Below are 144,179 nucleotides of genomic sequence, written 5' to 3'. Positions count from 1 at the left end.
AATGCCAGCACTACAAAGCCACTGCTCCTGGTGCTTTTTAAAAATTATTTATTTATTTTTTATTTCATTTATAAAAAGGAAACACTGACAAAACCATAGGATTAAAGGGGTACAACTCCACACAATTCCCACCACTAGAACTCCATATCCCATCCCCTCCCTTGATAGCTTTCCTATTCTTTATCCCTCTGGGAGTATGGACCCAAGGTCATTGTTGAATGCAGAAGGTGGAAGGTCTGGCTTCTGCAATTTCTTCTCTGTTGAACATGGACGTTGACAGATCAATCCATACTCCCAGCCTGCCTCTCTTTCCCTACTGGGGTGGGGTTCTGGGGAATTGGAACTCCAGGACACATTGGTGGGGTTGTCTGTCCAGGGAAGCCTGGTTGGCATCATTCTAGCATCTGGAACCTGGTGGCTGTAAAGAGAGTTAACATACAAAGCCAAACAAATTGTTGTCTAAACATGAACCTAAAGGCTGTAATAGTGCAGATGAAGAGATGGGGGGGGTCTCCATTTTGTAGATAGCTAGTAGGCATTTTATTTTCATTGTACTGAATAAGGCAGGGAGGAATTGAGGGATGAGGGGGAGATAGAGAGAAAGATACCTGCAACCTTGTTTTACCACTTGTGAAGTTTCCTGGCTTAAAAATGTTTACATATGTATTCTACCTTGTTGATAGGGGTATCACAATTATCGCAAAGCTATATGAAGAGTTATAGAGATTTTTGGATAGTTAGTTTCATATAGTCATGAACCTGAACCACAGCAATAACACTTGTGGTAAAATAATTATTTTAACAAATTAATCAGTTATTGGGACTCTAGTGGATGCAGAATAGAATATCAAATATTCTTAGATAATATGAATTTGAGTTAGTGAAGTTACATACAACCAGTTTCAAAGAGGGATCTTGCTAAAAAGTCTGAAGATTTTTAGAGATACTACTTTATTTTTATGTATATGTGAACACAACTACAATTGTATCCAAACAAGAAATGCAATAATTTTTTTCATTTTTACTACTATACATTTGGAAATTTTATAAACATTCAAGTAAAAGTTTTTTTACTAATATCAATCTATAATTTTAATATCGTGAATCTCATCAATAAGCAAAGGAGTTGAGGGAAAAATAGTTTAAATATGCAAACATCTTAGATTCAAATTTTGACTTAGAATAAATTTAGATATGGTTTTAGGTTATTTTAGCAATGCATGTATTCTAATATGTAATACTTAATGTTGACTCAGAATAAACAGAATCCATTATTAAACCACTTTTAATGCACTTAGGGAGAGAGAATGCCTTATACTTTACATATGTTCATGGTCTACTATGTATCTTAGTGTGTGAAATAGGAATATGAGTGTTTTGAGTATGAAATAAAATGTAGAAGCATCTCAGTTTTTTTAAAAAGTTTTTGCTCTATTTCAACATTATTTTATTTATTCTATTTTTGTTGTTGTTGTTACTTGGCACTCCCTTTAAAGCATTTGGCATGCTTACAGTTTTCTGTATTTTATGATTCCATTGTCAAATATTTTGTTGGTTATTTTAAATAATTTTCTGTAGCTATTTTTATTTATATTTGTCACATTTTTGTCTTTCCAGTTTTCATTTCTTCCTTCATCAATTAAAATCCAATTGAGACTATTTAGTTTTTGCCTCAAGAACTTCCTTTAGTATTTCTCTTAATGCAAGTTGGTGGTCATAATGATGGGTCAAGGGTGCTTTAATTCATCTTCAGTTTTAACGGTTTTATTATAGATTCATATTTATTTTTATTTTATTTTATTTTATTTATTTTGCCTCCAGGTTATCACTGGGGCTCTGTGCCTGCACTATAAATCCACTGCTCCTGGCGGCCATCTTTTTCTCCATTCTGTTGTTGCCACCATTGTTCTTGTTGGATAGAACAGAGAGAAACTGAGAAAGGAGGGAAAGACAGAGTGGGGGAGTGAAAGACACCTGCAGACCTGTTTCATGACTTGCAAAGCTATCTGCCAGCAGATGGAGAGCCCTTGGCTCAAATGGGATCCTTGCACTTCCTATAACGTGTGCTTAACCCGGTGCTCTATTGTCTGGTCCTCAGCACTTATTTTACTTTTTTTTTTAATATGACACCAGGAAAATGCATGATACCTGAGTCACCTCCCTTGCAAATGTCCATTCTCTGGTTTTTGAGAGAGCAAGGGAGAAAGGGAGAGATACTAAAGCACTGGTACACCACGCAGATTGTCCCCTTGGCGCTCTCCACAGTTCTCCTACATGTTGCCAGTGGTCAAATCTAAGGATATGGTAAGTCTTGTGCTTTACCTCTGAAACACTACTTAATTTACAGAATTCATTTATTTTAAATCATTAAAAACACATGATCTATGATCCTCTACTCTTTATTATCATTTCTACTTAGACTAAAATGCCACTGTTATTCCTACTTTTTTGAAGATTATGCTCTAATTTTTATTGCTCTAACATTTTTTTCTATTTTTATTTGAATTTCTTTGAATATGTATAGGTTAAGTTTAACTTTTCCCATATTTATCCCCGATCTGTTACACTGTGGCTTGTTGCATCAATTTTTGAAATGTGACAGAATCTCTTCAGACAAAATTATTTCCTTTTTTCTGTCTTCTATGACTTCAATTTCCAGTCTAATTCTTTATTCCATATATACTTTATGCTCTTTTCTATATATTCTTTCATGTTCAGCTACATTTTCTACTGACGTATTTTTCAGTGTATTAACAGTTTATTCAGTGATATCAGTGGTCACATAAGTCTTAGGAGACAGCCTGGCCTCTCCAATCACTTTCTTTTCCTCAGCAATTTTTTTTCCTTGTCAGTAGCTAAGTGGCATTGTTTTAATTTGAGGAGCATAAAAAATTACTCTGCTGTGTGTTTAAACTCATAGCTGCCATTTTTTCAGCAAGGATGACAAAATTCTCAGTCGGATCAGGAATGATGATGATATGATGATGTACTGTCAAAAAAAACTCTTACAATATCAGCTCATCTATTTCTGCCATTGCTCTGAGACCTTGGTCTACTAAGATACTGTCCTTGAATTCAAATGTGTCTTCCATGTTCTGTACTAGATAAAAAAAAAATCTTATTTTCCATATTTTACTTGACCTCTGAGGTTTCATATTGTGGACATTTTAAAGAAGAGATCAAGCAAAATAATAATAATAACTAGTTAATTAAATAGTGATAGAGTTCTTTTATTGTTTCTTTTCTCTTGAGAATTTTGAAGTCCCAGTTTTCAGAACTGACTTTGAATATCTTCAAACAGAAGTCTTAATTTTTAAGTTTTTTATATTTATTTATTTATTTTCCCTTTTATTGCCCATTTTTTTAATTGTTGTTATTGATGTCATTGTTTTTAGATAGGACAGAGAGAAATGGAGAGAGGAGGGAAAGACGGGAAGATAAAGACATATGCAGAAATGCTTTACCACCTGTGAAGCAATTCCCCTACAGGTGGGGAGCTAGGGCTCGAACTGGGATCCTTCAGTGGGTCCTTGCACTTCGTGCCATGTGTACTTAACCCATTGTGCTACTGCCTGACTCCCAGCAGTCTTAATTTTTAAAATCCTAGTCTTATATCTATTCTTGTTAAGAGATCTTTTCCCCAGTTATTAGTTTTAACACTATGACTAGAAAATCTATCACCAGATATTATGTCCCAGTTCAGACTGAAAAAGCTGATGGGAGAAATCAACTCTAAGATTTTTTAAAAAAAAAAAGGTCTTAACAATATGGTATAAACACTACATGTACAGGATTACTGGAAAATAAAAGCATAGTTTTTAATGCTAAATACAGATTTTGTGATTAATAACAAGGCTCATGTTTTGCTGTGTATTTAAAATCATTATCCTGTATAATGAGGAAAAGATACACATCACCTAAATCAGTCGTTAGCTTTTAAACATTTCTAAGTCTATTTGCTACTTCAAAGGTTTTAGTGACCTTGATCTAAGTTTACTATTAAGTTAATTACCATGCAGATACCATTAGAGTATCTTTTATCTTTCTTTATTTCTTTGATAGAGACAGCCAGAAATCAAAAGGTAAGGGGATTAAAGAGAGGGAAAGAGAGAGACACCTGTAGCTCTGCTTCACCACTAGTGCTGCGAAGATTTACCCCTAAAGGTGAGGATGCAGGGTGGGGGTTTGAACTGGGGTCCTTGCACACTGTAGCATGTGAGTTCAACCAGGTGTGCCACCACAAGGCTCCCAAGATAAACTATGGTCAAGTGCCATTAAGTTCTGAAGTTTCTATTTTTCATACTGTTTGGTTGTCAGAAAAGTCATGATGCATTTTTATATTTGAAAACAGAAAAATACATTATGACTTTTCCAACAGCCCAGTATCTTACATGATTTGTTTTAGCATCATCCTCTATCCTGCAACATTTATGCTTATATCTGAAATTAAAAATATGGTGGTACAACCTATTCTGGATAAATACAGACAAGTTTCTTTCTTTTTTATTTCAACAGAAATTTATTTTGGACAAATATAGACAAGTTTAGCTTTGTATTTTGCTCATGGTCCTCATACTGCTAGGCAGTTTAGTTCTTTAAATGTCTTTATTCTTCAGAAACTCACTGTGTGAAAAGGGGTAAGGTTCAAATATCAAGTCTTGTTTTGTTATTTTTCTCTTGCCTAAAGTTTGCTTCAATTTCTGGGATAAGTGCCAGTTTGGGACTATATTATGAGGTTCATTTTCTTCTGATCTGGCAAAATCCAAAACAATGATTGCTTGATTATTTTAGCAAAAGCAAAATGAATGTTGAGTATGTGTTCTTAATTAATGAAAATGGAAACTACATTCTTTAACTTATATTAGTCAAACACTTGACCCATGTAAAAATGTTTTTAAAAAACAGCCCTTACCTAGTAAGCTTTTATTTATTTTGCAAGTGTGTCAGCCTATTTAAATTTTAAGCTGGTTTAAACTAAAAATAAAATCAATTAATAGAATAAAAAATCCATGTAGATAAAAATCATAAGCATGGTTTTAAAAATATTTAGACAGCAAGAATGAATTTTTCATGTCATTAGAAAGAGAACAACTATTAAAATAGAAAGGAAAGAATACAAATAATAACCAGCCCTGCTCCATGTATGGCAAAGAGTGATTTCAACCAGGATTTTTCTCCCTCAGATCTCCAGGTTTTTTTTTTTTTTTTAAGATTTTTTATTTATTTATGAGAAAGACAGGAGGAGAGAGAAAGAACCAGACATCACTCTGGCACATGTGCTGCCTGGGATTGAACTTGGGACCTCATGATTGAGAATCCAAAACTTTACAACTGCACCACCTCCTGAACCACTCTCTAGGTATTTTTGATTCACCAGATGACATGATGTTCAGGTTTATTAGTAGAGGATGTTAGATGCAGTTTTTTCCTTCCTGATACACTTGAGACCTCCTAAGGAAAGATATATGCTTTCCCAACTTCCAATATACATTCTTTGTATATTGTGAAGGGTTCTGTAGTGGAATGTTTCCAATGAGACATCTCCAGTGTCTTGCAAATGGATAAAGGCAAATGGTGCAAGATAGATTCTCAGAAAAATTTTCCTATGCTCCACCAAAGTGACTTGCCTCCCTCTCATATGTTCTATGTATCAACCCTCTGGGAGCATTTCTGGTTTTACCTTAGATATTCTGGGTCATTATGGGACCTCTTTGTATCTCTGCTGCTTTGTATCCATTTGTGTCCCTCCCTCCCTCCTTATATTCCTTCCTTCCTTTCACTTGTTTTGACACATTTCTATAATTATTTTTATAGTTCTTCTTTTTTAATTTTTTTTATTTATAAAAAGAAAACATTGACTAAACCATAGGATAAGAGGGGTACAACTTCACACAATTCCCATTGCCAGACCTCCTTATCCCATCCCCTCCCCCAAAAGCTTTCCTATTCTTTAACCCTCTGGGAATATGGACCCAAGGTCATTGTGGGATGCAGAAGGTTGAAGGTTTGACTTCTGTAATTGCTTCCCCACTGAACATGGGCATTGACATGTTGTACATACTGCCAGCCTCTCTTTTTCCCTAGTGGGGAAGGGCTGTGGGGAAGCAGAGCTCCAAAGCACATTGGTGGGGTTGTCTGTCCAGGGAAGTCTGGTTGGCATCATGGTAGCATCTGGAACCTGGTGCCTGAAAAGAGAGTTAACATACAAAGCCAAACAAATTGTTGAACAATCATGAACCTAAAGGCTGGAATAGTGCAGATGAAGACTTAGGGGGAGTGTCCTCCTTTTTGTAGATAACTAGTAGGCATATTTTAGTCATATTTCAAAGGGCCTGTAGTTATTATACACAGGCTCCTAAGCTAATGATGGGCCCCAGATCACATCAAATCGATTTATAGTCAACGATATTTATACCCCTTTCCTATATTAGGGAGCTACTTTCTTCCCCGATCCAGCTTTATGGTCCTTTTCCCAGCTATGACATCATCTCCCCAGACAAAAACTTGGATCCACCTGCATAGCAGATTTCAGGCTCAGGCAAAAAAAAAAAAAAAACGAGTTCTTACTTCTTAACATTATGTTTCTTTCTGGAGTATGTGGATATCTGGATTCTCCTCTTGGACTTGTATCTACAATTATGTCTTAATCGTCAACACCCTAAGAATTCTTGCTAAATGGATGGGTTTCCTTTATTTCACAAAGTCAATGACTTTAGATTCATCTTGTAGGGTTCATTTAGGTGTAACTAAGAAAAATAAAAGAACCCCTTTCTTAGTAATAGGGTCAATAAGTCGACAAATAATAACAGAATGTGTTTGAAATGAGGACTTCTCAATGTTAAAGTAAAGAATGTATTGTTATTTATCAGTTTAGTTCCTCCAAAAACCAGCATTCTTACTTGTGCTGACAGTAGGTAATCTCTTTTCTTATAAAGGTGAATATTTATTTCTCATTCAGTTAAGAGTTATATCATTCCTGGCTACTGAAGACATTTTCAATGCAAATGTCAACTGAAAATTTATTTATTCCTATTTTTTAAATTTAAATATCAGATTAAATTTAACTCTTCCATAAAGGTTTTACTTAAATTTTTCACACATGCTTTTGGTACATTATTAATTCTGACTAAGTGTGTCCATAATTCATCCTGAAGGAATTACTTGGAGACATAAAAAAAAATGCTGTAAAGAACAGCTGTTGTGTTGCTGGGAGCAATGCATCAGGGCATGCACATGCTAGTATGAAACACAGAGCTGATTAATTGTATATCCTTGTTAGAATAATTTCTTAACTTTATGATAATTGCTATATTCAATAGCAGACCATAGGATTTCCTTTATGCAATCAATTTTTCAAAACAAATTAAAATAATGAAGTTAATAGCAGTTATGTGTCCACCTGCATATTAGATGTCAGGCTCAGGTAAAAACTAGTTAAGTCATGGGCCCTCTGGAATATACCTAAAACAGACCCACTTGCTTTTTTCAAAACGGAGACTCCAATCTTCATCTGCAATATTCTTGCCTTTAGGTTTGTGATTAGTCAACAATTTGCTCTGCATTATATCTTAACTCTTTGTCAGCCACCAGGTTCCAGATGATACCATGATGCCAACCTGACTTCCCTGGGCAGAGGACCCCACCAATGTGTCCTGGAGCCCCAGCTCCCCAGATCCCTACCCCACTAGGGAAAGAGAGACAGGTTGGGGAGTATGTATTAACCTGTTAATGCTCATCTTCAGCAGGGAAGAAATTATAGAAACCAGACCTTCTACCTTCTGCATCCCATAATGATCCTGGGTCCATATGCCCAGAGGGATAAAGAATAGGAAAGCTGTCAAGGAAGGGGGTTAGATATGGAGCTCTGGGAGTAGGCAATGTGTGGAAATGTACCCTCTTATCCTGTAGTCTTGTCAATGTTTCCATTTTATAAATAAAAATAATTTAAAAAATTAAAAATAAGAATGAGGGAGTAGCAGATGGGGATTTCTTGGAGAAGAAGGTGTGGAGGGTCAAAAGGGAGTGTTCTAAAATTAACTGCCTATTTTAGCTCCTGTACCCTGCTTACTTGTGAAAATTGTGATTCTTGCCTATATTACCAGCTGTGTAATGAGGGCTGACACTTCTTTGAACAGCACTTTGCTGGAGAGACAGTCACCGGTGGGGAAATAAAGATCCTCATAATTTGGGAAAAAAAAACATAACAAAACTCATTTTGTTTTATTAAAAGTTTATGCCTATAATATGTTAAACTTTCTCCTTTTCAGATAGATACTTTGCTTTCTAAAATTAGTAGAATTTTGAATTTTCAGTTCATGAATAAGCTATAAGTTGCACAAAAATGATTATTATAAGAGCTAAAACATGTATGAAACCCAAGATTCAAGTGTAACTAAAATATAGCTTCCCAGAAGATTGAAATTTATAGGAGGAAATCTGCATATATGGAAATGAGGTGGGTGAGGGTTCCAGACTTCCTGCATGATGCCTGGATCCCCAGGTAACACTACTTCCTGTCCACTGATTGCCTTGACTTAATTACATTTATTTGGGATAAAATAATTTTGTGCTACTTTAAGTATTCACAGGGTCAAAGTAGATTCACTAATAAATGATAGAGATTTGATCTGTGGCACATGTTCATGCAAGGTCAAGATTATTCATCTGCAGAGGGTAAGGTCATAGAAATAATGATAATGTAATACCTACTCTTATAACAATAAATAGTTCTTATTGAAACTAACCACAAACTACTTCTCTGGTAAATGACGTATGATAAAAATCTTAGAGAGAATTTGAGAGCTTTGAAAGCCTCTCCTTAGATTTAAATCTAGGGAAAGAGGTGAAATAATTACATGTACTATATTTACAATATGAAAACTTAATCTTCAAAATTTAGGGCTATTAGAATTTAAGCAAGTAAGAATTTTATATACAGAGAAACATTGAAGTGGATTATTTTATGTACTGTCACAAATCTTGGGTAAATGAGAACCTGGACCCCAGTGAAAACAGTCCTGAGAACCAATATTTTCTCAATAAAATGGCAAAAAAAAATGGATCTTTTGAAAATTCTTACAATTGAAATAAAAAATAAAAAAACTATCAATAAGGCATCACCTTGATTCAGGATTGCTAAGGGAAATGAAAGAACTAAACCTTAAGCAAATGCAGAAGCTAATATTGCAAGTTTTTCTTCTTCTTTTTTAAATACTTATTTCCTTTTTGTTGTCCTTGTTGTTTTTATTGTTGTTGTAGTTAATATTGTTGTTGATGTCATTGTTGGATAGGATAGAGAGAAATGGAGAGAGGAGGGGGAGAGAAAGACACCTGCAGACCTGCTTCACCACCTGAACCAGGATCCTTGGGCCAGTCCTTGTGCTTTGCACCACATGCGCTTAACCTGCTGTGCTACCACCCGACTCCCAATACTGCAAGTTCTATGGGCAAATTAATTTGATCTGTATATTTAATTTTATTTTTGTCTTCATATTCTTTATAAACTGGTAATGATGGTAAGTTTTTTTTTTTCAAATGCTATTACTACTGAAAATGTAAATATGTACAATGTTAACTACAGTGCGTGGCATCATAGGTACTCAAAATAATATAGCTCACCAGATAGGGTGTGCACCTTGTCAGACATAAGAATCACATGTGAGTTCTGGCAACCTATCTGAGGTGCTGTGACATCTGAAGAAGCTCTGGTGCTCTGTGTGTGTGTGTGTGTGTGTGTGTGTGTGTGTATGTGTGTGTGTGTGTGTGTGTGTGTGTGTGTTTTCAGTCTCTTTCTCCCTGTATGTGCTTTTTCTATTTGAATAATATTAATAATAGTGACAACAACAACAGCAGACCAGAGGGATTCAAATTGCACATGCACAGGACTCTGGCTCTACAAACAAAACAAAGTAAAGCAAAACAGAAAACCTGTTTATCTGTTATTGAATTATAATTTCAAAGAAGGGGATATAATGAGGAAAAACAAAGATAATTAGGCACATCTGCAACACATATTTAGTAGGAATTATAGAAGGATTTAAAAGAGGGAAGGAATTAGAGCCAAGTAAGTCGACTTTAATGATTTTTTCTGTTTAAAACAGATATGAATTTTAATAATGTTAATTGCTTGTCATATGACAGGTTAATGGCATTTAGCCAAGGGGCTATTCTAATAACTATTGTGCCTGAGGGAGTAGGTTGATTCCTCATTAATTATATCAATAGTTTGTCCTTCTAGATTTTGCTTAAGTGAGATAAGCCAAAAAGAGAAGGATAAAAACCAAATGATTTCATATATAAGAAGATCCTAATAATTAGGGACAGGAAGGGAGAAAACAAAGAGAAACATGAACTGGACATGGTGTGTTGCATCAAAGCAAGGAACTCTGGAAAGGGGAGGAAGGGGTGGAAGATAACTATGGAGACCGGTGCATAATGATCTTATATGCATGTGACAATAACTACACTGTAAAGCATTGACCCCTTCAATAATAATAATAATAATGTTCAACCACAAGTGTTCTGGTACTTTATAATTTTGAATTGTGCAAGGTATTTATAGTCATACTAACTCAGTTTTCCCATCTAACCAAGGTTATTAAGACAGTTTTGATCATTTGATATATGTTACACATATACAACTGGAACAAAAAGGCTAGTGTGTTACTTTGCCATGTACATGACATAGATTCAAGTTTAGCCTCCAACATATTGAAAGAAGCTTTAGTGCAGTGGTTTTTCTCTCTCTGCTTCTTTGACTCTATGTAAAAATACATATATCACAATGTCCTGGGGCTGGGTGGTGGCGCACCTGGTTGAACGCACAGGTTATAGTGTGCAAGGACCCAGGTTCAAGCCCCTGGTCCCCACCTGCAGGGGGAAAGCTTCGCAAACTGGTGAAGCAGGGCTGCAGGTATCTCTCTATCTCTCTCCCTCTTTCTATCTCTCCCTTCCCTACCATTTTCTGGCTGTCTCTATCGAATAAATAAAGATAATTTAAAAAAAAAGTCCTGTTCATAGTAAGGGCCATAAAATAAGTATAATTATACTTCACAAAACCAATATAGTGGTATATCTGAAAATCATCTAAATACATCTGTAAATTTACTTGTGACAATTCTGGTGGTATATTCCTAAATTAAATATATTTACATATATTCCATGGTGCAATATAAGTTTGATCAGTTTATTGAAAGGCATTAAAATAAGTAGAGAATTTTTTTATTATTCTAATACTTGCTGTAGACTTTAAAAGATTCTTTCCCCTGGTGTAATTTAATAGTACAGTTGCTTCTAATGCAAGGTCCTATATTTTGCTTATCCCTAATATTCTTAACAAGTATTTTATCCAAAATCCAATTACTTCACAAACGTAGTATAACTTCATAGTTGCTTTCACTAGTTTGGCTTGGGTGGAGACAAGATCTGTTCTTTCTCCCTGGTAATCTTCTTGACTTTGACCCTTTAATTGGAAAGATGAAAAAAAGGGAAGAGGTAAATAGAATAGCTCTATCCTAGTGGTACAGAGTGTGCAAGCACCAAGTGCCAAGAAGCACAAAGACTGGCTGAAAGATCCCAGTTCGAGCCCCCGACTCCCCACCTGCAGGGGTGTTGCTTCACAGGGAGTGAAGCAGGTCTGCCAGTGTCTATCTTTCTCTCCCCCTATCTGTTTTCCCCTCCTCTGTCTATTTCTCTCTATCCTATCCAACAGCGATGTCAACAACAATAATAACTACAACAATAAAATAAGTGCAACAAAAGGGAAATTAAATAATACAAAAATTAAAACAAGATATTCCTTTAATCAGTAGAAAGCTCATGTATTCTTTTCATGACAGATAGTGAAATACAGTTTGTCCCTTATTTTCTTGCAGTTGGCCAAACTGTCTTCTACTTTTTTCTATAAATACTAGAGACCTAGGGGATATTTCCATAGCTTCACTAATTTGAGATATTTATTTATTTATTCTAAAACTTGCTGCATTGTACATACTCTGAATTCTTTTTCTATTCTTTGTTTTTTATTTCTTTATTGGAGAATTAATGTTTTACAGTTGACAATAAATACAATAGTTTGTACATGAATAACATTTCCCAGTTTTCCACATAACAATAGAACCACCATTAGGTCCTCTGCCATTATGTCTCAGGACCTAAACCCTTCCCCTCATCCACCCCAGAATCTTTTACTTTGGTGCCGTACACTGACTCCAGTCCAAGTTCTGCTTAGTGTTTTCTCTTCTGATCTTGCTTTTCACTTATGCCTATGAGTGAGATCATCTCATACTCATCCTTCTCTTCCTGATTTATCTCACTTCACATGATTCTTTCAAGCTCCATCCAAGGTGGGCTGAAAACAGTGAAGTCACCATTATTTATAGCTGAATAGTATTCCATTGTGTATATATACCACAACTTGCTCAGCTACTCATCTGTTGTTGGACACCTGGGTTGCTTCCAGGTTTTGGCTATTACAGATTTTGCTGCTATGAACATGGGTATATACAAATATTTTTGGACGGATGTGTTTGGTTCCCCAGAATATATCCCTAGGAGAGGATTTGCAGGGTCATAAGTTAGGTTTATTTCTAACCTTCTGAGAGTTCTCCAGACTGTTCTCCACAGGGGTCGACCAAATTATATTCCCACTAGCAGTGCAAGAGGGTTCCTTTGTCCCCACAATCTCTCCAGCATTTGTTGCTGCTGCCACTCAGAATTTTGTCTCCATGACATTAGGCATATCTAGTAAAATTCTGGAGCCTCAATGTCTCTATATGTATATATAAATATTTCCATACATATAAGCATATGAATAGAAAACTACATCATTGTTTTAATGAGGTGTGACAGCTACTACATTTAATATATAAAACAACACTTCTTCATAAATGAATGTATGAACATACTCAATATGTGAGAGCTGTGGAGAACTTCATAATCTAATTACATATGCAAGGTCTGTGGAGGACTTAATAATCTAATAAGAGAGCCATCGTATCAACATAAAGTAAAATTTAAGAAAGGGAGTCATATTTTGACTCCCACTAATTGTTTTCTTTTTCTTTTTGCTGAGGCAGCTTTCTACCATAGTTTTCTAATTTTGCCTTCTAGTACATGAAGGCAAATGTACCTTATAGGTGGAAGAGAAAGAGGATAAAACTACATTTGATTTGTTTTGGCACAGCAATTCACCATAAAGTTGACAGTTAAAAATAATATAACTTTATTATCTCACCAGTTTCTAGAGGTCAGAGCTGATATGGATCTGGCAGGACTAAAATAGAGATGTTGATGAGACTGCATTTTTTAAGTAGTAGTTAATTTTAATTAATTAATTAATTAATTAGTTTAATTTTACTAGAGCAATGGTCAGTTCTGGCTTAATGGTGGTGTGAGATTGAACCTGGGACTTCAGAGCCTCAAGCATGGAGTCTCTTTGCTTAACCATTGTGCTATCTACCCCTGTTCTGAAGGTGTCACTGTTTTTTGTTTTTGTTTGTTTGTTTGTTTGGCTTCCAGGGTTATTTCTGGGACTTGGTACTAATATTACAAATCCTCTGCTTCTGTTGGCCATTTTTACTTATTTATCTATTTATTTATTTGTTTTATTGCCTAGGACAGAAATGAATTGAGAGGGAAGGGGAAACAGAGGAAGAAAACTCTCTGTCTTCCCTTCCTCTCTCAATTTATCTCTGTCCTATCAAAACAATTGAAAAGGATGGTCACAAGAGCAATGGATTCTTAGTGCAGACAGCAGACACTATGCCCCAGTGAAAAGACCTACAGACCTGCTTCACTATTTGTGCAGTACCCCTGCTATAGGTGGGGAGCTGGGGGTCTAACCTGAATCCTTGCTTGGTACTATATGCACTTGACTAGATGTGCCACAGCCTGCCCCCAGATTGTGTTCTTTACTGACCCCTTGGATACAGTTCAGTTCCAGATCTATTCAGGAAGAATTCCATTTCATGTATTTGCATGCCTGAGACCTCTAGTTCTTGCTAGCTTTCTATAAGGGGCCTTAGGACCTAGATATGCACATCCCTCATTTGTTCTTATTAATAATGATTGACAAGAGGGGTACAATTCCACACAGTTCCTACCACCAGAGTTCTGCATCCATCTCCTCCATTGGTAGCTTTCCTTTTCTTATCCCTCTAGGAGCATGGACCCAGGATAATTATGGGGTGCAGAAGGTGGAAGGTCTGGTTTCTGTAATTGCTTCCTCACTGAACATGGATATTGAAAGGTTGATCCATACTCCCAGCCTGTCTCTCTCTTTCCCTAGTGGGGCAGTGTGGAGACTGGTGGGTTGAGCCTAATTAGAACCCAGGATACCTCATGAGGATAGAAATCGTTCATCTATAAGCTTCCCCAGCCCTCCCTGACCTCCATCTTGTTAGATCCAGAGACTGCAACCGTTCCACCTCTACCTGGTCTGGATAAACCTGATTTGGTCAATGGAATGTGGATAAACCCAAAGAGCCCATTCCTCAGTCTTAAGTCCCATGCCCCAGGTAAGGGGAAGTCAAGAGCCAGAGTCCTTAGAAGGAAGCTAGAGTCTAAAATATCTGATTGGTTCTTACTGTCAAACTTTTTCCCTATTCAGCCTGTTGCCCCAGCACCCTGCTCCAGCACCTGGCTTCTTTTTACCCCATATAAACCCTGCCTTTTTCTTCAATAAACACACTATCCCCTGCTACAGTGTCCAAAGTGGTCACTCTGCATGCTCACCCCCACGGTGGCCTGTTTTCCTCCTCTTATATGACACCTCTCTGGTGGCCAACAGAGTGGTGGATATGGGGTGTGCCAGGCTAGCTTGAGGGTGCTTCTTCCGGAGCAAGTGCTCTCTGGGTTGGAGAGAACTGGAGCCAACCTAGGCTACTGCGTGGGAGAGGGATCAGGAACTCGTGCCGAGCTAGTGTCGCAGGAGATAGACTCTGGAACTCTCAGAGCTGGAAGGCAATCCTATTTCTGTTAAAACAGAAGAGCAGCTGTATATATACTCGCCAAGTAGGGTGGAAACAGAATGTGATGTAGAGAGGATGGAGCGAAAAGAGACTGGTGGAAATCAGGGTGACTAAGAGAGGGGGTGGAGCAAAAAGACATCATGAACCAATGGGGATTAAACCAATGCCCTCCAGGCAGGGCGATTCCTAGGCAACTGGTTATGCAAATAGACTTCAGGGATAAGCAGGGGGAAGCTGGTGTACTGCCCAACACTTCGCCCTTTCTTTTTAAATAATGGCCATAGTATCAGAATTGCAGGGCACTTTGTGAGGCAGGGAGACTGATAGGAGGAGGAACACCTTTGGGGTTCTACTGTCCTTCTTTGCTCAACCTCTTAGTAGAGAGAGAGACTAACAGGATTGACACACCCCTCAGGCTCAAACCCCTCCAAGCTCAACCACATCCTCACAATTTCCCAACATCTCCCTCTTACTTAATGGCCATATATAAATGTGTCAATGTCTGTAAAAGGCTCCATCTCCGTCAGGGGAATAGCAGTGTAGGGGTGAACAGAAACCTGTTGGGAAGAAACATATATGATAGCATGTAAACATCTTCAAAAAGAACTAGCACAAGACAGAGAGGGATAAGTAAGAATAGCAAGGGACAGAGTGAGACTGAAGAGGTCTGGTAGGCAGAGAGGAGGGCTGCCTGAGGGGTGGAGGAGTGGGGGCCTGATGAGTGCGAGGGGCGAGAGGGGTGATCTGGCGTTGCAAAGTCCCGAGACAGCTGGCAGAAATGTCCATGGACTGCTACAGTCCTCAAGAAGTCCAGCAGTGTAAAGAGAGTGTCCAAAGGTGTACCAGCAAGTCCTATAGAAGCATCAGTCAAATGTCAACAACCAGGGAAGAAATATTGCATGTCTATCTTGATGGAGGAGGAAAGCCACTGGAACTTTTCTTCTCTGAAGAGAGTGAACTGGAACCACCAAAACGTGACAGGTGAAGCAGAAGCAGGAATAACAAACAGCAATGGGTGAGAGAAAGGCGGTAGGAAAGTCTTGTCCTTTGGAGTGCATGAATCAAGTTCTCCAGTAGACAAAATATATATTGATTTTCAACTATTTTTTACATTGGACTTTTAAACAAACTCACATATTAGTGACAATGTGTTTTTTGGTTTTTTTTTTTTTTTAACATTTACAATGTTAGATTGATGGCAGATTTGTTGTGGATTAATTTCCACAAGATTAGTTTACAGGGCATTTTGGGGGGCCCTCAAAAATGTCCTGTATAGAGAATTTGTATTTTAACTTTGGAAATCATGAATTGTCACATTGAATATTTAGAGTTTTATCTTAAAAACTCAGTTACTTTAGTGAACTAATTTTATCTTTCCTAGTAAAAATGTAGCTTCAAAGTTACACTTTTAACCATTAAGTTAATGTTTACCAAACTTGAAACACACACATAAAACATGTAGTTTATAACACACAGGAGGAGAAAAACTTTCGTAACTAAGACATATCATTTCAAACGCAGATTTAGATCTGTACTGTCATAGTTGAACCATCTTTACTCACAGAGTTTAAGACTAAACGTTTCATATTTATACCAAGACATAAGAAATCAAAAAGAGGAAAAAAAACAATTTTGGACTGTTTCTGGACATCTCCAGAAACCATGGCTATGTCCAAAAAATGTATATAAAGTCAATTAAGTTCCACAGTACTCTAAGCAATAATGGGTCATACAAAAAATTCTGGTCACTCAACTCAATTTTTTTTCAACTCACTCACTCATAAAATACAACTGGCCAGTCATAGCATAAGACACTCATGGCAGGGGTGGGGGGGAGAGCTCTCTGAATCAGTTTTTTCAGATTCTGCCATGTCATATTATGGATTCTGGGGTGCATCCTGCAACCAGTCCTCTTGCAGTGTTTCTTGTTCCTCAGGGATATTAGCGCCATCAAGTGGGTATTGCCGGACATGGCAGGCAGGAACCCAGACAGGTTTGGAGTAGTTATGTGGAAAAACATATGTGAAACCCCTCCCCATGGTCCATAGGGGGTCAGGCCCTTTCCAAATTTTATCAAGTGGGTCTTTCCACTTGACTTTAATAGCTGGGAGGGTGGGTGGTGTTTGCCAATGAAGAATAAAATTATTAGAAGGAAAATGATTAGCTAATTGTCCTGGAAAACCCATTAAACTTACAGCAAAACGAGAATGGTGGCTTATGAGCCACTCTGTATCTGTGAGAGAAAAGGGAAGAATGATTGAATCCGGTTCCCTTCCTAAGACCTGTACTGATCTGTTTCTTCCTTGGCACCATAAATGCTAAGGCATCAATCTCCGTAAGAAGTCTTGGAGCTCCTCCTACTGGTGTATGAACCGAACGATATGCATGCCCTGGAGAGCCTGGTTAACTCTTTCCAATGCCATGGAGGCTTCTGGGGTTAACATATGCTTTGAGGAGGGCTGTTTATTTCCTTTTAACAGATCAAACAGTGGTTGCAGGCAGCTAGTAGGGAGATAAAGATACTGCCTAAGCCAATTTAAATTTCCAAGAAAACTTTGTAAAGAAGTAAGAGTGAGATTAGAAGGAAAAGTAACACAAGGTTTTAAAGGACGAATATGCGTTAGGGAAATCTCTGAGCCTAAGAAAGATATTGGAGGAATTAGCTGTATCTTCTAAGGAGCTACATTAAGGCCTCTTTTCTTTAAGGCAGGGATAAGAAAATCACATAGGGTGGAGAAATCTGTATCTAATTCTCCCCATACTAACATGTCATCCATATAATGAAAAACCTTAAGGCCCTTATGAATATACAGAAAAAGGGCAGATTTAACAGCCTCTTGACAAATAGTAGGACTATTGGCCATGCCCTGGGGCGGTACCACCCATTCATATCTATCAGCAGGGCTGGCATTATTAATAATAAGAATGGAAAAGGCAAAATTTGTATCAATCTTGTGGATGCAAGGGAATAGAGAAAAACAATCCTGTATATCAATAGCTATGATTGGAAATCCTGTGGGAATCGCAAAAGCAAGAGGCAAACCCCTTTGGGGGGAGCCCCAAACCTGCATGGTTTTATTAACCGCACAGAGATCTTGGAGGAGGCACCATTTTCCTGAGTGCTTTTTAATCACAAAGACAGGAGTATTCCATGGACTCCGGGAATGATGAATGTGTCCCAAAGACACCTGCTCTTGGATGAGCTCTTTCAAAATTTCTAGCTTCTCCCTAGGCAAAGGCCACTGTTCCACCCAGACAGGCTTGTTAGAAAGCCAATCTAAGTGGGGAGTTCTGTTACAAACAGTGGCAGTTAGTATTGGGGGTGCTGGTCAGGTCTAGTAGTCTAACAGGAATGAGTGTGGTGCCCTGCAGAGGTGTCTGAGGATATAACTAGATCCAGATATTCCAACAAGTCTCTCCCCAATAAATTGGTGTTTATCTCACCTATTAAAGGCTGAAAGCATCCGGTAGTCCCTTCTGGATCTTCCCACACAAGGGAATCTCATGTGAGGAATACTTGAGTCAACCCTCCAACACTATGTAAGCGCGGTCCTGGGAGGAGTTCCCAACTCTGGGGAACCTCTGCTTGTCTTAAGATTGTCTTATCTGCCCCCGTGTCAATCAAACACTTAAAAGGAATATTACCAATCCTTATCATCATAGTCATGTGACCCCTTTCTAAAACAGGGGTGGTTCACAAAATGCAAACTGTTCTCTTACTCCAGCCGGTTATTTCTACGCTGGAAATTCCCACATGCCGCACGCTCCTCCTGCCACTCACCCTCTGCTATTGTTACTTGGCGTGGTGGGCGTAGCGACGAGTTGGGACCCAAGCTGGGCTTCTGTTTATGGAAGAAGGGTGCAGCACTGAGCAGACGACCTGCTTCATTCCCTCTTGAAGGCGGGGCTAAGGGACACCCCACCCCTAGTTTAAATCCCTATTTACATTTGGCAGGGGCATGCCATTCTTATGGAACCTTGATCAACAATCTCTCCTCCAGTGAAACCCTTTCTGGCATCTGGGACAAGGCATTTGTGGTCTCTGGTTCCCTGACTGGAGGCGGGGTTGCCCTGACTGGAAGCGGGGTCATGGTCTATCTTCTGGACATTGGTTACACCAATGCCCTTGGTGACTGCACTAAAAACAAGCCCCTTTTTGCATATGTAGGGTAGCTGCATACGCTTGCATTGTAGGTGCCTGACAAGAGCTTGTCCCAAAGTTCCTGGTCAGGGAACCAAAGTGTGGTCCAAAGCAAAATGTTCCAGAGACAGAGAAATTGTCTCATAATGAAAGAGAAGAGGCTTTGGGAAACCTCTTCATAAGTAGAAAGGCAGCCCATAGTGGATAGGTAGCCAAGTTTACTTATCTGGGGGATGGGCAGGTTAGGTCTCATGTTGGTTGGGCGCCATATGCCAGTCCCTGTTCGGGCGCCATTTGCTGGGCTAGCTTGAGGGTGCTTCTTCCAGAGCAAGTGCTCTCTGGGTTGGAGAGAACTCAACTGGAGCCAACCTAGGCTGCTGCGTGGGAGAGGGGTCAGGAACTCGTGTCGAGCTAGCATTGCAGGAGATATACTCTGAAACTCTCGGAGCTGGAAGGCAATTCCAAGTGTGTTAAAAACAGAAGAGCAGTTGTATATATACTCACCAAGTAGGGTGGAAACAGAATGTAATGTAGAGAGGGTGGATCAAAAAGAGACTGGTGGAAATCAGGGTGACTACGAAAGGGGGCAGAGCAAAAAGGCATCATGAACCAATGGGGATTAGACCAATGGCCTGCCTAGGTAACTGGTTATGCAAATAGACCGCAGGGATAAGCAGGGGGAAGCTGGCATATTGCCCAACAGGGTGGACAGGGCAGACCTTCCAGAGCTAGCCCCACAGGGCATGGCTCTGGAGAGGGGGGTCCAAGGACACATTGTTGAGATCATCTGCCCAGGGAAATCAGGTTGGCATCATGGTATCATCTCCAACTTGGTAGCATTAAGATATAAAGTGTAATAAAGTGTTTAATAATCCTGAACCTAAAGGCAAGAATACTGCAGGTGAGATTTGGGGGTCTTCATTTTGGAAAAAAACTAGTATGTCTAATCTAGGTATATTCCAAGGGGCCCATGACTCTTACCAATTCTTGCTTGAGCCCAATAGCTAGCATGCATGTGGGCTAAAGCTAACATGCATGGTTGGGGAGATGGTGTCACAGCTAGAAAAAAGAACTAGAAAGTTGGATCAGGGCAGAATCGCTCCCAAATGTGTGAAAAGTATATCAATATTGTTAACTGTAAACCCCATTGATTTGATCTGGGGCCCATATTCAGCACAGGAGCCAGTGTAACCTCTGCATCCTTCATTCTTTCAACATGGCTTCTTCCTTGTGAATCTATCTTGTCTCAGGATTCAGACCTTTCCTTTCCAACTGCTACCAGATCTTTTTGACTCTCTGAAGCTCAATATTCCTTTCTTATTTTTAAGGGTGTGTCATTGTACCCCACCCACCTAGGTAGTTCAGCTGAATCTCATTCTTTAAAACCAGCCAATTAGCACCAGGAGGAATGATTCAGTTGCTCTTCCAGCTGTACAGGATTCTCCCAGGACTTGATCCTATTTTCATATTAAATGAGAAGATTTGCATGTGTGTCTTTGCCCCCTCCCCCTCACCCACTGGTGCTCATCAACTTGGAAAATATAACCTGGAGCTTCTTTGAAATTGTAAAATAAGTAGAAATCCTCATGCTTCCACATCCTTAGATAAAGTTCTTGATGCCAATGTTAAAAGTACAGGAAAATCTCATTAAGCACCTTGCTCTGCTACTGTTGAAAGAGCAAATATTTGCTGGTGGATGAGAACTCTCAAGTACAAAGAGGTTGGCACAGCACATGGGAGTCTAATCAGTCACAACAGCCAGTATATTACTTTCATTTCTTCAGTAATTTTAGTGAGCTTGGGGACATTGTTGATTTTGCTCAGTATTTCATTTGAACACATTCATAGCACTGGGAAAGGAGCAAGTTTTCGATATAATATATTTCTATCATCACTCTGAGTGGAGGGAATTTTACTTATTTTTTTTCTTCTTTCACTAAAACTTAGCACAGGGCCCTTCTTTGCAAATCATTTCATATATTTAGAACAAATTATGCACTAGGCATGTAGGTTATCAAAATCAGTTCAGATTACCAGGGAGGCAACAGAGACCCAGAGCAAGAGGATGACATTCAGTCAGAGAGAGGCAGATGGAAGAATAGTTCAGGTTTACTCTCAGTGTACTCACTCCTTCTTTTAACAAGCTTGCTCAAGCATAAACAAACTGAAATTTCCCTATTCCACATGCATACCACATGCATACCACATGCATAATTTAATCAAAAAAGACTGGATGCATAGTATCATCAGAATACAGTCAGACTTGTCCTTTTCTGTGAAAAACTGGATACATTCCTTCTCTATAGAGACCCATTAATCCATGCCTAGGAGTTGTAAAAACAAACAAACAAACACCCTCCTGATACATATGGGAGGTGAGTGGATACTCAATACAAACTAAACAAACACACACACACACAAAAAAAAAAAAAAAAAAACAGGTGACACTTTGCAATTAAAGCTGTCTACTTTGATCAAGAAAGAAAATGCGATTTCAAAAGGCCAGAACAGGTGTGGGGACACATAGGGTAAAAGAACAAATTGTTAAAAGAAGAGAAAAAGAGTCTTCTTGAAATCTGTTCTTCAATATGAAAACTGAAATTTGGCCAGTTTGAAAGGACAATCTGTTCATTAACCTCGCTTCCACAAAGCTTCCCAAATCCCCATAGGAACCCTTCCAATTCCTCAGAGAAAGGAGTAGCACTCAGGCTGTGAAGAGTATACCATTCAGCAGCTAGACCTGGGTTGCAACTTCCCCTTGGCAATTTGCCTTCTGCTGAATATGGGAAGAGTTGGAGAGACAAAAGTGTTTAGGCATTCTAGGGAGAAATGTAGAATTGTCGAACACTAGTTTTTTTAAAAAAAGTGTATCACCTTTAAATTTGATTGTGTGTATTTTCTTGAAAGTCATTTATATATATATATATATATATATATATTATGGCATACATGCCAGAAGAGAGAGATATCAGACTCATGCTAGACTCTGATTTATATGGTGCTGGGGATTAAGTCTTAGCCTGTAAGTCTTGAACTCTCCCAGATGAATTTATATAAATCCTGCAGTAATTTAACTTGTAACACTGATGTCATTATTTTAATGCAACAAATTTCTTTATTCTGGGAAAGTGAACTCTTGGTATCATACATGTACCACGATAGATATGCATCATCTCTATTTGATTTTGTAAACTGGATTGTGAAATTTAATATCATATGCCCTTAAGAGAAAAAAAAAAAGCTTTGGGGGTCAGGCAGTAACGCAGTGGGTTAAGTACAGGTGGGACAAATGGACCAATGGAAGGATCTCAGTTCCAGTCCCCAGCTTCCCACCTGCAGAGGAGTCATTTCAGAGGCGGTGAAGCAGGTCTACAGATATCTATCTTTCTCTCCCCCTCTCTGTCTTCTCCTCCTCTCTCCATTTCTCTCAGTCCTATCCAACAACAATGACATCCATAACAGTGATAATAATAACCACAGCAATGGTAAAACAGCCAAGGTAACAAAAGGGAAAAAATGGCCTCCAGGAGCAGTGGATTCGTGGTGCAGGCACTGAGCCCCAGCAATAACCCTGGAGGCAAAAATTTTAAAAGCTTATATTCATTTCTGTGGATTACAATAATTTGATCTGGTGCAAACTGCTAAATCAGCTGCATGCAAATCCTCTTCGTTTAATTTTTTGTTTTTGGGCAAGGGTGTGATAATGTTTGGTCATTGACAGGTACAATTTCACATCTTCCTGTAATAGGTGTCTGCAAAAGAATTTCATGCCTAACTTAGGTCCTTTTCCATCATCAAGCACTATGACCCCAAAATCTTTCATCATGGGCTAGATTTTTTTTTGGTCAGAATCATCAGTGACTTTTTCTTATCCATATAGAGCATATTTTCTGTTCAACAATTTTTTACTACAATTATTTATATTTTATATTTTTCTAATCAAATAAATGCTTGTATACATAAACAAGCAGTTTCTTGAATATCTTCTCATCTCTGATATGGAGAATTATTTACAACTGTGATTTATTTCACTATTAAATTAAATAATATTCAAATAAAATCTTCCATTCTCCATTAACAAACATTTGTGCTTAATTCTAGTATATAAAAATTATTAAAGTGATGCAATGTCATCAATGTGCATACGTCATTAATTTATATCACATCACAAATATTTAGATATAATCACTGAGTGGCTTTCAAATGTGAAACTTGTAGGAATTGTCATAAGTGTCTTTATAATCCTGCTGGATGTTTTTGTTTGTAATAAAAATGGACTTACTCTTGGAATAGGTTCACCATACAATATATATAACCTAGGAAAAGTGCTATCCCTATTGTGTGCAAAGCATTGTTTCTTGGTATTTACTCTCAAGGTAAGAGTACCAGTTTGTATTTTACCCCTCTCTTCCCTAAATAAAGAATATAGGTATATACAAATAATGTCAAAGGACATAAAATATGGTGATGGCATGTACCATACAGCAAATCTTAACAAAGGGACTTTTCAAAGTTAACCCAATTGTCAAATAATGTGATTATAGCAGTAACTATCTATTCTCTTCTTAAACCCTAAGACAGCAGGAACCTCTTGCTTCCTCTATGGAACCTGTATTTTCCCGAGTCCTGCAACTTCTGGGGTAGGCTCACTTTTCTACATGCTTCTCTCAAGTCATTCCAAGTGATATTGCATCCGCCAATTCCAACCTAATCAATGCAATGAGTACCACCTCAGCAAGCTTCACTTCAGACTGTGTCAAAAGACTTCAGGCATGGAATATCAACACTTCACTCTCATTACTTGGGTGAGACCTTTCCTTTCATGGTATTCTTTAATTCCATTCCAGGAGGTTCACTTCCTGACTAAGTCCTAAAACCTAGATATAGACCAGATCCCATAAAATAGAGCATATGATCACATGTATCCATAAATTAGGGCAAAATATATACCTGAAAGCAAAAATACACAATTGTCTGTAGTGAGTCAGTGGCAAGTTCATAATGAAAGAGTGTCTACTTAGACTTAGATACCCTCCTCTCCTACTTCCTATGATAGTTCTCTCACTCACTCCAAATCTAACCTATTCAAAGCAAGGACTGCAAAAGCTGAATAAAGGCAAGAGACTGGCATACTTTAATGATGACTCTTTAGTTGCTATCAGGCCAATCCATTAGCTGGGGCCCTAATCAGGGAGTCCTGAGATTCCCAAACAGACTTGATGGGCCTAGACCTCAAATAAATCCCTCTCTCCATTGTTACTGGTCATCTCTATCAGGAGCAACACAATAAGACCCCTTTGTGAGCCCCCATAGGACCTTGCCCTCAACTTGGATCAACAATTATAAAGAATGCTCCATCTTCCAAAGGGAGGATGGACAGCATACTCTATGCTACACCTCAGGAAGATGGGTTGATATTGGGGCAGCATGGAATGTTCCTATTCATGTCCATTGAATGTGAGCTCAAATCTATAGGCATGCAGAGGTCGCAGAGGCTCCTAAGCTGATTATGGGCCCCAGATAAGATCAAATCGATGGAGCTTACATTCAACAATATTTATACCCTTTTCCCATATTAGGGAGCTACTCTCTTCCTTGATCCAGCTTTCTGGTCCTTTTTCCAGCCATGACATCATCTCCCCAGACAATAACTTGGATCCATCAGTAAATCAGATTTCAAGCTCAGGGGCAAAAAGAAAAAGGAAACAAACAAACAAAAAACTAGTATAGCCACAGGCCCTTTGGTTTTAAGTAAACTATGCCTACTAGCTATCTATAAAATGGAGTACCCTCCCCCCAACTCTTCATCTGCAATATTCAAGCCCTTAGGTCCATTATTGGTCAACAATTTTTTTGGCTTTGTATGTTAACTCTTTTGTCAACCACCAGGTTTCAGATGCTAGCATGATGCTGACCAGACTTCCCTGGACAGACAACCTCACCAATGTGTCCTGGAGCTCGGCTTCCCCAGGGCCCTTCCCCACTAGGGAAAGAGAAGACAGGCTGGGAGTATGGATCGATCTGTCAATGCCCATGTTCAGCGGGGAAGCAATTACAGAATCCAGACCTTCCACCTTCTGCATCCCACAATGACCTTGGGTCCATACTCCCAGAGGGTTAAAGAATAGGAAAGCTATCAGGGGAGGGGATGGGATACAGTTCTGGTGGTGGGAATCGTGTGGAGTTGTATCCCTCTTATCCTATGGTTTTGTCAATGCTTCCTTTTAATAAATAAAAATAAAGAAAAGAATATAGGAAGAGTCTCACACAATTCTACCAGCAGATTCTCTCTAATTTGTTATGTTAGCAAGAGGTAGATGTACTAGCAAATAATTAAATGCCAATTTCTCTTTTATTCTATAGCTGAATTGAAATGAAATTTGGTTGCAAGGAGCAAATATCCAATATTGAGACTGCAAAAACAAATAGCTAGAGAAGTTAAGTTTAGGGTAATATGAATAAAAGGTAAAACTAAAGTAATAGGATTCTTTTTTAGATTTGGTATATTGGTAGATTTGGTATATTCCTTACCTATGTTGTCTTTCTCTATTTTCCTTCCTTCCCTTTCTCCTTCCCTCCTTTCCATCCACTCTTCATTACATAGATATAGGGTTATTATGGATTAGTCTGGCATAGTATAAAAATGATAGCATATGTCTATTTACTCTTATATGACTGGACACTAAGATTTAATTTTCATAAAATGTTTTGGGTTTTACTCAAACTTCTGCACTCTTAATATGAATTGAAAACACTGTAAGATTCTCTTTTTAGTAGTGACTCAACATCAGAAAACATGCAAAAAATAAGAATGCCTGAAATCATTATTTCCAGTATTTTTCTTTATATCTTAGATAGCAGAAACAGAAAGAAATGCCTGTCATATATTAATAAAAGCATTAGAAAATTATAGTAAACCTCTAACTTGTTACAAGTTTTATTGTTTTTCACAAGTAAGTGATTACAGCTATTAAGCCTTCATATGAGGAATCATCTGTTCATATGGTAAGGTATTAAACTGTAAGAAGTTCCTCCATATCCAACCTATGTGAATTAGCAACATATTCACATATTCACATATTCTTGTAAACTTAGCAACATATTCACATATTCTTGTAAACTTAACTGGTGTATCTTGTCTTGCCACCATAGGCCTGCCTTTCTCAGCCAACAATTTAAAGATGTTTCCCTTTATAACATCACTCATGCCACGGACATCCTTTACTACCCCCAAAGACAAATGTCTGTTCCCCTGGACATCACGTCCACTGACTGCTTCCCTTAGATTTGAGATATGATCCTACCTCTTCATATCAATGGATACATTCCCCCTTCCTTACCTGTATACCCTTAGTTGTGGGACCCTAGCTTGTTTTACTTCTTCTGCTCACAATAGGTCCTATAATTCTTTTTTTTCAACATTTTAAATTTATTTATTAATGAGAAAGAGAGAAAGAACCAGACTCACTCTGGTACATGTGCTGCCAGGGATCGAACTCAGGACCTCATGCTTAAGAGTCCAAGGCTTTAGTCACTGCACCACCTCCCAGACCACAGTCCTATAATTGACTTTGGACTATAAGCAGACTCAGGTTACTTAGAGAGTTAATGCATGTTAGTAACAATGGTTTTAACATTTAGAGTACTTCTGAGCAGATGGGTCATACAAAAATTTTGGTCATTCAGCACACTCACTCACAAAACACAACTGGCCTGTCATAACATAAGACATTCAGGGAAGGGGTAGGAGAGAGGGCTCTGTGAGCCAACTTTTGTAGGTTCTGCCATGTCATATTATGGATCCTGGGATGTATCCTGCATCTAGTCCTCTTGTGTTTCTTGTTCTTCAGGGATAACAGTGCCATCATGAGGGTATTGTCGGACATGACGGGCAGGAACCCAGACAGGTTTAGTGTAATTATGAGGGAAAATACATGCAAAACCTCTTCCCATGGTCAATAGAGGGTCAGGCCCTTTCCAAATTTTTTCAAGTGGGTCTTTCCATTTGACCTTAATAGATGGGAAAGTAGATGGTGTTTGCCAGTGAAGAATAATAGGAGGTAAGTCCGAGTTATTGTAAATATTAAAGAGATTTAACGTAGTTAAGGCTTTTGCTAGCTGGATATTGGGGGGATACATTCCTCCTTTATCTTTATTCAATTGAGCCTTAAGAGTTTGATGGGCCCTCTCGACAATGCCTTGTCCCTGTGGATTATAGGGAATGACTGTGGTATGAGTAATGTTCCAGAGGGAACAAAAATCTTTAAATTGTTTGCTGGTAAACGCTGGTCCACGGTCGGTTTTCACTTGAAAAGGTAAGCCCATCACAACAAAACAGGAGAGCATGTGGCTTATAAGCTTTTTAGAGCTTTCTCCTGTCTGAGCTGTTGCCCACATAAATTTAGAAAAGGTATCTATCCATTGAGACAAACACATATTTTTGTTTGCCAAAGTTTGGTATGTGGGTGACATCAATTTGCCAAATAGCATTAGCTTTTAAGCCTCAGGGGTTAACACCAAGAGTCTGAATAGCAGGTGTTTTTATGAGACTTACACAGGAAGAGCATGTAGTTAGGATATGTTTTAATTGTGGTAACAGAACATCAGGAAATCGAGCTCGAAGGCCTTTAAGATTAACATGGGTTAGAGAATGGAAATCAGCAGGATCAGAGACAGAGACTAGGAGAGCTCCTGTGGAGGCAAGGCAGTCAGCTGCAGCATTCCCTTCAGACAGGGAACCAGGAAGAGGGCTGTGGGAACGAAGGTGCTGAATATATAGTGGTTGGGTTCGAGAAGAGAGCATAGAGGCGATTTGAATCAAGAGAGGGTAAAGTGGGTTGTCATCAATTTTCACATAAGAACGAGCAAGCCATGGAAGTAAGTTAACAGTATACACACTGTCAGAAAAAAGGTTGAAGGATTCTGGTACAACTTTTAATGCAAGGAAAACAGCATAAAGTTCTTTGTACTGAGGGGAATTCTCAGAAAGCTCAGTAAAGAGAAAAAAAAAAAAGCATTAGAGCTGAATTACTATTAAACTATAATGGGAGGGTAGATGAGAAAACACTTCAATTGGGAGAATTATGTTTAGCTGGGTCATAGGAAAATAGAGAGGATACAGCATATAGACTAGCTCCTTAATGATATACAAATTCAATAGTTTATATGTAAAATAAAGACTTCCTAGAGATCAGTATCTTTATTAAATGTGTTAAAAAGAATACTAGACTACAAATGGAGTCATTTAATGCTAAGCCCCATGTCACCAATATGAGACTTAAGTTATTTATGGTTTTAGCAGTCCCAAAACTTGATTCTTAGAACAGTAAATAAGGAAGTACTCTAATCAGCTCTAGTTAGCTAATCTATCTGATAGGCCCTGAAATCCCTTAAGAAAAATGACCTTGTTACAACCAATCCACTTTAAAATAGTATAACTACGTTGTTCCTGCTCTCATTTGTCCATAAGAATCTTTCATTCTGTACAATGAATCCGAGCTAATTTCTGTTCAATAAATACATAAAATGCTGAGTGATTTATGAATCATTCGATAAAGCCAATAAAGTAAAATTAATGCTATTAAATTGTGTTTTGAATAGATGTGAGTTTTACATTGAAGCACAATGTAATATGGACTGTATGGTGAAGCTATTATGATAGAGAATGTTTTGAGCATTGTAAAACATGATGGAGAAGTGTGAATGGGGCAAATCTGGTGACTGCAGAGAAAGAAAAAAGTAACTCATGAGGGATGGAGGTTTGTCTAGGCAGGGAGTCAGCTTGTTAGATTGGCAAGAAAGCATTCATAAGTGGAGAGGCTTCAGCAAATTAGGCAACCTAGAAAGGAAGGGAAATGAGAAAAAATGATTCTGCTATGTTGTAGTCAACAATAAAACAGAAATCAGTGAATGTCTCTTATAGTTTCTCTCTCTCTCTCTCTTTCTCTTTTTTTTTTTTCTTTAACCACACTAATCTGTTCTCCTGCTGTGGTCCATTTTAGTAAAGTATTCTTGTTTAGAACAGAAACAAAAATTTATCTTATCACTTTGAAACCTGAAGCTACTGAGATTTGAGCACAAACTGTTTTTTTTAATCACAAGTTTCCCTCCAAACAAAAATTAAATTTACATAATCAATATGTAAATATTTTTTACAGTGATTATACTAGTGCCATATTGTAACTGGTCACATGAACTGAGACAAGATAGGCTAGGGTATTAGATTTATTTTGTTTTAAATTAACTTAGCAAATTATCTGTGATTAATTTTTTCACGTAGCAAATAACTTTTGAGAGTTGACTTTTGGAGATTTGATTCTGAGAAGTTCTGGGGAAAATAGGACTGTTGCAAATAGAACAGATATGTTCTCTTAATGGTAATAAAATTATAAATAAATGAATATAAATGATTTTGGAAAATGGTAAAGTCAGGAAAAGGGAATTTCAAGAGATAAGTGAGTTGCAGTTTTATCTAGAATGTACCAGAAAGGACTCACTAAGAAAGTGGCATTTGAGTGAAGAAATCAGCTGCTAAGTCAGCAACTCATGCAATATTTGGGAAGAAATATTCCTGTTACAGAGAAAAGCAAAAGCTATATATAGTGTATTCTAGGAGACTGACTAGTATAATTGTGAAGCAAGCAAGAGTCTAAAAAGCTGAAGCAAAGTGAGAAGAAAAGAAAAACAAAGGTTAGCACAAACAGGGTCAAGTTCTTAACAAGTTTCACATATCATTATATAGACTTTGACTTTTTTTCTGATTAAAATGATAAGCCTCTTAAATCTATAGGAAAGCAATGCAGCTTTATCTTATATTTACAATTACATTCTAATTACCGCCAAAATTATACTAAATGAATATATAAGTAAGAAGTCAAAAAATTATTTAGAAGTCTGGCAGGATGGCTCATTTGGAAGGCTATTGGTTTGTTATGGGTGTCACACAAGTTCAAGCCCAGGATCCACCACACTGATGGTGTGGGGATTGTGCTTTAGTCTCTCTCCCTCTCCCTCTCCCTCTCCCTCTCCCCCTCCCTCTCTTTCCTTAACTTTCTTTCTTTAATGTTATTGCAAAATGTCCACCTGGACCAGTACATCTCTGGTGACACAAAACAACAATCACAATAGCAATATCAACAATAAATTCTGGGTAGGGTACTATTCCAAAAAGTCAAGATAGAAATGGCACAAACGGGGCCAGGCAGTGGCGCACCTGGTTAAGTCCACATATTACAATGCGCAAGGATCTGGGTTCAAGACCCTGGTCCCCACCTGCAAGGGGAAAGCTTCACGAGTGGTAAAGCAGGTCTGCAGGTGTCTTTCTGTCTCTCTTCCGCACTATTTCCACCTCCCCTCATAATTTCTCTGTCTCTATTCAAAATAAATAAATAAAGATTAAAAAATTAAAAAAAAAAAAAGAAATTTGCTCAAACTTGGACTGGAGGTACAACAGTGAGAGGTAGGGAGAGGTGAACAAATTTGAGTAAATGTTGATGAATTACAAGTGAAGTGTTAGGAAAAACAAAGTGTAAAAAAACCCTGCAATTTGTCAGGCCTGAGCAATAAGAACTAAACATACATTTAGTGAGATGTTTTACCATCTGTTTACCATACCATTTATAGGGAGGTCAGGTTGGGAGGGAAAGGAAACACTCACTCTCTAAAGAGCATATTCTTTTTATTATTATTATTTTTTATTGAAGGGCTAATGCTTTCCAGTGGATTCATTACATATGCATACAATTTCCAAGTCCTTAAAGTTTTCTCCCTCTTCCCTCTCTCCTCCTCCCTCCCCAGAGTTTTTTGCTTTGTTGCAATACACCATGTCCAGTTCATATTAATTTTGTTCTCTCCCTCCTGACCCCTACTTTATTAAGTCTCAATAATAAGTGAAATCATTTGGCGTTTATCCTTCTCTTTTTGGCTTATCTCACTCATAATTATGTCCTCATGTTGCAAAGTAGACAACTTCATTGTAACAGTTGAGTGCCTTAGCCCCTCATCTGATGTTTAACATCAGGGCTAATAACAGGTTCTGACAATTACAAACTGTGCTGCTAGGAACATAGGTACATATAATGTCTTCTAATAGCTGTTTCTGTTTCCTTTGAGTAAATTCCCAGGAGAGGAATTACAGGGTTGTAGGGTAGGTCCATTTCTAGTGTCCCAATAAGTCTCCAGATTGCTTTCCGCAATGGTTGGACCATTTTGTGCTACCATCATTAGTGAAGAAATGTCCTTTTTTCTCCACATCCTTCTCAACATCATTTCCAATGTATGGCATTCTCACAGGTGTAAAGTGGTATCTCATTGTTGCCTTTATTTTCATTTCCCTAATGATTAATGACTTTGAATACCTTTTCATATATCTATTGGCCCTGTGGATGCCTTCCTTGGTGAAATTCCTGGCCATGTCCTGGGCCCATTTTCTAATTTTTTTTTTTTTTTGATGCTTATTTTACTGATCTCTTTATGCATTTCGTTATTAGTCCTTTGACGTTTGTTGTGTAAAGATCTTCTCCCATGCTGTACGATGTCTTTCTCTTTGGGTGGTGGTATCTTTTGTTGTGCAGAAGTTTGAGAGTTTGATGTAATCCCATTGGCTTATTTTCATTTTTATTTTCTTTGCTGTTGGACTTGAATCCTTGAAGGCTTTTTTGAAGCATAGGTAGTGAAGTGTCCTGCCAAACTTCTCTATATATTTTCTTTTATATATCTGATAGTTTCTGGTCTACTTTCCATGTCCCTGATCCACTTGGAGTTGACTTTTGGGCATGGTGATAAGTGGTAATTAAAATAATAATAATAATCAGGGACAATTCAATTTTCTTTTTTAAAGATTTTTTAAAATTATTTTGTTATCTTTATTTATTGGATAGAGACAGGCAGGAATTGAGAAGGAAGGGTATTATAGAGAGGGAGAGAGACAAAAAGACACTTGCATCCCTACTTCACCACTAGTGACATTTTCATTCTACAGGTGGGGACTAGAGGTTCGAACCTGGATCTTTATGCATGTATGCTCTCCCAGGTGCACCTCCTCATGGCCCTTAGTTCAACTCTCTAATGAACATTTTCAATGCCTCCTAAACATCAATGGAAATGGAAATGAAAATGGTCAGTAAGTAGGTCAATAGATGAGTTTATAATTTAAGAGAGAAGTGTAGGCTAGAGATGCAAATGTATAATGCACTAGAAATCACACATTAATTTAAATTGTGATCCTTAAAGTAACAGATTATATTGGAGAAGCATAAATGGTCTTTCTTTAATTAGTCAATTAAAGGCATATTATATATTAATAGTATAATAAAAATAAATTCTTTTTTAAAAAATATTTTTATTTATTTATTATTCCCTTATTGCGGCCCTTGTTTTATTGTTGTAGTTATAATTGTTGTCTGTCTTCGTTGTTGGATAGGACAAAGAGAAATGGAAAGGAGAAGGGAAGACAGAGAGGGGGAGAGAAAGAGAGACACCTACAGACCTGCTTCGTGACTCCCCTGTAGGTGGGGAGCAGGGGGCTTGAACCTGGATCATCATGCCAGTCCTTGCACTTTGCGCCACGTGCGCTTAACCTACTGCGCTACTGCCCAACTCCCCAAAAATCAATTCTTAATCTTATAAATTAGTTCTAAAGTATCCTTACATACAGGAGGGAGTTGGCTACAACTAAAAGTTACAATCTTCTGCTGTCATAAGCATTTTAACCAGAAGAATGAAGGAAGTAGATTTTCAGAAAGGAAAAGAAATATAAAAAGGTGTCAATATGTATGTACTAAGCCTTTATAATTAATCGAAACTCACTTTCAAATAAAACCTAGAAGTGCAGTTACCATATAACCTTGAGGTATCTAACAGTGTTCCTCTATTTATGTTCATTTAAGTTTTTGACCAATATTATTTCCTTCTCTCTAAGGAAAAAAATTTAATATTTTTTTCAAAGCAGGTCTGCTGGTCATGAATGCTTTTAAAAAACAGCAAACCATAACAAAAGGACATTTCAAAGTTAACCCAATTAACAAATAATGTGATGATAACATTAACTATCGATTGTCTTTTTGAACCCTAAGACAGCAGGAACCTCACATCTCCACTATAGAGCCCCTACTTCCCCCAGTCCTGGAACCCTTGGATAGGGCCCACTTTCCCGTATGCCTCTCCCAATCCGTACCAAATAATATTGCATCCGCCGCCGATCACAACCTAACCAACGCAATGATTGCCACCTCAACATGCTTCACCTCAGCCTGTGTCCAGAGACTTCACGAGTGGAATGACAACCCTTCAGCTTCATTACTCGGGTGAGACCTTTCCTTTTATAGTACACTCTAATTTCATCTCAGGTGGTTCACTTTCTAACAAAGTCCCATAACCTAGATATACACCAGTTTCTGTGTGAGAGAGCTTATGTGCACACGTATCCATAAACTACTGCAAAATATATACCTGAAAGCAGAAGTACACTAGAGTTTGCAGTGAGTACCTCCCTAACACTTCCTCTCCACTATTCCAAGCTTTGGGTCCATGATTGCTCAACAATTTGTTTAGCTTCGTATGTTAACTCTCTTTTCAATCACCAGGTTCCAGATGCCACCAGGATGCTGGCCAGGCTTCCCTGGATTGAAGACCCCACCAATATGTCCTGGAGCTCAGTTTCCCCAGAGACACACCCTACTAGGGAAAGAGAGAGGCAGACTGGGAGTATGGACCGACCAGTCAACGCCCATGTTCAGCGGGGAAGCAATTACAGAAACCAGACCTTCTACCTTCTGCAACCCTCAATGACCCTGGGTCCATGCTCCCAGAGGGATAGAGAATGGGAAAGCTATCAGGGGAGGGGCTAGGTTATGGAGATTGGGTGGTGGGAATTGTGTGGAGTTGTACCCCTCCTACCCATGGTTTTGTTAATTAATCCTTTCTTAAAAAAAAAAATAATAATAAAAAAATTTTTTTTCTGAGAAAAGTATTGGCTCTTACACTTATGAAGCGTAATTTAGCCACAAATAGAAATCTAACACTTGTTTTCTTTCCAAATTTTGACTATTCACTCTACACTTAGGATGCTTATCATTTAAGACAGGGGTGGTAACACATCTGTTGGATATTCTTTCTGTTGTCTGAACCCTTACCAGAAATGTTAGTCAATGCAAAGGGAAAAAAAAAACAAAACAAGAAACATTGAAAAACAAAAGAAGTTTTTATTGTTTATAATTTAAATTAAGTTAAAATCCAAAAGACTCCACAATTAGAACTCTGAAAGGAAGTTCTTCAAGTTGTTCCAATACAAGATAAATATACAAAACAATGTTTCTTTATTGAGGAGTCAGAATTTGTACAACCTTTGCCTGAGTATCATATTTACATTCTTTCTTTAGTTTTATTCTTTTTAAAAATTGGGATTAGCATTTGTTAGTGTGCAGAACTTTGATAGCCTCAAGCAAAAATTGAGATTTTTCTAAGCAACAGTAATCTAAACTCAACATTTAATAGGGTAGAGAAACTAATTGATAATTAACCACTGCAGAGTGTGATAAATTAGAACAAGCACAGGAACAAATATTAAGTGAAAAGGGAGGAGAATTTAATTCCCTCAGGCTGTGCTGGAATACTTGTAATTTTCTGAATATTGAGGACATTGAAACAGACCACTCCAGAAAAGCTTTATAAATTGATTGCAGGAAAGGCATTCACAAATGCAAGAAAGGTCAAACAAAGCCATACAAATGCATATCATTATTAGATCATGGATCTCAAGGAAAGACTGTCACTTTCTTGTGGTGAAAATAAGCATTCGAGAATGAGATAGCAGATTACACTATCTTTGACACTTTCGGATTTCCTTCATTATTTTTTCCACACTCTTAAATGTGGAAAAGCTTTCCTTCAGAAATAATGACTTTCTTTTTTATGTTATAGAGAATAATAAAAAAACACTAATACTACATATAGCAACTCCCTCTCGTTGAGTACTATCTTTGTGTACTAGCTCTATCCTTCCTGCCTTTCCCATACTCTTCTGTTTGCATAGTTCATGAGGAAAAGTCTGATGCATTTCTTGTTTTTTTATATATATATTTATTTATTTCCCCTTTTTAAAATTTTTTTGTTGTAATTGATGTCGTCATTGTTGGATAGACATAGAAATGGAGAAAGGAGGGGAATTCGGAGAGGGGGAGAGAAAGATGGACACTTGCAGACCTGCTTCAGCTGTGCTACTGCTCTACTCCCCTGATGCTGTTCTTATCCTTCCACGAAAATATGGAAGGCATTTTGGGTATCATCTTTTTATTCTTTGCTAGTTTCTCTTTCTTGCTGCTTTTCTCCAACTTATAAATGACATGCATAGATATAGATTGCTAACTACCCTGTTTGCTATATTCTGAACATTCTGTTGGCGTGATTGGTGTCCGTCGTTAACTTTGGAAAGTTCTCATTTATTGCTTCAAATATAACCCCCCACCCCGTTTCTCATGTTATAACCTTGGCTTTTCTATAGTTTTTGAATATATATTTTTGGTTCCTGCTGCTGCTTCACAGCATCAGAAAAATTTTTTCAAGCAGAAAAAGAGAGAGAAAGAGGAAGGGCGAAAGATACCAAGCATTAAAATTACTTCTAGTGCAGACAGAGTAGGGCTTCAACCTGGGTCTAATGCATGGTAAAGCAGGTACATTATCCAGATAAGATAGCCTGTAGTATTTTTCCCCCCAATTCATTTGTTTTTCACATTTCAGTGGGAAATATATATCTTAAAGACTCCAGGTTCGTTGTGGTTTCTATGATACTCTGAATCCATTAAAGACATGTTTCATGTTGTTACATTTTATTAAGTTCTAGTATCTCTCTCTTTTTAAAAATTTACTTATTCATGGTGAGAGAGGAAATGAGAGAAGAGAGAGAGAGATCAGTGCATTGGTCAACTCTTGCATAAGGTGGGTCTAGGAATTGAGCTGGTAGCCTTGGAGTCTTAGATATCTAAGTTCTATTTACATTATTTATCTGTCTTGTATGATACCTCATTTTGCTGTTATATTTCTTAACATTTCAATCAAATTTGGTTTTAATCTACATATCTCCTAGTGTTTCCAACATGAATATCAAAACTCAGTGAGATTCATATACTTGTTTTTTTTTTTAACTGTGTTTTGATTGCTAGGTTGTTTTTGTTTGTTCTTTTCTTTGTTTTGACAAAGCACTGCTCAGCTCTGGCTTATGGTGGTACTAGAGAATTATCTTGGAATCTCTGAACCCCAAACACGAAAGTCTGTTGTGTAACTGAATTACCCCAGCTTCCCACATATTCCACAGCCCTTGATCACTTTTTAACATGCCTAGTATTTTTGTTGTTGAAAGTTAGACATAATATATCAGGTGATCACATCTGGGACAAATAAGCCTTTAATGTGAGTTTTTAAGGTAGTCTAGGTAGAAGTATGGCTGTTCCTAATATTGGCTTATAACCTTAGGTATCAGAGGTCACTATTTCTGTTATGTCCTTGGATTTAGGGGTTGGTATAAAGGAAATTAAATATTTTGATATCTTATGATTAAGTTGCAGTGTCCATTAGCTCTGAATATATGGTCTGTGGCTATTAGAACTATTTCCTAGCTTTCTTTCAACCTCACCTTAGATGAGATGAAAGCTAAGAATAGGTTTCCTTGAAATCATTTTTTACCTGTTAAATTATACTCTGGTAAATTATTATTCATTTACTAACAAGACTTTGCTATATTATTGGAAATTATTTTTTAATATTTATATTTACACAAGCTTTTGCAAATCAGACATTGTGAGGAGCTTTTCCTAAGCTCATTGCACTGAGGACCCCAAAAATGACTCTCTAGAAAGGGTCGGGTGGTAGAGCAGCAGGTTAAGCTCACATGGCACAAAGCTCAAGGACCAGCATAAGGATCCCATTAGAGCCTCTGGGTCCCCACCTGCAGGGGAGTCGCTTCACAGGCTGTGAAGCTGGTCTGCAAGTGTCTGTCTTTCTGTCCCCCTCTCTGTCTTTCCCTCCTCTCTCCATTTCTCTCTATCCTATCCAACAACTAACGACATCTACAACAATAATTACCACAACAAGGCTACAACAACAAAGGCAACAATATGGGGGGGGGAATGGCCTCCAGGAGCAGTGGATTCATGGTGCAGGCATTGAGCCCCAGCAATAACACTGGAGGCAAAAAATAAAAATAAAATGATTCTCTAGTAAAGTTACAAAAGTTACAAAAGTTTGGGGGGGAATTTAAAACTATTTTCCCAGAGTTTCTCATTCTATTTCCACCTTTTTTCGAATTTCTATCTAGGTTTTTGTATCAGTTTAGGACTCCATAAGTTTTTGCTCTAAGTGAGTTGATCTGGATACTGATGTTCAGTATTGTGTTTTCAAGATTTTTTAGAGGGAGTATACTTTATGGCCTCACCTTGAATTTTTTCAATGTGTTTATCCTTTTATTATAGGATGTAAAATGATTGTAATTTTAGATATGCTAGTTGAACTTTAATTTTGCAGTACTAATAAATCTTTATACTAAGGGTTAGTTCTCTTAATTTTCCCCATACTTCACATTGTAAATAAACTTCAATAAATTTCATTTCTCTCTTCTCCACTTTTCCTTTTTTTTAAATATTTATTTATTTATTTATTCCTTTTTGTTGTCCTTGTTGTTGTAGTTATTATTGTTGTTGTCATTATTGGATAGGACAGAGAGAAATGGAGAGAGGAGGGGAAGACAGAGAGGGGGAGAGAAAGACACCTGCAGACATGCTTCATTGCCTGTGAAGCGACTCCCCTGCAAGTGGGGAGCCATGGGCTCCAACAGAGATCCTTAAGCCTATCCTTTGTGCTTTGTGCCAAGTGCTCTTAACCTGCTGTGCAATGCCCTGACTCCCTTCACTTTTCCTTTGTGTCTCTTTTCTGTCTTCATTCAACCTCTCATTTTTTTCATTCTTAATTAACTTCCACTCAATTCTTCAAAAGCCTTCTTAGTCTTTTCTTCCTTTATAGACTATCTCTCAATTTCAGGAAAATATTTTTCTCCATATTCATTTTTTCCCTTTTTATCTCAAACATCTATTATATTTGCAGTAAAAATAAAGAAAACAAAATGAGATAACATTGGTTTTAACGAACATCGGAAACATCTCCTAAAGTCTGAAAAAATGTGAAAAATAAGTACTCAGACTTTCTACAGACATATTGTGTGGTTAATCCTTTATCTTCTAATCAAATATTTTTAGTAGGCCCAAAAACTTTCTAAGAACTATTTTTATTCTTTCTCTGTCTTGTTTAGTTGGCTATATTGCAACAGTATTATTTACCTTCTATTCTCATGACAATTACACATTATTTCAACAACATTATGGCCTAAATAAAATTCAATGAGTTGTCTGGAAGCCTACCATTTACACATTGTTCCCATGGGAAAGTTATTCCCTAGGTCTAAACAACTAACTACACACAACTTTTTGGATAAAAGCCATTTGTCAAAGTGATAAGCCAGGTCTGTCCTTCCTATTTTGATTTCCCTTTCCCCATGAATCAATTTAATGACTAGATACAGACTTGTATCAGCTGCAGACACAAGTTTAGTTTTTCCTGATTTAAGCAACACTTTTAATGAGTGTTTATACCTTATTTAGGTATAATTTATTTATGAACTACTTTAATTTTCCTTTGTTGTTGTTCTTGTCATAGGGATTTGACTCTCTGAGTCAGCTTTTTCAGTTAGAAAGAAAGTGAGAGAGAGAGAGATGAAGAGAAAATGACATCATAGTGCCAAAACTCATACCTAGGTGATGTGCATGCAAAGAAAGCACCTTCCTAGGTGAGTAATCATGCAAAATCCCCCCCCCTTTTTTAAATAATCATATCAGTTAGGCATTATTTTCACATTTGTATTTTGTTGTAGTCCTCTTCTTCCTCTGCCAGGGTTTTCACTGGAGCTGCATGCCTGTATAACTCTACCATACTTGGTGAACACTATCCCCATACTCGTGAGAGACAGAATAGGAGAGACATCATGACACAGTGCCATCATTTGTGAGATTTCCCCTTTGCACAGTGTTCTCATGTGGTATGTGTGACACAAAACATTGGTGGTGGGTATAGTGTGGAACTATACACTATAATCTTACAATCTTGTAGCCTGGTATAGATCACAAATAAAAAATAGAAACAAAAAGAGAAGAAGAAGAAGAGAGGAGAGAGGAGGGGAGGGGGAAAAAGGGGAGAAGAGAGGAGAGGAGAGAAGACAAGAGGAGAGAAGAGAAGAGAAGAGAGAAGAGGAGAGGAGAGGAGAGGAGAGGAGAGGAGAGGAGAGGAGAGGAGAGGAGAGGAGAGGAGAGGAGAGGAGAGGAGAGGAGAAAAGAAGAGAAAAGAAGAGAAGAGGAGTCATTTCTTGCACAAGGGAAATTTTGTACTCTCCCAGGTGAGCTTCCTCCTGCCTGCACATCCTCCCCCAACACACACCTTACTGTGAGATTAAAAAAACAACAGAAATCGCAAGGGGAGAGGGTGACAGAGAGGGAGAGAGACGTAGAAACACCTGAAACACTGCTTCACAACTTGCAAAGTTTTAACCCTGCAGGTGGAGACCAGGGCTTGAACCCGGATCCTTGTGCAAAGCACAAGCCCCCAGCTCCCAACCTGCAGGGGAGTCGCTTCACAAGCGGTGAAGCAGGTCTGCAGGTGTCTATCTTTCTCTCCCCATCTCTGTCTACCCCTCCTCTTTCCATTTCTCTTAGTCCTATCCAACAACAAAGATCATCAATAACAACAATAATAACTACAACAATAAAACAACAAGGGCAAAAACAAAGGGAAAATGAATAAATAAATATTTAAAAAATAATAAACTTCATGGGAAAATACATAGGGCCCTATGCAGAGAGGAACATTCTAGCATTCTGTAGTGCTGTTAAAGGCTGATAAAAATATAAATATATAAACAATGAAAGTGACAAAGATACGTTTATTCTTTAGGTAACATAAATTGCTATAATATGCCTTTTTTTTTATAGTTAGTCATTCCTTTTTGCAAATTATTCTTTGAGCTCAGACTCCACTGCATTAAAGGAAGTCCTCTCCCTCCCCCTCTTCCTCTCCCTCTCCCTCTCATCCCCCCTCTCTCTCTCCCACTCCCCACTACTTTTACCAAAAGAAGTATTATAATATGATGTCCTCTATTCAAAGCTGCCAATTGTCTAGAGGTTTTCATGCCATTATTACTTTTTAGGATATCCTGGTTGGTAGCATTTCTTTGGTGGTTATCAAAGGCTTTTGGTCTATAGTTTGGTTTTCTTCTTCAGTTTTTTATACTATTCTGTAGGCTATGTATTTCTGTTTTCTAAATAAAAATATAGTGAATGAACAAGCAGTTATTAAAGTTAAAATATATAAAGTCATGAGGATATATATCCAAGATATATAATAGAAATCTTTCTTTTCTTCTTTGCCTTTTTTACCACTAGGATCACCCCTGGGGTATAGTACTTTCATGACTCCCTTGCTTGCACCAGTTAATATTTATTTTCTTTCCTCTGCATACAAGCCGAAAGAGAGAGAGAGAGAGAGAGGAGAAACAAGAAGAAACATCATAGCACCACTCGACCAATCACAAAGCCTCTTATATAGGCACATCTATGTGGTGGTCTGGGACTCTAACCCTAGTCCTTGCACATAATAACATGCACATTTTCCCCTGTGAGCCACCTCTAGTAGAGATATCTGGAAGAAGTTTAACTTCCCTGCTGTGTGTGATGACCCGTATATTCTCATCTGGGGAACCTCATTCATCATTTGGGCAAGTATGTTATCAGTGTGTTAAGGCTTGGAGCTGATCTCAATTTCCAAACCCCTTTTAGCTTCTGGCTTCTTCTTTGTCTCATGATTACCAGAAGTCTAGATATTATTTAAAAAATTGAGCTTAATTTCAATTCAGGTTAAGATGTTCCATCATTAATTAAAACACGGAGATGATCTAAGAAGAGTAGAATAAATTACCTAACTCAAGTTTATGCCTATAGTGTAACTTGGTGAGTACCATATTGACATTTAGTTAGGCAGCCAACTTTTGAAAATACTATAAATGCTATTTTTTGCATTCTTTTTTATTTTGTACATATATGAAGGAATTTAGCATATGTTTTATACCAGTTTATTTCCATTTGAATTAGACATGTTTGGCAGCTAACAACATGGCTAGTAGTCACAGTTATTTTACAGCAAACCCTTTGCAAGCTTTCTTCTCTGGAAATTACTAATATTCTGCATGTAAATATTTAATAGATGCAAATAACAAGTGACCAGATGTAAGTTACTTTTTCCTGGTTATCTGAGGCAGAGGATTCTAATATTTGTTTGAATGAAATTTTTTATGCCAATTCAGCTGTCAGCAGAGTGAAGCTACAAAAAAATTACAGCTTGTCATTACCTCTCATAAGTTCCAGGACTGTTTCTCTTTTTCTTCTTTTCTTTCTTTTTTTTTTTTTCTTTCAGGAAATGCTGAGCTAGCCATCCTGAATAGTCTCAAAATAGTCTTTAATCCCCAGTTATATTTTCAGACAATTATCTTTGGATCATCATTCTATTTAATAATCATTTATACCTTGAACTAGACTCTGCCATATGTGGCCCTATTCTTGCACATGTCCAACCCACTTCATGTTTTTGATTTGTGGATCTAATCTTGGACACATTTTGTTTGCAGAGAAGTTAATTACACCTCCTCCTTGTTTTAAACTAAAAGGAGTATACTCCATTAGCACACCGTGACTGCTAGACAGATGTCAGCATTCTATATTTATAATGTGCAAGTGTTTTATGGTTAGTGACTTCATCAAATTATCAACAAATAAAGTAAGGTCAGCATAATCAGTATGAAGACAGCTAGTAATTCACACCTCAGATGTTAGCATGCTTTACTAATCTAGACGGTTTTGTTCACAACTTCTCATTGAATTCCTATTGATATAAATAAGTTTAAAGAGGGATCACATATACTAACCACACTTGCATTAACTAGCAATTTTTACAATAGTAAATGACTGAATACTTAATTACTTCAAAAAACACAGTTTATTATCTATAATTTGCATGGATCAGAATTTCGGTTTAGCCCTGGATAACTAAAATCAAAGGGCAGGACTGTGGTCTTTTCTAGAACCCCTGATATAGAATTCCTGTTCCATACAAGGTTTAGTTTTTAAATACTGTCCATATTCTTAGGTTTGTTGTATCCTTCTAGAAAAAAAGAATTAAAAGCAACCATGTTGGGGGCCAGGCAGTAGCGCAGAGGATTAAACTCACATGGTGCAAAGTGCAAGGACTGGCTTAAGGATCCAGGTTCGAGCCCCCCACCCCCACCCCGGCTCCCCACCTGCAGAGGAGTCCCTTCACAGGTGGTGAAGCAGGTCTGCAGGTGTCTTATCTTTCTCTTTCCTTCTCTATCTTACCCTACTCTGTTGATTTCTCTTTGTCCTATCCAACAGCAAAGACATCAATAACAATAATAATAACCACAACAGAGATGAAACAATAAGGACAACAAAAGGGAAAATAAATAAATTAATATTTTAAAAAGCAACCATGTATCTCTCCTATTTGATGCTGATGTTAATCTGAAAAGTGAAAAATACCTTACAATTAAATTTGACCTGAAAACTTACTACAGTATGTTCTTCATCTCCCAAAGTCTCTGATTTTGTTCAAATCAGCAATTTTTTGTTTTTATTTATTTATTTTTATATTTATTTGTTTTTTTATTTATTTGCCACCAGGATTTTATTGCTGGGACTAGCTGCCAGCACTGTGAATGTACTGCTTCCTGCAGGCCATTTTTTCCCTTTATTTATTTGATTTAATTTTATTTATTTTATTAGAGCAGAAATTGAGAGGACTGGGAGATAGTAAGAGGGAGAGAAAGTTAGATACCTGCAAATCTGCTTCACTTCTTGTGAAGTGGATCCCCGTGGGATGAGGAGCATGGCGTGGGGGTTTGAACGCTGGGTCCTGGTCCTGGGAAATATATGTACTTAACAGGGTGCACCACCACCACCCCCACTTTTTAAAAAATTCTACGTAAGGTAGTATTTTCACAGCTTCCCATGAACTAGAACTCAATATTTTGTCAGGGTCATTATCTTGCCTGTCATGATTCAATAATATTTTAGAGAAGTACTCAATAGGAAAGTTAATAATAATTCTCTTCAAGAGCTGCAACTAAATACTCCAGAAATTCTTCCAGCTAGTGTTCCACTGGGTAGGACTTCATTTCAAAGAGTGCTTTAATAGAACAACTAAGAATGCGTTCCCATGTGTCAACAACAATCCATTAACATCTCCCCACCCCAAAAAGAAAGAAAAAATAAGTGTATGAATTAATTCAGACAGCTACTTTGGAGAGTACAACTATTGTTACATTGTTATGTACATGGTATTGTTAACCAGTACTCACACTATATTAGGATTTCTTTACTTTTTTAAAAAATTTTTAAAAATTTATTCCCTTTTGTTGCCCTTGTTGTTTTTTTATTGTTGTAGTTATTATTGTTGTTGTCGTCGTTGTTGGATAGGACAGAGAGAAATGGAGAGAGGAGGGGAAGACAGAGAGGAGGAGAGAAAGATAGACACCTGCAGACCTGCTTGACCGCCTGTGAAGCGACTCCCCTGCAGGTGGGGAGCCGGGGTTCGAATCGGGATCCTTATGCCCGTCCTTGTGCTTTGCAGCCACCTGCGCTTAATCTGCTGCACTACAGCCCGACTCCCAGAATTTCTTTACTTTTTTTTCCTCAATGTTCTCTTTCTGATCCATGACTATGTTCTATTCCAACCAAGTTGCTTCTATAGAGCATTTAGTTATCATCCTTCCTTATGAGAGTGAGATGATAAAATGTTCCTTTTTTATTATTGAGAGAGCTATGGCCACACACATATACAATTTCACTATTCTCAGCCTCCCTATTCATCCAGATAGAGTGGCAGAAATAAAAAGAGAAATATCCAGAGAAAGGGAGAGAGGTCGTAATACCAGTTTCCTGAATGCTATGACACTTTCAGTGATGGGTTGATCACTTTCAGTGATGAATTTCTTTTTTAAATTAATTGATTATTATTATTATTATTTGTATGGCCACCAGGCTTATCACTAGAGCTTGGTGCAGGCATTTTGAATCCACTGCTTCTGATAACCATTCTTTGCTTTCTCTCTCTCTCTCTCTTTCATTTTTTATTAGATAGGACAAAGAGAAATTAAGAGGGGAGGGGTATATATAGAGAGGGAGAACAACATATGCAGATCTGCTTCACCACTTGTGGTACTTGCCCCCAGGTGAAGAACAGCTGAACTTAAACCTTGTTCCTTGAGCATGGTAACATATGTGCACAGTCTACCACCTGGTCCCAAGATTTTTTTAAAATCTTTATTTATTAGATAGAGATAGCCAGAAATGGAGAGGGAAGGGGGTAACAGAGGGGGAGAGATACAAAGAAACACCTGCAGCCTTGCTTCACCACTTGTGAAACTTTCCCCCTGCAGGTGGGGATCAGGGACTAGAACTTGGGTCCTTGCTCATTGTAGCATGTGCACTCAACCAGGTGTGTCACCACCTGGCCCCGCCCCAAGAATTTTTCATGTACTCTAGATATTAATCTTTTATGAGACAGCTGTTTTCAACTTTCACCTAGTGGCTTTCAAAGAGCAGAAATCTTCATTATGATGTATTCAATTTGTCAATTTTTACACCTTATGAATAATTGGAGGCATATCTAAAACATTTAATATCAGAAACTTTAGAATTCAGCTTAAATACTTAATTGTATAATCTTGTTTGTGTATGAGAGAGAGATAGAGAGAGAAAAAGAGAGAGAGATACAAGAGCACCCACCACTCTGCCATTTTCTGTATTCTAGTTTGTCATTCTCCTTATTCCTATGCTGTATCAGGAACTGAATGGGATGCACTGGATCGACCTTCCCGTGGTGCATCTCGTGAGTACCCATTCATTGGGGAAACTGACGATCCTTCCTAGCCAACTGAATCCACATGGATCCCAGTCACTTTCAAAGCCAGCAACAAGCAGCTCCTGACAGCTTTCAAGCTGTTGGTCCTGCTCTTCGAGTCCTCCAACTTAATGTTGAGGGGCTGTCCTTTGCCAAACGCGTTCTTATTGGTTAATTGGTGATACAGCACCAGGCAGATGTTATCTGCCTACAAGAAATACATATAGCAGTCGATGAAGCTGCTCAATTCACCATCAGTGGATTTGATTTAATATGCTATAATCTCCATCCTAAACACGGCTGAGCCATCTATGCCAAATCGTGTCTTGCGGACGTTTACCACACGGCCTCTTCGACCTTCTACGACTCCATTACTATTGGAACTATTCAGCTCTTCAACGTATATAAGCCTGCCAGTGCCTCATGGGATAATGAGGTCCTGCCTAGCCCGAATCACCCAGCCGTTTACGTTGGAGACTTTAATAGTCATCACCAAGACTGGGGATATTCCTCCCCTCATGCTGACAGCTCTATCTTAGCCGACTGGGCTTCAGCGAATGACCTCTCCCTATTATACGATCCCAAACAGCGAGGCTCTTTTCACAGTGCTAGATGGAATAAAGACTCATCACCTGACCTGTGCTGGATTAGCACAGTCAACGGCCAAGCCTTTCCAGCTATGAGACAAGTTCTCAAGATCTTCCTGCACAGTCATCACTGCCCAGCTATCATCCACATTGGTCTCCAGCTCCCACTGATTCTGTGCTCGGAGAAACTAAGATGGAACTTTCGGAAAGCAAACTGGCGTCTGTTCAGTGATCATACCAACAAATCTATTCCTGCAATTCCAATTAACTCTATCCCCTCTGAAGATTCCTACAGGCGCTTCCGCCAAGCCATCTTCAAAGCAGCTTCCCAAGCCATTCCTCGTGGGAGACGTGCTAACTATACGCCTTGTCTTGATGCTGAATGCAAGCCAACTACTAAAGCAGTATGATGAGTCGGGCGACCCAGATGTGGCTGACCATCTCATTGCCTCCCTGGATGCAGCACGCCAAGCCCGCTGGCAACAACTCACGGAAAGTCTGAACTTCACCCACTCAAGTAGGAAGGCCTGGAAGCTTCTTCACAGACTGGGTTGCCTGTAGCCAACCCCCTCCCGTCTCCCATCCTCCCGTATCTCCAAACTCAGTGGCCAGTCACCTAACTCAAGTTGGACATGCTAAGATCAACCCAGTTGGGATATTGCATCTGCAATGTCAGTTTTTCATTCTTAATCTCCATTTGAAAGAGATGAAAATCACACAGCATTGCACTATTCATGGAGCTTCTCCAGTGTTGTCTATAGAGTCTCCATAGGGTTCCAAGTCTTCAACTCAGGACATCACAGATGGAAGGTGTTTGTCCTCCAGAATGAATGAGCTCTGATTTCTCCCTTAGTTATACATTGTCAATTAAATTTACTTAGAAACATTTCTTATTATCTACATTTTAAAATTAAGTTTTGTAATACTGTTTATTTTTGCCAGCAAGATTATTACTGGGGCTCCATGCCTGTATGAGGAACCCACTGCTCCCTATAGCTTTTTTAATTTTAATTGTTATGGGATAAAAACAAATTAAGGCACGTGGTAGTCTAATCCCTTTTATTTGTGTGAAATTGATATCAATATTCCCATACTTATTTCCGAGTTTAATTATTGTCTTCTTTACTTGTTTCTTTCTAAGTCTAGTGAAAATAGATACTTGTCCATTTTATTAACCTTTTCAAAACAAACCAGTTTTGATTTTACTGATTCTATTTGGTTTAATTATGTTCTGCATATTGTATTTGATTCCACTCAAATGTTTATAATTTCCTTATTTTTGTTAGCTTCATATTCAATTTGTGTTTTTATTCCTAGATTTCTAGATTTTCAAGGTATAAAGTTAGGTTGTTATTTCTGGGCTCTTTTTTTTTTTTTAAATTTTTCACTGTTCGTGTTGACTTTTTCAAATAGCATGAGAGGGCCTGGGAGATAGTATAATGATTATGAAAATGTCTTTCATGCCAGAAGTTGCAAGGATAAAATTCAGTCCCAGACACTAACTTAAAGTAGAGCTGAGCGATGCTGTGGTTACAATTTTTTTTTTTTTTAATTTAGAAACAATGAAAGACTCTGGGGCAGAGGTAGAAGAGAATGCCACAAAATTAAAGCTTTCCCAAGGGTCTTAGTATGTTCATGTAGTATACTGGTCTTTTAAATATGAATCAAACACATATCAAAACATGTGCCCTGTCTGGTGAGCTACCTTGCCTGCCTTGATGCTTTCCCTGTTGCCATAATGGTCCTATGTAAGTCTGAAACTGAAAAAAAAAAAAAAAAAACCTTTATGTATGGTAAAGTGCATCCTCTGCTATTTTCCTCTTTTGATTTTGTAAATGAACTCTATGTTTGTAACACCTTTGATGATACTGAAATACGATTGACAAAAATCAAACTGCTTACTTTATTGCATATATGAAGGATATCAAAATTCCAAGAATAAACACAAAGATATTGTGCACAGAGATGATTATTTTATGGAGATAGTGATGAGTGTTGTTGTTGTTGTTGTTGTTGTATCCCTGACCGCTTTTTGTTGTCAGGGTAATGGTGGCTTCAGAAGCTGGAAGGGAGTAGTCCTTTGTCTTCGATCTTTTGGAAGAGTTTCACAAGTAGAGGTAATAACTCTTCCTTGAATTATTTGCAGAATTAATTTGTAAAACCATCTGGTCCAGGACTTTTATTCTTGGGAAAGTTTTTGATAACTGTTTCAATTTCTTTGGCTATGATTGGCCTGTTCATATTTTCTAGGTCCTCTTTGTTTAATTTTGGAAGTTAGTATGTATTTAGGAAGTCATCTATTTCTTCTAGGTTCTCTAGCTTGGTGGCATATAGTTGTTCATAGAAGCCTCACAGGATCTTTGGATTTCTGTAGTGTCTGTTGTGATATCTCCTCTTTCATTTATAATCCTATTACTTTGTATCTTCATCCTTTTTTGTTTTGTGAGTCTGGCTAAGTGCTTTTTGGTTTCGTTTGCCCTTTAGAAGAACCAACATTTAGCTTCATTGATCTTTTGCATGGTTCTGTTATTTTCAATGTCATTTATTTCTGGCCAACCTCTAGTTATTTCAGTTCTCTGGATGCCTTAGGGTTCCTTTGTTCCTTCTTCTTCTACATCTTTAAAGTGTGTGATCAGGTTGTTTATTTGACTTTTTTCTTGTTTTGTAGAGTGTGTTTGGATGGCAATAACTTCCTTCTCAGTGTTGCCTTATCTGAGTCCCAAATATTTTGATAGCTCATGCCATCATTTTCACTGAAATACTGAAACATTTTGATTTCTTTCTTAATTTCCTTTTTGACCCAGTTGGTGTAAGTTTTTGAAGCATCATATTCTATAATTTCCCTAGAAGTGGGGCATTTATATGATAAAAAATATCCTGCTTCTTGGAACAAAAAAACATGATATAAATGCATTTTTACCTTTTTATTGTTAAAGTGATAAATATTAGTGATGATTTAAAGACTTGGGAAAATGAATTTTATCAAAGGAATTTTAATGTGAAAATATATCTATTAAAAACAGTCAAATTAGATATTAAGTATTTAATTTTTTGCTTTCTTCTCTACGTAATCTGTAAGAAAAACTAAAGTATGACATGATTTGAGTGAATACTGCTCTCTGTCATAAAAGATACTTTATGAACCATGTGACCTTAACTCATCCTTATTAATATCTTTAATACAATATTTCTTAACCTTGGTCAATGCAAACCTTTTATAAATTTAAGAACACTATCAGTTTCAATTTTGATGACTATTTTCTATTTCAAATCAGCTTCTTTTTTTTTGTAAAAATATTTTTAAAGAAAAATGTGAAGAGTGACTTCACACTTAAAGCAATAGAGAAAAATAATTGATTTTCTGTAAATTGTGACCACATATTTTCTAAAATTATTAACTGATATTTTATATTTCAGATCACTGTTTAGGTAAAAGTTATATTTAACATTCATATATATCCTGCTTCCAGAGTCTACTTAATGTTTGTTGATATGTACTTATTTCCAGCTAAATGAATTTCTTCACTATGTATAACCATATCACACTTACTGTTGTGATTTTCAAAGCTCCAGTCCATTGTCTAGACTATGGACTATTAACCATGAAATTTTCCATACATAACTATCCTGGCACAAGACATTATAATTGTGAGTCTACATTTAGAAGACTCAGTAGTTCAAATGAAAAGTAACAGACATATTACTGATCTCAAGTGGACTGGCTTTGGACTTTAAAATCATCATGGATCTAACAAATATTTATTGAGGAGTTTGTATGTTTCATATACTGTAATATATACTGTACTCAATACTTCATCAATGTTATCATACTTAAGCTTGAAATAAGTCTCTAATACTGAAAGAGTATCTTTGTTTTATAAGATGGTGATTATCTTACTCAGAGTGTCATAACTGATAAGTAATTTAACTGGTTTCCAGACCAGATCACTGGAGTAGAAGGTACTTGGGCTTGATTAGTCTGTATGGTGGAAAGTGCCTGAGAATAGTCACTAAGAAGGTAATTGCCTCTGATGACTGCAGTCTAAAGTGGTTTTAAATATCCTACCATTGGGAAACTCTTTGTCCCTTTTATATAAGCTACAAGGGCTATAAAGCTATTAACTTCTCTTCACTTTTCAAATGATTGCCCACCAAGTATAAAGTCTTTTTAAGAAGTCATAAGGAGGAAATTAACTAGCTCAGAATACCTCATCAGCTTCACACAGAAGGCAGACTTTTGTACAAATTCATTTTGCTGTAAACAGTTCCATTATTAGCTGCTATCCCTTCCCAGCAGGTAAAATGTGACAAAACAATGCTTTTCTATTCACCATGTAATGTCTCATGAAACAATAAATGACATTAGTCAAAGGGAGGATGAACAATTATTTTCTACTTAACTATTAGAGTAGCAACCAGACAGAAAAATAGGTGGCATATGTCTATAAAATATGAAGAAGAAAACAGCAGTAATTTGACTGGAAAAAGTTCTACTCTAGAATTATAGGCCTAGAAGGAAGAAATTAAGGTGTCTATCTTCTACAAGTTGCCAGGAAAAAAATTCAAATGTTGGGTCTTATTTGAGGTCACTGCTAATATTACTGAAGACCTAGGCATAGAATGCAGGTGTTTGAATATGTTTCCTGACACATTTGGTTTCTTTTATCAAGGTTGACCTGAGGCACTCATTAAATTAAAGTTGAAACATTTGTTTCTTTTTCTTAACCTCTGCTAAAATCTCAGTGATCACCACCGAAGTTGCAAGTCTTTCTGGATATCATTTCCCCTACTTCATTTATCTGCATTTTGAATAGTGTTTTATGTAGATATACTTTTCCCTCTGCTTTTGAAAACTTAAATGTGAAGTTTAAAACCAGTTTGATTTATTTTATTCACCACTACCAGCCAGCAGACTTATCTGGCAACTGCATTTCTCAGAATGTAGCATGTTTAATGCTAAAACAGGGTGTGTCCTGGGAATCAGGCGGTAGTGCAGCGGGTTAAGCGAACGTGGTGCAAAGCTTGAGGACCAGCATAATGATCTCAGTTCAAGCCCCAGCTCCCCACTTGCAGGGGAGTCACTTCACAAGCAGTGAAGCAGGTCTGTAGGTGTCAATCTTTCTCTCCCCCTCTCTGTCTTCCCTTCCTGTCTCCATTTCTCTCTGTCCTAAACAACAATGACATCAACAATAATAACTACAACAACAATAAAAAAGCAACAAAAAGGAAATAAATAAATACTTTTAAAAATTAAAAATAAATAAATAAAATCATTACAAAACAGGGAGTGTCCTGGGAAAACTTGGATGAGTTAGTCATTCTCTCAGACTGTAGGTATATAGTTTAAAAGTGTTGCAATTTACTGTTGCAAGGAGGATCATTAAAACCTGAATCATATGCTTACATATATTCTGAAAGATGGTGAGCAATGTTGCATATGCTGTAAAAAGCTACTGTTTGAGCTGCACTAGCGCTGGTTCTATCCTCTTTTAAATGGTACTAAGTTTTATACTGTAAATACTCATTTGTTATTGGCGACCTAGTATTTATAGCAAAAAAAAAAAAATGGGACAATCCTCAGTATGATTTTTTTTTTAATGAAATCAGTGCCTTGTGCATGTATCATTTCACTATTATTGGGATGAAGTACGAGTTACCTTTTCTCAGGCAGAGACCCAGAAACATTGGTAGAACATCCTATGATGTTTTCTTTAGTCTGAGGGGAAGACACCATAGCACCAGCCCCTTTGGCTCATGATGCTTCCCTGTAGCTCTGAATCTGAATCAGGTCAAGTGCATGACAGGGCAGGTTCCCTACCAGTTAACTATGTCTCTGCTCCCCACCCCCCATTTATAATTTCTGATGAGATATGTATCTGCTTTCTCAGGCTCAAATAATGAGCTGAATAATTACATATCAAAAAGTGAGCTATTTTACTCATTGGATGATATTTAGCATCACATATATGTATCACATATACCTAAATACACATATTTATATACAACCTATATGCTTAATATTATACAGATATTTATATTAAGCTATGAATTAAAGGGTTATAGAGGTGCATATACATTGTCTTAAAATGTGATTAGCTTATTTGATTGACTCAGGATTATCAAATGCAAAACCTTCATAAAAGGAACCCAGAAAATAAAAAAAAGAAGCAACTGTTTTTCTTTGTGTGAGGAAACAAACAACGAATCTTTTCACTTGAAGAACAGGTCCCTTTAAATATGGCTTTTAGATTAATCTCAACAGAGTGACCTTCACTATAATGAGTGAGGCTTGGCAGAACTATCTTCAACTCCATTCCCTGCTGTGACAAACAATAAACCCTGTACTTACTACTGGCTTGCATTGTTGAGATGAAATTTATCATGTCACTTCCTATGCAGCCTCTGATTGTGTTTGTAGTGTGGGAAGGGTCAACAAAGTCTTCACAGAATTGTAGTTATCAGCTATTCACTGTTGTCAAAAACCACAAAATTACTATTTTTTTTTTGCAATCATCCACTTCCAATAGTTCTTCCCAAACCCTTCAATGACTAGTTTAGGTGTTCGTGATTTTCTTTGAACCCCCAACATTCACTTCAGCCATAGTCAGACTTCTGTTCATGTTGTCATGAGGAATGTCTTTACAAAAGTCCTTTAGTGCAAAATAGAGGAAAACCTGGGTTAGTAGTGGGAATGATGTGCAGGCACCTATCACGGAAAGCTATTAAATTGTACATATGTGACAACTAATTTTTAAAAATATTAAAAAGATAAAATTAAGGCAGGGACATCATTGGCCAGCAGGGCACTGAATTCATGATGAACTTGCTTCAGTTTATACGCAGTCACTGAGTACATATACTGTCCCTGTAGGATTTATCATTGGATATTATCTGCATAAAAGAATGGTGAACAGATGAACAACTAATTGCCTTCTGAATTCTATAGCTAAGGCCCCAAGACAATGTTGAATAGTAGTTGTGATAATTGGCAGACCTGCCTTATATTTGACTGAAGAGGGAAAGCTTTCAGTGTCTCACCATTGACAATGATGTTGGTTGTAGGTTTACTATATATTGACTCAAGTAGTTTGAGGAATTTTCTGCCTGTACCAATTTTTTTTTTGATGTTCTCATCATGAAAGGATGCTGAACCTTGGATGCTTACTTTTGATATGGTAGATCACGTTTATTGATTTACATATATTGAACCAACCTTACACTGCTTCAAACTCATAGTATATCCCCGTAGTTGGGAACCCAGCAGTCAAACCTGGAGCTTTGTACATGTCAACATGTGCGCTCAACTTGGTATGATACCACCTGGCCTTAAAAAAGTATAAATTTTATAATATTCTAATGTTAATTCATCAATTAAATATGCTACTTGTTAAATTTACATATGAATCTTGTATCTTAAAAGTATATTGACCTTGGGGCTGGGTGGTGGTGTACCTAGTTAAGTGCACATATGACAATGCACAAGGACCTGAGTTCAAGCCCTTGGCCTGCACCTGCATGGGGAAAGTTTCACAAGTGGTGAAGAAGTGCTACAAGTGTCTTTCTGTCTCTCTTCCTCTCTACCTCTCCCTCCCTTCTCAATTTCTGTCTCCATCCAGTAATAAATAAATAAATAAATAAAATTATATATATTAACATACTGATTCAGATATTGTATTTTAGCTCTCTTTCTCTCCCTATATGTGCATATGCTGTAATGTAATTCAATGCAAAGAATTACATATGTAAACTATTGAGTAATTGGTTAACCAAATGTTTCCATTCAGAATTAATTAAACCATATAGTATGCTTCTGCAGGTTGTTGCTATTATAGTTAGAGTTTGAGAGCAAATAAGCAAATACCAAGCTTGTCTTCTATATCACTTAACTCTCTTCATTAAAAATTCTCTGTATACAGTTGAGCAGGCTTCATAAATTCTGTAACAGTTTTAAAGTTTGTTGTAAAAATTATATATAGAAAAAAATTTTTTTTAATTTACTACAATCCTCTTCTTCTTCTCCTTCTCCTTCTCCTTCTCCTTCTCCTTCTCCTTCTCCTTCTCCTTCTCCTTCTCCTTCTCCTTCTCCTTCTCCTTCTCCTTCTCCTTCTTCTTCTTCTTCTTCTTCTTCTTCTTCTTCTTCTTCTAGCGTTTGCCCTTCTTCCGTAGCCAGTCAACAGCGTCAGGTTGAAAGCTGTCAGGAGCTGTTTGTTGCTGGCTTTGAAAGTGACTGGAATCCATGTGGATTCAGTCGGCTAGGAAGGATTGTCAGTTTCCCCAATGAATGGGTACTACAATCTTAGGTCAGTTAAAAATGCTAAGGCAGTACAGCATTTATGAATTTGTAAAAAGGAGCTGAAGTCTTGTAAACATAAAGTAAAATAGCAATTTACAAAGTATAATAATTATCATCTAGTAAATTACAACATTTTGTTATAATTCTGTATAAAATTAAAGTATAAATGCTTTTGACCTTATATTTTCACACACAAATGCACTTTTAATTAAGATAATATCAATCTTTTAAAAGAGATTCTCTCTAGAATCACCCATATGAATAAAATCATTATTTTAAAATGTTTAATAGCTGTAACTGAAGGTCAGCTGTTCCTTATAGGGATAAATGTTAAGGCAAGGTTATTACTGCATTTCCCCCATAGTAATGGAACTAACACAATTGAATCCCCGATGTGTAGATATGGAACATGCAATTCAAAACAAATTGATGATCCTTTTTAAATTACATAATTTATAATAATTAGATTTTAGAATGTTTTCTCCAATCCTGATAAAATATATTAAATCAAGGAAAAAATAAAATACTTAGACTATGCGTACATAAAAGTAAAACAACAGACAAAGCAATAAGAAAAATATTGGTAGACTAAGGCCAAATATCAAAAGGTCAGATACCAGATCAGTAACTCCAAAATCTCAGTCTTTTCCTCACCTTAGTTAGAACCTGAAGGCAAAGTGTTGTGTGGGATGATATAGGAAGAAAAGGAGGAATGCTATTTGACCTCGAACATAGGTGAAACTCAGAAGATAGAGTCAGAAAGGTAGAACACAGGGTGAAACTTGGACAGGAGTTGGGGATACTGTGATAAAGCAAGGACTCTAGGAAAGGAATAAAAGAGGGGGGCTAGCGGGTGGTAAAGGCTCTAGGTTGGGGAAGAGAGTATCTTATAGACATGCATGACATGGAATTTTGGGAAATAGAGCCCATGTGTAGACAGTTGTGCTATAAACTATTAACCACTTAATAAAATGGGAAGAAAGTAAAATAAAAATTAAATCTGTTTTGTGTATCTATATTAAATTAAATCAAATAACAGAGTAGCTATGGGTAGATAAGCATTTTATGAAAATAAAAAGATATAAGATAATTGAATGAAGAGATTGACAGACTAGACCTCTTGGACATTTTCAGACTCCTCCACCCCAAAGAACTGGAATACACAAACTCTCAGAAGGCTAGACATGGTCCTTCCATATGATCCAGTAATTCCTCTCCTGGGGTTATACCCCAAGGACTCCATAACACCCAACCAAAAAGAGGTGTGTACTCCTATGTTCATAGCAGCACAATTCATAATAGCTAAAACCTGGAAGCAACCTAGGTGCCCAACAACAGAGGAGTGGCTGAGAAAGCTGTGGTATATATACACAATGGAATACTATGCAGCTATCAAGAAGAAAGAACCCACCTTCTCTGACCCATCTTGGACAGAGCTAGAAGGAATTATGTTAAGTGAGCTAAGTCAGAAAGATAAAGATGAATATGGGATGATCCCACTCATCAACAGAAGTTGAGTAATAAGATCTGAAAGGGAAACTAAAAGCAGGACCTGACCAAATTGTAAGTAGGGCACCAAAGTAAAAACTCTGTGGTGAGAGGTAGCCATGTAGCTTTCTGGGACAGTGGGGCGTGGGAGTGGTGGGAGGGATGGGTCACATTCTTTTAGTGGTGGGAATGGTGTTTATGTACACTCCTAGTAAAATGTAGTCATATAAATCACTAGTTAATTAATACGAGAGGGGGAAATTTATTGTATGTCTCGAAGTTTTTCAAAACACAAACTGAATCTTTTCAATATATAGGCTGTGTAATTGATATGCAGACTCTCTCAAAAGCCTAGATCAAGTAGATCAGAAGCAACCAATAGCATAGCTATATTCAAGATACTGGGTACTGTACAGCAAACACTAACAAAAGGACTTTTCAAAGTTAACCCAATTACCAAATAATGTGATGATAACATTAACTATCGATTGTCTTTTTGAACCCTAAGACAGCAGGAACCTCACATCTCCACTATAGAGCCTCTACTTCCCCCAGTCCTGGAACCATTGGATAGGGCCCACATTCCCATATGCCTCTCCCAATCCATATCAAATAATATTGCATCTGCTGATCACAACCTAACCAACACAACGATTGCCACCTCAACATCCTTCACCTCAGACTGTGTCCAGAGACTTCACCTGTGGAATGGAAACCCTTCAGCTTCATTACTCGGGTGAGACCTTTCCTTTCATAGTATACTCTAATTCCATCTCAGGTGGTTCACTTTCTAACAAAGTCCCAAAACCTAGATATACACCAGTTTCTGTGAGAGAGAGCATATGTTTACATGTATCCATAAACTACTGCAAAATATATACCTGAAGGCAGAGGTACACTTGAGTTTGCAGTGAGTACCTCCCTAACACTTCCTCTCCACTATTCCAAGCTTGGGTCCATGATTGCTCAACAATTTGTCTGGCTTTGTATGTTAACTCTCTTTTCAGTCACCAGGTTCCAGATGTCATCAGGATGCTGGCCAGGCTTCCCTAGACTGAAGACCTCACCAATGTGTCCTGGAGCTCCGCTTCCCCAGAGACACACCCTACTAGGGAAAGAGAGAAGCAGACTGGGAGTATGGACCGACCAGTCAACGCCCATGTTCAGTGGGGAAGCAATTACAGAAGCCAGACCTTCTACCTTCTGCAACCACAATGACCCTGGGTCCATACTCCCAGAGGGATAGAGAATGGGAAAGCTATCAGGGGATGGGATGGGATATGGAGATTCGGTGGTGGGAATTGTGTGGAATTGTACCCCTCCTACCCTATGGTTTTGTTAAGTAATCCTTTATTAAAAAAAAAAAAAAAAGAAAAAGAAAAAAATATTTCCCTTTCAGCAAACTTGTGTATCTTATATCAATAGGGATCCTTATTTGTATTTCCTCAAATGGAAACTTGTTAGAAAAAGTAGTCAGCGAAACTAGTTAGAAAAAGTAGTAGTCAGTAGTTAGAAAAAGTAGTCAGAGAAAAGTAGTTAGTCAATAGTAGACTATTTCCATACAGAGAATTTTTTTTAGGGGTCCTGAAGAGTAAGCTTTATTTAAGCAAATGTTCTTACAGTTTTTGTGAATACTAGTCCCCAAATTCAGTGCTAAAATTTCTGGCCGAAAAATAGCACTGGAGCGGGCTGGGTAGTAACATGCCAAGTAGAGCACAAATATTTCTATATGCAAGGACCTGGGCTCAAGTTCTTAGCCCTCACCTGCAAGAGAGAAGCTTCATGAGTGGTTGAAGCTGTGCTGTAGTTGTCTGTCTTCCTCACTCCCCCCACCCACTTTTTTAAATTTTCTTTATTGGGGAATTAATGTTTTACATTCAACAGTAAATAAAATAATTTGTACATGCATTACATTTCCCAGTTTTCCATATAACAATCCAACCCCAACTAGGTCCTCTATCATCCCTCTTGGATCTGTATCTTTCCTATCCACCCACCAGAGTCTTTTACTTTGGTGCAATATGCCAGTTCCACTTCAGGTTCTACTTGTGTTTTCTCTTCTGATCTTATTTTTCAAATTCTGCCTGAGAGTGATATCATCCATATTCATCCTTCTATTTCTGACTTATTTCACTTACCATGAATTTTTCAAGGTCCATCAAAGATCGGCTGAAAACAGTGAGGTCACCATTTTTTATAGCTGAGTATTATTTCATTGTGTATACAGACCACAACTTGCTCGGCCACTCATCTGTTTTGGGACACCTGGGTTGCTTCCAGGTTTTGGCTATTACAGATTGTGCTGCTAAAAACATATGTGTACACAGATCTTTTTGGATAGGTGTGTTGGGTTCCTTAGGATATATCCCTAGGAGAGGAATTGCAGGATCATAGGTTAGGTCCATTTCTAGCCTTTTAAGAGTTCTCCAGACTGTTCTCCACAGAGGTTGGACCAACTGACATTCCCACCAGCAGTGCAGAGGGTTCCTTTGACCTCACAACCTCTCCAGAATTGACTGCTGTTATATTTTCTGATGTATGACATTCTCACAGGGGTGAAGTGGTATCTCATTGTTATCTTTATTTGCATTTCTCTGACAATCAGTGACTTGAAGCATTTTTTCATGTGTTTTTCAACCTTTTGCATCTCTTCTGTGGTGAATATTCTGTCAGGTCCCCACTCCCCACCCCCATTTTTGGATGTGGTTGTTTTTTTGTTGTTGAGATTGGCAAGCTCTTTATATATTCTGGTTATTAGCCTCTTTTCTGATATATGGCATGTAAAGATCTTCTCCCATTCTGTGATGGGTCTCTTAGTTTGGGTAGTAGTTCTTTTGCTGTGCAGAAGCTTTTTAAATTGATGTAGTCCTATAGGTTTATGCTTGCCTTAGTCTTCTTTGTAATTGCATTCTTTTCATTGAAGATGTTTTTAAAATTTATGCAGAAAAGTGTTCTGCCAATATTTTCCTAAGTATCTGATAGTTTGTGGTCTAGCATCCAAGTCCTTGATCCACTTGGAATTTACTTCTATATTTGGTGAGATATAGTGGTTCAGTTTCATTCTTCTGCATGTTTCAACCCATTTTTTTCCAACATAATTTGTTGAAGATACTCTGCTTTCCCCATTGTCAAAGATTAGATGTCCATAGGTGTGGGGGCTTACTTCTGGGCTCTCAATTCTATTCCACTGGTCAGTATGTCTATTCATGTTACAGTACCAAGCGGTTTTGATGACAATGGCTCTATAATACAATTTGAGATCTGGGAATGTGATGCCTCCAGTTCTGTTTTTTCTTCTCAAGATTGTTTTGGCAATTCTAGGTCTTTTCTGGTTCCAGATAAACATTCTTACAGAGAATTTTATAACACTCTAAGCCAGTGCTGGGCTGGGCATATCCTATTTGGAGTATCTTCCTCTCTTTTAGACTAGTGTATGTTTTTTGTTCTACTGAACAGTATTTTATCATGTGGCAAGTAGTTAACACCACTGTATGAAAGCATGGAGGGATTGTTTGCCTCGTCTTTGACTACTTGCGACACCATTTGGCCACAGGAACCATATATTCAGTATTGAAAAATGATCTTGTTCTGTCTTTTCTCTGTGTAAGTATAATATTATTCCATGGATGGAATAACTCCCTGTGTGAGTTACATCTTTCTTAGAGATCCTAACAAACCACAAAGTATGCTGACCTCCACAATGAAAGTCTTTGACATCTAACTCAGTGGAAGTATGCTGGCATCGACAGTGAAAACTTCTATTTAGACTTTCCATTCTGCTCTATGGCCATATTTCATTATTATTACAATAATAATCGCCTCCATTGTGGCTGGAACAGTGATTCAGTAATAGAATACATGACTTGCATTCTAAGGCCCTGGGTTTAGTCCCTGAGTTTAATTACTAAATATTGAGTTTAATCCCCAGCACCACAGATGTTACAGTGACATTTTACATCTTTTTGTCAATAAATAAATGAGAATAGTGGGTCAGGTGGTAGCACAGCATGTTAAGCGCACATGGCACAAAGTGCATAGACAGGCTTAAAGATCTTAGTTCGAGCCCTGGCTCCCCATCTGCAGGAGGGTCACTTCATGAGCGGTGAAGCAGGTCTGCAGGTGTCTATCTTTCTCTCCCCCTTTCTGTCTTTCCCTCCTTTCTCAATTTCTCTCTGTCCTATCCAACAACAATGACAGCAATGACAATAATAATCACAACAACAATGATGATCAACAAGGGCAACAAAAGGGAAAAAATAGCCTCCCGGAGCAGTGGATTCATAGTGAAGGCACCAAGACCCAACGGAAACCCTGGCAGTATGATATATATATATATATGTATACATTTCTAATATCAGTCAAAAATGCCATAATTTCTAATATGGTTGCTAATTTCAAAGAAGAGTTTCTTCTTGGTAAGGCTACAATTCTAAATGAAGGTATATGTGGAGATATGGGTAAGGGGAGCATGTTAATTAACTTTTTGTTTTCAATTACCAAAGCTTAATAGCACATTTATCATTTCTGTCTCTTCCTAGGACTGTGAGTATCCTAATAGGATATCAGATACAAATTATAAGAAAGATTACATACACATCTATCTGTTAGTTACAAAGAAAAGTATGGTCCTTCTCCTATAAAACAAATTGCAAAGTATTTGTACTTTTTCTGAATTTAGGCAGCTCTGCCCATGTTTCAAAGACTGGGTGCTCAATCTTCCTTAGGGTCTTTTTACCTTGCCCTTCCAGGTCTCCTCTCTGATACACTATGCTGCCTCTGATGATATAGTGTTGGATGCAGCAAGAGACGAGGAAGAAGAGGGTGTTCATCCAGGATGAATTAAACAATACCCTTGTCATCTAGCATGGATTTCCTCTAGAGATGATAGACGGCCATACACTAATCTCTTTTATGTTAGGCTATATTTTTGGTAAGATCTTCAGACTCACTGTAAAGAGATACTTGATTTCTCAAAGTCTCTGCATCTTTATCCAGATTCACCTTTAGCTAGCTAGGATTTTTTTTTCCTCAGGCCAAACATTTGAAAGGCATTTTGAGCCAATGTTTGTTCACGGGTTGAATTAACCATGTAGTAGATAAACATAAATTTGTGTTCCATCAGCATGTGTGAAAGCAGAGTATGTTTGCATTATAGTAGTCTCATATAGTACAGTCTTCTTAGTGCCCTTTCCAAAAATCTTATCAAATTATTTCCTGGGTAGAGATGGGAATGGCAGAGAGGTTTTGGAGTCCTGGAACATGATAGTGGAGAAGGACCTAAATTGGGTGTATGAGCATTTTTCAAACACCAATCATAGTGAGATGAGATACTTTACTCAGGTGTCAATACATGTACTGTAAACCATTAACCCCATATAAATAAATATTTTTTCTGACTTATTTGCGTTTGTCTTTTTGTTGTAATTGTTTATTTCTAGATTTTCACTGTTCTGAGCTGATTTTATTTTTAAGATTAAAAAAAAAAAAGGGAGTCAGGGAAAGACACTACAGAACTGAAGCTTTTACCCTGCATGGTAGGACCTGAGTTTCAAGCTGGGTCATATGCATCTCAAAGCATGAACCCTCCCAAGGAGTTAGCTCATATTAATTTGTCATGTAAATTAATATAAGAATTAGCTCATTGATTCTCTACTTTTATCTTAATGTGTTGGTGTATGAAGATACATTTTCTCAAGTTAACTAGTCTTGGATTCTAATGACAAAAACTCCTTATTAACATTTTAATATACATAGTTTGATGTGACTTCTTTATTTTTGTATATTACACTTATATGTAAAACACTTTATCATTTTCTTTTATTTATTTATAGATACCCAATGGCATGAGATATTTTTTACATAATACAAATCAGACAAAGGGCTAATAACCAAATAACTAAAGGGCTCAGTAAGCTAAGCACCAAAAAAACAAAAAAACAAACAAGCAACCCCACTAAAAAATGGGGCAGGATATTTACAGACATTACACCAAGTAAGAGATCCACAGGACTAGCAGATATATAAGAAGGTGCTTAAAGTCACTGATCATCAGAGAAATGCAGAGAAAGACAATGATGAGATACCACTTCATACCAGTGAGAATGTCATACACCAGAAAGGCATAAATGACTAATGTTGGAGAGGATGTGGAGAAAAAGGGACATTTCTATACTGCAGGTGGGAGTTTAAAATGATCCAACCATTGTGGAAAGCAATTTGGAGACTTACTGGGATACCAGGAATGGACCTGCCCCATGACCCAAAAATTCTTCTCTTGGGGATTTACCCAAAGGTGATAGAAACACATATCAGAAGAGATCTGTGTATACATATGTTCATAGAAGCACTGTTTTTAATTGCCAGAGCCTAGTAGCAACACAGATGTCCAACATCAGATGAGTGTCTAAAGAAACTGTGAATATATATATGGTGGAATACTACTCAGATGTTAAAATATCAAGCTGTCTTCTTTGAATTCGTTTGCATAAAATTTGAAGAAATCATATTGAGTTAGGTAAGTAAAAAATAGGGTCAGGATGGGAGAGGACAAAGTGAAACATGGACTGTACCTGGAATATTGCTACAAAGAAATGTACTGTGCTCCAAAACAAAGGGCTGTGTGGAGGGAGGCGATGGGAAGAAAGGGAGAAAATTTGGGGTGCCTGGTTTATAATGAACTAATTAGATGCATATATCAATGAATGAACTGTAAAGCATGAAAATGCCTCAATTAATAAAATATGTAATATTTATAGTCATTGCATATGAAGCGTTATTGACTAACTGAGAAAATTGTGGCTACCATGTAATCGAATAAGTCAGCATGTTAGAATCATTATTAGCATATTAGAATCATTTTATCCATTGTATTATGATTGTTTTGGTAGGTTTAAATAAATTTTTAGAAAGAACACAGAGGTAGATTATTATAAAGAATTTATAACATTAGAATTTAATAATGAGATTTCACAACAAAGTCATATTTAATTAATGTACCTAGGAATTTCAAAATATATAATCTTATTACAGATGAATATTTCTTATCAGTATTACTAATGATAGTCTTCTGTCAACCAACATTCTTTAAGATACTCTTTGAGAGTGTCTCAGTGTATTTTAAAAGCAAATTTCATTTCTCTGACATAAAGGAACATATGTATTCCTACTTTTAAAAAGTCCAACTATGTAAAATTCTTCTGAATAGATTCAGAATATTAAATATATCTAGGTATAATAGACAAATTACTAATTATACTTATGTTTTAAGAGAATGTTCCAGTTAGCCACATATTTCAGTTCTTCAGTTCTTACAGATATTTTATTCGTACAAACATTTCAAAAATTAAACTATTAGAAAATTGGGGAAAATCACCTGAATCAATAATAAATTAAATTACTATTGTAATGTACCTAATCATATCCATGCCTAAAAGTACTGATGCTGTTTTCACAAAAATCCAACATATTCTAGTGAGGGTAGTTTCTACACTATGAATGTCAAATTCATTTTGCATAATTATCCCACTGATATTTGACAGTATGTTTAGGGGCATATTTATATTTAAATGTCTTTTTCTTTTTTTCATTATGCAAAAAATTTCTACCTTCATTATCTTTATGAAGGTAGAAATTTATTCTTCACTTATAATGTAAAATATGAGATTGATCTCTATGGTGTTATTTAATTGCTGACAGTAATGCTAAAAATACCCACCCATATACCTTCAAGAATACTTTGGTGATTAATGAGGTATATTTAAGTCATTGGAGATTCAGAAATGAAAGATGCTGTATAAACAGAACACTTCAAACCATTATTATTAAAACACAGGCATTTCTGATACAATCTCATAACCATTTTACAGAATTTATTGGCCAAGAAAATTACCTAGATAAAATATAAAAATCATTTCAGTATTTCCAATATTGAGATTATTTCTAAAGTTTCTTTGAGTCTATGTTCACAGAAGAAATAGACATTAGGGGATAATTTTATTGCAGGAGGCTCTCATTTAGAGATGGAGAAATTATGGTCAAAACTATACAAAGCAAAATAAGAAATAAAAAACCATGTCTATGGTAAAATCTAGTTTGTTAGTTATTATTCCCAACAAAAATTCAAGCAGATGTTCCTGTTTTCTATGTTTCTTCAACTGAGAAGTTTGCTCTCTGAAAAGCTCTTGTATTAAAACAATTTTTGCAATTCTTTTTTTATTTGCCACTAGATTGATTACCTTTAATTAACCCACTGCTTTATCAGAAAGAGTTGTGAAAATTATTCTTTGTTCTTGTCAATTTCTGGTAGAGTTCAGAATAATTCCATCAGTGTTTCTCAGTAGAGCACACCAAAAATGTATATCACTAAAACTTCTATTACTTTGTGACTAACCACCCCAAATAGTTGACAGCATTTTTACTTCATCAGAAGCCCCGTTTCTGATTTTTAAATATTTAACTCACCCTTTGCATAGTTGTAGCCTGTTCTTCCCACTTAAACTCAGAGGTGTTCATAACCACTAGAAGGTTTTAGGTCACTCAGATGGCAAATAAAATGTTATTCACTATATTCAGATTTATGTAAATTTAGAAGAAAACTTATAGCTTGACCTGATATCTGATCTTTGTCCATTATTTGAACATGCCAGTCATTTATTTTTTTTTAATTTTTAATTTATTTATTAGATTACAGAGAAATTGAGAGAGGAAGGGGAGATAGAGAGAAAGAGAGAGAGAGTGACCGAGACCTGCATCACTGCTTGCCACTCATGAAGCTTTCCCCCTATAGGTAGGCACCAGGGGCTTGAACCTGGGTCCTTGTGCACTGTAATATGCATGCTTAACCAGGTGCACCACCACCTGGCCCCTTATTTCTTACTTATTGATGACACTGGAGTCTGAAATATTTAATGACAAAAATAATATGACTGAGAATATTGTGTTTACTCCATTGTTCTTTTGTTCAAAGATTCATTGGCCAATTCATGAAAGTACTTAACATAGTTGCTGGATTTGAAAACTTTAGTCTAACAAGCATGGATTTCATTCATCTTTTGCTTCCAGGGAGACATAGTGAATGTCTACTTTTCTATTTCTCTCCCAAAATGCAAATAAAAACCATGGATATTGTACAAATATAGAAAACAAGAAAAGATTTGATAAATTAAAAGAAGACAAAGTATCTAGGGAACTTTAGAACAGAAGCCATATAGTTGTAATTTCTGTGTGATTTTTTTTTCCCTGATATATACCAGACATGGGGCTAAAGATGCCAGCAATCCAAAAACACCAGTAAGTAAAGAAAAAAAAAAAAACCCTAAGACAAATAATAGGCCAGAAGATATAAAAACTTTTGGATAATAACCACTCCTTTCCTGACAAATCACACAGAAGCAGAGGTGGGGTGGTTGGAGGGTAGAGGGGAGATATGTGATACACTGACATTCATTCCAGCTACTATTATGTAGTGAGCCTAGACTTCTCCATTGAACTGGAGAAATATGTCACCTCAACCTGCATTTGGAGATGATATCAGAGAAGGTCAAATGACGAGTAAGTGCCTTTACCACTGCCCAGTTGTAATGTGACCTCCCTGAATGTGATGCGAATGGAAATCTTAAACGACAGTATGGAGGTAATTTGACTTTTCTCAGCCAGATTGATCTCAACAAAGGCATAAGAAGAAGTAGATTGCTCATTCCAACAAACTTTAACAAGAGATTCCCTCCCTACTGGTTTCAGAGGAGGTCAGTTGGGAAAACTAGACATCTGCTTGTACCTGAAAGTCCAGGGTACATCTTACCTGCTTTAGGATTGTGAGAGAAAGCCAACTTAAAAGTGAACAAAATTGACAAACAACAACAACAAAAATGTGAACAAAATTCTAAATTATACTGACTCATATAACAGAACACCTAAAATGTCAAATTCTCAGTCAAAAACTTACCATGTCAAGAACCAGGAAAACCACAATATGGGTGAAAAAAAAAAAAAAACAGAGTCAACAAAGTAAAATTAAGATGGCAACAAACTTGGTGTTATTGACAAGCAGCACTAATTTTTAAAAAGGCTTTTGTGAATTCTTACATGCTTGAAATAAAAAGGTAGAAATACCCAGAAAATAATGTGAAGTGTTAAAATAGAATTAAATTAAAAATTACAGAATAGAAAAATAGAATCATGAATATGGATAACTCGCTGGAATGAATAAACAGTTGACTATACAAATGGAAATAGTCTGAATTTGAAGAAATTATCTAATATAAACAGCAGAGAAGGTTTTCTACTTGTAGAGGAGAATACTAAAAACTGTATCTGCTAGATCATGTTTCTAATTTTAATTATAGTGTCTTTGATGAATTTAAACATTATGTGATTTGTACTGGCAAATATAAGTCACTGAAATGGTGCACTGCTTTGCCACGGGTGCAATCCAGATTTGAACCCTACCCCCACTACATTTAAGGAAACGTTGGTACTGTGTTCTCGGGCTCGCTCTCTCTCTCTCTCTCTCTCTCTCTCTCTTTCAATTTCTTTCTATGAATGTCACACACAGACAGAAAGAGAGAGAGATGAAAAATACAAAGCCATGACAATTTTACCACTAGTTAACTGAAAATATCTAGTTGTGAAAGGCTTAAAGATCTGATTTTTTCGTAACACATATTTCACTTAGTTACAACTTTCATGGTTTTGACGATCCTCTATTTACAGCCCTACTAAAATATTTGATGTGATAGTATTAATTTATTGTTCAAGTCAGTGAGACTCAGTGATAAACAAGAGGAGAAGCCTGGTACAAGAACAGTAAACCAGGGAGTCGAGCGGTTGTGCAGCGGGTTAAGAGCACGTGGTGCTAAGCGCAAGGAATGGGGTAAAGATCCAGGTTCGAGCCACGGAGCCACCGGCTCCTCACTTGCAGGGGAGTCACTTCACAGGCGGTGAAGCAGGCATGCAGGTGTCTGTCTTTCTCTCACCCTCTCTGTCTTCCATTTCTCACCTCTCCTCTCTCCATTTCTCTCTGTCCAATCCAAAACAACGACATCAATAACCATAACAATGTTAAGCAACAAGCAACAAAAGGGAAAATAAATAAATATAAAAAAATTAAAAAATCATAAAAAAGAACAGTAAACCAATCTTTTCTAAAATAATTTTCAAGTTGTGTATACAAAGAATAGAAGTAAAGAAAAAAATAGAAGACTGTGGAAGAAAGAAGGTAAATGAAAAGAAAGGGAGGAAAAATAAAATGCATTTTTTGTTTGCTTGTTTTTTAAGATATTATTTATTTATTAATGAGAAAGATAGGAGGAGAAAGAACCAGACATCACTCTGGTACATGGTATATGGACTGCCGGGGATTGAACTCAGGACCTCATGCTTTGAGAGTCCAGTGCTTTATCCACTGCACCACCTCCAGGACCACAAAAGGAAATGTATTGTTTGCAATATTTTAATCATTGAAAGAGGGAAATCTACCAAGATGATGATCTAAACTTTCATCACCCATTTGCACACTGAATGTATAGCTATAAATGGAGCAATTTACTATGATCATAACACAGAAACTAGCATAGTGAAACCTATACATGAAGCAAATCATAAAACCATCCATAGTGAAATAGGTAGATGTCAGGGGGTCCAAAGTTCAGGCCAAAGGACTAAAGGGGAATGGTTCATGAAAGGCAAACCCCTAAGCAAATGGAAAAAAAGCACAGGGAGCCAGAGTGAGGAAGAGGAAGACTGTGGGAATGCTAGCTCTGCTCCTGCTTGCTAACCTCCTTCTGCTAGTTCCCTCTTTTTTTTTTTTTAATTTTTTTTTATCAGAACACTGTTCAGCTCTGGCTTATAGTGGGGTGGGGGATGGGGGATTGAACCTGGGACTTTGAAGCCTCAGGCATGAGAGTCTGTTCACATAACCATTATGCTATCTACCCTCTGCCTGCTAGTTCCCTCTTACTGCTGTTCCACACAGCCTTTATATACATTACGTCAATCAGAATGATGAAAAGGGTTAACATTACATCAGTCAAGCAAAAATATGAGGATTGTGCTCAAGCCATCACTTGCTTCAAGTTAGGGCATTATCTTGTCCTGTCACCCCACCTCTTAGGTTTGGGGAAGAGCGGAAGACCTTTTTGTTCTGTTTGTTGTACATTTGTTTTGCTTAATACAATGAAGTAAACCCTTGTAACAAAACTGAAACATACTTTAACAAAATAACCAAGGGTATTTGGCCATTAAATCCTGCTATAACAAATGACCCAGATTAATGCAACATTAGAATGTACTACAACAAATAACCAAGCTTACTGCAACACAGGCAAATGCCATCCACTAGCTGTGCCAAAAAGAAAAAGCAGATAAAGATAGTTACCGTGACATGGAGGTGGTGCATCTGATTAAGCACTTACATTACAGTGCACAAGGCCCCAGGTTCAAGCCCCCTTGTCCCCACTTACAGGGACAAACTTCGCGAGTGGTAAAGTAGGGCTGCAGGTGTCTCTCTCTCTCTTTCCCCCTCCCTCTCACTTTCTGGCTGTTTCAATTCAATAAATAAATAATAACAATATATTTTTCTTTGTTTTAAAATTTATTTATTTATTTAAAAAAGGAGACATTAACAAAACTGTAGGACAGGAGGGGTACAACTCCACCCAGTTCCCACCACCAGATCTCCATATCCCATCCTCCCCCCCAATAGCTTTCCCATTCTTTATCCCTCTGGGAGTATGGACTCAAGGTCATTGTAGGTTGCAGAAGGTGGAAGGTCTGACTTCTGTAATGGCCTCCCCAATTATATATATATATATATATATATATATATATATATATATTTTTTTTTTTTTTAAGAGTTCTTCAGCAGTCAATATTCTGTTCTCAGCCATACTCATCCACATCCATGCTAGTTCGTGCACATCTCTTCTCAGACTAATAAGTATGTCCTTCCCCACCTGCTGACTGAACCCTCCTGGTTCCAGTCTATTCCATACTCATTCCAGTCCCAGTCTACTCAAGTGATACATAGTCCAGATGATAGTCAGGGTCCTTTTCTTTTACAAAGATAATGGAACCTAAGACTGTCTGCATCTCCTGGGCCAAAGGGCTAGCAGTGAGATCCACTCACTTCTCCAGGTGGGCATTCTATGACACAACTGTTCAGTGACCTGTAGTCCTTGTCCAGACTCATCCCTGAAGGAGGTGCATGGCCTGCGTAGCCAAGACCCAATGTCTTGTTATGGTTTGGTTTCTATGGCTTGCATAGCCAAGTGAATAGTATTAAACTGTCTCCTATTAAGGGGAATAGCATTTTCTGGCCCCTTTAAAACCCTTTAAATCTCTCAAACCTTTCAAACTTCAGGTTTTTAGTCTCAGCACTCTTTCTTTCAGTACTAGGGCTTTGCATCCAGGGCCATGTGTGGGATAAAGGCAAGCCAGCACTCCAAAAGCCCTAGACAAACCTGCAAATGTTAGTAACTGGTCCATTATATCCATGATGTTGGATAAAACAACATAAAGCACTGGGGTGACCTCAAGTCCACGGTCATCCTCCAAGTTCCATCATATTCCACAAACCATAGTAGTCCATCAAGTTTTACAATACTGGGCATCTATGTAACCACCTTACTTCCTGTAACCATTGTCTGTAAAGTGACTTATCTCTGCCATCTCCTCTGAGGTTAGAAGGGCAATCTAGTTTTGAACTAAAGCATACTTCAAGTTGGGTCATTACCATGTCCTGACAATAGAAAAAACTTAAGACACTCTGATACACAAACATCCAAGGCAATATCATACAGTCATGAGGGGACCTGAAGCTTCCATCTATTTTCTGAGGTGCAAAAAGTGAGCAGTGATGGCAACCCCCCCCCCCTCCCACACACACACAAGACTTAGTGCAGAGGGAGAGAGGAAAATCTCCTGGTCTTTCCCTGAAAATCCTTTCACTGAATTTTTTATGAACTACTTTCTGAGGGTCCAGATTCTAATATTAGCACATATCCTGTGGCTGGCTGTGATTTCCCTGGGGGAAGCTAGCAAGCACTTCCACCTTCTCCTTCTGTTCCACTCCAACAGTAAAACCCAATTACCACCAGTTCCCTGGAAGGAGCTTGTACATATAACCTACACCCCAGCTTTTGCAGCTGCCACTCAAGGAATGAGAATCACCTGACTCCAGAAACCCAAAGGACTTAACATTTATAAGTAGTATAGAAAATAACAAAGGACTATAGGTGCAGAAGGCCCTCGTATCTTTTTTCTCTGCACTTTATACCAGTCCCAGCACAGAGGTAGCAGTAAGAACAACATATCTCTGTCTCTCCCCAGAAGGTGATTAATTATAAGCTTTCCAGCTGCTATCGGAGTGTTTGGATTCAAATTAGCCTAACTAGATAAAATCTGAGCTACTCTCCTTTGGGACAGGGACCCATGTCACCTTCTTCACTAATAGGAGCCACTAAGAACAGTGAAGGCACCAGGACCCAAAAGCCTAGCCCTCTAATTCCCCGCCCCCTGCCCTCCTTCCCCTGAATGCTTTACACTGGGGCAATTCTTCTTCTAGCGTTTGCCCTTCTTCCGTAGCCAGTCAACAGCGTCAGGCTGAGCCTGATGTAAAGTTTCGAGACCTCCTTTGAATCTGGAGAGGTGGCAGTCGTTGACTATGTGGGGCAATACATCAAATCCAGTCTAAATTTAACTTTGCATGTCCCCTTTCCTACCTTGTTTCTTAAATTCTACTTGTAAGTAAGAACATCAGATACTCAGCTACTCATTCTTGTCTTTATCACTCAACTCACTCAAATCGCACAATTCTTTCAGATTCCATCCAAGATGACTTTATCATTCTTAACAGTTGAGTGTTTTGCAAACATCTACCATGAGGAGAAAATAAATTGTACCCATGTGTCAACAAGTGTACTGAAAAACATTAATTCTGCAGTAAAATGATAAAAGAAAAAAAGTTTGAGATGCAGCTAGTAGCTTAAGTTGACCTGATTAATGAGGATAATCTACACAATTTATTTTTTTCTCAAGACTGTGAGAGATGACTGTCTTCTTCAATGCATGGAAACTAACAAGGGGAAATAATGAACTACTAAGAACAATGAAATATCAACAAATAGTACAAATAGAAGAATAGGCAAAAACCAGGTAACACACAGCTAACCAAAACAAGATAGTAAAAACATTATAAGGGGTCCGGGCGGTAGCACAGCAGGTTAAGGATTCTAGTTTGAGCACCCGGCTTCTCACCTGCAAGGGAGGTCGCTTCACTATCAGTGAAGAAGGTCTGCAGGAGTCTATCTATCTCTCCCCCTCTTTCTCTTCCCCTCCTCTCTCGATTTCTCTCTGTCCTATCCAAGAACAATGACAGCAATAACAACAATAGTAACAACAACAACGATAAACTATAAGAGCAACAAAAGGGGAAAAAAACATTATAAAACCAGTAATCAAAAACCTCCTAGAAATATAAATACATACATTAATTAATTAATTCTGGAGTTTCACAGGTGAGTGATACTGAAAATTTAAGGAAAGACTCATAATAGTCCTTCACAATTCCCAAATTGTTCCATTATCTTGACGAAGAAGAAACACACTTACACCCATTTTGCAAGGTCAGCATTTCTCTTATACCACACCTGGAAAAGATACTGATAACTATTAATACATAAGGTGGAAAATTTGATAACAATATGTTGGATAATTAGAATTTGTTAAGAAAATATAATTTGAGTGCTCTGTCACAATAATAAAATGATAAAATATATGAGGTGATGGATATGCTAACTTAATGGGGTGAATACATTCTCAATAGACATGTGTATCAAATTGTGTTCTGCCTTAGCAAATACACTTAATAAAACCAAAAAAAGGACTTTAATCCTCATATTGCAATTAAAAATTACTTTTGCACTAATATTTTGCACTTTTCAATTTATTTATAAGAATAAAATATTAATAGGTTGCTTGGACTCAAATAAACTTGCTTTGTTTTCTTTCTTGACAGTAAATTCTAGGAAAATTGGACACCTGAACAGTTTGTGTTGTTTTTCATCACAATAATATTTTCAGTGACTAACTTTTCTTAAAATGTTTCTCAAGTTGTTTTTGTGTCACTACTAGACCTTGCTAATATATGCAGACTATGTAAAACATGCAAAATAATTAATAATAATTTTGCAGATGCTACAAGGATACTATTAAAAAGATGAAACTTTTGCACCTTACAATTATTCTAAGTGATTATACAAACATATTACCTATATTTTTTTAAATTTTTTTATTTAAGAAAGGATTAATTAACAAAACCATAAGGTAGGAGGGGTACAACTCCACACAATTCCCACCATCCAATCTCCATGACCCACCCCCTCCCCTGATAGCTTTCCCATTCTCTATCTCTCTGGGAGTATGGACCCAGGGTCATTGAGGGTTGCAGAAGGTAGAAGGTCTGGCTTCTGTAATTGCTTCCCCGCTGAACATGGGCGTTGACTGGTCGGTCCATACTCCCAGTCTGCCTCTCTCTTTCCCTAGAAGGGTGTGTCTCTGGGGAAGCTGAACTCCAGGACACATTGGTGGGGTCTTCAATCCAGGGAAGCCTGGCCGGCATCCTGATGACATCTGGAACCTGGTGATTGAAAAGAGAGTTAACATTGAAGCCAAAAAAATTGTTAAGCAATCATGGACCCAAAGCTTGGAATAGTGGAGAGGAAGTGGTAGGGAGGTACTCACTGCAAACTCTAGTGTACTTCTGCTTTCAGGTATATATTTTGCAGTAGTTTGTGGATACGTGTGAACATAAGCTCTCTCTCACAGAAACTGGTGTATATCTAGGTTTTGGGACGTTGTTAGAAAGTGAAACACCTGAGATGAAATTAGAGTGTACTATAAAAGGAAAGGTCTCACCCGAATAATGAAGCTGAAGGGTTGTCATTCCACATGTGAAGTCTCTGGATACAGTCTGAGGTGAAGCATGTTGAGGTGGCAATCGTTGCATTGGTTAGGTTGTGATCGGCGGATGCAATATTATTTGATATGGATTGGGAGAGGCATACTGGAAAGTGGGCCCTATCCAAGGGTTCCAGGACTGGGGGAAGTAGGGGCTCTATAGTGGAGATGTGAGGTTCCTGCTGTTTTAGGGTTCAAAAAGACAATGGATAGTTAATGTTATCATCACATTATTTGGTAATTGGGTTAACTTTGAAAAGTCCTTTTGTTGTGGTTTGCTGTACAGTACCCAGTATCATGTATATAGCTGTGCTATTGGATGCTTCTGATCTACTTGGTCTGGGCTTTTGAGAGAGTCTGCATATCAAATACACAGCCTATATATTAAAAAGATTCAGTTTGTGTTTTGAAAAACTTTGAGACATACAATTGATTTTCCCCCTCTCATAATAATTAACTAGTGATTTATATGACTACATTTTGCTAGGATTGTACATAAACACCATTCCCACCACTAAAAGAATGTGACCCATCCCTCCCAACCACTCCCACCCCCCACTGGCCCAGGAAGCTGCATGTCTACCCCTCACCATGGGTTTTTACTTTGGTGCCCTACTTACAATTTGGTCAGGTCCTGCTTTTAGTTTCCCTTTCAGATCTTATTACTCAACTTCTGTTGATGAGTGGGATCATGCCATACTCATCTTTATCTTTCTGACTTAGTTCACTTAACATAATTCCTTCTAGCTCTGTCCAAGATGGGTCAGAGAAGGTGGGTTCTTTCTTCTTGATAGCTGCATAGTATTCCATTGTATATATATACCACAGCTTTCTCAGCCACTCATCTGTTGTTGGGCATCTGGGTTGCTTCCAGGTTTTAGCTATTATGAATTGTGCTGCTATGAACATAGGAGTACACACCTCTTTTTGGTTGGGTGTTATGGAGTTCTTGGGGTATAACCCCAGGAGAGGAATTACTGGATGGTATGGAAGGTCCATGTCTAGCCTTCTGATAGTTTTCCAGACTGCTCTCCACAGAGGCTGTACCAATTTACATTCCCACCAGCAATGTAAAAGGGTTCCTCTGTCCCCAAAGCCTCTCCAGCATTTGTTGCTGCTGTCCTTTTTGATGTATGCCATTCTTACAGGAGTGAGGTAGTATCTTAGTGTTGTCTTAATTTGCATTTCTCTGACAATCAGTGTCCTAGAGTAGTTTTTCATATGTTTGTTAGCCTTTTGGATCTCCTCTGTAGTGAATGTTTTGTTCATATCCTCTGCCCATTTTTGGATGGGGTCATTTGCTTTTTTGGTGCTAAGTTTGCTGAGCTCTTTATATATTTTGGTGATTAGTTTCGTGTCTGATGTATGGCATGTGAAGATCTCCCATTCTGTGAGGGGTCTCTCTGTTTGTTCAATAGTTTCTTTGGATGTGCAGAAGCTTTTCATTTTGATGTAGTCCCATTGGTTTGTTTCTGCTTTAGTCTTCCTTGCAGTTGAGTTTGATTCATCAAAGATGTCCTTGAGGTGTAGGTGGGAAAGTGTTTTACCAATGTTTTCCTCTAAGTATTTGATTGTTTCTGGTCTGACATCTAGGTCTTTGATTCATTTGGAGTTGATTTTTGTTTCTGGTGAAATAAAGTGGTTCAATTTTATTCTTCTGCATGTTACAACCCAGTTTTCCCAGCACCATTTATTTTCCATTTAATCCTTTGAGCCCCCTTATCAAAGATTGGATGTCCATAGGTATGGGGATTACCTATATTTTAAGCTACACTTGGAGTTACTTTTCTATTAAAACAAACACTTTTATGACTATTTATAGCTGGCTAAAAAATAATAGAGCTGATTACACAATAGAGTCAGAATATACAGATAAGGAACAAGAAATGTATTTGTATTATTAAGAAGAAAATATGAGTAGAATCAGTGAACTTTAGTCATTTTGGAAGATAAGAAGACAAGTTAATTTTAGTATTTAGATTATTATGCATTTAAGTATGGTGAAATATGCCATTTAAAACTGTTAGATTATCTTTTCTGTTTAGACCTAAAATTTGTGTGCTTTAATTATAATACAGAAAGTCATTAAATTTCTTCAATATATGCCTTGCCTTTCAATTCATTTCTGTAAAAGATCTGAATTTTATCTTAAGAACTCTGCTACATTTTTCATTTATTATATTGATTTTATTGTTTCCAGCCAATAATTTTCTTGAAAGTTTTGAAAACTTCTGGTGTTTTTCCTTCACAATTTTCATGATTATTTAAAAATCTTTCAAGAATGATACATTCATGTGGCTACTGTTTGAAATTTCTTGCACAGCATTTTTCTTTTACCCTGTCTCACATTTTCATGATAATTTAAAAGGTACTTCAATGATTTATTTACATTTTCTAGTTTTATGTTGCAAGACACTACTGTTCACGGAACTCTGGCTATGGATGGGGTAATTCTATCAAGTTTTTCACTATCTGTTTTGTTTTAGAAATATGAACATTGGCTGGGTGGTGGCACACCTGGTTGAGCACACGTTATAATGTGCAAGGACCTGGGTTCGAGCCCCCAGCCCCACCTGCCAGTGGGAAAGCTTTACAAGTGGTGAAGCAGTGCTAAAGGTGTCTCTCTGTCTCCCTCCCTCTTTATCACCCCTCCCTTTTGATTTCTGGCTGTCTCCATCCAATAAATAAAGCTAATAAATTTTTTAAAAAGAAATATGAACATTATTTAAGGCATACTCTTTGTTTTTGAATACAGTACAGAATCAAATTATTCTCTTGTACATTTTTTACTTTCAACCTTTCACTTCAAACTTTATTGTTCAAACAAGCTATGTTTTTTATTAAGCACACTAACATGATAAAACTTTTCATTAGGAATGTTCCAAGCTGCTCCGATTTCAGGACTCATCTTCCTCAGGTGGAGCATAGAGTATGTTGCTCATCCTTCCTTCAGAGGATAGAACATTCTCTACCTTTGTTGATCCAAGTTGAGGGCAAAGTCCTATGGAGGCTCACAAAGGGATCTATATGTGTTGTTCCTGATAGAGATGACTGGTAATATTGGGAAGAGGGATTTATTTGAGGTCACATAGGCTCTTAAGCTGAATATGGAACCCAGATCAGATCAAATTATTGGGGTTTACAGTCAACAATATTCATACACCTTTCCAATATTTGGGAGCTGCTCTCTTCCCAGTTCCAGCTTTCTGGTCCTTCTTCCAGCTGTGACACCATCTCCCCAGACAATAACTTGGATCCACCTGCATATCAGATTTCAGGAGAAGGGGGGAAAAAAAAAAACTAGTATAGCCACAGGCCCTTTGGAATAGAACTAAAATATGCCTACTAGCTATCTACAAAATGGACACCCCCCCCCCAACTCTTCATCTGCATTATTCCAGCCTTTAGGTTCATGATTAGCCAATAACTTATTTGGCTTTATATGTTAACTCTTTTTTCAGCCACCTGGTTCTAGGTGCTAGCATGATGCCAACCAGGCTTTATAGACAGAAAACCCCACCAATGTGTCCTGGAGCCCTGCTTCCCCAGAGCCTTGCCCCACTAGGGACAGTGAGAGACAGGCTGGGAGTATGGATCAACCTGTCAACGCCCATGTTCAGCTGGGAAGCAATTACAGAAGCCAGACCTTCCACCTTCTGCATCACATAATGTCCCTGGGTCCATACTTACAGAGGGATAAAGAATAGGAAAGCTATCAGGGGAGGGGATGAGATGCGGAACTTGGATGGTGGGAATTGTGTGGAGTTGTACCTCTTTTATCCTATGGTTCTGTCAATGTTTCCTTTTTATAAAAAAATTTTAAAAAATTATTAGAGACAGAGTTACATAACAACACTGTATTTTTATATTCTTGCTAAAAACACATAACATTATTCTATCAGAAAATATCATACAACTCCAATTTGAGTAACACTGTACAAAATAATGGGCTAATATGTTGCAAAAATATCAATCAAAGTATGTGGAGAAAATGTATGTCTATGGGGAGGTTAGAGACAGAAAGATACATTGGATAAATCACTAAATTCAATGCAAGAATCAACTGAAATCCTAAATTTATAACAAAAATGACATTATAAAAATGGGGTTAAGATCTAGAGTTTAATTAGTAATATTCTTTATATATATATATATAATGTATTTATTTATTTATTTAACAAGAGACTGACTGAGATCGGAGGACTGCTCAGCTCTGGCTTATGATGGTACTGAAGACTAAACCTGGACTTTTGGTGCACTAGGCACACAGATCTTTTTGCATAACCATTATGCTGTCTCCCCAGCAGTCTGTAATGTTCTAGCAATAATAACTTTTTAATTTATTGTACTACAGGCATGTAAGTGGTTAATGATAAGTAATAAGGGGGCATGAAGACAAAGTTAAAGGGACTCATTATTACTGTGATTTTTCTGTCCAAATTTTTCAGTTCAAAAATTTTAATATAATTTTATTGTTTTATTATTATTTGATAGGACAGAGAGTGATTTAGAAAAAAAAGAGGGAGATAGTGAGAAAGCAAGAGAGACACCTGCAGCATTGCCTCACCACTTGTGAAGCTTATCCCCTGCAAGTGGGAACTCAAGACCTGAACCTGAGTCCTTGAACATTGTTAACATGTGCAGTCTACTGTGTATACCACTGCATGGTGACATTTTTTTTTTCCTTTTTACTAGTAGCTTGGTGAATTTTCCTTTCTTAACCTTACTGAAACATTTCCTCTTTCTGAAGCAGAAAACCAATGCCTCTGTATTATCAGAATAAACCCTCTATTTATGCAACAATAGCAGAATATTTTTACAAATGATAAACCAATGTTTTTCAAATTTCTGTGTTCATTTAATGATGTCTAATTCATTTTCTTCCAACCCATTACTCCTAAAATGGGGGGGAAAAAGACACTACTTAATGTGCTTATTCTGAGATATCAAAAAAGATTCAGCTTAATCATTAAGTTTCTAAATATTGCTGCACCTAGAACTATCTGGGGAATCATAAAAAAAAAAATCCTAAATCTTAGGTTGTTCCATATGACAATGAAATTTGAATTTCTGGGGGTAAGAACCAGGCAGTAGTATTACAGACCAATATCTCAAACATAAACTGAAAAGCTGTTCTGTTACAAACGGTATGTATACTCTGAACAGAATAATGTAATTATGATGAAGTTTTTATGAGTTCACAGTAAATTAAGGCAAATATTTTAAGAGGAGTATGCCATTAGTCATCATGCCATTAGTCAAAGGAAAATTCTTACTCATAGGTTGACAAGCTAGTTCACTTAGAAGGGTGCCTGCCTTGCCATTTGCAGGACTAGCTTTGAGCTTCTGGATGCCATATGGGAAACTGAGGCACCAGGGGAACCTTCAGTTGCATGCTGGATCCCCCCCACCCCCTTCTCGTTATAGCTCAATTAAAAATATAATATAGCCAAAGTGGTAAGATCCTGATGATGCTAGACATCAAATAAAAAAAGGAAAGGAAAGAACAAGTCTCATTAGCAATAAGGAAAATTAAAACAATAATCACCCACAATTTCAAATAAATTTTATGGGAAATATTTTAAAAAGTAGCAATGACTAATATGTTATGGGGCAAAGAGATTGCTCATTTATTGCTGGCATATTCGTAAACTGGCAGAGAGCCCCTAGAGAGCAATCTCACACTCTCTAATGAAGTGGAAGAAATACGTGTATTACAGCTCAGCAATTGCGTTTCCCCAAGAAATGACCACATATGCTTTCGGAGACATCTGAAAGAATGTCCGTTGTAGAATTGTTTGCAATATTGAAAGTAATTTGAATTTCTATTCAGAAGAATATATCAAGAATTTGTATTATTCACAGAGCATAGCAGTATGTTGTTTTTTTATTATTAATACGAGTAATTCATTAAAAATTTTTGACTAAACAGTAAGTCCAGGTAATCATCACAGCATCTTTAAAATAATTTTTGATGGATGTGAAATCGGTTATATGCTATTTGGAGATAACACCTTACAATATAAAATTTGCAAAAAAAAATAGTTTAAATGACAAATATAGGACACAGTTCAGCTATAAGTTGAAATCTTGTAGATTAGGTCTGCAGGTGTTAACGGGAGTTTCTTGATATTATTTTATTTCTTAAATTTGGTAATGGATAACAGAAGTGCACCTTATAATATTAAGTATACTCCCTAATGCCAGAAATATGCAATACGTTACTTACTGTACACCTTAGCTACTAAAAATTGCATATTTCAATTTATACTTTTACATAGGGAGGGGGAGAGAAAGACACCTGGAGACCTGCTTCATTGCTTGTGAAGCGACTCCCCTGCAGGTGGGGAGCCGGGGACTTGAACCCGAATCCTTAATGCTGGTTCTTGTGCTTTGTGCCAAGTGCACTTAACCTGCTACACTGCCGCCCTGACTCCCATATTCTTGTTTCTTAAGTTCTGCCCATGAATGAGATTACCCCATATTCATCCTTCTCTTTCTGGCTTATCTCATTTAACATGATTACTTCAAGCTTCCTCTAAGATGAGGTGAAGAAGGTATTTAACCCTGCAGTTGTAACTACAGAGTTAAATAGCTAAGTAGTATTTCATTGTGTGTATACATATCACAAATTTCTTAACCACTCATCTGTTGTTGGGCACCAAGGTTGCCTCCAGTTTTAGTTATTACAAACTGTGCTACTATCAGATCTCTCTGGATAGGTATGTTTATTTTCTTAGAATATACTCCCAGGAAAAGAAATGCAAGGTCAGAGGGTAGGTCCATTTCTATATTACTGAGAATCCTACAGACTGCTCTCCATGGGGTGGACCACTTTATATTCCTGTTGGCAGTACAAAAGATTCCTTTATCTCCACAACCTCTCCAACATGTGTTGTTACTATCCTTTTTGATGTATGACAACAAAGGAGTGAAGTAGTACCTTGTTTTGTCTTTTTCTGACAGTAAATAACTCAGAACATTTTTTCTTTTTTTTAAATTTATTTTTTATTTAAGAAAGGATAAATTAACAAAAACATAGGGGAGGGGTACAATTCCACACAATTCCCACCACCCAATCTCCATATCCCATCCCCTCCCCTGATAGCTTTCCCATTCTCTATCCCTCTGGGAGCATGGACCCAGGGTCGTTGCAGGTTGCAGAAGGTGGAAGGTCTGGCTTCTGTAATTGCTTCCCTGCTGAACATGGACGTTGGTCCATACTCCCAGTCTGCCTCTCTCTTTCCCTAGTAGGGTGGGGCTCTGGGGAAGCAGAGCTCCAGGACACATTGGTGGGGTCTTCAGTCCAGGGAAGCCTGGCCGGCATCCTGATGGCATGAACCTGGTGATTGAAAAGAGAGTTAACAAACAAAGTCAAAAAAATTGTTGAGCAATCATGTACCCAAAGGTTGGAATAGTAGAGAGGAAGTGTTGGGGGCGGGTATTCACTGCAAACTCTAGTGTACTTCTGCTTTCAGGTATATATTTTGCACTTGTTTATAGATACATGTGAACATACGCTCTCTCACAGAAACTGGTGTATATCTAGGTTCTGGGACTTTGTTAGAAAGTATCCACCTGGGATGGAATTAGAGAATGCTATGAAAGGAAAGGTCCAACCCGAGTAATGAAGCTGAAGTCTCTGGACACAGTCTGAGCTGAAGCATGTTGAGGTGGCAATTGTTGTGTTGATTAGACTGATGCAATATTATTTGATATGGATTGGGAGAGGCATGTGGGAAAGTGGGCCCTATCCTATGGTTCCAGGACTGGGAGAAATATAGGCTCTATAGTGGAGATGTGAGGTTACTGCTGTCTTAGGGTTTAAAAAGACAATCGATAGTTAATGTTATCATCACATTATTTGGTAATTGGGTTAACTTTGAAAAGTCCTTTTGTTAGGGTTTGCCATATAGTACCCAGTATCTTGTAAATAGCTATGGCACTGGTTGCCTCTGATCTACTTGGTCTAGGCTTTTGAGAGAGTCTGCATATCAAATACACACCCTATATATTAAGAAGACTCAGTCTGTGTTTTAAAAACTTTGAGGCATACAATTAATTTTCCCCGTCTCATATTAATCAAATAGTGATTTATAAGACTACACTTTACTAGGAGTGTACATAAACACCATTCCCACCAGCAAAAGACTGTGTCCCATCCCACCCACCCACTCCCACCCCCCACCGGCCCAGGAAGCTGCAAGTCTACCCCTCACCACAGGGTTTTTACTCTGGTGCTCTACTTTCAATTTAGTCAGATCCTGCTTTTAGTTTCCCTTTTAGATCTTCTTTCTCAACTTCTGTTGATGAGTGAGATCATCCCATATTCTAATTATCTTTCTGACTTAGCTCACTTAACATAATTCCTTCTAGCTCTCTCCAAGATGGGTCAGAGAAGGTGGGTTCATTGTTCTTGATAGTTGTATAGTATTCCATTGTGTATATATACCAAAGCTATCTCAGCCACTCATCTATTGTTGGGCACCTGGGTTGCTTCCAGGTTTTAGCTATTATGGGTTTTATGGAGTCTTTTGATTTCTTTCTCTTGCCTGATTGCTATGGCAAGAACTTCCAATACTATGTTGAAGAGTAATGGTGACAGTGGACAGCCCTGTCTAGTCCCCGATCTGAGGGGGAATGTTTTCAGCTTCTGTCCATTGAGTATGTTGTTGGTTGTAGGTTTGCTATATATGGATTCCACTATCTTGAGGAATTTCCTATCTATTCCCATTTTTTGTAGAGTTTTGAGCATGAATGGGTGTTGAATTTTGTCAAAGGCTTTCTCTGCATCTATTGAGATAATCATGTGGTTTTTGGCTTTACTTTTATTGATGTGGTGAATGACATTGACTTACGGATGTTGAACCAGCCTTGCATTCCTGGGATGAATCCCACTTGGTCATGATGAACAATATTTTTGATATGTTGCTGTATCCGGTTGGCCAAGATCTTGTTTAATATTTTGGCATCTATGTTCATCAGAGATAGTGGTCTGTAGTTTTCCTTTTTTGTTGTGTCCCTATCTGCTTTTGGTATCATTGTGATGTTGGCTTCATAGAAGGTGGAAGGGAGTATTCCTGTTTCTTCAATCTTATGGAAAAGCTTAAGAAGTATGGGTACTAACTGTTTCTGGAAAGTTTTGTAGAATTCTTTTGTGAAGCTATCTGCTCCAGGACAGCAGAGGCAGCTGATTGTTAAGAAAAAAAAAAGAAGAAGAAAGAAAGAAACATCAGGACTAGACAAGAGTAGCAGGAATAGACAGTCATGCAAATCTACTATCCACTGTATATTCTAGGGGTAGCTAAAGGAGAAAGAGAAGTAGAGCAGACATACACACAGAGAGACTCCACACTTAGTCAGATTTCTTCCCCAAAATAATTCTCAAATGTGTATCAGTGAATTCAGAAAGCTGAAGGAAGAAGGAAGAAAGGATGACAAGAATGAGAAAAAGAGGAAAAAAAGAGAGAGAAAAAAAGCAATAGATAAGAAAAAGAACAGTAATAAAAAAGCAGTGAAAGGAAAGAGTTATTTTATTTATTTTTTATTATTTAATTAGCTATGGGGGGAGAGAATGAGTAGAGGAGGTAGGAAGAGTTAAACAAGTTACTTTAACAGTGGATAAGACACCTATTCTCCTATCAGTGGAAAATACACTAAGAGTTAATTCAGGTCAACCTGAAGGAAAGGGGGAAAGGGACACATGTTCATCTTGTATTGATAATAGAATAGAACAGAGTGAAAAACCTGTCCTGTCTTCAGCTTGGATGGCTCCATATTGCCTCAGGACCCCTGAGCAGAGGCAGCTGATTGTTGAGAAAATAAAGCAAACAAAGCAAAACAAAAAAAAAACTCAGATGGTCTTTCCCTGTCTGATTTAAGACTCTGCTTGGTGGAATATCTGTATCTGGAATTGGCTACTTAGAAAGAGAAAAGGCCAAAGGTTTCAGAAAGGAATAGAATTAGAATTAATGACACCCCCTGGTGGGACTGGAATCTTGGCAAAGAAAGAAGCTCAGCAGGGGAGCCTGCTAGGAGAAGATATCTGGCCCCCAGGGACTGGTTATGGGGGGGGAGTGGGGGGGGGTGCTTCGGGAATAATAATTAAAAAAAATTTTTTTTCCTTTCTTTTTACTCTATTTTCTAACCCAAATTGAGTTGGTGTCACCGCTAGGACCCCTTATTGACTGTCTTGCTAAAGGCAAAAAAAAACAAAAACTACCATTTCCAGTAGATGTCGGAGCTCAAGCCACTAGCAGCTTCTTATTCCTCCATCTTCCGGAATCCCCGGAACATTTTTTCATAGTGTCTCTTTGATGAATACTCTGTCTATATCCTCTAAATACGTTTGGTATATATATATTTTTGATCCACTAACCTCTGGGTTATGGGACCATCCCTCTTCCCTCTGCATCACTCTGCTACGTTGGATTTTTATGCTGTGGAGTTTGGTGATAAGTCTACTTTGGCTGTTAACATTTAGTCTGATGTTCAACAGTAAATATAATAGTTTTTACATGTGTTTTCTACATACTACTGTCGAATGTAAAACATTAGTCCCTCAATATAGGGGAAATTTTAGTCTGATGTATTGCACAAGAAGATATTCTCCCATTCCATAGAGATAGAGACAAGTGATAGAGCAAGATATCCCATAGCACCAGCCTTTCTTTCTGTGATACCATAACATCTCCTGTGCTTTGTTGGGGCTCAGGCATGTTCTATGCACATAGCAAGTTACAAACCTACCCAGTGAACTCTCTCTCTCTCTCTCTCTCTCTCTCTCTCTCTCTCTCTCTCTAATTCTGTAATATGTATTGTGCTCATTTTGAGGATACCCATGATTGGGGTCAGATGGTGGCACACCTGGTTGAGTTCACATTTTACAGCATATAAGGACCCAGGTTAACCCCCCACCCTGGTTTATACCTGTAGGGGGAAAGCTTCATGAATGGTAAAGCAGGGCTGCAGGTGTCTCTCTGTTTCTCTCCTCTATTTCCCCCCTCCCCTCTCAATTTCTGGCTGTCTCTATCCAATAAATAAATAAAAATCATAAACAGTCATAAAAATGAGAATACCCATTATTCAATAGTATAATTCAAATTAAATTCAGTTGTAATTCAAAATTATGAGATAACATGTACCTTCACTGCTAAAACACAGCTTTCTACTTGGAAAAAGTGATGTAAAGACTGCTACAAGAATAAATGTCACTTAGGGGAATGTTTGCCATCGGTAATTTAATATTGATTTACAAAGTTATGAGATAACATAAGTATAATTCTATACTGTTAACATAACAGTCTGAGCTGCAGTCTATGGTCATAGGTAGGAACATTCTAGGCTGCACTCATTTCAGCATCAGTCTTCACCTAGAGGCAGAGTAGGCTGACCCAGTCTCCCTTTGAAGAGTGAGGCAGTCCATAGCATTGCTGCTGGACACTGAGGCCAAGGTCCTGAAGAGGTCCACAGATGGCTTATGCTGATGTTCCTGATGTAAGTGTTCAGTGATGGCAGAGAAAGGGCTCTATTAGAGGTCTAGGCCTAACATATCTGTCAAGAGTCCCTCTGGTATTGGCCAAAAAGGCCACTTTTAAGTGAGGTAGTCTCTTGACTTTACCCAGCTTTTGCAGTCCTGACAAGTTTAACCGTTCTCCCAGTTGCTAAAGCATAGTCATTTTTTGTATCCATAATTTTCTAATGTCGTTATTACTTTGCTTTTATCTTTTCTTTCTTTTTTAATTTTATTTTCCCTTTTGTTGCACTTGGTGTTTTAATTGTTGTTGTTCGATAGGACAGAGAGAAATGGAGAGAGGAGGGGAAGATAGAAAGGAGAAGAGAAAGTTATATACCTACAGAATTTCTTCACCGCCTGTGAAGCAACTTCCCTATAGGTGGGGAGCTGGGGGCTCAAACTGAGATCCTTACCGGTCCTTGCACTTTGCACCATGTGAGCCTAACCCGCTGAGCTACCACCCAACTCCCTCTTTATTTCTTTTTCTTTTTTTTTTTTTTAATTTATTTACCAGAGCACTGTGCAGCTCTGGTTTATGGTGGTGGTGCTGGATATTGAATTTGAGATTTTTGGAGCCTCAGGCATGAAAGTCACATTTATACCATTATGATATCTCCCCTGCCTAATGATATTCTTTATTGATAAATTAATTTTTGGTTTGCAGGATTGTTGATCTCACAAGGTTATATTTCCACATTTCCCCTCGATAAGTGTCAGTATATTTCCCTATCCACCAAACCATTATTCTGCTGCAAAATAGGAACCTGACTATAACTTCTCTGTTGGGCTCCTGCCTTCCCCTTCTGAGTCCTTGAATCTGTTTCTTTAGACTGCAGTCTATTAGGGATTAACCCTCTAGGGTCTTTTGCTTTGATTCTTAGATCCTATCTGTAAGTGAGCTCATCCAAGAGGCTATATGGCTTGAAGTTATTTTGACTGTCATTTAGGATCATTTATCTACATTTGCTCAGTAAGTAAAAGTTGCAGTGAACAATTTTATCCTATAAACAAAGAGATTAATTACAGTATAATCTTTCATATACAGCATGACAAATTTTTTTCCTTTTGTTAAGAGCACATTAATCACCACAGATGAGGGTTGTGCTAGAGTCTAATTCATAACTAGGTAATTTTTATAATGTGTTATCTTCAGAGTCATACTGCTTAATTTTCTACCTTAATCTTACCATGTGTGTATCCCATTGTAAAATGTTAAATGGAACAAACTAGATTAAAATAAAGCAGCTGGTAATAAGTTATCTTTAATATCAATGCTCAGCTAATTAAATATCATAAACATATTTTTATTTGTATACTCTTCAGTACAAGTATACCATACAACAAAGAAACAAATTACCCCTTCAACACAAAGAATGTTAAGTATGATACATTAAATTTTATAAGAAATTAGGGTAGAGTTATGGTTCCAACCCATTCACTGGGGATGTAAATGCAATATCATCTGCACTAGTTAATATAAGTCTTTCAGGAATTCTCAGGAATTCAGCTTTCTTTTACATGTCATTGAACTATGTCATTATGCATTTCAGATGTATTCAGGGTATTAGGCTGAAAGAGAATTAACTCCACACTATGGAGTTTCTTATTTGCTAATTAGTTTCACAACTTACTCTTCTGTTTTTCAGGAGTTTTACGTTCATAAGCTTAGTTCTTGTTTACTTCTGCATCCATTAGTATTTCTGTGACTACTGTATGTTAATAAGTAAAAAAAAACAACATGTGAATTACACATGCCATGACTTCCAGAAGGGATTGGAACATGATGATCACCATAACTCATAAGAAAAAAAAATGAATCCTACTTGCTTTCTTATCTCAAAGTAAGTGCTATATTTATTATAGGCTTAACGAGTAATAATAGCAGAGGATGAGAGCTCCATTTGCAGGCTTTCATTCTACTTTGAAACTGATAGGACACTGCAATTCAAAACCCATGAACCCATCATCAGGTTTCAGAGTAACATTACCTATAATTCTGAAGAGTCAGGAAATATGTTATTCTTATTTCTTAAAATTCCAGGCCTTAGTCCTCCCATTTTTGTACTTTCTGAGTTAAAATATCAGTATAGCTTATTCCAATTCCTCTTATAGGCAAGCAAGACTCAGAATAAAAAAAACCCACACACAGAGAAAATATCATGATATGACTACATCCATTTAAAATTTTAGGATAACTTAAAAGTCTATGCAGTGCATTCACTATTAACATACTTTTACAAACATTTTTAACTTGTTCTTGACCATATCATTAAATAACAAGGGCAGGTATTATGGGTTTAATTTCAGTAGGACTTAAAGCTCACAGAACAAAAAAAATACATTTGTCCTAAGGAATACAGCTAGTATCTACATCATAATTTCAACCCCAACCCAGTTCTCTAGGTTTTTAGCCCAGTAATATTCCTCTTCTAAAACGAAGAGTTCAGAGCTGGGAGATAACTCACTTAATAAAAACTTTACCATATACTGGGTTTAAGCTCCAGACCACCACCCACAAGGGAAGCTTCATCACCATTGAGAGTGCTGTGTTGCTTTTTTTCTCTATACTTTCTATTCAAGTCCCACTCCTTTTCTCTGTCTCTCACTCTCTATTTGGGGAAGAAAAAAAGAAAAGGAAAGTAAAGAAAAGAAAAAGAACAGAACAGAAAAAAGAAGAAGGGTCTACCTGAGGTGGTGGAATCAAACAGGCCTGAAATCTCAGCAAAGCCTTGGTAGCAATAAAATAAAGTCTCTCATTTAACTTTCCTCCCTACGTTTTGTTTGTTTATTTTGCACTATTTGGTGGTCAAAGATTAGTTTTATAAAATCCTCACTAGCTTCAAGGTAGCATTCAATTTCTTAATCATTAGAAATTTGCATGTCTAATTTATTTGCTTAAAAACTATACATATATTCATACCGTAAGCATATGGTTGTTTAATTAGATAAAATATATACAGTCTGTTTACATGTGCATGTTGTAAATATTTACCAATATAAGAATAATCAAAAAGTGGTAATACTATACACTTCTGTGATTTTAAAAATAAACATTTGAATTTAGTGAGATGAATATCATTGTTCATCGATGACAAGATTGCTTAAGGGGATGGTGTACCTTATTCATCATGTGGGCAACATATATTCCAGTGTGGCCCCTGTCACACAGATGAATCTTACTGCTGTATCTTTTCCTCTCTCACTTTATCTGTCTCTATCTGAAAAAATTCATTTGGAGCTGTGAAGTTTTACTGGCAATAAAGTAAATAAGTAAATAAATAATGTCGGGCAGCCCCCCTTCTCCATCCTCCATTGCTGACACTATGGCCTATTTACATAATCATTCTTTACCTGATCTATCTTCTTTCTACCTTGAGACCCGCCCTGCCTGCAGGGTGTTAATTAATCCCACCAGTTGCTAAGGATGCGTCTACCTTTCCAGCATGCTTTTTGCCTCTCTCCACTCCCTTTCCTAGCCATTTCCATTTCCGACTTGCCACTTCCAGTTTTATCCCATAAAAACCCCTTCTGTTCCTGGTTTCACCCTGTTTTTCTTTTCCACCCCTGCCCTGGAGAAGGGCAGGCGTGCAAAGCTGAGGCAGCCATTGCGGTCCAAGTGGCTTAACCCACTGTGCTCACACCTGACTCTGGGGTGTTCCCATGTGAATAAATAATTGTATTACTTTGCTGCCACGAGTTCCTGGATCCTCTTTCCTGCCCGCAATGCTAGCCCAGCAAAATAATATAAGGCTGGTCAACTATTTTTAAAAAGTATGAATATGTATTTCTTTTTTCTATTTTTCTTTTCTTCTCTCCAGGGTTATTGCTGGGGGCTCGGTGCCTGCACTACAGATCTACTGCTCCTGGAGGCCAATTCTCCCATTTTTGTTGCCATTATTATTATTGTCTTTGCTGTTGTTGTTGGATAGGTCAGAAAGAGGGAAGAGTCAGCAAAGGAGAGAAAGACAGACACCTGCAGACCTGCTTCACCATCTGTGATGAGGAACCCCTCCCCCACAGGTGGGGAGCCAGGGGCTCCAACCGGGATCCTTACACCAGTCCTTGCACTTTGCGCTATTTGCACTTAACCCACTAAGCTACCACCTGACCCCTTGAATATGTATTTCGACTTCATCTTTTCTTTTTTTTTTTAAATTTTTTATTTAAGAAAGGATTAGTGAACAAAAGCATAAGGTAGGAGGGGTACAACTCCACACAATTCCCAACACCCAATCCCCATAACCCACCCCCTCCCATGGTAGCTTTCCCATTCTCTATCCCTCTGGGAGCATGGACCCAGGGTCGTTGAGGGTTGCAGAAGGTAGAAGGTCTGGCTTCTGTAATTGCTTCCCCGCTGAACATGGGCATTGACTGGTCGGTCCATACCCCCAGTCTGCCTCTCTCTTTCCCTAGTAGGGTGTGTCTCTGGGGAAGCTGAGCTCCAGGACACATTGGTGGGGTCTTCAATCCAGGGAAGCCTAGCCAGCATCCTGGTGGCATCTGGAACCTGGTGATTGAAAAGAGAGTTAACATATGAAGCCAAACAATTTGTTGAGCAATCATGGATCCCAAGCTTGGAATAGTGGAGAGGAAGTGTTAGGGAGGTACTCACTGCAAACTCCCAATGGTGCTGGGAAAACTGGGTTGAAACATGCAGAAGAATGAAATTGAACCACTTTATCTCACCAGAAACAAAAATCAACTCCAAATGAATCAAAGACCTAGATGTCAGACCAGAAACAATCAAATACTTAGAGGAAAACATTGGTAAAACACTTTCCCACATACACCTCAAGGACATCTTTGATGAATCAAACCCAATTGCAAGGAAGACCAAAGCAGAAACAAACCAATGGGACTACATCAAATTGAAAAGCTTCTGCACATCCAAAGAAACTATTAAACAAACAGAGAGACCCCTCACAGAATGGGAGAAGATCTTCACATGCCAGACATCAGACAAGAAACTAATCACCAAAATATATAAAGAGCTCAGCAAACTTAGCTGCAAAAAAGCAAATGACCCCATCCAAAAATGGTCAGAGGAAATGAACAAAACATTCACCACAGAGGAGATCCAAAAGGCTAACAAACATATGAAAAACTGCTCTAGGTCACTGATTGTCAGAGAAATGCAAATTAAGACAACACTAAGATACCACCTCACTCCTGTAAGACTTCATCTTTTCTTTTTGGACACATTTTATTTTTATTTTAATGATCAAGATAAAGCAAGAAACAGAGACACAGAGCTCTGCATACCTTTGGACCTCCAGCCTATGGGAGTACTAGAGGTTTAGCAAAAGATCTCAGAGGCTCAGACACAAAAGTCTTTTTATGTAACTCTTATGTTCTCTCCTCTGCCCACTTCATATATATTTTTAAGTTATCTTAAAATGTGTGCTGTGGCTAAAGAGTCATCGTTAATGTATGCTAGTCTCTTGCCCTTATTCAGATTTTGCAGTCCTTGCTTTAATAAGGTTAGCTTTGGAGTGAGTGAGGGAAGTCTAATAGGAAGTAGGTGAGGAGGGTATCTAAGTCTAAGTAGACACTATTCCATTATGAACTTTATACTGACTCACTACAGACTATGTACTTTTGCTTCCAGGTATATATTCTACCCTAATTTATGGATATATGTGAACATATGCTCTATATCACGGGACCTGGTCTATATCTAAGTTTTGGGACTTTGTTAGGAAGTGAAATACCTGGAATGGAATTAGAGAATCCTATGAAAGGAAAAGTCTCACCTGAGTAATGAGGGTGAAGGGTTGACATTCCATACCTGAAGTCTCTGGACACGGTCTGAAGTAAAGCATGTTGAGTTGGTACTTATTGCATTGATTAGGTTGGGGTTGGTGGATGCAATACAATCTGGTATGAATTGAAAGAAACATGCAGGAAAGTGAGTCTCACCCTAGAGGTTGCAGGACTGGGGAAGATACAGGCTCTATAGAGGAAGTGGGATTTTTCTGCTGTATTAGGGTTTAAGAAGGCAATAGATAGTTATTGCTATAATCACATCATTTGGCAATTGAATTAACTTTGAAGTTTCTCTTTCGTAGGATTTGCTGCATCATACACAACATCACGATAATTTGTTTGGCTTTATAGTTTAACTCTCTTTTCAGTGTCTGGCTCCAGATGCTAGCATGATGCGTACAAGACTTCCCTAGACAGACAACCCCACCAATGTATACTGGAGCTCCGGATTCCCCAGAACCCTGCTCCACTAAGGAAAGAGAGAGACAGGCTGGGAATATGGATTGACCTGTCAAAGCCCATGTTCAGTGGGGAAGCAATTGCAGAAGCCAGACCTTCCATCTTCTGCATCCCAGAATGATATTTGGGTCTATACTCCAGAAGGTTAAAGAATAGAAAAGCTATCAAAGGAGGGGGATGGGATATGGCGTTCTGGTGGTGGTAATTGTGTGGAGTTGTATCCCTTATCCTATGATTTTGTCAGTGTTTCCTTTTTATAAATAAGTCAAAAAAATTTCTAGAAACACAGGGGGAAAAAAGTGAGCTTTGTACTCCAGAGACTATTGTTCTAGAATAACCACAGAAGTGCATATAAGTTCTCCTTTTGGTCCCTAGCTGTGGATACCCTGGTTAAACACACATAGACCATGTGTTATGCCTGGGTTCAAGCCCCCTCACTCCTCTCCTGCAGGTGGGATGCTTCACAAATAGTGAAGCAGGTCTGCAGGTGTCCACTTTTCTCTCTTCCTTTACCTCCCCCTTTCCCTCTCAATTTCTCTCTGTACTATCAGAAACGAAAAAACGGCTGTCAGATCTGTGGATTCATTGTGTAGGAGCTCCAGTGATAACTCTGATAGCAATTTTACAAAAGAAAGAGGAGAAGAAGGAGGGGAAGGAGAGTTAGAAAAGGAAAGGGAATGGGGAAGGGAGGGGAAAAAGAAGAAGAAGAAAGTGGAGACTTCTTTTAGCGTTTGCCAAAGTGGAGACTAAAGAAGAGGAGGAGGAGAAAAATGAGAAAGAAAAGGAGGGGAAGGAGAAAGAATAAAGAAAAAGGAGGGGGAGGAGAAGAAAGAAAAAAGAAGCAGGAGGAGAAAGAAAAAAAGGAGGAGGAGAGGAAAGTCTCAGGTTTAATCTGGCACTACCAATAATCAGAACTAAGAGGTCATGGAGATCTGGTGAGAGAGACAGAGAGAGTAGGAGACCTATACTAGAGTGTATATCTGAAGAGACTATAGAATTTGATGAATGCATGCATATCAGTATATGAATTAATACTCCCTTAGGTATCTAGATGTGGTTTTCTGGGTATCTTAGTATTCAGACTTTCATGAGTCGATTCATTTTGGCTATGGTCAATTCTTCATTTCTGTGCACTTCTGAATGCCTTTTACTGAATACTTACCCTGCAAGCATCACAAGGCATTTCCTATTTTTCAGATATAGAAAAATAAAGTTAAAAAAAAAAAAACAGGCTGGGTAGTGGCACACCTGGTTGAGTACACACATTGCAGTGCTCAAGGATCCGGGTTCAAACCCCTGGTCAGTCCCCTCCTGCAGGAGAAATGCTTCTCAAGCAGTGAAGCAGAGCTGCAGGTTTCTCTCTGTCTCTCTCTCCCTCTCTCTCTTCCCCTTCCCTCTTCTTTCTGTCTCTATCAAATATATAAAGGGAATAAAAATAAAATGAGATTTAAAAAACCTACCACAGTTCACCAGCATCATAAGGATCCAGGTTGGAGCTCCCCTCTCCCTACCTGCAGGGTGAAGCAGGTCTGCAGGTGTCTTCTCTCTCCCTCTCTGTCTTCCCCCCTCTCTCCATTTCTCTCTATCCTATCCAACAATGATATCAATAACAACAATAATAACAATCAAACAACAAGGGCAATAAAAGGAAATAAATAAATAAATATTTTTAAAATTAACAATAATTTTTTTAAAGAATGCACAGTAATATATCTGAGGTTTTTTTTAATTCACTTTTCAGATTATGACTGTCTGATCAGCCCCAGGCAAACTTCTGAAGTTGGAATAATACAAAGTATACAGTAACACTTTTCTGATTTTTTTTATATACATTCCTCCACTCTGTTTCCCTGAGGAGATTACAATTAAAAAAAAGAGAAGATAACTCATAACATATTTTAGAAGTTCAGATAAAAAAAATCATAATAAGCTAATATGGGGATTTAAGCAACTACCTTTTTTTCTTCATGCCCAAGTCTTAATTCCAGGGAACATCTATATTAGTATTACATTTCCCAAACTTCTAAAATTGTTCAAGCTATAGAATGTTCTGAAATATAAGAAATGTGATTGTTGTGGTATCTTGTATATGATTTAGGAACCCTATAGAATATTCTTATGATTTTTTATAATCCAAAGTAAAAGTGACATTATTTTACATATGGGAAAGCTAAGATGCCAGAAAGTTAATAAATCACACTATTTTCTTTTTTCTTTTTTTTTTTTTTTCTAAACCAGGTGCGCCACCACCTAGCCCCATCCTTCTCTTTCTGACTTATCTCACTTAGCATTGAAAATCCTTTTTCTAGGAGAATTAAAACTGTGGCTCAATAATCAGAAGCCCTCTTGTGGGCCTCTCCAGGACCTGCCCTCTCTGCAGAGCAGCAATGGTGGGCACTGCCCGCTCTCTCAAGAGAGGCTGGCTCAGCCGACTCCACTACTCAACAAAGACGGGTCTTGAAATGAGTGCAGCCTAGAATGTTCCAGCTGTGACCGTGGACTGTGCTCAGACTGACAGGGACTCAGAGGCCACACAGGCTCCTGTGCTTAATATATGGGCCATGGGTCAGATTGATGGGGTAAACATTTAATGGGGTTTATAGACTTCTCTCATGTTGGGGAGCAACTTTCTGCCCTAATGCAGCTTTCTAGGCCTATTCTCAACTCTGACACCATCTTCCCAAACAATATTTTTAGCCCACCTACATGTTAGCTGCCAGGCTCAGGCAAAAATTACTAAAATCATGGACCCTTCAGGCATACAGAAAATAGACCTCCTAGCTTTTTCCCCACACGAAGACCCCTAGTTTCTTTTCTTTTTTTTTTTTTAATTTTTTTTTATTTTTATTTTATTTTATTTTTTTTTATTTAAGAAAGGATTAATTAACAAAACCATAGGGTAGGAGGGGTACAACTCCACACAATTCCCACCGCCCAATCTCCATATCCCACCCCCTCCCCCGATAGCTTTCCCATTCTCTATCCCTCTGGGAGCATGGACCCAGGGTCATTGAGGGTTGCAGAAGGTAGAAGGTCTGGCTTCTGTAATTGCTTCCTCGCTGAACATGGGCGTTGACTGGTCGGTCCACACTCCCAGTCTGCCTCTCTCTTTCCCTAGTAGGATGGGTCTCTGGGGAAGCTGAGCTCCAGGACACATTGGTGGTGTCTTCAATCCAGGGAAGTCTGGCTGGCATCCTGATGACACCTGGAACCTGGTGACTGAAAAGAGAGTTAACATACAAAGCCAAACGAATTGTTGAGCAATCATGGACCCAAAGCTTGGAAGAGTGGAGAGGAAGTATTACGGAGGTACTCACTGCAAACTCTAGTATACTTCTGCTTTCTTACTTTGGTGCCATACTCCAAACGCAGTCAATTTCTGCTTTGCGTTTCTACTTCTTCTTCCTTTTTTTTTTTTTTACATGCATAACATTCCCCAGATTCCCATTTAGCAATACAACCCCCACTATTTCATTCATCATTTTTCATGGACCTGTATTCTCCCCACCCACCCACCCACCCCAGAGTCTTTTACTTTGGTCTTTTTACTTTTACTTTACTACTCAGCTGTAAAAAATGGTGACTTCACCGTTTTCAGCCGATCTTGGATGGACCTTGAAAAAATCATGTTGAGTGAAATAAGTCAGAAACAGAAGGATGAATATGGGATGATCTCACTCTCAGGCCGAAATTGAAAAACAAGATTAGAAAAGAAAACACAAGTCGAACCTAAAATGGAATTGGAGTATTAAATCACACTATTTTCATAGTCAGAATCAGAATTCAATTATAAGCAAGTCTGATTTAAATTTCAGTATGTAGTCTTAAGTACTTAGTTTCATTCTCACAATTTTAACTGTACAGTGTCAAATTTATGGGGGATTACTTTCATTTGTACTTTTTCATTTTCAGCAAAGTAACTGCTTAACAAAAGACTTCTCTAAAACTGTAGAGATGCTTAAAGACAATATAACTGACAAACATGTTTTATCTATCTTACACTTAAAAACTCTTCATGAATGTTGTTAAGGAACAATGAAACACTGGAAGGTATTTTTTAATTTTAAGAAAAACCAAAAGTAAAAGGGCTGCAGGAAAAAACTGTTATTCTTTATTAGGAATGTTTTTAAAACAAAATTTTCAGTGTGGTGCTAGGTAATAAACAGATTACTTCTCACATGAACAATGCTGCCACACTTCCCTGAGTATGCTTTCTTTTATTGTTAGAGAGAGAGAGAGAGAGAGAGAGAGAGAGAGAGAGAGAGACACCAAGGCCACACCACCACTTCACTCTCCATGGACTTTCTATGGGGTAATATATTGAGCGTCCTTGTGTTGCCAAAACTCAAACCTAGGAGGATATTCATCTATTATAAATTCTGTTTTCTACCAGATAAACTCAAAACATTGTTAAAGAATAATTCTCATTTATCAAATTGATAAATCCATAGCCTTCCCACATAGACTCTGGAGATAATAGAGTATAATGTGTTGTTGCTGTGTCATAAATATAGCCCAGGTGTGAACTATAGTGCTATTTTATTTTCTCTCTTCTGTCAGTCTCTCTATATCTGAAAAAGTCATCTTAGAACAGTGAAGTCCCAGTGAATACAAAAATAAATAAGTGAATAAAATACAGACTCAGCTTTTTTTTCTTTTTTTTTTAATCTTTATTTGTTGGATACAGATGGTCAGAAATTGAGAGAGAAGGGGGTGATAGAGAGGGAGAGAGACAGAGACACACCTGAAGCACTGCTTCACCATTGTGAAGCTTTCCCCCTGCAGGTGGGGACCGGGGGCTCGAACATGGGTCCCTGTGCACTGTAACATGTGCGCTCAACCAGGTGCACCACCACCTGGCCCCATAGACTCATCTTTTACAGACTACCACAAAAAAAAAAAAAATTAGGTACATTTAGATAAAAACCAAATAATACAGAGCTGGTAGAATAAAAGAGAAAGGTTGAAATATGACCAAGGAAATACCAGACCCATTATTAAAATGGAATTGCCTACATGTTGTAATCAGATATTCATTTATTTACAAAACCTAGGCTCCTGAATATTCAAAAAATGTGTCAGTTGTATTAGTCAAAATATTCTCTATGTTGCTTAAAACTAAACTTGGATGTCTTTCATCTAACTAATCATTCAACTATCTATGTTAAAAGTTATTTGAAGTGTGATAAAGAAATTAAAATCCATCCCATTCTGGAAGAGTTTATTATAAATTCCTATTGTCCATTGCCTATATTGTTCTTTCTAGGATTAAAAAGTAGTATCGTTGTTGGGGGGGGGGGGATCCAATAGGTTTCTCTTCTCCTCTCTTCTCTTCTCTCTCTTTTCTCTGTCTTATTGTCTCTCTTCACCCCTCCCCACCCCTCCCTTCTCCTCTCCTCTCCTCCCCTCCTATTCCCTCTCTTCTCCTCTCCTCTCCTCTCCTCTCCTCTCCTCTCCTCTCCTCTCCTCTCCTCTCCTCACCTCTCCTCCCTTCTCCTCTCCTCTCCTCTCCTCTCCTCCCCTCTCCTCTCTTTATCCTAGGAATCATCTGAGATTTTTACTAATGCATGATTTCATTGCCTTTCAGGTTTGATTTTTTTCAAGCTATTCTTTTAAAAAAAGGAAGGGAAGAAAGAGACACACAAAAGGAGAGGGAGAGAGAGACACATACACAACAGCATCACTGCATTTTATGAACAGTTTTCCTACAGTTGTGCAAGAATCTCCAGCTCTAATGCAGAGCCTTGTACATAGAGAGGCATATATTCCATCTGCTGAAACAAAAACTGACAGTGTGATATGAAGTTTACATTTAAAAAATTTTCACAGACATCTAACACATGCCGAAAGATTTTATAACGGAGTTCTAGATGCAGACCTAGATGATGCCAACAGCTGGTGGATCTCATGAGTCAGAGAGAGCATTTTGGGCATTCTTAGGGTTAAAATTTTTTTTGTTGTTATATTAAAGTTTAATCTTCTCCCGACACTGGGGCTTTTGAAATCATTCAACCCTTGAAGTGGTTCAATTGAACTTCTGCTGTCAGTGACTGAACCCTACCACCGATGGCTTCAGAGTTCAAGATAAAAACAGAGAGATTCAAAAAGCATAAGAACATGGGTCCTTGTCTTTTCCTACTCTCCCACCTCCTATACCACACCTTCCCCTCCCCAAATACCTTAGCCAGTGGCTTTGATGGACAAACATAGTTCTAACTTCATAACTGAAAAAGAAAAGAAAGGGTCTTAATGCCAGTTTCAAGAATTAGCATGTCTAAGACAGAGTGATCTGCCTGTTGATACACTCTACTAAAAGATGTTTCCTTTTCAGTTTCAGTCCCCAAAATGACAGCTTTGGTCCATTAATAACTGGCTTAGTCCTTTGCTGGAAACAGCATTTTAAGCACAGGCAGGGAATACCTTGGCTTACTAGTTTCAGGCATTCATAGCTTTTTGTTTTTAATTTATTCCCTTTTATTGCTCTTATTGTCTTATTGTTGTAGTTATTATTGTTGTTGTTGTTGTTGATGTTAATGTTGTCCTTGTTGGATAGGATAGAGAGAAATCGAGAGGGGAGGGGAAGACCGAGAAGGGGAGGGAAAGATAGACACCTGCAGACCCGCTTCACTGCCTGAGAAGCAACTCCCCTCAGGTGGGGAGCCAGGGGCTTGAACTGGGATCCTTACACCAGTCCTTGCTCTTTATGCCACCTGAGCTTAACCCGCTGCACTACCGCCTGACTTCCTCATTCACAACTTTTATATAGTCTTTTATAGTCCTCAGTTATGTTGTCAATGGCTTTTTCTTTTTCGGGTCAGATATTCTGGACATAAAACCAAATCACTGTTTCACTATTTCCCTAAGCAGGCCCCAAATTTTAACAAAAATGATCCTACCCATCTCCCTTCTCCCCAAGCCCAACCCTCCCATACTCAAATATTACACCTGTAATAGCCAAAAGCTGCATACATGCTTATACTGTGCAAATGCAGAGTTAACACTATTGGGAAGAAGGCTGTGGGTTTTGCATTTGTATTTTGAGTAGGAGTCTACCTTCCTACTCATAGTCTGGAATAGTAAATCAATAAAGAAACAAGCATTTACAGTGTAGAAAGTATGTTATCCTTTCATTTTAAAATTGTGTCTTCTAGATTAATTAGTCTCTGATCTTGGAATAGTTTTATAACAGAAGTCAATGAATTAAATATTGTTTAATTTATGGACTTGTAATCAAAGCATTCTATAGCGCTCAACATTTGTTGAACTGGGATTTTTTAATGTTTTATTTTATTTTAGTGAGAAAGATAAAGAAGGGAAGGGGAGAGAGGGAGAAAGGGAGAAGGGGAGGGAGAGGGAGGGGGAAGAGGGAGGGGAAGAGGGAGAGAGAGAACCAGAGCACTCTGGTTTCTGGTAATGCTGGGGAATGAACCTGGGACCTCATAGCCTCAGGAATGAAAGTCTTTTACAGAGTCATTACGATGTCTTCCCAGCCATGATGCTTTTTATAGACTCTATAAATGATTTTTTTTTAGATTTATGATAAAAGGATACAATATGAGTTTAAGAAAAGTCAAGGGTAAGAGTAGAAAGTATAATGGTTATGCAAATGAGATTCCTATGCCTAAGGTTTCAAAGTCCCAGAGTCAATCCCCCACACTACTGTAAACCAAAACTGAGCAGTGATCTGGTAAATAAATAAATAAGAAGAATAGGAAGAAGAAGAGCAAGAGGAAGAAGCAGAAGAAGAAGAAGAAGAAGTCGTCAAAATGACTTTATTTTTCAGCTTGTTTAATTTTCTTCCTACTTTGTGCTATACTTAACTATTTCCTTCTCAGAAAGTTTCTTCTCAAGTCATACTTGTATTCTTTGTAAGTATGTACATAGCCTCCTTGATTTTGAGTGGCATGATCCCACCAAAAGTTCAGTTTGTGTAGTACATTTTAAGTTGCTTTGCTTTTTTTTTTAATATTTTTATTTATTTATTCCCTTTTGTTGCCCTTGTTGTTTTATTGTTGTAGTTATTACTGTTGTTGTCGTCGTTGTTGGATAGAACAGAGAGAAATGGAGAGAGGAGGGGAAGATAGAGAGGAGGAGAGAAAGACAGACACCTGCAGACTTGCTTCACCGCCTGTGAAGCGACTCCCCTGCAGGTGGGGAGCCGGGGTTAGAACCGGGATCCTTATGCCGGTACTTGTGCTTTGCGCCACCTGCGCTTAACCCGCTGCGCTACCGCCCGACTCCCAGTTGCTTTGCTTTTTAATACACTTCAGTAATATAGTAGCTGATTCCACTTTTCCCTCTTCTAATATCTACATAAAATATGACTTGTTCATAATTCACAATTTATATAGAAAAATAAAAGTGTAGAAATCAGTACTTGCATATAAATTAAAATTTAGAGATACATAAAGACTCCTTTAATACACTTGCCTTATAAATGTGTGTATGAGAAACTTACATGTTAGTCTATTCGGCAGGTAAGGAAATGACAAAACTAAAATTACTTTTCTGTAGTGCATACTTTTAATAAAGTTCTTCAAAAGTAATAGGTCTGAATCACAATATTCATGCAGTTTATTTGGAGAAACAAATCAATTTCTCAGATTACCTTACTCACCTGTAAGATGAGAAAATTTGATTTTCATCGTTGCTAAGTTTAAATAATACCGATAAAGTGTTTTTAGTCATTTAAGAAATGTTACAGATTTTAAAAATCTGTGGATTTTCTACAAATGGAAAAAAAATGCTGGTAGTGAAATAAATCAGAAAATGGGTCTTTCCTTTGACTCACAGCATCTATCATCTGTTATTTAGGCATCTACCTGATATGGTTTGAAATCTCACTTTTATCCTTGCCCTCTTTTGTTATTTCTCTTTTGTTGTTGTGCTCCTTATTTAAGAAGAAGATAGTTAAGCGTTCTCAGGAGATTAAATATTTAGAAAATGCAGATAATTTTCATACCCTAAGAACACTTGCAATGGTTGATTGGAACTAATAATTCTCAAAAATACTTATTTTGAGATTTTTTTCCTTCACCTCATTTATTTTGATTTTTAGCATAAGAAATTGAAAAATAATTATGTGTCTATGTACCCTCATGGGCATGATAAGCAGTATCACACAGTGTTTCTAATATGTTGACATCTTTATGGCATTAACCTCTTCTGGAAAATAAGAAGTTATTAAATATCCACTTAAACAATTAGTAATAGCATAGTCATCAAATAGTCACTTTTAAATTAATTTAATATAAAACTAATATTTAAAATATTGGTAAATCTTATAATATTTGCTTTTTTGAATCATAAGTCACATATTTTCAAAGAACATAATATAAACACCGAGGTTTTTCTATGTATGTCCTCCTTAATGTTATTATATTAACAATGCCCATAAGGATTTTGATTACATCTCAATATTTGTGATAAATGTGTATTAGACTATATACTGACTATCTAGGAACACTCTAATTCAATAATATACTTTCAATAATATAGTTTATGATAGTAATTATGATATTGAGATTCAATAATATATAGTATCATATATAATATGATATATAATATAATATATAATGTAGATTCAATAATATAGTTTACGGTATTAAGTTCTTTTGGTGAATATTGGAGTTAATCAGTATATTAATTTTTTTTATTTGATAGGGAAGAGAATTGAGAAGAGAGAGGGAGATAGGGAGATAGAATTAGAGATGGAGGGGAGTCGGGTGGTAGCACAGCAGGTTAAGCACAGTTGGCGCGAAGTGCAGGCACCAGCATAAGGATCCCTGTTCTACCCCCTGACTCCCCACCTGCAGGGGAGTCATTTCACAGGAGGTGAAGCAGGTCTGTAGGTGTCTCTCTTTCTCTCTGTCTTCCCCTCCTCTCTCCATTTCTCTCTCTCCTATCTAACGACGACGACAACAATAATAACTACAACAACAATGAAAATATCAAGGGCAACAAAAGGGAACATAAAAAAAATAAATAAATGGAGATGGAAAGAGAGACAATGCAGTGCTGATGACTGTTCCTGAAGCTTGGTGGGGATTCAGAGCTTGAACCCATATCTTTGTACAAGAAACAGTGTGCAATCAGTTGGGTGTGTCATCTGCCAGAAGCTACCCCACATTTAATTTTACACTAAGCAACATATTTTTATTTACTTACTTTTAAAATATCTTATTAGTGGTCTAGTATTGATTTGTGAAGTTACAAGGTTATAAGGGTAAAAGTGTACAATGTTTCCACCACCAGGTTTCTATATCACCATCACATCCATTGGAAACTGGGAAAACTGGGTCGAAACATGCAGAAGAATGAAACTGAACCACCTTATCAACTAATCAACTACAAATGGATCACGGACCTGGATGTTAGACCAGAAACTGTCAAATACTTAGAGGAAAACATTGGTGGAACAATTTTGATGATACAAACCCAATTGCAAGGAAGACTAAAGCAGAAACAAACCAATGGGACTACATCAAATTAAAAAGCTTCTGCAAAGCCAAAGAAACTATCAAACAAACAAGGAGTCCCCTCACAGAATGGGAGAATATCTTCATATGCCATACATCAAAGGAGACTAATCACCAAAAGATACAAAGAGCTCAACAAAAAAGCAAATGACCCCATCCAAAAATAGGCAGAGGATATGAACAGAATATTCACTACAGAAGAGGACCAAAAGGCTAACAAACACATGAAAAATTTATTTAGGTCGCTTATTGTCAGAGAAATGCAAATAAAGACAACACTGAGATATCACCTCACCCCTGTGAGAATGGCATACATCAAAAAGGGCAGCAGCAACAAATGCTGGAAAAGCTGTGGAGACAGAGGAACCCTTCTGCACTGCTGGTGGGAATGTAAATTGGTCCAGCCTCTCTGGAGAACTCTCACAAGGCTAGACATGGACCTTCCATATGATCCAGTAATTCCTCTCCTGGGTATATACCCCAGGGACTCCATAACATCCAACGAAAAAGATATGTGTACACCTATGTTCATAGCAGCACAACTCATGCTAAAACCTAGAAGCAACCCAGGTGCCCAACAACATGAGTGGCTGAGAAAGCTGTGGTATATATACACAATGGAATACTATGCAGCTATTAAGAACAATGAACCCACCTTTTCTGACCTATCTTGGACAGAGGTAGAAGGAATTATGTTAAGTGAGCTAAGTCATAAAGATAAAGAAGAGTATGGGGTGATCCCACTCTTCAACAGAAGTTGAGAAAGAAGAACAGAAAGGGAAACTAAAAGCAGGATTTGACTAAATCTGGAGTAGTGCACCAAAGTAAAAACCCTGGGGTGAGGGTGAGGGTGGATATTTGGCTTCTGGAGTGGCATGGGGGTGTGGTGGGTGGGATGGGACACAGTCTTTTGGTGGTGAGAATGGTGTTTATGTACAATCCTATTAATTTTTAGTCATATAAACCACTATTTAATTAATGTGAGAGTGGAAAAATTGATTGTCTCAAACTTTTTAAAGCACAGACTGAGTCTTTTCAATACATAGGCTGAGTCTTTGATATGTTGACTTTCTCAAAAACCTACACCAGGGAGAACAGAAGCAACCAGTGGCACAGCTATATTCAAATAATGTCAAAGGACATAAATTATGGTGATATTCTTTCTTTGTGATAGGTATTTCAAATTAAAATTAATGTTTCCCGGAAAGTTTAATTGAAACAAGTTGATTTTTGCTTTAGTAGATGCATTTAGATTTGTTTCAATCTCAGGTATAAATAGCCACTGAATCGGGAGTTGGGTGTGGCGCAGCAGGTTACACGCACAAGGCATGATGCACAAGGACCGATTTCAGGATCCCGGTTCAAACCCCCCGGCTCCCCACCTGTAGGGGAGTCGCTTCACAGGCGTTGAAGCAGGTCTGTAGGTGTCTCTCTTTCTCTCATCCTCTCTGTTTTCCCCTTCTCTCTCCATTTTGCTCTCTCCTATCTAACAATGACATCAATAACAACAACAGTAACTACCACAACAATAAAAAAACAACAAGAGCAACAAAAAGGGAAAATTAATAAATAAATATTTAAAAAATTAAAATATAGCCATTTAATCTTACCAAACTGGACAATTTATCTCCCATTAAATTCTGGTACCACCAAAATTGTGACCTTGGTTGTCTTCCCAATAATACTTTTCCTAGGTTAGATCTTCAACTCCCAGAAAACAGATTTGTTTTTGATGATCCACTAAACTTTACTATCTAGCACAGACCCACAAGTACATCTGTTGCAGAGTACAAATTAAATTGCCATACAGATATCAGCACTTATAAACCTCAAAACAACTCAAATTTAAGATTTACAAGAAAAAAAACACATTTTATTATCTTTCTGGTTTTATAATTGAGTGATTGTTATTCATGTCCACTAACTACTCAGATTAAATTCTAGAAAGTTCAAAGTTTTCCCTCCCTTCAATGTCCGTAACATTCATTAATCAGCACTATATCTTAACTTTTCATTTTAAATAGCAAATATTTTGTATACAATGTATAGATGCATCTGTGTGAATATATCATGTATACACACATATTTATTTTTATTGGGGACTAATGGTTTACAGCAAATACAGTTTTTCATACATATGTAAAATTTATCAAATTTCTACAAAACACTCTCATACCCATCAAGGACCTCTTTCATCATCATACATCAAGACTTGTAAGCCCCTACCCTACCTACTCTGGGTAAATCATTATTTTTTTCCAAGTTATTTTTACCAGTTTAGACAAGCACAAGGCTGGTGCTACTTATTAAATATATTTATTAACTCTTGCTTAGTTTTACTTTTTATGTTTAAGCACACATATCAAGTATATACCAGAATTGAAAAAAATAATATTCGGTGAAATAAGCAAGAACAAGAAGGATCAATATGGAATGATCCCACTCATAGATAGAATTTGAAAAATAAGAACAGAATGGAAAACACAAAGTAGAACTTGGACTGGAGTTGTATTGCACCACTGGGGTGTGGGAAAGGCTAAGGTCTTGAAACATAATGACAGAGGAGGACCTAGTGGCGACTAAATTGTTATGTGGAATAATGAGAAAATTTACACCTGTATAAACTACTGCATCTTACTGTCAACTGTTAACCATGAATCCCAAGTAAATAAAATGAATGAATGACTTTTCTTTAAAAGTTGAACAGAAACAAGAAAAAAATGTGTTTTATAGCATGGACGTTTCATAAGATCTAATTTCAGTTTTCATGTATAAAGTTTTAGTAGAGTACAAAAGTGCTTGTTTGTTTTACCAGACCATTATTCAGCTCTGGCATATCAGGACCCTTGGTGCTTGAGGCATGAAAGTCTTTTTGCATAACAATTATGCTATTTCCCAATCTCCCCTTGTTTGCTGTTTATGAATGCATTGTGCTACCACAATAGGCCTCAGTAATTATGACAGAAAACATATCTGGTGTTAATTTATCTTTATCTCAATGATATAGTTAAAACTTAACAGTGCGGGAGTCTGGTGGTAGCACAACGGGTTAAATGCACATGGTGCAAAGTGCAAAGACCGCCTTAAGGATTCCAGTTCCAGCCCTCAGCTCCCCACCTGCAGAGGAGTCTTCACAAGTGGTGAAGCAGGTATGTAGGTATACAGCTTTCTCTTCTCCTCTCTGTCTTCCTCTCCTCACTCCATTTCTCTCTGTCCTATCCGATAACAACATCAATAACAACAACAACAACAATAATGACCTTAAACAACAAGGGCAACAAAAGGGAAAACAATAGCCTCCATGAGCAGTGGATTCATGGTGCAGGCATCAAGCCCCACCAATAGCCCTGGAGGCAAAACAAAAAAACAAAATTCCTAAACAGTGTATGGCTGGGGAACACAGCTTATTTGATATGAAAAAGACATTCATGGAAAAAAGTCTGAGGTCTCAGTTTTAATCCCCAACACCACAAATCAGTGCTGAGAAGTGTACTGTGCTGGTCTCTCTCTCTCTCTCTCTCTCTCCCTCTCTCCCTCTTTTCCTCTCACTCTGTATCTCTCTCTCTCTATTACAAAATAATAAATAAGCAAAGGCTGTGTAAAAAAAGATAAGGTGGAATGAAAAGGATATTGGTTATCAGATTGAATTTTAACAGTGGTCTCAAACTGTTAATATATCTCTAATGATGACTTGTTCTTCAAAATATTAAACATTTATAATCTTAGACCAGGGAGAACAGAAGCAACTGGTGGTATAACTTTATCAGAAAAGGATATTGGATTATGATGCATGGTGGTGGAAATGAACCTATGTTAGGAGTGTGATATTTTGCAGATACCTATGACAAGTAGATGAGAAATTATACATCTCTCTACAAGTGTCGTGACTCGGTCCTGCCAAGTCCACAGTGCCTCCGTCAGGTTCCTGAGAGAAGGTATGAGAGCTGACAATGGGGTAGGGAGGGCTGTGTCAGAGACACCACAAATTTATCTCTGAGTTTCTAATGTTTATACAGAAGACAAGCAGCTCTTACACAATACAAGGTTATATATGATCTCATGATTTACTGGCAGTTAGTTAAAGTGCAAATGATTATTGGAATTTGCTCTCTTCCTCTAATGACTTGTGGATTATTCAGCAGCTAGCAACAAGCCAAGGTTGAGTCTAGATACACTTGCTAGTGTTCGTGACGCAAATGGCCACAATCAGGGATGATGTGGGTACAACCAAAGACCATGGTATTCTTTTCCATGTCACTCCCGGCATCCTTGGATCTACAAGAGCCTTGCCTTTTGATGGTCCTCTACATAAAAGTGTCCTGTAAAACCTTAACCACCAATAAAATTACTTAAAAAATGAATAAATAAATAAATAAATATCTTTTAAAACAAAATACAAAACTGGAGAGTTTTCTTAATGTCATACACACTGGTCTATAACATGACTGTATTAATTTTTTCCAGAAGAATTTAAAGACGGGTGCTGTCTTTGTTGATCTCACAGCAGCCTATGACACGGTCTGGCACCATGGTCTCCTAGTCAAGATCTCAAGATGCCTGCCTCCATGGGTGGCCAACACTATAGCGTTTCTTCTCCAAAACAGAAGATTCCGGGTACATCTGGGTGACAAGTCTAGCAGATGGAGACTTGTCTCAAGTGGCCTCCCCAGGGCTCTGTTCTGGCTCCTATGCTATTTAATATTTACATCAATGACCTCCTAGAAACTTCTTCAAGGAAGTTCATCTACGCCGATGACATCTGCTGTGCAACTCAGGCATCAAAGTTCGACTTCCTCGAGGAAACACTCACGAAAGACATGTCTCTGATATCTGATTACTGTAAAAAATGGCGACTAATCCCTAGCACTGCAAAAATGGTATCATCTGTTTTCCATCTGCACCATGCCTCGGCCTTGCATGAGCTTAATGTGCAGCTTGGCGATACGAGAATCCGGCATGAAGCCCAGCCAGTCTATCTTGGCATTACTCTCGATCGCACTCTGTCATTTCACAAACATCTCATAAAAACTGCAGCAAAGGTGGGCGCAAGGAATAACATCATTGCAAAGGAATAACATCATTGCAAGACTGGCCAGCTCCTCATGGGGCGCAAGCGCTTCCACACTACGATCATCATCTCTGGCATTATGCTATTCCACTGCAGAATACTGTGCCCCAGTATGGTTCTGTAGCCCCCATGTCTACTTGGTCGATTCCAAATTATATTCCTCTATGAGGATGATTTCTGGAACCATCCGTTCCACCCTGGTTCCATGGCTGCCAGTTCTTAGCAACATCACCCCGCCAGATATTCGTCGGGATGCGGCATCATCTAAGTTCATTTCCCACGTCTATGCTCGACCGGACCTGCCAATATACACGGATATCTTCGCCCACCCTGTCCAATGCTTGACGTCTCATCACCCAATCTGGTCTCCTAAGCCTACACTGAACTTCTCTGTTCCAGACTCTTGGAAACAGAGTTGGCAGTCAGCTGAGGTAAAGAACAAACACCTCATCACAGACCCCTGCAGGCGTCAGTCAACCTGGCTTTGACCTAGCACGTTATGATTGGACCCTCCTCAATCGCTATCGAACAGGCCATGGTCGGTGCGCCCTATGTTCCATCGCTGGGGAGCCAGAGACAACCCGAACTGCTCCTGTGGCTACAGACAATGACCCACATAGTCAATGACTGCCCCCTCTCCAGATTCAAAGGAGGTCTCGAAACTTTACATCAGGCTCAACCTGACACTGTTGACTGGCTATGGAAGAAAGGCAAACGCTAGAAGAAGAAGATTTATTTTGCGCTATTAGGGCATATATATCATGTCAAAACAAGAAAATAAGTGAATTGTCTTTTAGGTGGAGAAGATAGCATAATGGTTATGCAAAGAAATTCTCACATGAGACTTTGAAGACCCAGGTTCAATACCCCTCACCACCATAAACCAGAGCAGAGCAGAGCAGTTCTCTGGTAACAAAACAAAACAAAACAAAAATCAAATATTGCCTCTTTCCGGAACATGATATATGGATTATCCTGGTATGGAACTATAAAGTGAAGCATTATGTGTATCATGTAACAATACTAGTTGTAACCAAGGAATCCAATATCCATAGACATTAGTAGACTAAATATCTATCAAAATATCACAAAAGTCACAAGAAAGCAATGATAAAAAAATAGAAATTTAAACCTTGTCACAAAACAAAGGGGAATATAGGAGAATAACTGATAATCATTTCCAATTGTCTCATTACTACTCAAGCAAAAAAGGTCACTTATCAAAATGAATTAATTAAATCATGCTTATTTATAATAGTTGAGAAGATGTAGTTATAGAAAATAAAAATCATGGCCCAGGAGGTGGCACTAGGGATAAAGCAATAAACTATCAAGCACAATATCCTGACTTTGATCTCTGGTATCACATGTGCCAAAGTGATGATTAGGTTCTCTTTCTCCCTCTTTCTCGTTCATTAATTAGTAAATATATATATATATATATATATAAACATTTTACATAGCCATTTACAAGAGAGAAATTATCAGATATTTGTAGTAAAAACTAGCAAAGTGCAATGTTTCTCTTGTGTTTTGAAAGTCAATAATTGCTATAAAGTATTCTCAGTTTTTTACTCAAATAATTGATGCTAAGCTTGTATTAGCCTCTATCATAGTCCGCACAGAACAACTATAAAGGATAGTATTTTCAAAAAAGAGAGGAAACACATTTTAGTACACCCTGATGTAGAATTTCGGAAGATAAGGAACAGTGGGTAGTGCTTAAAATTGTGTGTGGAGTGCTCACTTCAGCAGCACATATACTGAAACTGAAATAGTACATAGAAGATTAGCATGGCCCCCTCACAAAGTTGGCATGCAAATTCATCAAGTGTGTGTGTGTGTGTGTGTGTGTGTGTGTGTGTAACCAAAAAAGTCTTATCTGGATAAAATCACAAACATTGTGAAAATATATAACTATTAAGTATAGTATCCATAATTTTGAACTTTGATGGCATTATATTACTGAACCAACAGTCTAACATTTGAACTTCATTTGCTCTCAGAATTAATACCATAAGTTTAGTATCATCCTAACATGCTTTATCATACAGAAATTCTATATTCTAGCTAAAAGTCTCCACACCTAAAAGATTGTAAATTTTTTGAAACTATAAAAAAATTGGCTTTAAAATTAGCCTTTACTCATAGTATCTCTTAATGTGCGAACCTAAAACCACAAAGCAATAGAATGCTTATATGCAAAAGTTATTTCAATGACAGCTGATTTGACTTGTCTCTGAAATAAAGTAAAATTGTTTCATATACTTCCCATGCTGTCACATATTAAAAGAAGAAATGAAACCTCTATTGCTACATAACTTGTGGGAATTAAAATATCTCAAACTATAAGTTATCCTGAAGCAAGCAGAAAGAAAATTTCTATATTTCAATACGCATTTAACTGTTGTAGTGAAGATTTTTCTGCGTATCTTTCGTTTGGAAGATATTAATCTATAATTAATAGCATGATAAAAGGAAACATAAAGTAATCAATCTAATGCAGACCTACAGATTTTTTTAAGTGATGAGTAGGTTCAATTAAATGTATGCGGATAGTTGATATAAGTATGTAACAGTGATAAGTGAAAGGCAGTGTTAAGGGAAACTATATAAAATTCTATTTGCAATTGTTTTTAATAACTGAGAAGAATTATTTTTAGAAGAAATTAAGTGAAATAGTTTGAATCAGAAAGATTTTCATTCTTCTCATGAGCAGGAGGGTTGTACGTCGTTATTACTACAATCTGAATATTTTGAAAATTGTTTTTGTCATGTACTTACAAAAGATGCTGTGAAATCTCCATAGTTTACCTCATAGACTCCCGAGTTTACAATATGGACTATCTTGTCATTGACAAAAAAAAAAAAAAAAGTTTTTCAACTTCTATTATGTTCAGTAATTGTGCTAACTTGTCAAAATTATAGGAATTTGCACATAACATGTCTGTAATATGGAGCAGAAATCGCTTACCTAGTAGGGTAATAAAAACTCTCAAATCACTTCCTCCAAGTTAAGTTAACTCATATTATGAGCAACTCTCTGAAAAAAACTTTTGATTAAGCTGGGTGGTAGCACACCAGGTTAAGCGCACAATGCAAGGGCCAGTTCAAGGATTCTGGTTCAAGCCTCCAGCTTCCCACCTGCAGGGGTGGGAGGTTTGCTTCACAAGCATTTAAGCAGGTCTGCAGGTGTCTAGTTTTTCTCTCTCCCTATCTTCCCCTTTCAACTATGCTTTGTCCTATCAAACAAAATGAAAAAAGAAAGAAATGGCAAAAAAAACCCAAACTTTAAGTTGTACTGAACCATTGAATGGCCATACATTTTAATACAACATTCCAATTATTATTTTTTAATTTGATTTTTATTCATTTTTATTTATTTATATATTTATTTATTTATTTATTTTTGCCTGCAGGGTTATTGCCAGGGCTCGGTGCTTGTATCCACAAATCCACTGCTCCTGAAGACCATTTTTTTCCCCTTTTGTTGCCCTTGTTGTTTTATCATTGTTATTATTATTATTGTTGTTGTTGCTGCTGTCATTGGATAGGACAGAGAGAAATGGAGGGGGGGAAGACAGAAAGGGGAGAGAAAGATAGACACCTGCAGACCTGCTTCACCACCTGTGAAGTGACTCCTCTGCATGTGGGGAGCCAGTGGCTCCAACCAGGATCCTTATGCCAGTCCTTGAGCAGTGCGCTTAACCCTCTGCACTACTGCTTGAATCCCCAACATTCAAATTATATTTGCAACAACTAACATCTTGATTGCGTGGGAGTGAAAAGAAGTCTACTGCACTTTTCAAAACTGGTAAAAAAAAAATAGTAAGAGTAAAGGTCAAGAGAAGTTCATTAGCAGCAAATAGGTATACCATCTATTCTAGAGGAGATCCATAAAATATAAGAAACAAAAAAATACTTCTAATGCAAAGAAACTTAATAGAAGAAAGAAGGACTTCTATTGATGTGACTTAAGCACTACTACAGGCAGAAGAGGGGGAGGGTCTTTTAATAAGGAAAGTTACCAAAAAGGCACAGGATGAAAATTGAAGACAAACAGACTTAAGAAATAGTTTGAGGTGACATAATTTTGCTTTTAACTGTCAACTTAAACCAGATTAACTTAATAAATATGTTCCTAGGGAGTCAGTCGATATCGCAGCGGGTTAACCACATGTGGCGCAAAGCTCAAGGACTGGTGTAAGGATCCTGGTTGGAGCCCAGGGCTCCCCAACTTCAGGGGGTCGCTTCAAAGGCAGTGAAGCAGTTCTGCAAGTGTCTTTCTCTCCCCCTCTCTGTCTACCCCTCCTCTCTCCATTTCTCTCTGTCCTAACTAAAAAGGATGACATCAATAACAACAATAACTACAACAACAATGAAAAACAGCAAGGGCAACAAAAGGGAAAATAAATACATATAAAAAATAAATAAACATGTTCTTAGACACTTGTCCTAAAAAATTTTGTAAGCGAATTTATATCTTTTTGTTTAAATAGCTAAGTTTTGAAATAAGTTAATGAGTAGCAACAAATTGCCAATGTGTTACACATAAAGCATAGCATATTCATATATATCATACTGTGACTAATTTCATATCCTATATGTGATATAGTGACGAATTTATATTTTTAATAATCTTTGGGAAACTACTGGGCCTATGTTTTGAGGAATAATCTGAAACTCAGAGCATAATTAAGTGATTCCCATCCTATAGTATTTTAATTTCATTACAGCTGACTGTCCTCCTGGTTATAAAAAGACATGATTTATTTCAAAACAAACAAACAAAAAAACAAACAGGAAATTAAAGGACCAAAAAAGTATGGAGGCATGTCACAAAATACAGAAGCTTCTACCTTTTTAAGTAATGAAATGCAAGCTTTAAAAAAACAATAAATGGATAGTTTATTGCACCAAGTCTTGGAAGCTGCTTTTAAAATTCTAAGAGCAATATACAGAAACATAACTTTATAGAATATGTAAATTAAAAAAATTAGATTACATTCTGATTTACTACATAAGTAAAGGCATATATACTAAGGTTTGTGTTGGCATACAATAGATAAATATATGTAAATAAGAAATCACATTTTGTCAATCTCTCTAAACTGCAATTTTTAAACATTCATGTGAGCTAAATCAAATCAATCACATTCTCTTTTGGATGGTCATTCACTTATAAATTGCAAAACTGCCATGTAAATATATATAAAAGAGTTATAAATCAAAGTGAAGCAGGATTTGCATGAATATGCAAATTGCATATTTGAAACTTGAAACTCATAGTATTCTACTAATCCAATTACCAGGAAGCTGATTGCCAATCTGATTCCAGTATGTTAATATGGCTGCCTCATTAGAGTTAATGGCTCCCTCTGGCTAGAAATGAGTTGAGGTTACCAACTGTTAAATTTTGGTAGCCCAATCACAAATGTGCTAGCAGTCCTAAACATATCAGCTCTGAGAACTCAAGTATGAAGAACAATTCTTTCATAGAAGTAAGATTCTGAAAAGAAATGAGAAAGAGGAGAGAAGATTTTTTTTTTAACAAGATGACAGATGTAGTGTAAGAAAAGCTTTGTTATGTCATATAAATATAAGTGGGAAAAAATAAAACTAAATGAGAACAGAGATCCATTTGTTTCTCTACTTCTTAGAAGTTAACCTCTAATCTTCATGTTTCTACAACTGTACTGGATGAAGGAGACGGAGAAGAAACAACAGCATCAGGCTCATACATAAAATGAATTTGGCGTTTTACAAATTCCTCAATTATTGTTTATACTGTTTCCACTTAGTCACTTTAGAAATTATCAACAACACGTGCATGCCAAATTAAGTACTACTTAATAAAAATAATCATGTTCAGAGTGAAAGTTCTAAGTTTGGTGAATTGTTTAGAGAATGGGGCTGGGTGCCTACACTATGAAACCACTCCTCCTGGTGACCACTTTTTCTCATTCTTTTTATTGGATAAGACAGAGAGAAATTGAGGAAGGAGGGGTGATAGAAAGGGAGAGAGAGAGATAGACACCTACAGGCATGCTTCACCACTTATAAGGTCGTCCTCCTGCCAGTAGGGAACCAGAGTTTAAGACAGGATCCTTATGGAATCCTTGTCTTTCATACTATGTGCATTTTACCCAGTGAGCTAACACCCAGCACCCCACCTGGAGTTCTTTCACTTAATTAAATGTCACTTGTGGTACAGAGAGTTATTAATAGAATAGAAATTAGGAACTACATATTTTTTTAAATCCATAGATACATTTTTGCCCGAGCCTGACATCTGTTATGCAGGTGGACCCAGGTTATTGTCTGGGAAGATGATGCCATGGCTGGATAAAGCCAGGGGTCATTGGAATATACCTAAAATAGACCTGCTAGCTACTTCCAAAACGAAGACCCCAAATCTTCATCTGCAATATTCCAGCCTTTAGGTTCATAACTGATCAACAATTTCTATGGCTTTATATGTTAACTCTTTTTCAGCCACCAGGTGTAAGATGCTACCATGATGCCAACCCAACTTCCCTGGACAGATGATCCCACCAGTGTGTCCTGGAGCTTTGCTTCCTCAGAGCCCTGCCCTAGGGAAAGAGAGAGGCAGGCTGGGAGTATGGATCCACCTGTCAATAGCCACCTTTCAGCAGGGAAGCAATTATAGAAGCCAGACCTTCCAACCCATAGTGACCCTGGGTCCATACTCCCAGGGGACTAAAGAGTAGGAAAGCTATTGGGGGAGGGGAAGTGATATGGAGCTCTGGAGGTGGGAATTGAACCCCTCTTATCCTGTGGTCTTGTCCATGCTTCCATTTTATAAATTTTATATATTTTCATATATAAATTTTATATATTTTATAAATATAAATAAATTAAAAACCCTGGATAAAATTTTTCCTGACTTAGTTTCTCTAATAGGTGCATAAAAAATATCAATCACATAAACTTCCATGACAATAGGTCAGAGTTCTGTGTCCTGTGAGATACAAAGTCACTGACAAATCATAAAGTAAAGATATTTCTTTCCTTTAAGTAACTCGTTTGGAATCTTAACTTTGAAATGTGAAATAATCATAGTAATGGAGGTGGTGCAGTGGATAAAGAAAGCATCAGACTCTCAAGCATGAGGTTCCATCCCTGCATGTCAGAGTGATCCTCTCTTTTTTTGTCTGTCTCTCTGTCTCTCTGATATTTTAAATAAATAATCTATTGGAAAAAACGTGAATTAACTAGCCGGGTAAAATAGGAGTCAGTTTCAACTATGTGAAATGTAATGTAATTGTTTAAAAGGCTTAATTTTTAAATTAGTGTTGTTTTCTTGACAATCAAGATAAAGAAAAAAATATATACTCTGATAAGCAAAGCACTTAGAGGGTCCACTAGCTTTAGTGACAGGAAAATTGCTAAGCCATCAACAAGTGTATTACTAGAAAAAGAGGTAAGCTAAATTTTACAATCAAGGCTCAAGTCAACAAACAAGTTTTCAAGTTCAGTTCTGATTGAGAGACGAAACTATGAAAAAATCAATAACCTGTTTGAAAGAGTAAAAGATATGATATTAAAGTGATGCTTGGTGTAGAAATGAATCCTGAGAATCTCCCACACCAAAGAGAAAAGTTGGTCTTTTTTTTTTCACTGACTTGCTTTTGAAATATGTGTTTACTAGCTATCTGTGAATAAGACAAAAGTTTGAAACTTTTGACTATCTACCTATCTATCTATACATATATACTGAATTGATGGTGAGGAAAATTTCTAGCAGAATTTTGCATATCTACTCATATTCTTTTTTTTTTTTTTTACCTCCAGGGTTATTGCTGGGGCTTGGTGCTTGCTCTAAGAATCCATTGCTCCTGGAGGCCATATTTCCTCCTTTTTGTTTACCATTGTTATTGTTGTTGTCACTACTGTCAGTGTTTTTGGATAGGGCAGAGAGAAATCAAGAGAAGATGGGAAGACAGAGATGGGGAGAGAAAGATACCTGCAGACCTGCTTCACCATTTGTGAAGTGATCCCCTGCAGGTGGGGAGCCAGGGACTCGATTCAGGATCCTTATACCAGCCCTTGTGCTTTGCACCATGTACGTTTAACCTGCTGCACTACCACCCAGCCCGCATATTGTTAATCTCTAAAGCACTAATACAGATTTACAGCTAAAAACTATAATAAGCATCTTGATAAAGTCTTATTTTCTTCTATGCAAAAATATTCTAGTTAAAATATACAATTATTTTATAAGCAAGAAAGATGAGGCAAATAACTTAAGTGATAATAGAATCCCCCCAGAAAATAAACAAATAGGACACAAAACATTCTAGTTCATATCTGTTCTGGTCAGGTAAAGACTGTTTCTCAATTACTTGTTTAAAAATGAAAGCTTATGACCCAAACACCTGTGCCAGATTGGCATTTGCAATCACTAATTTGCCGTGCATGATATTCCTTGGAACAGATGCAAGGAACAGAAGTGACTAGAATTGCTCAGTTCTCATGGTTGAACAGAGGTTCATATAGCCAAGAAATGGAGAACAGAGGCTTAGCTGAGAATTACTTGCTGGATGAATGGTTTATTCACAGACTAGCCTTAATACATAGATCAAGAATTTGATTAGTCTTTGAAAGTACTAAATGTCCACATTAAAACTATGGAAGCTACCTTCCTGTGCATTTTGAGTAGTTATCAAGATACATTATAAATTAAACTTATCAAATAATGAAGACAGATATTGATTTTTGAGGTATTATTTATTGTTTCCTTAAGTCTATTTAATGTCATTTGCTTTCATGTTCTTGGAATTTATTCAAGCTCATATTTTTATTTTTCCCAAGCTAAGGTAAAAGCTTAGTTAGGCTTACTTTAAGTGCTAATGAGTTAAGTAAAGAGATTAAATACACGTTTTTGTCCTTTTAATCAGAGATTGGCTATCACTATTGATATTATACATTATGCTAAGATTCTTAATGCCTTGAGTTTTCAGTAAGACTGAATGGCATGAAAACCTAAGTGTTTAATAAACAGATGTTAACTTTTGCTTTAGAACAATGAGATCCAATAAAACTTGCTTGCAACTCAAGGACGTATGAACAAAAATACTGGCATTTTTATTACCCCAGAAATGACCTTAGCTCTTCCATTAGGTCTTTGGGGAAAATTTTTTTTTCCATAAAAACAATTCTGAGTCTAACATCAAGATTATCATAACTCAAGATTCTAAGGTAATAAGGTAAACACTAGGTACAGTACTACTTGAAATACAAATTACAAAGTTCCTTAACTTATTCGAATCTTCCTAAATTTTAGCAATTAAGATACCTTTAAAGTGTGAATTATATAATGCACCAAAGTAAAAGACGCTGGGTTCAGGGGTAGGTTCAGGTCCTGGAACCTGATGGCAGAGGAGGACCTAATGGGAGTTGTATTGTTATGTGGAAATGTTATACATGTACAAATTATTGTGTTTTATTGTCAAATGTAAACATTTAATCCCCCAATAAAGAAATATTTTTAAAAGTGTGAACTATATAGGGAAGAGAGCACGGTTTATAGCTTATTCATGAAGAGGGGGGGAGAGGAGGGAGGAGGGGGCATGAAGGAGGAAGGGGGGAAGAGGAAGGAAGGAACAGGGGGAAGAAGAGGGGAAATGGTAGAGAATGTTCCATCCTCTGAGGAAGGTTGGATAGCATACTCTATCTACCACTTGAGGAAGATGGGTCCTGAAATTGATGCCACTTTGAAGGTTCCTACCCATGACCACAGAATGTGAGCTCAGACCTATAGGGATGCAGAGGTTACATAGACTCCTGTGATGAATATAGGCCCCAGATAAAATTGATGGGATTTATAGTCAACAATATTTATACACTTTCCCCATATTTGTGAGCTACTCTCTTCCCTGATCCAGCTTTTTAGCCCCTTTTTCCAGTCATGACATCATCTCCCCAGAGAGTAACTTGGGTCCACCTGCATATCATTTATAAGGTTCAGGCAAAAAACAATAAAGTCATGGGCCCTTTCTATATATACCTAAAATAGACCTACTAGCTATTTCCAAAATGGAGACCCTAAATCTTCTTCTGCAATATTCCAGCCTTTAAGTTCATAGTTAGTCAACAATTTGTTTGGCTTCATATGTTAACTCTTTTTTTTTTTTTTAGCCACCAGGTTCCAGATGCTACCATGAAGCCAACTGGACTTCCCTGGGCAGATGACCCCACCAATGTGTTGCATGTGTGTGAGGCACCTGCATCACAAGTGAGCCTCCTGATAACAGGAGGGGATGGGAGCTTGAATCTGGACTCTTACAGAGGGTCACATATTCACTCTACCAGGTGTTTTACCACCTGGTCCCCTGGGTACTAAACTTTGATTGACAGGAATATGCAATAAAACATTTTGGAGATTTACCATTTCCTGACTACATGACAGCAATTTGAAGGTATATTAACCATCAGGCTTTATACAGCATAGGGATCATGTGTCCCATTGCCTGATATTGCCTTAGTCTTATATTCGTGTGAAATCCTTCACAGACCAATTTACTTCCATAGCTCTATGATTTTCTAATAATGGGTAGCATTAAAACTTCCTTTTTTTTTTTTCTGACATTAACCTGTGATGTTAAAAGTCTGTTGCATTGGACTGAAATTTCTGAAAAGAGTTCATATGGGCGAGAAAAGAAAGCGCTGTATGCTTCTTTAGGCTCTGTAAGTGTGGACAAGCAATTAAGCATGTATGAAATAGGTTAATAAGAGACATTTATTATGGGCCCCAGATCACATCAAATTGATGAGGTTTACAGTCAACAATATTTATACACCTTTCCCATATTTGGGAGCTACTCTCTTCCCAGATCTAGCTTTCTGGTTATTTTTTCCAGCCATGACATCATCTCCCCAGACAATAACTTGGATCTTTCTGCATACTGGATTTCAGGCTCAGGGAAAAAAAAACAAACAAACTAGTATAGCCACAGGCCCTTTGGAATATAACTAAAATATGCCTACTAGCTATCTACAAAACAGAGACCCGCAAATTTTCATTTACAATATTCCAGCCTGTAGGTTCATGATTTGTCAAGGACTTTTTTGGCTTTGTATGTTAACTCTCTTTTCAGCCACCAGGTTCCAGATGCTAGCATGATGCCAACCAGACTTCCTTGGGCAGACAACCCCACCAATATGTCCTGGAGCTCCGATTCCCCAGAACCCTGCCCCACTAGGGAAAGTGGGAGGCAGGCTGGGGGTATGGATCGAACTGTCAACATCCATGTTCAGCGGGGAAGCAATTACAGAAGCCAGACCTTCCACCTTCTGCATCCCACAGTGATCTTAGGTCCATACTCCCAGAGGGTTGAAGAATAGGAAAGCTATCAGGGGAAGGGAGGGGATAAGGAGTTCTGATGGTGGCAATTGTGATGAGTTGTTCCCCTCTTATCCTATGGTTTTGTCAATGTTTCCTTTTTATAAATAAAGTAATAATAATAATAATAACTTAAACATATAAAAATAAAAATGAGACATTTATTAATAATACACATGCCTATCTGTACACATGGGAGAACCCAAAGCTGTCTAAGACACTTCACCCAACAGTCCCACAAAACAAACTAAAACAATCATTTTTTTTTTCCATTAGAAATCTTGGGAAGAAGAAATGAGGGATAAATTTAGAGGAATTGGTGCTGGGCGGAGCACTGGGTTGAGAGCACATGTGTTATTTCACACAAGGTCCGGGATTCAAGCCTCTGGTTCCCACCTATAGCAGGAAAGCTTCACAAATGGCAAAACAGTATTACAGGTGTCTCTTTCTCTTTCCCTATCTATTTTCCTTTTCCATCTCAATTTATTTCTTTATCCAATACATAAATATTTTTAAGAAATTAAGATGACTTTGGAGTGAGTGAGGAAAATGTAATAGGAAGTAGGTGAGGAGGGGGTAGCTAAGTCTAAGTAGACACTATTTCATTATGAACTTTATACTGACTCACTACAGACTATTGTGTACTTTTGCTTTCAGGTATATATTTTGCTCTAATTTATGGATATATGTGAACATACACTCTATCTCATGGGACCTGGTCTATATCTAGGTTTTTGGACTTTGTTAGGAAGTGAACCACCTGGAATGAAATTAGAGAATCCTATGAAAGGAAAGGTCTCACCCAAGTAATGAGGCTGAAGGGATGACATTCTACACCTGATGTCTGAATGTTACTTCAGACACAGTCTGAAGTGAAGCATGCTGAGGAGGTACTCGTTATGTTGATTAGATTGGGATCAGCAGATGTCATATCATTTGTTATGAATTGAGAGAAGCATGCAGGAAAGTGAGCCCCCCCCCCCAGAGGTTCTAGGACTGGGGAAAATAAAGGCTCTATAGAGGAAATGAGATTTTCCTGCTGTTTTAGGGTTTAAGAGGCAATAGATAGTTATTGCTATAATCAGAATATTTGACAATTGGGTTAACTTTGAAAAATCCCTTTGTTAAGCTTTGCTGTATCATAAACAACATAAGCATAATTTATGTTCTTTGATATTATTTGTATATAGCTGTGCTACAGGTTGCTTCTGTTCTCCCTGGTGTAACCTTAATTTTAAGAGAGTCAGCATATCAAAGACTGTGCCTATGGTCTGTGCATTAACAAGTTTGAGCCATTCAATCAATTTTTCCTCTCTCATATTAATTAAATAGTGATTTATATGACTAAAAATTAATAGGAGTGTACATAAACACCATTCCCACTACCAAAAGACTTTGTCCCATCCCATTCCCCCCCCCCCCCCGTTCCCCCTCTCCCATGAAGCCAAACATCCACTCTCACCCTCAACTCAGAGATTTTTACTTTGGTGCCCTACTCTGAATACAGTCAAATCCTGCTTTGAGTTTCCCTTTCTGCTCTTCTTTCTCAACTTCTGTTGATGAGTGGGATCATCCCATACCCATCTCTATCTTTCTGACTTAGCTCACTTAACATAATTCCTTCTAGCTCTGACCAAGATGCGTCAGAGAAGGTGGGTGCATTATTCTTAATAGCTGCATAGTATTCCATTATGTATATATATACCACAGCTTTCTCAGCCATATTCCCAGAGGAATAAAGAATAGGAAAGCTATCAGGGGAGGGGATGGGATGGGATGCAGAGTTCTGGTGGTAGGAATTGTGTGGAGTTGTACCACTCTTATCCTATGGTTTTGTCAGTGTTTCCTTTTGATAAATAAATAAATAAATGGGTAAATAAAATAAAATATTCTGACTCTAAAAAAATTAAGCTGACTTAAGTTCCTCCTACTGCACAAAGATGGGAAAGTCAAAAAATGTCAGGTTTCCACTAGCCATAGTTCCACTCTCAGTTTTCTCATGATAACTGGGCCAGGCAGCTCTGGAAGGTAGTGAAATACTCCACCTTCTGCATTAGCTATATTCTTCCCTGTAACTTTATTTTAAAACTAATATACATGGCATTTTGAGGGGCCCCGCCTATGAAATTAATCTTTTGACTAAAGGCATATTTTAGCTGAGAAGAGGGATGACAGATTTTTGCTTTTCTACATTAGCATATTTGAATGGATAGTTTATTACCCTGCTGTCAAAAACTTGTAAACAAATATAAAATTACCTAGAAACTAGAAGCCTAAAAAGCTCAAAGGAAAAGAACTTTAAATTAACATACAATGAAATATAATGAATATTAAGAAAAATAATGTCCTTCTGTACTTTATGAATCAAAACAAAAAAAAAAGACAAATTACATTCAGTAACTTTTTTTTTCTTTTACTAGAGTACTACTCAACTCTGGCTTATGGTGGTACAGGGGACTGAGTCTGGGACTTTGGAGCCTCAAGCATGGGAGTCTCTTTGCATAACCATTGTGCTATCTACGCCCACCACAAATTATATTTAACACAATTAGAATTCATCAGTGAGTGGGGGATATATATGTTTGGACAGGCTTCAAACCCCTCCTCTCCCCAGTACCAGGAAGAGCTTCAGAAGTGTTGTAGCAGGTCCACAGGTATCACTTCTTGTCTCTCTCTCTCTATCTTTCCTTTCTTTCTTAAAATAAGGTCCCTGGTAGCAATGAATTCAGAGTGCCGACACTTAACCCCAGAGATGACTCTGGCAACAATTTAAAAAAAAAAAAAAGATCAGGTAGGGCGGTGGCACAGTGGGTGAAGCGCATGTGGCGCAAAGCACAGGGACCAGCGTAAGGATCCAGGTTGGAGCAGGGCTCCCCACCTGCAGGGGAGTCACTTCACAGGCGGTGAAGCAGGTCTGCAGGTGTCTATCTTTCTCTCCCCCTCTCTGTCTTCCCCTCCTCTTTCCATTTCTCTCTGTCCTATCCAACAACGAACAACATCAACAATGGCAATAATAATAATCACAACGAGGCTACAACAAGGGCAACAAAAAGGGGGGGGGGGAATGGCCTCCAGGAGTGGTAGATTCATGGTGCAGGCACCGAGCCCAGCAATAACCATGGAGGGAAAAAAAAAAAAAGATCTATAAGTGAAATGAATCATTGTCTGAAAATTGTTTTTATCATTTTATAAATATAACCCCTAGTATTTTAGCCTGGGTGTAGCACAAATACAGATCACATGTACTCAGGTTTATTTTACAAGAGGGTATGACTAAAGGATCCAATTTTTGATGGACTACAATTTCTGCATAATACCCTTAGAAGGAACCAGATTGGTCACACAGATTTTCCAACTTCAAATGGTCTGTAATCTGAAGATAACGTTTGTGCATTCTGAAATGAGAAAATCGGTGCAAATTTTAAGAAGAAAATCTAAATCTCTCAGGAAATAAATCCAGCATTCCAGTCCTTATAACACATATTGGCAATAAAAACTGGATTCTGAATATGGCTTTTTTGTTCAACTGAGCTTTTTATTTAAAGAACTGACCCAAAGTTTCTTGACACATAAAAACACATTTTAAGTTACAAATATCATTGAAAATAATTATGCTAGTTATGTTTCAAAATTAAATGAAAGTATCTGTTGTGTTCTGTCAGTGTTATTATGGAACATCACACAATCCTTCTCCAAGTTTTCAAATGTGGGAAAAGAGTTCTCTAAGAATCTATAATTCTGGTGATTTCCAACAAAATACGTAAAAACTGTTTTCCAGATGGGTTCACTGGTGAATTATTCTAAAGGTTCAAGATAAAATATTATACTATTTTTCTACAGTACCTATGGAAAGATTAAAAAAAAGTAATTTCTTAGAAGTTTAAGCCTTTGAAGCCAGCACTACTAATACCAAAACCAGATAGATATTTATTAACTATTCTAAACAAAAACAAATTTAACAATGTTAAAAACTATTATACTTTATTATTAACTATGCAATATTATTAACAAACAAGGTGTATCTCAGATATGAAGGCCTAGAAAATTAACAGAGCAGGCAGGGATAGTTAACATAATGATTATGCATAGATTTTCATGCCTGTGGGTCCAAAGTCCCAGGTTCTATCCTCCACACCACCATAAGTCAGAGTTGAGTAGTGTGGGTGACGGTAAAAAGAAAGAAAGAGAGATAAGAAAGAAATAGAGAGAAAGAGAGAAAGGGAAGCAAATTAACTAGAAAAATTCATGATAACGGGCAATAAAAACATTAGAAAATATAAAACCACTTTGTAAGAAAAACTACAAAAATAATTTAAATGTTACATAGGCTTCTGTGCTAAATATGGGCCCCAGATATAATCAGTGGGGTATACAGTTAATAATATTTATATACTTTTCCCATACTTGGGAGCTACTCTCTTCCCTGATCCAGTTTTCTAGTCCTTTTTCCAACTATGACATCATCTTACCAGACAATATTTTGGGTCCACTTGAATGTTAGCTGTTAGACTCAGACAAAAAGTAGTAAAGTCATGGGTCTCTTGGAATATACCTAAAATAGACCTACTAGCTTTTTCCAAAATGGAAACCCCCACATCCTCATCTGCAATATTCATGACTTTAGGTTCATGATTATTCCACGATTTGTTATGCTTTATATCTTAACTCTTTTTCAGCCACCAAGTTCCAGCCTGACTTCCCTGAGCAGATGACCCCCACCAATATGTCCTGGAACCCTGCTTTCCCGGAGCCCTGCCTCACTAGGGAAAGAGAGATAGGCTGGGAGTATGGATTGACCTGCCAATGCCCATGTTCAGTGGGGAAGCAATTACAGAAGCCAGACCTTCCACTTTCTGCACCCCATAATGATCCTGGGTCCATACTCCTAGATGGATAAAGAATAGGGAAGTTTCAAGGGAGAGGATGGGATAGGGAGTTCTGGTTGTGGGATTGTTTGGAAATGTATCCCTCTTATCCTACAATCTTGTCAGTATTTCAATTTTATAAATAAATTTAAAAATGTTAATAAAATTTAAAAGGGTGGAAATAAATATTATAATGATTATGCAAGTAAACTCTCATGCCTGAGGTTTTAAAGTCCCAGGTTCAATCCCTTGCACTACCAAAAGCCAATGTTGTGCAATGCTCTGCTAAAAAAAATACAATAAAATAAATGAATTCTATAGCTAATTACTTTTTTTTCTTCTTTGAAAAAGACACATCTGATAAGTCAATAGTATCCAAAATATACAAAGAACTCATTAGACCTAGTAATAAGAAAACAGCAGTTTAATAAGTGGGCCCAAAACTTAAAAGACATGGTATCAAAATTTACAGAAGTCTATTTGCCTGTGGAAATTTACTCCTTGTTATATGTCATCAGATAAATGTTAGGTTAAAACAAGAATGGGATGCTGGTGTACACCTATTGGAATAGTCACAATACGTTAAACTAATGAGACTGAATCAGATGAGGAGATGAAGCAATAGGAATCCCCATGTATTGTTGGTGGGATGTAAAGTGGAAAACAATTTAGTAAACCACTCTAACTATATGATACAGGAATTTTATCCCTTGCATTTAAGTTCCGAAGGACTGAAAGCCTGAATCAGGAGCATCTACTAGAACTTGCACATGGATGTTTATATAACAGACTTAGTAATAATTGTCAATATTTTGAAAGGTGAACTCCAAATTATTTTTCAGTAGGCGAATGACCATATAATCCATAGTGTAAGAGCAATAGAATGTTATTCATCATTAAAAGTTCAATAATATTACCACTAAAGAAAAAAAAACATGGAGAAATGTTATATGTAAATTTCTAAGTAAAGGATGCCAAATTAAAAGCCTACATTATATGCTATATAAATCTAGCCATATGCCGTTTTCAGTCTTTGGCAGATGTTGGAGAGATGGGAAAGGCATAAATAAAGCACAGAGGATTTTCCTGACGACAAAACTGTTCTGTAAGGATTTTATCATGATGAATGTATGCCATTATATATTTGTTCAAAATCATAGAATATGCAGTGCCAAGGACGAACCCTAGTATACAGACTATGGATATTGGTTGATAATGATATGTCAGTATACTTTTATCAATTGTGGCAAAGATTCCTCCCCCTCTTTTTTTTAATTGTTCAGCTCTGGCTTTTGGTGGTTCTGAGGATTGAACATGAATGTTTTTGTGCTTCTGGCACAAAGGCTTTGTATCTTTTGCGTAACTATTATACTACCTCACAGCTCCAAGTGGCAACATTTATAATGGAAGGATGGATGTGTGTGTGTGTGTGTGTGTGTGTGTGTGTGTGTGTGTGTGTGTGTGTGTGTGTAGGTGCAGGGCAGATATTTCTGTATTTGCCATTCAATTTTTCTATAAACTTAAAGGTATATTTACAGTGTTGTGCAGTAAAAATACAATCTACTGACTTGGATAGTAGCTCATCTGGATAGTGTATTGCTTAGCCATGTAAGCCACCTAGATTGAACCCACACCCCACTACATTCGATAAAGTTCTGATGCTGTGGTTTCTTTTCTCTCTCTTATTCTCTCCTGTCTTTCTGCATCTATATGTATCACCATTTCTCTCAAAAACATATGTATAAACATAATGTAATCAAAGTCTATTTTTAAACTTACATAGTGCAGAAGGATTATATTCTAGTACTAAAGTATCTACAATGGAAAGCTATATAGCCTTCTGTGAAAGGAGACTGATGAGATCCATTAATCAACACTTTATTCCTTTGTTCATAGTACCTTGCTAATCATGATGCATAAGCTACACAATAAATCATTTTTTCTCTTAAATTGACTACTTTATGAATAGCTTATTTGGTTGAGAATTATATATTAACATGAAAGATCAAAGTAAACTGAATCAAAACAGTTTTAGACATCAGTCTAAGTAATGTGTTTTATCTGTTGAGAAATTATATTGCTGGATAGTGGTAGATGACTCATGCCTTAGGCTCCAAAGTCCCAGGTTCAATCCCCTACACCATCATGAACCAGAGCTGAGCAGTACTGTGGGAAAGGAAGAAAGAAAGAAGAAAGAAAAAAAAGAAAGAAAGGAAAAGAAAAATAGAGAAAGGAAGGAAGGGAAAATTATACTGCATACTATAGCTTTTCACAATACATTTATTACTTTTCCCCACAGGGTATCACAAGCTAGAATTTTGAGTACTTTTTAGATATTACCAAGGATTACTAATTACCACTGCAAATTAAATATACAAGTCCCTATACTAATTTTTATGGACTTAATCAAGTATATAAAGTACCCTCTTGCTTAAAACACTTTCTTCCTTTGCCTCTGGGATCATAGACTCTCCTGCTTCTGACTGTTCCTTTACAGTGTCCTTTCTTCACTCCTTTTCATCTTCTGACTTCAGGGACTAGTTCATGAGCAACTTTTCCTCTTGATCTATATTTATTCCCTAGGCAATCATATATATATATATATATATATATATATATATATATATATATATATATATACACACACACACATATGTCTTCAGTATAGACTTTACCTTTAACTCCAAAACTCCAAAATTTTAACATAATGTATTCTATACCATTTCCCTGTGGGAATACATTGGAATCTAAAAGGTAATATAGTAAAACCTTAACTACGAATCTCAATCCCAATCTTGTTTCCTTCCATTCTTCTATGTTTCAAGAAATGTAAAATGCATTATTTCATGTTTCCTAAGCCAAAATTAAAAAAAAATAATGGCACTAATCTCTCGTCATTTCTTTCTCATTTCTATCATTCTAGAAGAGAATGTTGAATTCTATTCAGTATTTGTGTGCCTGTTACCTTTCTGCTAAGTACTTTTCCAATGAGTTCTTTTATTATCCAATATAAGCTCTCCAATTGTTTTTCCCTTTCTGCACCATGTTCTATAAGAGGAAAAAGTACAGAAGTACCATGCAGTTTTCATTTCTCTGTATCATCCTATTTCATTTATTGAAGTTCATTCACATGAGATTCCTATAAGTTGCTTAAAGATACACAAACATACTTTCACTCCAGAGCCTTTACTATAATTTTTCTTTATTCCTGACTTGTTCTGTGATGTCATTTTCAACTTTCTCAATAACAAAAAAATCAGTGAAACTTCCCAGATCCCCAAGGAAAAGAAAAAAAAATATATGAGCAAAGCTACAGAAAACCAGCAATGAATATGGACATCAAATGATAACTAACTAAATAAGTTATTGGGAGTTTGGGGTGAATTGTTACTATAACAGAAATAGCTGGAGTGATATGAAAAGGCACTAATATAACTCAATTACAAAACAGACTCAATATCCATTCACTATACCACATCATTAATCTGTATGCTATCCTTTATGAAAGTTAATCTTTGAAATTATTACTTACTGAGCATCATACATTTGGGTTTGTATTCTTTTCTATCCTTATTTAAAGCAGGATAATAACTTAAGAAAATAAGTATCTTAATGAATAATATATTTATTATTCATTAATAATTTTTTATTTATATCATACCTACAGACACATAGTAGCTATTAAGCACATAGATAGCATTAATAGGTTTTTATTTGTTCAAAAAAAAAAACAAAGGGGAGTCGGGCTGTAGCGCAGCGGGTTAAGCGCAGGTGGCGCAAAGCACAAGGACCGGCATAAGGATCCCGGTTCGAACCCCGGCTCCCCACCTGCAGGGGAGTTGCTTCACAGGTGGTGAAGCAGGTCTGCAGGTGTCTATCTTTCTCTCCCCCTCTCTATCTTCCCCTCCTTTCTCCATTTCTCTCTGTCCTATCCAACAACAACAACAACAATAATAACTACAACAATGAAACAACAAGGACAACAAAAGGGAATAAATAAATAAAATTAATATTTAAAAACAAACAAACAAACAAAAAAGGTTTAAGGCTGACAAACACCAAGCAAACAACATAAACTTGCCTGGATAGTCTACCTGCATTACTATATTAGCATCCAAGGTTCAAGCCTGACCCTCACTGCATTGTATGATGTTTCTCCTTCTCTCTCTCTTTCCCTCTCTATCACAAAAAGTCATCTGGAGGCAATGAAGCTGCAACAACAACAACAAACAGTTTCAGTAAGCAAACAAATACCATGAAAATGAAAATTCCTGAAACGTTCTGATAAATACTAACTACTTGGGCACCGGGGTTCCTTCTAGGTTTTAGCTATTATGAATTGTACTGCTATAAACATAGATGTACACATACCTTTTTGGTTGGGCATTATGGAATCCTTGGGGTATATCCCCAGGAGAGGAATTACTGGGTCATATGGAAGGTCTATGTCTAGCATTGTGAGAGTTCTCCAGACTGTTCTCCAGAGAGGCTAGACCAATTTACATTCCCACCAGCAGTGCAGAAGGGTTCCTCTGTCCCCACAGCCTCTCCAGCAATTGATGCTACTGTCCTTTTTGATGTATGCCATTCTCACAGGGGTGAGGTGGTATCTCAATGCTGTCTTTATTTGCATTTCTCTGACAATCACCGACCTGGAACAGTTTTTCACATGTTTGTTAGCCTTTTGGATCTCCTCTGAAGTGAATGTCTTGTTCATCTCCTCTGCCCATTTTTGGATGGGGTCATTTGCTTTTTTGGTGCTCAGTTTGCTGAGTTCTTTGTATATTTTGGTGATTAGTCTCTTGTCTGATGTTTGGCATGTGAAGATCTTCTCCCATTCTGTGAGGCTTCTCTTTGTTTTTGTGTTAGTTTCTTTGGCTGTGCAGAAGCTTTTCAATTTGATGTAGCAGATGAGTGGCTGAGAAAGCTGTGGTACACATACACAATGGAATACTATGCAGTTATTAAGAACAATGAGCCCACCTTTATAATCTGACCCATCTTGGACAGAGCTAGAAGGAATTATGTTAAGTCAGGTAAGTCAGAAAGATAAAGATGAGTATGGGATGTCCCCACTCATCAACAGAAGTTGAGAAAGAAGAACAGAAAGGGAAACTAAAAGCAGGATCTGATTAAATTGAGAGCAGGGCACCAATGTAAAAACCCTGTGGTGAAGGGGAGGGTGGCCATTGGGCTTCCTGGTGTGACAGGGGTGGGGGGGAATGGGACACAGTCTTATGGTGGTGAGAACGGTGTTTATGTACATTCCTATTAAAGTGTAAACATATAAACCACTATTTAATCAATATGAGAGGGGAAAAATTGATCATATGTCTAGAACTTCTTAAAACACAGACTGAGTCTTTTTAATATATAGGCTGTCTTTGATATGTTGACTCTCTCAAAAGCCTAGACCAGGGAGAACAGAAGCAACTGGTAACACAGCTATATACAAGATGCTGGGTATTATACCCCAGACCCTAACAAAGGGACTTTCCAAAATTAACCCAATCACCAAATAATGTGATGATAACAATAACTATCCATTATCTTCTTGAACCCTAAGACAACAGGAACCTCACATTTCTACTATAGAGCCTATATTTCTCCCAGTCCTGGAAACTTAGGGTGGGGCCCACTTTCCTGCATGTAGCTCTCAATTCAAATCAAATAATATTGCATCTGCAGATTGCAACCTAATCAACACAATGAATGCCACCCCAGCATTCTTCACTTCAGACTGTGACCAGAGACTTCAGGTGTGGAATGACAACCCTTCAACTTCATCATTCGGGTGAGACCTTTCCCTTCATAGTATTCTCTAATTCTATTCCTGGTGGTCCACTCCCCAATAAAATCCCCAAACCTAGATATAGTCCAGGTCCCCTGAGATAGAGCATAGGTTCACCTGTGCCCATACTAGGGGAAAAATATATACCTGAAAGCAGAAGTACACAAGAGCATGCAGGGAATACCCCCCAACACTTCATCTGCACTATTCCAGTCTTTAGGTCCATGATTGTTCAACAGTTTGTTTGGCTTTGTATGTTAACTCTATTTTCAGCCACCAGGTTCTATATGCCAGCAAGATGTTACCAGACTTCCGGTGGACAGATGACCCCATCAATGTGTGCTGGAGATCAGCTTCCTCAGAGCCCCACCTTACTAGGGAAAGAGAGAGACAGACTGGGAGTATGGATCCACCAGTCAACGCCCATGTTCAGCAGGGAAGCAATTACAGAAGCCAGACCTTCTACCCTCTGCAACCCACAATAACCCTGGTTCCATATTCCCAGAGAGATAGAGAATGGGAAGGCTATCAGGGGAGGGAATGGGATATGGAGATCGAGTTGTGGGAATTGTGCGGAACTGTACCTCTCTTATTCTATGGTTTTGTTAATGTCTCCTTTCTTAAAAAAAATTAACTACTTAACCATAATTCATAGAACTTAGTTTAATAAGCAAGAGATATATTAACAAAATATCATTAAACACTTTAGTAATGACCATCATATTTATTTTTTATTTTCCACTTAATTTTAAAAAATTTCTTTATTGGGGAATTAAAATTTTACATTTGACAGTAAATACAATAGTTTGTATGTCCATAACATTTCCCAGTTTTCCATATAAAAATACAACCCCCACTAGGTCCTCTGTCATCCTTCTTGGACCTGTAAACTTGCCCCACCCAACTACCCACCCTAGAGTCTTCTACTTTGGTGCAATATGCCAATTCCAGTTCAGGTTCTACTTATGTTTTCTCTTCGATCTTGTTTTTCAACTTCTTCTGAGAGTGAGATCATCCCATATTCATCCTTCTATTTCTGACTTATTTCACTTAACATGAATTTTTCAAGCTCCATCCAAGATTGGCTGAAAACGGTGAGGTCACCATTTTTTATAGCTGAGTAGTATTCCATTGTGTATATAGACCACAACTTGTTCAGCCACTCATCTGTTTTTGGACACCTGGGTTGCTTCCAGGTTTTGGCTATTACAAATTGTGCTACTGAGGACAAATGTATACACAGATCTTTTTAGATGGGTGTGTTGGGATCCTTAGGATCTATCTCCAGGAGAGGAATTGCAGGATTATAGGGTAGTTCCATTTCTAGCTTTCTGAGAGTTCTCCAGACTATTGTCCACAGAGGTTAGACCAATTTTTTCTACTTAATATTACATGACAGCTTGTCACTCTTTTAACTTATGCAATTATTACCCAGGTAAGCAATGGTTGTATTTGTCATGTGCATCAATGATTAATTACATTCAAAATTTTAGCACAAATAGGTGGCAATTTATTTCTGTAGGTAAAAGCTAGTTTCCGAGTTTTAATCTATTTCTACAACTAGTTTATATACTTTCCATAATCAAGATCCACTTTTTGTGCTTCAATAACTTTATTTTTATTTCTTAATTTCTTTTTTTGTTGAGGGGATTAGTGGTTTACAGTCAACAGTAAAATACAGTAGTTAATACAAGTGTAATATTTCTCTGTTTTCCACATAACAATTCAACCCCCTCTAGATCCTCCTCTCCTACCATATACTTCTAGAATGGCTTTACAAGTACCAACATTTGATGGGTACTTCTTATAAAACTAAGCATACTCTTACTGTACAACCAAAACATTTTCCCCCTGAACGTTGTCCAGAACAGCCAAAATTGATGTTCTCACTGAGAATTAATGACAAAAATTCCTTGTAGTTGAAACGTATTTGAAATTTTGTTAGAGACAGAGATTTCTAAATTGTATTCCACTAGAACAATATACAAGGAAAATAGAAGGCTTTCAAAACTGTTCCTAAAGTATCTGCAAATGGGAAAAATATTTCATTCCCAGCTTTTACTTCTAGCCACTATATTCTTTCTGCCTCCATTTTGAAGTTGTCTTACATTACTTTTTTTCCCTAAAGATCTGAAATCCAAAGTACTTCTTTTCACTGCTGACATGATAATACACCTAGAGAACCCCAAATTTACAGTTAAAAATACCAGAAGTAATTCACAAATTTAGTTAAGTAGCAGGATATTAAACTAATACCCAAATCTGTGGCATCTCTATATACAAATAATGACTTAGATGGAGGGGAACTGAAGGATTTAATTTCATTTCTAAGGGAAACAAAAACACAGCAAAACTGAAGAATCCTTGGTGTGAATCTCACAAAATAGGTTATTATTATTATTATTTTTCCTCCAGGGTTATTGATGGGGCTCGGTGCCTGCACCACGAATCCACTGCTCCTGGAGGCCTTCCCCCCCCCCTTTGTTGCCCTCCTTGTTTTATCCTTGTTGTGGTTATTGTTATTGTTGTTATTGCTGTTGTTGTTGGATAGGACAGAGAGAGAAATCGAGAGAGGAGGGGAAGACAGAGAGGGGTAAATAAAGATAGACATCTGCTTCACCTCTTGTGAGGTAAGCCCCCTACAGGTGGGGAGTCAGAGGCTAGAATCGCGTTCCTATGGGTCTATTCTGATTAATGCCATGTGCGCTTAACCTGCTGCGCTACCGCCTGGCCCCCAAGAGGTAAATATCTTTACAATAAAAATTATAAGATACTTTTAAAAGAAATAGAAAAAGACATAAATAACTGTAAGAACATTCCTTGTTCCTGGATTAGGAGAATAAACATTAAAATGGTCATCCTACCGAAAGCAATCTACAATTTTAATGAAAGAATTATCAAGATCTCAATAACGATATTGAACTACTTGTTCAAAAGTTAGCACTGAGCCATTAAAAAACTATGAATAGGGAGTTGGGCTGTAGCACAGCGGGTTAAGCGCAGGTGGCGCAAAGCACAAGGACTGGCATAAGGATCCCGGTTCGAACCCCGGCTCCCCACCTGCAGGGGAGTCGCTTCACAGGCGGTGAAGCAGGTCTGCAGCTGTCTTTCTCTCCTCCTCTCTGACTTCCCCTCCTCTCTCCATTTCTCTCTGTCCTATCCAACAACGACAACAACAATAATAACTACAACAATGAAACAACAAGGGCAACAAAAGGGAATAAATAAATAAAATAAATATTAAAAAAACATTAAAAAAAAAACTATGAATAGCCAAAACACTTCTAACAAAACTTTAGTATATGTTACAAAGCAATGGTAATAAATACCACATGGTACTGGAATAAAAAATGTACACTGGGAACAGTGGAACAGAAGTGAGAGCCTACTAAATCCACATATAAATAATTGCCTAATATAAGATTGACACTGAAACCATTCAATGGGGAAAAAAGTCGTCTCTTCAACAAATGGTGCTGGAACAACTGGACAACTGCAAGAAGGAAAATAAAACTAGATCATCATTTAACACCATACATCAAAATTAGATCAAAATGGATCATAGGTCTGGATATTAGATCAAAAACTCTAAATTAGGCAGAAAAAATATCAGTGAAACATCGCCGTATCTTAGCATCAAAAATGTATTTGGAGATTCAACTCATGGACATGTGCAATGAATGAAAGAGTAAATAAATGAGATTACATGAAACTCCTATACATTGCAAGCCTATTACACAAGAAAACCAGGCTACTCAGTAATTGGGAGAAGATATTTGTACACCATTTAACAGAGAAGTGATTGATATTAAACATCTATAAGTAATTGGTACATCTCAAGAAGAGGAGAAAATGATATGAATCCAATAAAAAAAAGTAGGCAAAAGAACACAGCAGTTTTCTTCTTCTTCTAGCGTTTGCCCTTCTTCTGTATCCAGTCAACAGCATCAGGTTGAGCCTGATGTAAAGTTTCGAGACCTCCTTTGAATCTGGAGAGGTGGCAGTCGTTGACTATGTGGGTCATAGTCTGTCTGGAGCCGCAGGGGCAGTTCGGGTCATCTCTGGCTTCCCAGCGATGGAACATAGTGGCGCACTGGCCATGGCCTGTTCCATAGCGATTGAGGAGGGCCCAATCATAACGTGCTAGGTCAAAGCCGGGTTGACGCTTGCAGGGGTCTGTGATGAGGTGTTTGTTCTTTACCTCAGCTGACTGCCAGCTCTGTTTCCAAGAGACTGGAAAAGAGAAGTTCAGTGTAGGCGTAGGGGACCAGACTGGGTGACGAGACGTCAAGCGTTGAACAGGGTGGGAGAATATATCCGCGTATATTGGCAGGTCCGGTCGAGCGTAGACGTGGGAAATGAACTTAGATGATGCCGCATCCCGACGAATATCTGGTGGGGCGATGTTGCTAAGAACTGGCAGCCATGGAACCGGGGTGGAACGGATGGTTCCAGAAATTATCCTCATGGAGGAATATAATTTGGAATCGACCAAGTGGACATGGGGGCTACGGAACCATACTGGGGCACAGTATTCTGCAGTGGAATAGCATAATGCCAGAGATGATGATCTTAGTGTGGAAGTGCTCTCGCCCCATGAGGAGCTGGCCAGTATTGCAATGATGTTATTCCTCGCGCCCACCTTTGCTGCAGTTTTTATGAGATGTTCGTGAAATGACAGAGTGCGATCGAGAGTAACGCCAAGATGGCTGGGCTTCATGCCGGATTCTCGTATCGCCAAGCTGCACATTAAGCTCATGCGAGGCCGAGGCATGGTGTAGATGGAAAACAGATCATACCGTTTTTGCAGTGCTAGGGATTAGTCGCCATTTTTCACAGTAGTCAGATATCAGAGACATGTCTTTCGTGAGTGTTTCCTCGAGGATGTCAAACTTGGATGCCTGAGTTGCACAGCAGATGTCATCGGCGTACATGAACTTCCTTGAAGAAGTTTCTGGGAGGTCATTGATGTAAATATTAAATAGCGTAGGAGCCAGAACAGAGCCCTGGGGGAGGCCACTTGAGACAAGTCTCCATCTGCTAGACTTGTCACCCAGATGTACCCGGAATCTTCTGTTTTGGAGAAGAAACGATATAGTGTTGGCCACCCATGGAGGCAGGCATCTTGAGATCTTGACTAGGAAACCACGGTGCCAGACCGTGTCATAGGCTGCTGTGAGATCAACAAAGACAGCACCCATCTTTAAATTCTTCTGGAATCCATTTTCAATGTAAGTTGAGAGGGTCAGGGCTTGTTCGCAGGTAGATCTTCCTGGGCGGAAACCAGCCTGGGCGGGTGATAGGAATTTCTCTGTAAGATGAGAAATACGTGACAGAAGCAGCCTCTCAAGGAGTTTGTAACACACAGAGAGGAGAGAAATTGGTCTATAGCTGGCGGCCAGTGTTGGGTCTTTCTTTGTTTTCAAAACCGCTATAATCTTCGCACGACACCAAACTTTGGGCATAGACTCAGATTCTAAGATGTGGGACAGGAATGAAGCGAGCCACTTCTTTGCTGCGGGACCCAGGTTAAGAATGAGTTCTGGGGTGATGTTATCATAGCCAGCAGCTGTTCCCGGTTTAACCCTCTTCAAAGCGTCTTCCAGTTCAGACAGTGTAAAGGGAGAGATTTTTGGAGATGGACAAGATAACCGGAAGTGGGATGACCACTCATGGGAAATTTCTCTTTTCCAGACTGGGTCGATCTTAGCACGTCCAACTTGAGTTAGGTGACTGGCCACTGAGTTTGGAGATACGGGAGGATGGGAGACAGGAGGGGGTTGGCTACTGGCACCCAGTCTGTGAAGAAGCTTCCAGGCCTTCCTACTTGAGTGGGTGAAGTTCAAACTTTCCGTGAGTTGTTGCCAGCGGGCTTGGCGAGCTGCATCCAGGGAGGCAATGAGATGGTCAGCCACATCTGGGTCGCCCGACTCATCATACTGCTTTAGTAGTTGCTCGCATTCAGCATCAAGACAAGGCGTATAGTTAGCACGTCTCCAACGAGGAATGGCTTGGGAAGCTGCTTTGAAGATGGCTTGGCGGAAGTGCCTGTAGGAATCTTCAGAGGGGATAGAGTTAATTGGAATTGCAGGAATAGATTTGTTGGTAAGATCACTGAACAGACGCCAGTTTGCTTTCCGAAAGTTCCATCTTAGTTTCTCCGAGCACAGAATCAGTGGGAGCTGGAGACCAATGTGGATGATAGCTGGGCGGTGATGACTGTGCAGGAAGATCTTGAGAACTTGTCTCATAGTGGGAAAGGCTTGGCCGTTGACTGTGCTAATCCAGCACAGGTCCCCCAATAAAGAAATTTAAAATAAATAAATAAAACACTTTGGTGCCCTACTTACAATTTGATCAGGTCCTGCTTTTAGTTTCCCTTTCAGATCTTCTTAGTCAACTTCTGTTGATGAGTGGGATCATCCCATACTCATCCTTATCTTTCTGACTTAGCTCACTTAACATCATTCCTTCTAGCTTTGTCCAAGATGGGTCAGAGAAGGTGGGTTCATTGTTCTTGATAGCTGCATAGTATTCCATTGTGTATATATACCACAGCTTTCTCAGCCACTCATCTGCTGTTGGACACCTGGGTTGCTTCCAGGTTTTAGCTATTATGAATTGTGCTGCTATGAACATAGGAATACACACCTCTTTCTGGTTGGGTGTTATGGAGTCCTTGGGGTATAAGCCCAGGAGAGGAATTACTGGATCATATGGAAGGTTCATGTCTAGCCTTGTGAGAGTTTTCCAGACTGCTCTCCACAGAGGCTGTACCAATTTACATTCCCACCAGCAATGTAAAAGGGTTCCTCTGTCCCCACAACCTCTCCAGCATTTGTTGCTGCTGTCCTTTTTGATGTATGCCATTCTTACAGGAGTGAGGTGGTATCTTAGTGTTGTCTTAATTTGCATTTCTCTGACAATCACAAAGTAAAAACCCAGTGGTGAAGGGTAGACATCCAGCTTCCTGGGCCAGTGGGGGGTGGGAGTGGGCGGGAGGGATGGGTCACAGTCTTTTGGTGGTGGGAATGGTGTTTATGTACACTCCTAGCAAAATGTAGACATAAATCAGTAGTTAATTAATATGAAGGGGAAAATCAGTTGTATGTCTCAAAGTTTCTCAAAACACAAACTGAATCTTTTTAATACATAAGCTGTGTATTTGATATGCGGACTCTCTCAAAAGCCTAGACCAAGTAGATTAGAAGCATCCAATAGCACAGCTATATACAAGATACTGGGTACTGTACAGCAAACCATAACAAAAGGACTTTTCAAAGTTAACCCAATTAACAAATAATGTGATGATAACATTAACTATCGATTATCTTTTTGAACCCTAAGACAGCAGAAACCTCACATCTCCACTATAGAGCCCCTACTTCCCCCAGTCCTGGAACCCTTGGATAGGGCCCACTTTCCCGTATGCATCTCCCAATCCAAACCAAATAATATTGCATCCGCCGATCACAACCTACCCAACGCAAGGATTGCCACCTCAACATGCTTCTCCTCAGACTGTGTCCAGAGACTTCACGTGTGGAATGACAACCCTTCAGCTTCATTACTCGGGTGAGACCTTTCCTTTTATAGTACACTCTAATTTCATCTGAGGTAGTTCACTTTCTAACAAAGTCCCATAACCTAGATATACACCAGTTTCTGTGAGAGAGAGCTTATGTTCACACGTACCCATTAACTACTGCAAAATATATACCTGAAAGCAGAAGTACACTAGAGTTTGCAGTGAGTACCTCCCTAACACTTCCTCTCCACTATTCCAAGCTTGGGATCCATGATTGCTCAACAAATTGATTGGCTTCGTATGTTAACTCTCTTTTCAATCACCAGGTTCCAGATGCCACCAGGATACTGGCCAGGCTTCCCTGGATTGAAGACCCCACCAGTGTGTCCTGGAGCTCTGCTTCCCCAGAGACACACCTTACTAGGGAAAGAGAGAGGCAGACTGGGAGTATGGACCGACCAGTCAATGCCCATGTTCAGCGGGGAAGCAATTACAGAAGCCAGACCTTCTACCTTCTGCAACCCTCAATGACCCTGGGTCCATGCTCCCAGAGGGAGCTATCATGGGAGGAAAGCTATCATGGGAGGGGGTGGGTTATGGAGATTGGGTGGTGGGAATTGTGTGGAGTTGTACCCCTCCTACCTTATGTTTTTGTTCATTAATCCTTTTTTAAATAAAAAATTAAAAATAAAATAAAATAAATAAATTAAACACAAGAGGAACTACCTTTTAATACAATATCGCTCAAGAATTTAATGAAAAGATAAGCAAACTCTTAACCAAAGGGATATATGCACCCCTGTGTTCATAGCAACTTTATGCACCATAATCAAAGACTTGAGGCAATCTAAATGTTCATTGACAGACGATTAGTTAAATAAATTATGTACTATATGGAATATATACTCCATGGAGTACTACTCTGTGGAATAAGTGATATTGTGTACTTTGGGACAAAGGAGATGGAACTTGAGGTGAAAGACAGCTATGGTATTATTTCACACGTATATGAAATCTAGAGAACTGGATACATGCCCTTGGACAAAAGAGAAATAAACAGTTTCTCAGACCTTATGAGAATTATGATGGTTGCCATTGCAAAGGTGAAGGCATAGAGTTTTTTGGTGGTGGGTGTAGTGCGGAACTATAGTCTGTCGTCTCACAACCTTGTAACCTGCTATAAATAGAAAAATGAAAAAAAAATCACAGTTGTATAAGCAGTAAGTTAATGTGATACCTAAGGAGTAAGACATTATATTTTGTCTTTTACTTTGGAATTGTAGTTGAATCATTTGTTCTTGATTTGTCCAGACATAACTGGAATTCTTACTTGCAGAGGTGAACTTACATGAAATTAATTAGTAGTGTGAGTAGGAGGATACGAGTTCAGTAAATAGTTTTAATTAGTCAGTTAAATTTTAAAATGTGTGAAAAGCATTTCTACTCAAAAAATGAAGATAGTAAGTATGGTTCAGACTTTATATTTTCAGTGTTTTAAATAATTACTTCCTCTCCTATTGCAGAATGCAGTCAGAATCATTTATAAGTAGAATTTTCAGTTCATGTTCCTTATGTCATTTATTGATGTAATCAGAAACTATTAATAAAATGTAAGAGATAGAAAAGACCTAAATAGGAAACCTGGCAGTGGTGCATCTGGTTAAGCACTCATGTTACAGTGCACAAGAACCTGGGTTCAAGCTCTACATATAGGGGGAAAGCTTCACAAGTGGTGAAGCAGGGCTGTAGTTGTCTCTCTTTGTCTCTCCCTGTATCTCCCTTCCCTCTCCATTTCTCTGTCTCTATCAAGTAATAAATAAATAAATATTAAAGAAAGAAAAGATGAAGATATTGGGAAATTAAAGTCTAGTTTTAAACCAGGACATAGGTAGATAAATTTTAATTATTTTGACTACATGAAATAAATATAAAATAAAATAAAGCCATTGGTATACTTACATGTTTGGATTAGAAAAAAAATAGCTTCTTTCTAATTACACAGTTCCCTATTATTATTATTCTTGATAGCCTTACTTGATATTAATATAATTATTCCAACTCTTTTGATTGTTGTTAGAGTATCCTACACACTGATAATCAAAAAATTCAAATCATTATATTTAGGTACAATTTTTCTATTAATCATGTATTTAGTTTTAGCTTTTAATTCTTTTTTTGGCCTCCTGGGTTATTGCTAGCGTTCAGTGCATGCACTATGAATCCACTACTCCTGGAGGCCATTTTTCCCCATTTTTGTTGTCCTTGTTACCCTTATTGATGTTATTACTGCTATTGCTATTGTTGTTGTTGGACAGGGCAAAGAGAAATTGAGAGAATAGTCCTTCACCACTTGTGAAGTGACCCCCTGGAGGTGGGGAGCCAGGGGCTCGAACCCGGATCCTTACAGTTAGCCCCATGTAAGGGGGCACAACCCCCTTAAAATATTTTTGTTTATTTATTATTGGATGGAGACAGAGGATAACTGAGAGGGGAGGATGAAGGCAGTGAGAGAGAGAGCAAGAGGGAGGGAGGGAGGGGGGAGATACACCTGCAGACCTGCTTCACTGCTTGTGAAGCTTTTTCCCTGCAATTAGGGACCAGGGGCTTGAACCTGGGTCCTTGCTAACTGTAATGTGTGCACTTAACCAGTTGTTCACCACCTGACCCCTTAGCTTTTACTTCTATTTCTATCTTGCTATTAGTATATTTAGAGTACTAAACATTCATGCGATACAATTCAATTGGCAGCTCCCATTTTATAAGCGTGTTCTGTCTTGCATGTGTTCCTTGTTTTTACAAAGCTATGTATTTTCTTCTCACACTGGATTTAATGAGTGGTTTCTATTGCTCTATCTTAAGTCATTCTAACATATAAATTGTACTTCTCTCAAAGTATATTTAAAAATAATCCTAGGGTCTAGAGGGATGCAGAGGTCACACAGGCTCCTAAGCTAATTATGGGCCCCAGCTGACTTCAAATCGATGGGGTTTACCGTCAACAATATTCATACCTCTTTCCCATATTAGGGAGCTGCTCTCTTCCCTGATATAGCTTTCTGGTCCTTTTTCCAGCCATGACATCATCTCCCCAGACAATAATTAGGATCCACCTGCATATCAGATTTCAGGCTCAGGCAAAAAACAAACAAACAAAAAACACTAGTATAGCTACAGGCCCTTTGAAATATAACTAAAACATACATGCCTACAAGCTATCTACTAGCTATCTAAAATGGAGGACCCCCAACACTTCATCTGAACTATTCCAGCCTTTAGGTCTATGATTGTTCAATAATTTGTTTGGCTTTGTATGTTAACTCTCTTTTCAGCCACCAGGTTCCAGATGCTAGCATGATGCCAACCAGACTTCCCTGGACAAACCCCACCAATGTGTCCTGGAGCTCCAATTCCCCAGAATCCTGCCCCACTAGGGAAAGAGGGAGGCAGGCTGGGGGTACGGATCGACCTGTCAACACCCATGTTCAGCTGGGAGGCAATTACAGAAGCCAGACCTTCCACCTTCTGCATTCCACAATGACCTTGGGTCCATACTCCCAGAGGGTTAAAGAATAGGAAAACAGGGGAGGGGATGGGATATGGAGGTCTGGTGGTGGAAATTGTGTGAAGCTGTACCCCTCTTATCCTATGGTTTTTGTCAATGTTTCCTTTTTATAAATAAAAAAATTAAAAAGTATCCTAGGATTTCAAAGATATAGCTCAATTAATCTAAGCCACTCTTTTAACTTTATACATCATGTGCAGTTCTCTTTTGACAGAGCATCTATCCTCAACTCATCCCTTCCATCTCTATTTTTAACTGTTTATTTATTTATTTATTAGATTTAGCGTGAGAGAAATTGAGAGGAGAGTGGAAGATAGAGAGGGGGAAAGACAGAGACACCTAAATCAGCCTTGCCTCGCCACTCCTGAAACTTCCCCTCCCCCCCACAGGTGTGGACCAGAAGCTTGAACCTGGTGGCATAGTGCTAAAAATGTCTCTCTGTCTTTCTTGCACTCTATTTTCCCCTCCCCTCTCAAATCCTGTCTCTATCCAATAAAAATATGCATCATTTTTTAAAAGAACAATGATTTTACTATAGTTTGGCATAACCCCCTTAATGTCTTTTTAAGCAGATTAATGTAACTTGCACATATTCTAATTTCCTTTTAACATTCCTTAGATACCAGACCTGTTGATAATGAAACACTTGAATTTTTCTTTGGCAGAAAAATGACAAAGAAGACGTTCAGAAGAAATTTAGCTGCAAAATTAAAAGAGAGGAAGAGAATAGTAACTGGAGCATAAAATTCCAGTCAGGCATATTTATCATTTTGGGGGAAAATGTGCATATTTCTAGTCTGGGGAGAGAACAAGTAGTATGAAGTACAAGTATCAGGGGTACTGATGCAGAAAAACTGAGAGATCCCTGAACAGAAGGGAGGGGCTCGAGGCATTCTTCCAGAGACTCTGAATGTTCACTTAGCTCTGTCTGTGTGCAGATGTATATGTAGGTTGAACAATATGTGAAAGAGCTGGCAAAACAACAGAAATAAATCACACTTCATAATTTTATAACTACCTATTCTAAATCTGAAGCAACATTTTTACTCTAGATATGTAGCTCCACCTGTTTCTAAGTGTCTGTGTTGATGTAAATGGTTTGCTGAAGTCTTCACAATATCTTGCAATTTGTTGGTGGTTTGTCAGTCTGAAAACAAATTTAGGAAATACCAAGCATGTCCTTTTGTGTAGTGTGCTGAAAATTAATCCTTTATAGTTTGAAAATTACATTTCTGTAGGTACAATTATGACCACCTGTGTTTTTAACAACATAATCAATAAGGAACTACTGTAAAAGCCTAGTGTGGAAATTAGAAAACAAGAAAGGCTTGCGTCTTTGCCTCCCTGCTTCTGCTCCACTGCATTTTTTCCTTCTTGCATTTTTACCAGACTTAGGTAAAGGGCAGCAGCTGCTCTGGAAGTGCCAGAGCAGCTTGTACATAGGAGTGTCTACCCATTGTGAGTGAAATTGACTAGAATCACACGATCCTCATCAATTTCTCATTCCCTGGAAATCAGTTCATCTAGGCAAGGGGGTTGCACTACATTTGCTCTGCAGCTGGCTGTACCGCAGAGCTAAGATAGAGGGAAGAAAGAACAGCCTGCTGTTTGTGAGAGAATGCTTTCGGGTGCTCACCTGACTGCGCTAGTGGAGCCTGCCTCCTCTGGAAGGAGAATAGTGGAGGTTCTGACTGAACACAAGGAAATGAGAAGTTTCTTGTTTTAATCCTCCAGTTCCTTTCTAACTCATAGCTAATGAGGTAGCATCCTGCACAGCGGTGCCACCTTCCACAGGCAGCAATTATATAAGGATAGCACTGCAAACTTTGTCATCCTGTGAGACCACCAAAGAGAGAAGCTTTTCACACAGATGTTAGCTAAGGAATGTATTGAAGTGACTGTAGCTCACTACATTCAGAGTAAGAATAAACAATTTTTAAATTTTAAATATGTATAATTAATGTGTAAGATGGTTCACAGTGAAGGTTTTTTTTTCTGTATCATACAAGACTTCTAAATGGGTAGATTTAAATTAAAAGTACAAAGTAAATTTGGAAACTTTAATAACCAACCTGGCATAATCTTTTTGTAATCAGAACTGAAATTTCTTACTAAAGTTAGGACAAATCAAATTCCCAGACTTCATACTGTAGTTCTAATCAGTAATGTACAACCACACTTAAATATATATTATTGGATAGAGACAGAGAGAAATTGAGAAAGGAGGGGAGATAGAGAGGGAGAGAGACAGAGAAACACCTGAAGCCCTGCTTCATAACTTATGAAGCTTTCCCCCTGCAGGTGGGGATAAGGGGCTTGAACCTGGGTCCTTATAGACTGTGGTTAACCAGGTGTGCCACCACCTGGCCCCTATACCACTCCTAAAGTGTTCTTGATCACTATAAAGTTTAAGACTTACTACTATATTAACCTTGGTAACTGCCAAAAAGACAACATAATTATGAAGAACACAAAGAAAAGAAAAAAGGAGCTAGAAAGAAAGAAAGAGGAAATAAGAATTTTCGTTTGTTTTCAAATGATGGCCAGAAGCAATAACATCATGCAGACAGTGATTCTCAGTAATAAGCTGGTAATATGTAATAAATAAGTAAATAAACAAATAAAGCAACTAATTAAGTATATGTAGGGCCAGAAAAATGGCTCACTGGAATAGTATGCTTCCTTTTCTAGCTTGCTATTCATGTTTGGATTTAACTTCCACCACATTGGAGGAAGCTTTGGTCTCTCTCTCTTTCTTTCTCTCTTTTACCTGAAAAAAATCAATGCAGATCACTGAAGCCTCAGTGATTGCCAAAGGGAAAAAAAGAAATACATATATGTTAGATATATTATAAAAATGTTTATTCATATATATTTTTTCAAGGACATGAAAATATTATCCAATGTTTCCATTGCTTTGTTTTCTTTTTTTTTAATTTTCTTTATTTAAGAAAGGATTAATTAACTAAACCATAGGGTAGGAGGGGTATAACTCCACACAATTCCCACCACCCAATCTCCATATCCCACCCCCTCCCCCGATAGCTTTCCCATTCTCTATCCCTCTGGGAGCATGGACCCAGGGTCATTGAGGAGGTCTCGAAACTTTACATCAGGCTCAACCTGACGCTGTTGACTGGCTACAGAAGAAGGGCAAACGCTAGAAGAAGATTGAGGGTTGCAGAAGGTAGAAGATCTGGCTTCTGTAATTGCTTCCCCGCTGAACATGGGCGTTGACTGGTTGGTCCATGCTCCCAGTCTGCCTCTCTCTTTCCCTAGTAGGGTGTGTCTCTGGGGAAGCTGAGCTCCAGGACACATTGGTGGGGTCTTCAATCCAGGGAAGCCTGGCTAGCATCCTGATGGCATCTAATATATAGGCTGTGCATTTGATATGCGGACTCTCTCAAAAGCCTAGACCAAGTAGATTAGAAGCATCCAATAGCACAGCTATATACAAGATACTGGGTACTGTACAGCAAACCATAACAAAAGGACTTTTCAAAGTTAACCCAATTAACAAATAATATGATGATAACATTAACTATCGATTGTCTTTTTGAACCCTAAGACAGCAGGAACCTCACATCTCCACTATAGAGCCCCTACTTCCCCCAGTCCTGGAACCCTTGGATAGGGCCCACTTTCCCATATGCCTCTCCCAATCCATATTGAATAATATTGCATCCGCCGACCACAACTTAACCAACACAACAATTGCCACCTCAATATGCTTCACCTCAGACTGTGTCCAGAGACTTCACAAGTGAAATGACAACCCTTCAGCTTCATTACTCGGGTGAGACCTTTCTTTTTATAGTATGCTCTAGTTTCATCTGAGGTAGTTCACTTTCTAACAAAGTCCCAAAACCTAGATATACACCAGTTTCTGTGAGAGAGAGCTTATGTTCACACGTATCCATAAACTACTGCAAAATATATACCTGAAAGCAGAAGTACACTAGAGTTTGCAGTGAGTACCTCCCTAACACTTCCTCTCCACTATTCCAAGCTTTGGGTCCATGATTGCTCAACAATTTGTTTGGCTTTGTATGTTAACTCTCTTTTCAATTACCAGGTTCCAAATGCCATCAGGATGCTTTGCTTCCTTTCTAGGGTATTGATTCACCAAAGAAGTATTATTGTCAAAAATCAGCATGAAATTTATAATCTGATCAATTCAAGAAATAGTTTGAGATTTAACTACCTACCTAGATCAAAATATAGTATGAAGATATAGAATCTAATTTCAAAATATTCAAATATTAGTCACCTTAATAATCAAACATTTTCAGTGAATATACCCTGTACCTTTAGTATGTTTACCACCACTCAATTTTGTAATTTTTACTCTGAATTTTCTGTCTCAGTGAAAGGAAAATAAAGTGTAGCAAATCTATTAGTAATCAGCCTTTTTCTTTTGACAGATTTTATATTGATACCTAACATTTCCAATATTAGCATGTCATAAAATGAATAATTTCTCTGTGGGAAAGAAAGAATAGGAGCTAATTTTTTCACTGCTTTTGTGTCACATGATTTTTTTAAATATTTATTTTATTTATTTATTCCCTTTTGTTGCCCTTGTTGTTGTTTTATTGTTGTAGTTATTATTGTTTGTTGTTGTTGGATAGGACAGAGAGAAATGGAGAGAGGAGGGGAAGACAGAGAGGAGGAGAGAAAGACAGACACCTGCAAACCTGTTTCACCGCCTGTGAAGCGACTCCCCTGCAGGTGGGGAGCCAGGGTTCGAACCGGGATCCTTATGCCCGTCCTTGTGCTTTGTGCCACCTGCGCTTAACCCTCTGCGCTACAGCCTGACTCCTGTCACATGATTTTTTATATTACTAAGTCTAGCATGATTTTTATATCCCTAAAGGCACTAGCAGCAGAACACATGAAATCAAATAAAAATGAGTGACAAAAAATTATCTTGATTCTTTTTCTGTCACCAGAATGAAATGCACTTCATCATGTGCCCCATAGCCCCAAACCCTACAATGATTCCTTATAATATTTTCTTTCCCTGGCCTCACTTTTACCCAGGTCAACCTGATCTCTTTTTGCATTTCCCCCAATTTGTATTCATTACATTTCAAATTTTACAAAATGACATTGTGACTACCTATACTCTACTACTAATCTCATTTGTGCTGAAAAATATAGATGAATGATTATTCAGTTGGTAATCTCAGATCTTAAGAGTAATTTTGTGTATGTAAGACATCTAATAACATTTTGTGAAAAGAATAATAAAAATAATTCCAAAAGAGATTTAGATGTTTAACATGATATCGATCTGAAAAAAGTCAATTATCTCTCCAGGGAACTTTCTAGGTTTTACAAACCAGAA

The 144,179-nt window shown here is 37.8% G+C and overlaps 1 non-coding gene across 1 annotated transcript; it reads left to right on the top strand.

Annotated features, from left to right (window-relative positions):
• The first annotated feature begins 107,457 nt into the window (after positions 1-107,457).
• LOC132539640 (U6 spliceosomal RNA) lies at positions 107,458-107,564 on the top strand. Its single transcript, XR_009550975.1, has one exon. It is a non-coding gene; the product is annotated as a U6 spliceosomal RNA (small nuclear RNA).
• The last annotated feature ends 36,615 nt before the right edge of the window (positions 107,565-144,179 follow it).

Source organism: Erinaceus europaeus, chromosome 7 (assembly GCF_950295315.1).
Source record: "Erinaceus europaeus chromosome 7, mEriEur2.1, whole genome shotgun sequence".
Classification (NCBI taxonomy): Eukaryota; Metazoa; Chordata; class Mammalia; order Eulipotyphla; family Erinaceidae; genus Erinaceus; species Erinaceus europaeus.
Note: the sequence above shows the minus strand (reverse complement) of the source record. Positions and strands in the feature narration are given on the sequence as shown.